This window comes from Sorex araneus, chromosome X, assembly GCF_027595985.1.
Source record: "Sorex araneus isolate mSorAra2 chromosome X, mSorAra2.pri, whole genome shotgun sequence".
Lineage (NCBI taxonomy): Eukaryota > Metazoa > Chordata > Mammalia > Eulipotyphla > Soricidae > Sorex > Sorex araneus.
Window position 1 is genome coordinate 247,246,081 of NC_073313.1, and position 144,179 is coordinate 247,390,259.

The window sequence follows — 144,179 nt, forward strand, 5'->3', positions numbered from 1 at the left end:
ACTGATGGGACACTGCTCCATCAGGTGTGCACAGGAAGGGCAACAAACACAAAGACCGCAATCAGTCTTAATTTAAACAAGGTTCAGTTTAGTGATGATAAATAGCGACACCCCTTTTGGAAAGCCCGAGTTGCACCACTTGGCTTAGATGAAAAGACCTACATTAGTACCTGTTTCTGCTAACCGGGGACTGGGGGGGCGAGGGGGAATCCAAAGAGGATGTGCACTTCTACTTCAAAGGGCTAGATGTGAGAATAGCATTCTGGTTTGTTTTGCAGCAATCAGAAGGGGTGATACCCGGGACAGCCAGAGGGACACCTCCACATACACCTTCCTTGGATCTACTTTCCCAAAGCATGCATTCCTATCAGGCCTCCTTTCAAGGTGCTACAGACTTGGTAGCTATTTCAAATGCTATTTAATGGCGGCTGTTTCCTTGGCTTAAGACATTTCATTCTACTGAAGGCTTCCTAGACCTAGAATACTTTACTTTCAAAGAACAGGGCAAACTACTAGAACAGTTTCGTGGTGCTGCCTGAAATGAGAGAGAGACAGGAGCTTTTCAGACCCATTAAAGTCTTAAAAAAACAAACAAACAAACAAAAAAAAACACTGCAGTGGGGGCCAGAAAAACAGCAGGTTAGCCAACCCCTAGCATGCAGGAGTGATGAGTGAGCTCTCAGTGTAAGTGGGTGTGGCCCCAAAACAAGACAAACATAAAGCCCAGCTGTGTTGATACTATGTGCCAAGGTAGAAGCGGGGATGCGGCATGAGGAATGGATGCCACCCCTTTCTGCCCCACATGTCCAAGACTGGCCTAGTCAACCCAGCTCCTGAAACAGCAGATGTTTTAGCCTTTCAATAGGTCAACGAGCTATGTGCTAGACCCGGGGCCTGTTTCTGCATCTTACAGGTAAGATGATCTCCAGCATCTCTACCAAAAGAGTTGATGCTTTTATCCACCGCAGAGTGCTGGTCTTGAAGGAAGTACCGCAGTGCTTTGAACCTGACATGTAAATTCCTATCAACTCATGAAAGCCATAGCCATCAATGAAGGCTCATTTTTATAATTTTTTAATTTCAAGTACAAATAGAGGTCTCAATTTAAATGTGTAGGGTGTGCAAAAAAATCTGCAGAGATGGCAATGCTAAGTGGTAGCTTGACACTGTCAAGAAAACTTCTCTCTTACCCACAGAAGCAAAATATATGTAAAGATGCTTAGTGGAAGCAATCCAGTCAATAGTCCAGGTTGTATGAAACTGTCCTGGGTTCATTTCCTGGCATATGGTTCCCAAGTCTACCAGGAGTGGTCCCTGAGTGCAGATACAGGATTAAGCCCTAAGCACCATGAGGTGTGGCAGAAGAAAAAAAAAAATGGAAGAAGAAATTATGTATATTTTACTACATGGGAAAATATGAGGAGAAAACTATAGCACTTACTTCCTTAGTTGCAAAAAGCTGTGTGCTTGCATTGGAAAAAAGACAAGAATATCAGTAATTGTTATTTTCTGGTCTGTGAATAAACTCATTGTTTCCAAAACCCCAAAATATAAAATGGAAGGGGTGAGACAGTAAGGAGTAGTAGGAAGGAAGAAAAATATTCAACCAAATTTTTAAAAACACTATGAAAGCAGAGCAAAATAATTTTGTCAGTTTACAGTTCCTTGAAGACTATTTTCTTCCTTAGAGTTATGCCATTTACATAGTTTCTACTGCAATTATAAAACATTTTTGTAGGCAGTTAAAAACTTGGAAGATACTCATGAATAAAATCCACACAAAATACCTTCATATGTTGTTGAACAGCAGAATATTGTCTTGAGCCAGTATAGAGTGGGACAGATAAATGGGAGTGATTGGCCAATCGCAGTATTAGTAATTGATAGAAACCTGAATTTCACAAATTATGAAGTAAAAGCAGAAAAAGATTGATCTGCTTCCTTGTTTTAAGCAGAAAACGTAGGCTGTGATCGCCTAAAGGGTTTGTAACAGTTGGCAGAAGTCTGGTGAGTGTTAAAGTGCATATCTTCTTCTGCTGCTGCTGCTTATTATTATTAATTTGGTTTGGGGGCCACACCTGGCGGTGCTCAGGGCTTACCCCTTGCTCTGCACTCAGGAATCACTCCTGGTGGTGCTCGGGGGCTGTATGGGATGCAGGGGAAAGAAACAGAGTTGGCCATGTGCCAGGCGAATAACCAACCTTCTGCACTGTCTCTCCAGTCCCTAAGGTGCATACCTTAAGGACAAAGGATGAAACTGTTTCCGGATCCAAAACAAGTGCACTCAAGGAATAAAATTTAAACAAACTGTCATTGAACGGGCAGGCCGGGCCACACAGATGGGAAACTAGACAGGTACAGATGGGCTGAGTCAGAGGGGAGCAACTGGACAGACAGGGTGGGTCCCGGTTGTCACCAAGGCCAAGAGCAGTCAAGGTAGGGGAGAAGCGTGAAGCAGCGGAGTGAGGGCTGCCGGCCAGAGCCCGGCGACTCAGGACTGAGCTGGGCTGTACGAGTGAGAAGTCACTGTTGAAGGAGCTGCCTTGAGCATCACCCGTAATGGCTCCTCCTGAGGTGAGCCTCTCTCTGAGTGCTTTCTCTACGCTCCGGGTCCCCTGGGTGGGCAGGACTTGAGCAATGTTACAGACACAGGTTAGCTAACCTAGCAGGGCTGGCCAAGAGGCCCAGATCGACGGACTTATAACTCCACGTGGCTCCGTGTTAGAAGCGGTCCCTTTCCCTAACCCAATCTCCCGACCGGCACACGCTCGGGATCAGCCTGCCGTGCCGGTTACACCCTATCACTCAGAATTCTGTCTTCTAGTGCTTACTCTCGAAGAGAAACTTGCCAGTTTCAAAAGGCACATTCTGTGTTTTAGAAAGCTACATAATCATCGACAATTCCTAATTCATGAGCATGTGCAGCAAAGAAGCCAAACACAATGCGTGTTGGTTGGCTGAGAGACATCAGGACTGCTCGGTGTTCCTGTGATTACAGCCTCTGAGGTGCAGCTCTGAAAAGAACCGACTTAGGAAGACAGCCATTAAGTTCATAATTTGCCGTTTCCTTATGGTTGTTGAATAAAATAGGCATTAACTCCTGCCATTTTAATGTGTTCTGGTTAGAGAAGAGACATTTGTGACGATAATGAGATCTGTGAACCTGCAGAGCAGAACGAACTCTTTGTCTTCCCAGCCCATGGAGGCAATCACAGTTAACACGCAAGGTGACAACACCCCCCGTCTTGCAGCTTCTCATCCCCACAGGAAAAGAAAACAAACCTCCCCAAACATCATCTTTTTGTAGAAGTCATTAAACTGACAAATCCACAAAAGCTGGCTCAAAAGAAATCAAGACACAAAATAATTGACAAATTGTTATCCATGAACATTTAAGATCTATCTCAGGGAAATCATCAGAACCCTCGCACAGTGATCCTTCTTATTTCAGTGAGAATTCTGCTATAGTTCCTATCTGACTTCCATGCCCCAGCAATCAAAAGAAAGAAAAACAAGAAAGGACAAATTAGATAGGGTATGTTATCAATGGAAATAGTAACTACAATACAGCAGTGCTCTAGGGGAGAAAATCTACAAAATGTCAAGTAGAACTAGAAAATAACCCAAGTTTAACATTATGGAAAAGCTACCCAAAAACCAACTGTGAGACAATCATAAAGGAATTGCAGTGTAAAAATTGACATTCTTAATTATCATCCAAACCTATTAAGATTATACTGACTCTAAACTGTATTTGGTAATAAAATATCTAATAAATTTTAGTGGATGTATTCCTACTAAACTCATTTGAAAAGCATTACTGTTTTTTACAAAAAAGGTGAAATTTTGTTAGAATAAGTCACTCCCATAGACATAAGATGGGAACACAATAACTTTAATGATTTAAGTTAAAACGGAAACTTGATTCAGTGATAGGAAAATGAAAATAATTACAAGTAAATCTATACGGGAACGTACAAGCTTCAAGAGCTAAACATCAATCAACTGCTGTCAAAATAAATATTTAAGAAACCAAAAATAAAACTGCTTAATAGTGAGCCTGAAAAGAATATGTAAGAAAAGGAAACAGGAAAATAAATGAAGGAACGCACACAGCAAGCCCCAGTGTGATTTACACACAGAGAGTCAGAGAACGGACTGAACCTGTCTCAGAATGTGACCAATGAGGCAACGGGAAGTGACTAAAAGTCAGTTATGAATCAAAAATGACAACCCAAATCCCAGAGAGCCTTAAATTATTTAATCCAGACATTATCTAAACCTTCAGATCTATTTGGTGCCACGGAGTTCATCACTCTCTATTAGAATGAAATGTGGGACAAACACATTACCGGTTGGTAGGAAACGTTTCCCAGCAAATTCACCTTTGAAGGTCAGGGTCAGCGGTATATTATTGTGGTCATATTTCTTATATGGAGAAGCAACATGTCAAAGGAGGGATTAAACGAATGTTGATCCTGAAATAATGGGCCCACCCTCAAACTCTCAAACCCCGTGGAGGATAAGGAGAACTGAAGGAAGCGAGTCACCTGCAGACTCTTTCATACGCAGCTGGTGTGGGGGCGAGGGGGCAGGGTGGGGGCACGAGGAGCCCAGGGGACAGGCCTTGGTGTGTTCCTTCTACTCTTTAGAACTGCAACACACTATCCGTTTCTAAAACGACTTGTGAAAGAATTTGGCTCCTTACAAAAGAAGCTGAACATGATTGAGTCTTCTCTGCTGAGTCACGAAGCAAACGGCATGCAAGCCCCAGGTGCCCTAGGGTCTCCCCGCACGGTGGCAGGAGGGGTCCCACCCACCAGGCTTCAGCCTACACTGGGACCCTCGCTTGCCCCCGGTGGACCTGTGAAGGCCTTGTGCACGGTACAAACAAAAAGTGAAATCAAATAAGCACTAACTTCTGCCTCCCTCGCAACTGAAAAGTATTAAAAAAAAAAAATCCATAAGGAAGAAACCCAGACCTTGAGGAAAGTATCACTTTAGTGATATGCAGCAACATGTATATTGAAGACTGCTTCTTGGTCTTATCTGTCTGGTTGACAATTTGCTATCTATCCTGGTGAAATCGTGTAAGAAGTATTGATATGACAACATCTTAAAGAAAATGCTCTGAGCATCTAGGTATGTATAATAGATAAAGCAAGTCAGTAGTTAACACTAAGCACGGAGGTGAGTAAAAGCATGCAACCTGGGCACAAGGATCAGTTTTACCATAAAAAAGAAAAATACAGGAAAGGTAAGATTTAAATCATGATTGCCTGATGTAAAGATGGGATAAAAATTTAGAAATGGGCTTTCAAATAAACCGGGAAGAAACAAAATAATCACAGTAAGACAACTTTAGATAGAAGAGTTTTACATCTATAGCAGCGCATTTAAAACCAGAACTCTTATTTCCATTATAATATAGTCAGAACAAATTCTTTGACAATATTCTTTGTACGCTAATAAATCACGTATTTTTGCTGGTGGCCAGTTTGGGTTTTTTTCATCAGAAAACATTAAAAAGTTAAAATAATGACACTACGTATATGTCTAACCAACAATCCTGGTATCTCCTTAATGATTCTTGATAGCTGATTATTTGAATAGAAAGACATGATAAATCAAAATCATATGCCAATTTTAAAAAAAAGGAACATCTTCAAAGTAATTCCAGCAACTAAACGGTACACACAGAATGAATTCCTAATCTGGCAGGAGTCTTAGTTTTTAATTCAAGGTGGTGGTGGTGGTGGTGGGGGGGAGATATGAGGGAGTCTGCCTATTTTACAAAGATGTGAGTGACCCGAATTCCGTGGAGCGGCTGAGTTTCTCACGCTGGCTAAAATTCCCTCGGAACTGTGCATCTGGCCACGCGCTCAGCTGCCAAGAGGGAGCAGGTCAAAGGAGATGATGCAATCTATCAGCCAGCTGGAGGAAGCCACCCAGACCTTGCCCCGCCGCACCCTCTCCGGGCGGTGAATAGACAAGTCCTCGTAGATGATGTACTGGGTGCAGAAGCGCTGATCAGAGTCGGGCTTGGCATGGTAAGCCACCGTGTTGACGGTCTGCGTCACATCGCTGTCTGGCTTGGGCTTCCGGAGGAGAATCTGGCCCCCTGCCGCGGTGGCCAGCTTCATCAGATGGTCCTTCGGATGGTGTCTGTAGGTTCCCCCAAAATAGAAGTAGCATCCATCAAACAGCTTTGGCAACTGAAATGATAGGGGAGAAAGCTGCTGAAGAGCAGACCCATTTTTTTTTTAATTTTTACGAACACTGTCCATCAAAGAGAGAAATAAAAAAAAAGTAATAGTTATAAGCTTTGCTAAGTTAATGACATTCAGAGACAAGCTGTATTTGAAGAGGATCAAAACACGGATGCAAAGCAACTTTTCCTACTTTAGATTCCGCCCCCCTTAAAATTTAGTGGCCATCCTGGTCATTTTTCATTCCCAGACTTTGGTTGTGTTTTGTAGGTACAGGAGCCCAGCAAACAAAAAATGCTAATCGTTTTGTCTTTTATCAGAATGTCCATTCTTCTCTAGTGGAACTTAAAGCCCCAAGAATAACTAAGGTGTCTAAAATATGTTCAGGACACTAGATTAAATTAAATCGTAAGAGTATCACATCTTGTCCACAAACTCTGATGTGACTCTGCCATCCATATTCAGGTCCAGGCTAGTCACCGAGAGACTGTGCCACCAACAGTAGCAGAGGCATCATCTCTAGGGTACGACACATTATGAAGTCATGGCTAGGGTGTCAACTTCCAACAAAAAACACAATTCAGTGTGCGTTGTGGAAATTGAAAAAAAAAAAAAGCTGCATACTTCTTGGACAATTTTTCTTTGTCATCCCGAAGACACTTATCTATCAAGAGATAATGGAATATTATCCATTAACACGGCAATGTGGGGCAATAAAGACATGTGGTAACTAAATCCGAGCAGCAGCTGTTAAGCCTTCTCTCAAGCTACTTCCTGTATCTGAGGCTTACCTCAGATTCTAAAAGGTTTATGGGCATGTTCAAGATGCCCAAAAGCCATTAACCGCAGGAAATTATTGCCTTCTGGATTTTACTGTTCATCAAGATCACCTCTCAGAATCAAGCACTTGAAATAAGCACAATTAAACTTTTAGTCCGTCACCTGTACTTGTGGAAAGGGCAGAAGAAGGTTTTCCTGATGGTGATAATCATATTAAGTTTTAATGAGAATAACAATAGTATCAAAAGGAAAATACCAGCTGTTCCCTGTTGAGCCTGCTTCTCTGAGGTCCTTCAGGAATTTCATACTTTTCTTCCTGTTCCCATTCTTTCTTTTGTAGACATGCTTTTACCCCTGACAAAAGCAAAATAAATATTGAGTGAGTACTGTTTCACTTTTGTTGAATTAAGTAATTGATGGAAGTGAATTCTTCAAGGTTGTGTTATTCTTCTGTGATAGAAACCTTAGTTATGCCAAAACAAGATGCAGTATAGCTGGTTTTCCATATAAAGAAAAAAAAGAAACACATCCTTCAAAGTAAAGTACCACTGAACAACTAATTTGTCTCCTTCCCAACAAATCTGAAACAACACTCTGTCCTACATACAAGATAAAAGAGGAGACAGACATACTGTGTGTCTGTGTGTGTGTACATGCACGTGTGCGCACACGTGTGCCATATGGGCCACTGCCCGTGTGCTGAGACCAGGGATGTGTGCTTGAAGAATCAGTGACCAAAGCCCATCAGGATTAAGTCAATGGAGGCTGGAGGGTCCGAGCGGTGCTAAGGATCAAACCTAGGGCCTCACACAGGCTAAACATGTGCTATATTCCTGATCTAAGGAGTGTTTTGGGGGTGAAGAGCAATACCCAGTGGTGCTCAGGGCTTACTCTTTGCTCTGCACTCAGGGATTACTCCCCGTGAATTAATTTTTATAAAAACAAAATGCAATGCTGGAATCACAGACACGACTATCTAGTTAAAAGTGTGTGTATTTGGGGGAGGAAGGGAGGAAAGAGAGGGAATTATGTATTCTAAAATTTAGTTATTTTTTTTCTAGTTTTAAATGACCAAAAGTACAGTAACTTCTCCAACTGTCCTAACAAAAAAAACTATAACTAGAGCTACTATTAACATTAAAAGTCTTTGCAACACTTCTCCAATCCCAGAATGATGGGTATAGTCCCTCTCAACACTGACGGTACATGTCTTCTACAAAGATGCTGAAGAATGAATTAGTAAATACTGAATTTTTTTATTCAGCCCTTGATGTGGTCCTCCTTCCTGAAATTTTCTCATGACACCTGCAGTGCATTCCGAACAGTACCTTTACCTGAACGGACGTGCCAGTGTAGAACGCCAAGAACGGAACACTGCGGGGCGGGGGAGAGCTCAAGGAGGAGAAAGACACGCTTTGGACGGGCAAGGGCCTGGCGCCAATGACCTCCCCTGACCGACCCTGCCAGCACTGCAGGGCGTAGCCTGGACGTCCCCGAGAGGCACAGATATGGCCCTCCTGATTCCCACAGGCACCGCTGGGCCTCGACAGCTTCCCACCGCCAGGCCCAAGCGCTGAACTCTTGAGGGTGACTGGGAGCCCCCCGACCCCTGCCACAATGCCTGGGAACTTCCCTCCACCATTCAAAACAGCAGCTGGCCTCTGAACACAGCCCTGCTATCCGCTCAGTGAGTAAACGGCTAACACCTAACTACAGAAACAGACCACGTACAGGCCACTTAAGTATTTTATAGATTTAGTTGGTGATTTAAAATGTTAAAAAAAAAAAAGATTAAAATGGCATCTATAAGTAACGACAATAAGGGTCAACAGAACACAGCCTTAGCAGACCCTGGAAGAGGCGAGTGGGCATCCAGAAAATGGCACCGAGGGAGCCATGCCGACCACGCGGCATCTCCACAGGAAGAGGCCTGTGAGTTCCTGGTGCCAAATACTCTTACTGTGAAAATACAACCTGTCCTAGAACGTCCATCCTCATAGCAGTCGCTCAATACATTTCTGCAGAGAAGGGCAGATAAATGCATCATTCTAATTGCAACCACTGAGCTGAATGAAAAATTCCTCCGTCTCACAGGGACTGTTCCCCACTAACAATCTGTCAACATCCCACGTCACCTACTACAAAGAATGAAAACACTCTTTTCATTTCTCTAAAAGTTAAGGAAATTTCCAGCTTTATAATATGTTGGAATGATGACCAAGTGTTGCTAAAGCGGCAGTCACAACAAAACAAGTGAATAAACAAAATCCAGAAGTTATGGAACGTGACCTCTAGACTACAGGCTGCAACACACATGCAAACAAGGTGTGCCCGATTACATGCAGGTTACTCGGCATCTCATGTGGTGGGAAGTTGTGCAGACTGTAACCAGTAAGAAAACGTGCGTCATATCAAAGATATACACATGAAAGGGCTCCTGCTGGACCAAGCCAACCAATTCATATCTGCTTTGATTGCTAACTGGAAATTTCTGATGAATCTCTTCTCTCACAGAAAAGAAAACTTACATTCGAAGAGATTTCAACTGCTTTCTCAGTGACACAAGAGAATGAGAATCCAGGTATCCTCCGACTCCAAATCGATGAAAAGAAACCGTATTCTTCATTTCATTTAAAAAATAAAGCATCTTAGGGCTGGAGCATTAGCACAGCGGGTAGGGCATTTGCCCTGCATGTGGCTGACCCGGGTTCAATTCCCAGTATCCCATAAGGTCCCCTGAGCACTGCCAGGAGAAATTCCTGAGCACAGAGCCAGGAGTAACCCGAGCATTGCTGGGTGTGACCCAAAAGCAATAATAATAATAATAATATTAATAAACAAAGCATCTAAATAAATACCATCCATGCTAAGATTTCATGCATTGTACCAGAAATCATATAAAACTTAATAGGTGGTTAAAAAGGAGAGAAATTAAGAAATTTCAGGCATTAGCCAGAAAATATGCCAACAGTATAAACTTGACTGGGCTGAAGAGAAACTATAAAGAACAACACTGTGTTCTGTGGATCAATGAGTCTGACTGATGCCATGGTGCCCGCTTTCTAATTTGTATTCTGTGAGCCTCAGAATGAAGACATATGTCATTTTCTATAGACATTTGCAAAATTACAAATTCATATTAACTTCCTAGTGTACCTCGAGATAAACCAGTTGAACTGATTTACAAAACAAAAGTGAAATACTCCAAACTGTCATCAAGGGGAATGGTGATGCTACTCAAATAATGCTATTAGCACCACCATTAATGAGAGGGAAGGAATTACCAGCTAAAATATTATCTACTAAATAAATGTTTTTTAAAACTATTTTCAGGTTTCCTTTACTCAACAGAAATCAACCAAACTGCAATATCAAATTTCTAATGCACTTTTCATTTAAACAAATTACCAGAAGTTACACTAAATATCCTTAGTCAAACGCATTTAAAACACGGATCTTCTCGCTAGCCAACTCCACATTTCCTGAAGTGCACAGCCACGGACTCCTCACACCCAATACAGGTCACACTCATACTTTCTGTCTCTGGGTGAAGACAGGGAAAGACTAGAAAGAGCAACACATTCTAATTCCTCAGAGACTTGCAGAGGACTAACTGCAAGAATTCCCCCTCGGTACAGCAGGAACACAGCAAACAGAATGGGGAAGATTAATAGAAGCCCACCAGGCACACTGAGTGGAAAGCAGAACCTGGAAGGTTCTGTTAGTACCAACCAGCTCTATAAAACTCTGAGACAGAGACTTCAGTGACACCATACTGAGGATGCTCAATGAGCTCAGAGACAATGGCACAGGAAGACGACTAGTCAGCAAGCATAAGAAAGTATGAGAGCCAAAGTGAGAATATAGTTTGGGCAGAGCGACAGCACAACTGGTAGGGTGTTTGCCTTGCACGTGGCCGACCCGGGTTCCATTCCTCTGTCCCTCTTGGGAGAGCCCAGCAAGCTACCAAGAGTATCCCACTCGCATGGCAGAGCCTGGCAAGCAACCTGTGGTGTATCTGATATGCCAAAAACAGTAACAAGTCTCACAATGGAGACGTTACTGGTGCCTGCTCGACCAAACAGAATGAACAACAGGAGGACAGTGCTACAGTGTGTGTGTGTGTGTGTGTGTATATACATATAATATATATATGTAATATATATATATATATATATATATATAGAGAGAGAGAGAGAGAGAGAGAGAGAGAGAGAGATGAGTAGCATAACAACAGCTGAGGAAAAGGTTGAGAAGCCCCAAGATGAGATGTAGGAAATCTTTTTAGGACAAGTCCGAGAATAACTGAACAGTGTATCAGAGAACTATGGGATGCGGTCAAAATGAACAATATAAGGATCATCTACAGAATCTCAGGAATAGGAAGGCAAATTCAAAGAAGAGCCACAGATGACAGAAATCCTAGCTAAGAATTTCCCAAAGTTACTGCAGCTTTCATGCACAGAGTCCAAGAGCCCAGAAGGGTCCCAGCAAAAAATAGGCCCAAATACAAAGGCGCACGGTAATCAGGATGACAAAAGAGAAGAGACAGAATAATGAAAGCAGCAAGACCAAGCTAGGAATTTATATACAAAAAAAAGAGCGCCCCTGACAGAGCTATCAAATTAGACTCCATGAGCAGAAGATAATAATAGGTTATATGAAAGGAACACCTCCCCAAAGTTAACTCTCCGGCTAGATGATCACTCGAATAGATTTGGAGGAATGATACAGTGCTTCATGGACAGGCAACAGCTTAGGGAATCCCACAGCCTTGAAACCAGTTTTGCAAAAAATATTAAAGGAGTTTCTTTAAAAAGCAAGACAAACTTCTCAGCAATATGCCACTGAGTGTGGCATTCACTCACTATGCTTTGGGTTGCCCTTTATAAGACCAAGGAGGTTTTGTTATCCTAGCTTGCTAAGGGATTTTATATTTTTCAATAACTAATTAATTATTCATTTATGCTGAATGCTTTGCCTATTCAGGTGTGTATGCTGCATCTTTAGAGATTTTTGTTACAATCTTTTACTTATTAATGCAGACACTTAAGCATTGCCTATAATGTAATATTTTATAGCATAAAGCCTAAAGTCCCTTTTTAGGGTAAAACACTTATATTTTTATAGGCCTATTCAGATTTTCCTTTACAATTTTCTTAGTTCTCTCCTTTGCACGATTACTAAATTGTGTATCTGTAGCATTTACTTATTTTGTGTTAATTTTTAAATGTATTAACAAATTATTCGCATTTTTTTAAGCTAATATACCCACCAAGAGAAAGATACAGTTCTTGAACAAAATCTTTTTCCTCACTTATCAGTAACTTATGACTGTGGAATTTCAGGAGCTTAGCTCAATCATCTAAATGTTGTGTGGGTATCACCATCTTCACAATGAAGCACTGTCTTCCCTTGTTCACCAATTTGCTCGAGCGGGCACCAGTAACATCTCCACTGTGAGACTTGTTACTGTTTTTGGCATATCAAATACGCCACGGGGAACTTGCCAGGCTCTGCCGTGCAGGCGGGATACTCTTGGTAGCTTGCCGGGCTCTCCAAGAGGGACGGAAGAATCGAACCTGGGTCAGCTGTTGTGCAAGGCAAATGCCCTACCTGCTGTGCTATACCTTCACAACACATGTTTTACAAAAGATCCCTCTCCCATGTGGGATATACAGAGAAACATAGTAAAAGAACAACAAATGGCCAAAGTCATCAGTCGTGGACACTTTATCTGTAGAACTGAGCTTACATGGGAGGGCCAGTAGCTTGGGGGGACCTTGGGACACGGGTGGAGGGAAGCAAGCCCTCTGGTGACGGGTGTGCGTTGGAATGCATGAACAGTTTAACAGTACTGTAAACTCTGGTACTTCAATAAAGATGGTTTAAAAAATTTAGGGGGGGGATAGTACAGTTGCAGGCGTCTGGCCCAGACTCAGTCTCCAGCACCTCATTCGGTTCTTTGCATCCCACTAGGAGTGATCTCTGCATGCAGTCAGGAGGAAGCCTAAGTACCACTGGGTACAGGCCCCCTGAAATCACCATATCATTGTCATCCCGTTGTTCATCGATTTACTCGAGCGGGTGCCAGTAACGTCTCTATTCGTCCCAGCCCTGAGATTTTAGCAGCCTCTCCTTATACGCCACAGGGAGCTTGCCAGGCTCTTCCGTGACAGGCCCCCGGCGCCCCCCAAAGGAAAAAAAATACATTAATCTTTAAACTATACTCAGACATTGGTGTTTTAAAATACTCTTTTCTACCAACTTAACATGCTTAAAATTTAACCAAACTATGTATCTGCAATAAAAACCTTAGTGAAATTGTATTAGTCTATCATCTAACATTAAAACAGAGGAGGTAAAGCATATGCAAGACTACTTATGTTTTCTCAGCTATTAATTTCCAAATGAAAATGATCTTCCTGATCATGTCTACCATTTCGGTAAGTTTTCTTTTTACCCTGATCTGATTCCCTCCTAAAGCACTGTAAAACTCAAACTCATTAAGGCAGCCCTAGTCTTAGCAAGCTCTGAAATCCTTGCATGTGAAACTTGGGATTTCTATACACTAACATTTTCTATATAAAAAGGTATATTTTTATATCTTTATTTTCTTAAATAATTTTTGAAAAAAAAAACTTTTGGGGGGCCATACCACATACCAAGCAGTGCTCAGAGATTATTTCTGGGTTTGTGCTCAGAGATCACTTCTGGTGGGCCCAGGGAAACATCTGGGGTCCCAGAAATTAAAACTGGGCCAGTCTCATGCAAAACAAGCATCATACCTGCTGTATTATGGCTCTAGTCAAAAGGCTGTATTTTATTCTCAATATCTCAGAACTACCTGCTCCTCATGAAAACACTGTATATATGTGTATATATATAAACGAATGCATGCTTTCATTCCAGGTGATGAACCACCAAAGATGCTAATGGATTTATGCGAAGCACGGTCACTTAGTTTTAGAGAAAAAAATTTATACAGAGTAGGATTTGGTAATTGAGGTTCCTGAGTTCACACATGCACGCATGCGCATAGAGGCAGAGACGCACAGTCACACACAGACACACAAACACACACACACAGACTATATCATAAAACGGAGATGTGTTCAATATTCAAAGAAGTTAGCCCTATATGTAGGCCATAGAACTTTCCCATATTCTTCAAAAGCCAGAGTAGTAAATAAATTCACATTCTAAAGAATGATTACTCTTCTGATACTACAAGTTATCTGCAACTGAATTTTAACTGAAAATTACAATTAACTATCACTCAGACAACACCCATATACTAATAATATATACATATACATATATATAATGTGTACTATAATTTAACATATAACTTAAAATGTTCAAACATCCTAGGTTAACCAAAAGTCCTAATAAATATAAGTTATAAATAATAAGTTCATATAGCTTAAAAAAACAATAGTTTATTAGTAAAATTAGTGAAGATTTTTCTTCTTTATAATAAATGAACCAGGATATAAAAACTAAAGTTCATTTTCAGATGCTTTTATTTTAATATTAATCCTCCCGGTTAATTAGATTATGATATCCATGAACTAAAAAAGGGAGAAAATTTAAGGGGAAAGACAACAACTAAAGTGGAAAAATAACACTGCAACCTCTAAAAATAGATTAGCAAAATATAACAAATACAAAATTACTAAATTCCACAGCAAAAATACAATGCCTGAAAACTGTACATATAAAATATCAAAGCTGCACTCTTGCCATGATAAACATCTAGATTGGGGAATATCAGATAATATTGTCACAGATTATTCTATTTTGTGATTTAATATAAATAACATTTAAAAACTGATTATTTCCTGCTAGTTCTAATCCCAGTTTCCTAATCACATATTTATACATATATAAAAAACGCATTTCTCAGGCCAGAGAGAGAGTGCAGCAGGTAAGACGCTTGCCTTGCACAGAGCTGACATGGGTTCAATTCCCAGCACTACATGTGATCCTAAGCCTCACCTAAGAGTGCCTCCTGGGGCCAAGGCAGGAGTAAGCCCTGGGTACATGTGGGTGTAGAACAAAACATCACTCCCAACAATAAAAACAAACAACCCCCCCAAAAAAACAAAACCCTCCAAAAAAACCCCAAACGAACTGCGCATTTCCTCATGAAATAGTACGCTAATGTTTTACTCGACATAATGCATATCAGTGAAGGCTAAATTCTATCACAAATCCATAAAAATTCTGTACCCCCAAATTTTAAAGCAAAATTTTGGTTAATTTTGAATGCTCTGCATTATAAATGTTATCAGAGTAATCAGACTTTATAAATGTGGATTAAGACTCAATTAGTCTAATGTCCAAACTGTTTACAAAAAATTGTTAAAACGATCACAACTGGTTTTCTCTTTAAGCCTTATATTTACAGTATATGTAAAGACACTGTAGGTTGGAACAATCACCAGATTCACTCATAGTTGCTGGGTCTACATAACAGGGCTGGAGCAATAGCACGGCGGGTAGGGCATTTGCCTTGCACGTGACTGACCCAGGTTCGATTCCTCCATCCCTCTCGGAGAGCCCAGCAAGCTACCGAGAGTATCCCGCCTGTATGGCAGAGCCTGGCAAGCTCCCCGTGGTGTATTCGATATGCCAAAAACAGTAACAACAAGTCTCACAATGGAGCCGTTACTGGTGCCTGTTCGAGCAAATCGATGAACAATGGGACGACAGTGCTACTTAACAGGTACAGAGACCTGGTCTTTGCGATTACGGACAATCATACACATAGATTTTAAATTCCTCACCAAGAATAAGGCCCCAATGAACTATCTTTGGAAAAGACTAAAAAGTCTAATAGTTGTTAACACTTGAGGCGAAAGGGCAAAATTTCTCATTCAGTTCTGGTGGCACAGTCACGGGGAAGAGCCTCGCAGCTCCTCCAATGGCACTCCTTGGTCCCCAAAGGATTTGCGCACTTACACTCGCACCTGCTAGTGAATGTTTACAGCACGCGACAAAGTGTGAGCTGAACACGACTGACTTGTCCCTCAATAGATGAATGAATAAACAAATTTTGGTACAATTATTCTGTAACAAAATGTGAGTTATTATTCAGCGATAGAGAAACAAATGAGCTATCAAGGCATAATAAGGCACGTATGGATTTTTAAATTCATTTTGTTAAGCCTAAAAAGAGCCCATCTGCATAGGCTAACCAACTGATTTCAATGATGACATTCTGGAAAACACTAACACAAGGAGCTGGGGAGATGGCACCCAGGTTAGCCTGCACAGAGCTTTCCTATGAGGGAGAGAGGGAGAGGGAGGGGGAGAGGGGGAGAGGGAGGGGGAGAGGGAGAGAGAAAGAGAGAGCTTGCCTATGAGGGAGAGAGGGAGAGGGAGGGGGAGAGAGGGAGAGGGAGGGGGAGAGGGAGAGAGAGAGGAGAGAGAGCTTGCTTATGAGGGAGAGAGGGAGAGAGAAAGAGAGAGCTTGCCTCTGAGGGAGAGAGAGAGAAAGAGAGCTTGCCTATGAGGGAGAGAGGGAGAGGGAATGGAAGAGAGGGAGAGGGAGGCAGAGAGGGAGGGGGAGAGGGAGGGGGAGATGGAGAGAGAGAGGAGAGAGAGCTTGCCTATGAGGGAGAGAGGGAGAGGGGGGGAGAGGGAGGGGGGGGGGAGAGAGAGAGAGAGAGAGAGAGAGAGAGAGAGAGAGAGAGAGAGAGAGAGAGAGAGAGAGAGAGAGAGAGTTCTGAGCATCTCTGGGTGCGGGCTTGGAGGTCCCCGGCGGCAGGGCTATTGACAGCACCACACCTAAGCCTAAGATTAAGCCCCCTTGCCATTCCCCACTGGCCACAAGTTACTGGGACTAGAGAAAATGGGCCCCTGTGAGCACTACCAGTCCCTGGAGCCATCAAAGAGGAGAAAATACTGCCGGAAAAGTTAGAGTGAAATAGAGCTTCACCGACATGCATTTTGGGGTGGGGGGATGTGTCCACACTTGGTGGTGCTGTTTATTCTCCTACTGGGGGTGTGAGGGGGACAGTGGGGACATGACACCGCAGGGATGGAGCCTGCCGTGTGCAAGGTAAGCGCCTTGCCGCCTCTCTGGCCCCCTAACACGCACTTCCAAAATAATAACTAACAAGCCTCTACCTACAAATTCACCAGATTTCTTTTGGTTCTGTGCATGAACTGCAGCCACAAGTTTATACATTGTTCAAAATGAAGATAAAACTGGTTTATGCTTTAAACCTTTTAAAATATCCTGCTACTTCCCAATGCTTGTCTTTATAATTATGTATCCTGCAGATATTCTAAGGATTTCAGAATTTTCTTGATTCTGTCAAATTAAGTTTGTTTTCTCACTTATTGATCTAAAGATGCACAGCTTTTCTGTTTGTTTGTTTTTGCTTTTCTACTTGCATTGCCTGCTTCAGAGTAAACTCTCAGAGTAGGACAGTTATGTGAACAATGTGGCCACACGCTGTGAAGGGCATCCTTAGGCCACTGTACTGCACATACTGTAACATGCACAGCGCTTACACAAGCCAGAGGAAACAGCCCATTACCCACTTAGGTGGATGGGACCTCCCACTGGGACCACGGTGGTATATATACGAGCAGATATTGATCGGAACATTCAACACATGATATCACATTAAAGAAGGTAAGAAATTCTGTAAGCATGAAGCAGACTCACCATGAACCTTACTTAATGCTTTGTATATCAAATTATCATGTTTTGATAATTAGTTCAACATAAAAACAGAATAACAATCACAATTACTATTCCATTCAGAGAAAAATTTTAGCACTACATAGAAATCTGTGGATTTGATTGAGGTTACTTATAGAATAATAAAAAAAAAAACTGCCTTTGCTATTTCTTCTTCTCATCTAAAACAAAAGCTTATTTGGCCCTTCTGTTCCTAACAGACTCAAGTGCAGTGTGAAAGGATAGTCACATTTTAACAGCTATTCCCTTGGGTGCTGAGAACTTTTAAAACTTATACAGCAATGACTTCATATAAACATAGACGAGAGGGGGAAAGGGATTAAAGAAAAGATGATAGCCATCAGTTCTCTTTACAATGTGAAGAATATAGAAATATATAGATACATATTTAATACAAAGGTCAGATTAGAAAAATCTTTGAAAGCTGTGTACTAACATAAGTCAGTAAAAGAAGCATCACAATTTTGTAGGCTGGCCAATAATGGCAGGATGGAATAGCACTGTTTATACTCTAAGAGTTTCTTTTTAAGAACTTGGGGTCAGAGAGACTGTCTAGCAGGTTGGGGACTCGCCTTGTACCACAGCCAAGTGGATTTGATCCCTGGCATCCCCTGAGCCTGCCAGGAGTGATCTCTGAGCACAAATGGTGTGACCACTGTAGCACTGCACTGTAGCACTGTCATCACGTTATTCATCGATTTGCTCGAGCAGGCACTAGTAACATCTCCATTGTGAAACTTGTTATTACTGTTTTTGGCATACCGAATACACCATGGGTAGCTTGCCAGGCTCTGCTGTGCGGGTCGGATACTCTCGGTAGCTTGCTGGGCTCTCCAAGAGGAACAGAGGAATAAAACCCGGGTTGGCCACGTACAAGGCAAATGCCCTACCCACTGTGCTATCGCTCCAGTCCCATGGTGTGACCACAAAACCAAAATATAATTAAAAAAAAAAAACTTATTGAAATATCTTTGCTTCCTTCATCCTACTCACGTCTTTAACTACTAAAACTCACCCTTATGCAGAGATAACACCTATGAGAAATTAGCATCAAATCGATGAGTAATGCATTATTTCATCATTTTTTCTTAAAGAATCTCACTCTTAACTCCAATTTCTGTACAATTTCCTATAAAATACATGATGGGACATGATGGCTGGCATTAGAGTATATAGTGTATTCTCTGCATCTTCATGCTAAGTCTACTGATATTATAAGATGTTCTACATATACACTGGGAAAATGAAAGGCTTTGTCTAAAAGCAAGCATTAAGCAGATACTCTCAAGTTTAAATAGGGTGGGATAAATTAATAAGATGAACCTAATTTTTATAAGCTCTACATTTTTGCATTCAAATGTGAAATTTTGGTCTATATCACCTTTAAAAAAAGAAAGGCAATAATTTTCAAGGAAATCTGAATAAACCTGAATGCTTTTACAATCAGAGGGTCAGAGAGGAACGACATGGCTTAAGGCACACCAGCACAGCACAACACAATCCCCTCAGTACTGCTGAGTGCAGCCCTGGGGGGTCCCCAACACCGCTGGGCTGCTGTGGCAATCTCTGGAACCCCAGGACCAACCAGTACCACACACTTCATCCTAGCAGGGAACTGCCCGAGCGGCTGTCTTGGAATCACTGGGGGGCACCCAAAATAGAATAACTTAAAAGATGAAACTAATCTGAGATTCCTGATACCAAGAATAACACAGAAATTCCTGAGGAAGGTAAAGAAGGTATGAGAGTTCCCGACTTATCTCTCTAGAGCCAGGGATTAGGGAAGGTGGTTATCTCAAAGCCTGAACCTACTTTTCTTTGGACTCTGTATGAGAAAATATAGGGAAACGAACTTCAAAAGATTCCACCCATCCTTTATCCTGCAGGAACCACTGATATCAGCGTATGTTATTCACTACTGTGAGAATCACCAAATAACGCACTATTAAGCCAGCTTGAGTCCATCAGAGATTCTATAAAAATGACATGGCCACGCCATTAAAGTGACAAAACTTCCATTTCTTGAAGAAGGCAGATTTTATGGAAATGAATTGGGGAGCCTGTATCTGTAACCAGCTGCAAGTTCAGCACATTCACGAGAACGAGACCCCAAGTTAAATGGTGAGAGCCTTAAAGTTCACTTTTTTTTTTTTTTTTACAGGGCTCCTTTATTACTGAAGCCAAATTATTATGAAAATCTATTCCTTCCGATACCCACAGGCCAGGTTTCTGGCACAGGCTCAGTGCAAAAGCTTATCTATAATGGAACCAATTTGAAACAATTTTTAAACTTGGAGGCCCAGGAAGACTTGCGAGCGGATTTGAAAAGGAAAAGGGAGCCCCAAAGAGAGGAGTGAGACAAAGCAGGACTTTATTGTCTGTGCAAATGGACAGTCAGTTCCATTCCTGATCTGCTGATCCTAAGCCTTAGCCTGGCAGATGCTGGTCACAGAGATCGATGGGGATGGATGGCAGAGTCATGTCAGTCCCAGCCTGCCGGAGCGATCAAACCACAACCCTGGAGACCTCCCCCCCCCCACCCCCCAGACCAGGAAAGTGGTAGCTATGTTCAGAGAGGACATGCATACCAACTGCCAAAGTAAAGCTCTTTTACAAACCAAATTAACTCCAAGCCACAGTTTAAATAATATAATTAAGATCTTGATAAATCAAGCATTCCTCCCATAAAACCTTCAAAGCACAAAGCCATAAAACAAAATTCAGGGGGGAAACCAATTCATTCTAATCCAGCATTGCTTCTTCGAAAGTTTTGTTAAAGCAGCAATTTTTTTTCTAACTTTTTAATTAAAATAATTATAAATTCAGGAGGCTGCAAAGACATTCACAATGAAACAGTGTAGACTGTTCCTCCCATGTCCAATGATAACAGCTAAAAGAATATGAAAACCAAGAATTTTATATGAATACAATCCATTCAGATAAATCAGACTTTAGCAGTTAAACATGCATGTGTGTGTTCAGTATAATAAATCTATGCAAGAAATTTAATCACATATAGTGCAGACATGTGTAATGCGGCCACCGCTAATACTAAAACATTCAACACCATCAAGACTATATTCATAAAAGTTTCATTAAAAAAAAAAAAGTTACTCCAAGTGCCAAAGAGACAGTACAGTGAGTAAGATGCCAGCATGAATAGTCAACTCACATTCAATCCCTGGCACTGTAGATGGTCCCTGAGTACCAGCCAGGAGCGGTCACTAAGCAGAGGACAAGAAGTACTCCCTAAGCTCTGCCAGGTGTGCCCCCAAACAAAAACAATTAGTAAGCACAGCTCAGGGGTCTAAGTCAGCCACCCTATCTGAAGTAGGAACTTCAGCTATTTAAGATTACAAAAGAAGCCTACTTGAGCTTTCTCTTTCCTGTTTCTTAAACTTCAAGTCCTATAACCCAAGGTCAAAAGGGTAAGTAAGTCTGAGTCCAAAGAGAGACCAAAGGCAGCTCTGAGGGTAGTGACATTTGACTACTCACTAGAAGCAGGAAACAGTGATACAAATTCAGCAGGAGCTCGGACAAAAGCAGTGTAACTGCCCGAAACCAAACCAGGTTTTTGGTTTGGTGAAAGAATTTCACTACAGTCCCATGATCATAAAAAATTTTTGTCATTTTGCGAGATGGGGACACAAAAATGTGGAGTGGAAGCATTAGGTGAGACTGGGCTTTTTGGGGTTTTTGCTGTTCTTTTAGGATTTCACCTGGCATCTCTGCTGAGATTTGCTGGAGGACAATGAGATTCTGGGGATCAGAACCCTGATATCTCTTACACAGAGCTCCAGCATGCTGAGCAATTTCTCCGGGCCAGAAGGGTAGAGTTTTTTGGTTTTTTTGTTTGTTTTTGTTTTTGAAGGTTATAAACCAACTTTTAGACTGAAAATTCAGGGTCACACAATCATAAGGTGCTGATGACCATGCAATGAAATACAGGACAAAACAGTCTGAATGTCCCCTCAGAACAGCATCCAGAAATATACCGGATTAGCTAAGAAAGCAAGAAGATGTTAAGTTTTTAGAATAATGTGAAACCAATAAACTTCCATTATTTTACAGTCTATATTTATTTATTTATTTATTTGCTTTTTGGGTCACACCTGGCGATGCACAAGGGTTAACTCCTGGCTCTGCACTCAGGAATAACTTCTGGCGGTGCTCAGGGGACCATGTGGGATGCTGGGAATTGAACCGAGTTGGCCACGTGCAAGGCAAACGCCCTACCCTACCCGCTGTGCTATCGCTCCAGCCCCTGTAGTCTTGTCTTTAAAACGTGAGCTTACTGCATTAAATATAAATTAATAGTCTACTCCCTTTGGCCTGAAGAGCTTTGGGTTGGAGAGACAGTTCAATGGGTCAAGTGTATCACTCTCACACACACACACACACACACACACACACACACACACACACACACACACACACACACACACACACACACACACATACACACACACACACACACACACACACACACACACACACACGCATTCCCCCCCACCCCCCGTTTCTTGCCGCCTGGCATGCAGGAGGCCTAGATCCCAACCCCAGCACCACATGGGTCCCCGAGCACTGCGGGGAGTGACCCCAGCACAGAGTCAGGAGTAACCTGTGAGTGCTTCTAGGTGTGACCCAGGAAAAACAATTTTTAATGAACTTCTCAAAATGTAATCACAAATCAAAAGATTAAAAGAAGTCACTTAAATAACTGTTGGCAGAAACACAGTTTATAAAAAGGTAGGTCTACTAAACTCATTTTATAATTCACACGAAACCAACACTTACATTCGAAGTTTAGAATCCAGCATCCATTGAGAATCCCAAGCATACATTTCAGAGTACTTTGGACTGTGTCGCCAGGAACAATGACATGCGTTACTAGAAAGAAAATGAGGAAAGCTGTTAGAAGGAACAACAAAATAATTATTTGTCTAGTCTGCTATCAGAAACCACTTAGTCTGCACTTCAGAAATCTACCAGAATTCTCTTTAACATCAACCATCTTTGTACTTAAGGTATATTTTTTATTATCATTCTCTAGCCTGTACACCAACCTGAAAAATCAGTTCACTAATGGTATTATCCTAAAGGCACATTAGCAAATGCAAAATTTTTCTTTTATTTTCAAATTGGAACTTAGAACAGAAAGCACTACAATTCTACTATGATCTGTCATTAGCAAAACTCACTGATTTGTCCTTCAGACATATAATTATTCTGTTCTAAAATATTTGCAAAGCTTTAAACTTCACACTTCAGAACTAAATTAAGCCTATAAATAGTTTACAGAAAACATTTTAGATTTCTTTAGATTTATTACAAGTCAAACTATATAGCCATATCCCAACAGTTAAACCATATATAATTTATATAATGGAATTATATAAAGCAAAACACATTTGATTTTTTTCCTACCAAAAACAAATAAACAGGGGCTGGAGGAATAGCACAGCGGGTAGGGCGTTTGCCTTGCACGCAGCCGGCCCAGGTTCAATTCCCAGCATCCCATATGGTCCCCTGAGCACCGCCAGGAGTAATTCCTGAGTGCAGAGCCAGGAGTAAGCCTTGTGCATCGCCAGGTGTGACACCCAAAAAGCAAATAAAATAAAAAATAAAATAAATAAACATCCTCACCCGTATTATCAAACTCAGCACATTTTTTAGCTTTCAGAACTGCTGCAAGTTCACTGAGCATCTTCTGTTGTTCTGAAGAAAGTCCACTGCCTATAAGTATCAGAGGACCGCTCCTGCGCTGACCAGAGTTCGCCGGCTAATGGAAAAGCAGATGTGACAACATTAAAGACACTGAAACACCAGAGAATGAAAGAAAGCTTCGTTTACTAGAGAGATATGACCTGGAACTTCATTACTTACTTCACTCTAGCCTTTCTGAACAAGTTCCATGACTCATTACTCAACATCCTAATGTTCAAATTATTTAAAGAGTTATTTTCCTATTTTCTGTTTTCCTCTTATTAAAACAAACACTACTTGGGATAGATCTCTATAAATCCAAGGACTCTTGCTTTCTTTGCTCTAAAACAGGTCTCTGTAGGATCTTAAAACTTCATTGTAGGGGCTGGAGTGATAGCACAGCGGGTAGGGCGTTTGTCTTGCATGCGGCCGACCCGAGTTCGAGTCCCAGCATCGCATATGGTCCCCTGAGCACTACCAGGAGTAATTCCTGAGTGCAAAGCCAGAGTGACCCCTGTGCATCGCTGGGTGTGACCCAAAAAGCAAAAGATAAAATAAAACATCATTCTATCACCAGTGAGCTTTTATTAAAAGCTTTTTAAGTATCCTTTTAACGTATTTTAAAGATACTTTTTAAGTATCATCCCTCTACTAGTTTTGTGCAATAATGTTAACCTCAACTTGGTCTATTTAAACTGAGACGATATGAAAAAACAAAAACCAAGAACAGCAATGTTTCTGTAACAGTGTTTGTCTCAAAGATGTATATAGAGCTTGGCCATCAGAGAAGTTAACTCTAAAAACCAAGAAAACAGAAACACAAGAGAATACAGAAGTTGAATCAAATCCACCAGTACTACTATCAATGTCACTCAAGAAAAACTCTAATAAAACCTAATATTTTTATTATAATTTAGGTAGTTATAAAGTTTTAAAGTTTATGGTATCCACATGCAAAAAAAACTACATCATTTTCCACCATAATTCCTATATCTCTACTAATATTTTTATTTTAAATACAAAGACGTGGAATTTAGAGGAAACAAAAAAAAATCCAATTTGTAGAGGCAACAATGAATGGCATTAGAAATTAGAAGGGGCTGGAGAAATAATATAGCAGGTAAGGTGCTGTCCTTCACAGAGCCAAACTGGGTCGATCTTTGGCATCACCTATGATCCCTGAAGCCAGGAGTAAGCCCTGAACATTGCCAGCGTGACTCAAAACAAAAACAAAAATTAGGAGAAAAAAGTTTAAAAACAAAATGCAGCAATAACCAACAATGGAATACTGTCTTCAACAGCAGCCAGAAGAATTTTAATAAATTTTACTGCTCAGAAATGGAGTAAGACTTTGTCAAAAGTTACTTAATGAAATAACAGCAATGACCCAGCAAAAAAAAAAGGTAAATTAGCATTAATGTATTCAATGGCAAAAAACACTGTAATCTTTCAAATATAAGATATGAAAGCTACAGTGTGTCTGAGCATGTATGTACACTTCTGGGATCCTGACTTCTGGGCTCTTGACGGTCCGAAGAATATGAGTAAAACTGAAGGTGATCACTAGGAGAATTCAGCAACTTGATTCAAGATAGCTGGTATTTAAATACTCACTTGGCAGAAGAGTAGCAATAATTTATCTAGTCAGATGCCCCACAGTAACGGTGCATCTAAATTATTGTCTAAGTCTCTATACACACCTCTATCTGAATAATTCATTCAAGATGTGTCTAATAATTCACTAAAACAAGCATGTATGCAAGACAATTTAAGCTTTTTTCTATACATATTTAGCACTTAAAAATTCAGCTTACCTAACTTATTTCCCGTAAGGAACACATTACAAAGGTTTTACAAGTCATGGTACACTTGTCATACAAACATTAGCATTGCATTCCTTACATATGTATCTTTCCTCTTCATTTGCATTATTAGATCATATAACCATGTCTAATCTAAAGATTGCAAACACTCCTTAACATGAAAATAGTTCAATATTTTATGGATTGCTCAATTACTCTAGGCTAATATTAGAAAGCAGTATTTCAAAAAGTGGTGTCAGTTATACAAATAAAAGTGCCATAAAAATAGTTCTAAATGGAGCACATTACTTTTCAATTTATGTAACTTCACTTCAGCTAAATCAGTTCTCTGCACAATACAGGAGTGAAGATATCAACTCCAAATATAGCATGCGATACTATTTCCACCAGCCAAAGGAAAGCACCAAAGTGGGTCAAGCATTTTCTCCTATCGTAGTGTTTTACTTGGAATAAAAAATAGAAGCTGGCACTAATTTCTTACAGTTAAGAAATGTTATTAAAAAAAAAAAAAACACAAACATAAAGCAAACAGCTGCCAAAGTCACATGCCTGATCTGGGGCAGGATGCGGAAGCGCATCGACGGCATTTAAACAAACAGATGTCTCAGAAACACAAGGTTCGAGAGACATTCAAAGAACAACCCGAAGGGTCACTAACCCAGATTTTATAGAGATGTGAGAATTATGTACACTGGTAAACACCCTTTATTTGAGGAATAATTCAGTATGGAACTTCTTCTTAGAAAAATTAACTCAACTGAATTTAACAAATTTAGAGTCTTTCAGAAATAGCTGTTGGAAAAAAAAAGTCGGGGAAGGGCCAGGAATACAGCTCACGGGCTCCGTGGCCAGGTTGCTGCACCAAATGACCCCACGAGCACAACCAGGACTGACCCCGGAGCACCATTCCATTCCAGTAGTAGCCACAGAGAACCTCCAGATCCAAAAGCAAGTAAAACTAACTTTAACTACAAAACTTTTTTTTTTTTTGCTTTTTGGGTCACACCCGGCGATGCACAGGGGTCACTCCTGGCTCTGCACTCAGGAATTACCCCTGGTGGTGCTCAGGGGACCCTATGAGATGCTGGGAATCGAACCCGGGTCAGCCGCATGCAAGGCAAACACCCTACCCGCGTTGCTATCACTCCAGCCCCTAACTACAAAACTTTTAAATCATGGCACTAAACCAGGATAAGCACGCTTCCCAGGGGCTCCTGGACTGGGAAGTGACAAAGGCAGCAAGGCAACCAGCTGGCTTCTCGGCCCTGCTGGGCTCAGCTGTGCTGTGCTGGGCCTGAAGGACTGTCCAACACCCAATCTATCTATCCATCTTCCTTGGAAACAAAACTTCGAACTAGGAAACCAAAGAATTCAAAGCCTACCCACTCACCTCCGGGCAACCTCTAGCATTAGCCTGGAAACCACTGATTTAATTCAATGATTAGCTTAGAAATCTCTGATTTAAAGAATTTAAATTCCCCCCCCTCCCCCGTTTGCGGGCACTCTTCTTGGAGATGAGGCAGCTACAATACACAAGAGCAAACCCCAGCACTCACAGTTTATAATTAAGTACTGAGTGAGAAAAACACAACATGTTTAGATATGTATATACACATACATTTTTTTTTAGCCCCAAACCCTTGCTTTATTTTACCACGTCACTTATACCACCTAATACATTAAGGATGTGTGTACACACACACACACACACACACACACACACACACACACACACACACACACACACACACACACACACACAGTTTATATGTGTGTGTAATATATAAGGAGCACCCTTCCGGATATACACACAATGTATTAGATGACAAAAGATGAACCAGATATGCAGGGAGAGAGTAAACTGCCATTCAGATTCCCACATGCATTTCTGGCAGAGTATACAGGTGCAAAGGATCTGAAAAAGGATCTGAAAAGCGCCACGTTTGGAGCTTTCAGGGCAGCGAGGCAGCTCTGGGGATGAAAAAGATGAGAGAAGGAGGTCCAGCACAGTTGCTGGAAAAAGACATCCCAAAACTTCAATTTTAGGTACATAAACCATTATTATAGAGTGGAGCCATAGTATAAGTGGAGCGAGTAGCCAGGCTGGGTTCCACCCACAGAAGCAAGCCCCCAGTGTGACCCCTGAGCCAAGAGCAATACCTCTACCGAGCGGGTGCAGTGCCAATGCCACAACAAACATTCTTTCTCTTAATTTAGGTGTCTTAAATCATTCATTACCATTTTCCTTCGCCAAAGTATCTACCACAAAATTAGTAAAAGATGGACAAACAGAGATAGTAAACAATGATATGCACAAGGCATGTCCCTGAGACATGCAGAAAGTCTCTTTCATACCTTGAACCAAAATCACAGCAGTGCTGGACAGCTGAATTGAGAGGATAATCACTTTCCTCTTTCCTGAAGGGCACTGCTATTCTAAGATCCAAGAATACCATCAAGATATCTTTATTTATGGCACATTTAAAATAATCCTTCCCCAGCTTTTATGTAAAAGGAACACTGGCAAATGATCACTTATGCTATATTCTGCCTGAAGAGTTTATGTTCAAATAAATGTCAATTTGCAGATATTTTTAGGGTGGAACTAAATGATGAGTACTGGCCCCAAATTTAAGACATTTGGGTATATTTTTGTTTTCGGTTCTTTATCCTTTGGGGGGTGGGGGCGCGGGAGTCGGGGGACAGGGGAGATTATCGCCAGGGATGCTCAAGAGTACTCTGGCTCTGCACTGCTGGCCACGCTCAGGGCACCATATGGGTTGACCATTGTGCAAGGCGGGCACCTTAACCCCAGCACTAGCTCTCCGACCCAAGGCATCTGGGTTTGAACTCGACCACCCACTCAAGAAAGAATGTTGCCTATGGCCAGCTTACTCTGGGGAGTCTGTTCGCTGCCGTCTAAGCTATCAAGCTGAGAGGATGGCAAAGTCAGGTCAGTAAGAATCGGGACGCTGCAAGTAGCCACTTAACTCCCAAGTTAACCCAAGGAGAATGACTTACTATTGGGATTATCTTTAGACCAGAGCATGCATGTGTCTCTTAAGCATTTGAGGGAAAGCTTCCTGGTTGCTTTTATTTGCAGTCAACGACACTCAAAGACAACATCTTGATGGAACGTTTACCTTCAAAGACTTAAACAGCTTCCCTGATTCCCGCCTGAGGTTAGCTTCTTCCTTCTCTCAAGTCTACTCTATACATCTATGTCTTCCATTAGGACAGTACAGCATGCAAAGATACTTTATTGCATGCTGCAATATCTAAATTCCCCACTAAGCTACAAGTTCCGAAGGAATCCACATCCTTTCCACATCCTTTCCACTTTATCTCTAGCCTGTCTTAAACTTCAGGCCTGCATATTCAATTGTCTATTCAACATCTCTATTGGATGTCTACTAGCCAGCAAAGAGCTGGTAAAAAAAAGCTACCAACTCCTGGGGCTGGAAAGACAGTATAACGGGTGTGACGCTTGTTCTCGAATGCTGCTGACCTAGGTTCAATTCCCAGCACCCTATGTGGCTCTCTGAACACCACCAGCAATAATTCCTGAGTAGTGCAGAGCCAAGAGTAACCCCTGGCACCGCCAGGTATGGCCCCCAAACCACAAAACAAGAAAACTCTGAGGTTCCTTTTCCAAGGCAGCCCATGACACCATCATTACTCCACTGTTCTGCCCACACTAACTACATTCATGCCCCACACTTCATCCACCTATAACCCACCACAAAGTTCTGTTGGCCTTCACTCAACATACACACTAGCCCTCATGACTTCAGATCGCCTCTACTGTTACTGTCTCAATACTAGGTCATTGTGGTGTGTCTTTCCCACTGTCATGATGAAACAGTTCTAAGCGATTTCCTTGCTTCCATCCTTGCCCTTCCATTCAGCGTCTTTATTACAAAGCAGTCAAAGAGAACTTTCGAAAGCATAAATCAAATCAGCTCTGTAAAGCATAAATCAAATCATGTCATTCGCTCGCTTTAAATCCTTTCAGTGGTTTCCCATTACTCTTGGATACCCACTCGTCTCTGGCAACAATAACCTTCTCTCTCACCTTCAAACACGTCAATCTGACACACAAAGGACACAGGCTGATCCAAGCCCTGTGCTTGCTGTTCCTTCTGCCCGAAACACTTATCCTCCAGGTCTTAGCCGTGCTGTCTCATTATCCTTCGGATTCCGAGGCAAACAGGAGTTTGTTTATTCAGGCTCTCCTTCACAGCCGCGGCTATAGCAGTGCTCGCCCTGGAGCCCATGCCACAACCACCGACTTACTCTCTTCAAAGTCTTCTCTCGTTAGGAGTTCCTCAAATCATTTGATTTCTATGAGCTTCCCTGTGAACAATCTCTTTCCTGTCTCTCATGAGGATGCAAGTATCGCGAGTACCAAGTCCCACCACCCACCCTGATTCCCTACAGAATGCGAGCACTGCCTAAATATGGGGATGCAAGGGGGAGTCAATAAAAATATGTCAATAAATTTCTTCCAAATATCTCATTGAATTTTTGGTAGCTGGTACACACACACACACACACACACACACACACACACACACACAAAAAAAAAAAAAAAAATTTGTGCTCAGTAACTATTTGGCCAGTGAAAGTAAATTGCTAACTGGAAATTTTCCCACTCTGTTCTTTCATAACCAATTTCAATAAAAGATATAAATCCCCCTAAGCTAAAGCCATACTTACTGCTGAGCCGTGGCCCGTTGATGATGATTCAGTCTTCACTGGGAGCAGCAATAGTGATTTCATATTTTCACTGTCTGCATAATCCACAGGCCGCAGACCAAATATGTTACTGGTAAAATAAGTGCAGATGGATTTAAGTAAATAAAATGCGTGACTTGATTATTAACTAAGTGGATGCCTAGCAGAACAACTTTTCAACTTCCTTAATAACACAATTTTTATTAAAATAAATGACTCCGAATCACAGACGACATAAAGAACAAGTATCACAAGCTGCTAAATTCAATGGAGAAAAAGATATAAAATTCCCATCTGACATCAGACCCAGTATTTTAAGTTAAATATATTCTTACTTACACATTATTTTTTTTTATACAAGTTTGTATTCATTTGTATTCAGACTCTTTTTAAATGATGCCTTCATAATCATTAACCACTGTGGGTGAGATGCTTTCAAATGCAAATAAAAATCATTTACTACTGCTATCATAGGCTCTTTAGTCTATATGAACAAATAGAGAAATCAGATAAATCCACACCATAGGCATTTAGCTCCACTAAAAGAAAAACAATGCCACATGTCAAACTATTTTACAAAGTAGTGAGCGGGGTACTTTTCAAATCAATTTTGATATCTATATACACTACAATCTATGATAATAATCGTAGCAGAGAACAAACTAGTAGGCTTCAAGGAATGGTTGACGCAGAATTCTCAGGATGCAGGAATTCACAAGTCACACACTTTCTCCAAACAGACTTCAGAAAATATAGAACACTTCAAAAAAGAGAAAGCAGTTCCAATGGCATAGCCAATTCCAAAACTGCTCACTATTAACCGTCAAATTATTATTATTGCTAACCTTCAAATTAGTATAACGCTCAAAAAAATGCTCAATGACCTTTGAATTATTAACCTTCAAATTATGAGTAAACTGTTGAAACAATACAACTCTTGTCTTCTACAGCACTGACTTACACATGAACTCAAGGATGTGAAAACTTTCCAAAATCTTCTTAGACAGTTTCCTAAAATAAGCATTTCTTTCACAGTCTTTAAACTTTGGTCCCGCATCATGCAGGATGGAGCCCACTGAATCCTACAAGATTATATATGGCTCCGTTGTGGGCCAATAAAATTTGAAGTCAGATACAAGCTTTTATGTGGCACCATCGAATACCACGACAAGAGGAAAAAAGGACAAAGGTGGGAGTCCTACTTTTTCATAGGGACACAAAAGAAATCATAAAATGGTTTTTTCCTCATAATGATGTATTTGAATGGAAGAACATCTTGTGAACAGAAGTGGTGTGAAAAATCTATCTTAATTATACATAGCAGCTCCTGTCTTTCTTTCCATTTCTCCCTCATTTATAGTTAGCAGAGAACAAACTAGTAAGGTTCAAGGAATGGTCTAAAATGTACATAATCAGATTTCGTCCTATCTTCCTGTTTTGGGGTCACCTCCAGCTGTGCTGAAGGCTTATTTCAGGCTCCTTCAGGAATCACTCCTGACGGGCTCAGGGAACCACATGCTGTGTAGGGCATGGAACCAGGGCTGACCCATGCAAGGCAAGGACCTGAACACCTGTACTGCTTCTCTGGTTCCATGTTTGTTCTTTAAAACAAGTAATAGTGAAAAGGGAGCTCACATATCACACGCAAAAAGATATTATCACTATGATTGATTACTGAAGACAATGGTAAGTCAGTTATTTTCCCTCATTACCTAAGGAAGTTATTTGTTTTGAAATTTTAAGACCAGTGGATTCAAAGATAAATACTTAGTGCTACTTTAGTATGAGACTACCAAGGAAGCTAGCAGAATTTTTTTTTTCCTAAATATACTTAAAAATAGCATGCACTCTATTTTCCAACTACTTTAACCTAAATGTTTAACACTTTAAAAGCGACCAAGCAATTTTGGAGGAATGCATAAAGACTGGATCGAGTAGGGCGTGTAGGGCGGGTAGGGCATTTGCCTTGCATGTGGCTGACCTGGGTTCAAGTCTTCCATCCCTCTCGAAGAGCCCGGCAAGCTACCGAGACTATCCTGCCCACACAGCAGAGCCTGGCAAGCTACCGTGGCATATTTGATATGCCAAAAACAGTAACAAGTTCTCACTACGGAGATGTTACTGGTGCCCGCTGGAGCAGGTCTATGAGCAATGGGATGACAGTACTACAGTGCATGAGACTTAGAAAGCATTGCCCTTACCTACTGTCCTTGTCTACTGAAGATTCATTTAACAGACTTATAAAGGTGATGAAGTATAAACTAAGCCAAGCAATGGAGGTTAAAAAATTTAAAAAAAAAAAAAAAAGTATCACCAAACAAAATGTCCTTGAGCTCAGAACCAGAAACAACAACTAGGTGAATTGAGTGTGAAGGGCTATTCAGTAAGTAAGAACATCTACGCTGAAATGGATGGAACAAATGGAAGACTCAGAAAGACTTAACCAAAGCTTAAGAATCTGGTCACTCTTGTGCTTATGTGTAGGAGAAAACTCATCAAGTAATCAGCCACAAAGAAACAGACGTTTGAAACAAAGACAGTATGCAGCTGTGAAAATAGAGAGCCACAGTGTCTACTGGTTAAAATTGATGTGTCAATGCAACACTAATATAATTAGGGTTGTTTGAGGAATATAGGAAAACATCAACATCTTCACTGCTGAATTTACAAGTGGTGCATGACAGGACAGTAATATCTTTCATCTGTACCACTCTTGACAGCACAGCTCTCTTAGTGCCCTATCAAAGAAAACCTGTTCTGATTACAAATATATTGTAACAGGTTTTGTGGTTTTTGATACTATGGAGACAGTTTACATGAGCTCTATAAAGAAAATATGATTTTTACTGACTTATTTTCTTTGTTCCTTCACGAGATATAAGAAAATTTTATTTTTTCCCCCTTCACTAGTGTACACCTACTCAAATTCCATTAGCTGTGAGTTTATATCACACTTTTGAAAATATATTCCACATAAAAACTTTTGGTGATTAAAGATTTTAAATTGACTTCTCAAATTTGACAGATCTAAATACTCATAAATTACTGCTTTTTATTACTAAAATACTGGGCAATCACTATTCCTAAGAGGTCAGTAGATTCTACATAAGTATGTATATATGTATGATACACACACACATATATATAAGGAAATTAGAAAAAAATCATTTAAATTTATAACCTACACAGAACAAATATACGTACATATGCTTTTAGGGTAAAAGTTACCAAAGCTATGCAGTAATTGGTCAGACAAATACTCTTTCACTCAAAAGGTACATTTAAGAAATATTTTAGTTAATGAAGAACCAATGAAATTAAAGGTAGTTTCTATCCTCATAGACCTCAGTGGGCCAAAGATGAGGGAAAGAAAGATTTCCTTTTAAGTCTAGCCAAGTTTACCAAACATAAATGGAAAAAGTAAACAGCAGAGTACAGAAGTATTCTATATCAACAGGGTGCCCTTGAGAGGAAAGTTGGTGTGAAGCCTTCAAGACAGCGTAGCAGATTAAAAAGAGCAGCCATATTTGGAATTAGACTTCCTCCAATGGTAACAGAAAACCCCAAACAACCCCAAAGTTTCCTCAATAGCCATTTCCTCATCTGTAAAATGAGAATACAACGCTACTTCAAGAGTCTTATGGGGAGCAAATTAATATATAAAAAGTATTTAGCCTGACAGGTAGTAAAAGCTCAGAAACTGCCAAGCTACTAATATTATTAGTTTTGTTATTTTTGTAAGACAGAGTACAGAATGAAGGTAGCACTGTAGCAGTCATCCCACTGTCCATCAATTTGCTAGAGCGGGCACCAGTAACGTCTCCATTGTGAGACTTGTTACTGATTTTGGGATATCCAATCCACCACGGGTAGCTTGCCAGGCTCTGCTGGGCGGGCGGGATACTCTCGGTAGCTTGCCGGGTTGGCCGCATGCAAGGAAAATGCCCTACCCACTGTGTTATCACTCCAGTCTGCAGAATGAAGGTAAATGAACAAAAGTTACATCTGCAGTGGTGACCTTTATCTTCATTTTCTCTAGTGTTTTTTTTGTGTGTGTGTGTGTGCATGTGTATTTCATGCATGCTTTGTAAAGATAATTTGGATGTTTACGGAAAGAAAACACAGAAGCCTTTTTCTTTTCTTTTTTTTTTTTTTGGCTTTTTGGGTCACACCCGGCAATGCACAGGGATTACTCCTGGCTTTGCATTCAGGAATTACTCCTGGTGGTGATCAGGGGACCATATGGGATGGGATGCTGAGAATCAAACCCGGGTAGGCCGCATGCAAGGCAAACGCCCTCCCTGCTGTACTATCACTCCAGCCCCACAGAAGCCTTTTTCGTAACAAAATTACACTAAGAAATTTTAACTTCCCTTATTATACAATATAAAGGGCATGAGTTAAATGACTCTGAAAATCCTTTTCCTCACTTGATTCCATTTGATCACTAACTACTGATGAAAGGAAGAACTTTAAACCATGATGTTTAACCTTTCATATCTTGACCTCGGGAAGACAAAAGGTAATAAGACAATGTAACTCTTAAATGTTCTTTTCTCCTCAAGAATCCACCATAGGGGGCTGGAGTGATAGAGTGCGTAGGGTGTTTGCCTTGCACGCGGCCGACCTGGGTTCGATTCCAGCATCCCATATGGTTCCCCAAGCACCGCCAGGAGTAATCCCTGAGTGCATGAGCCAGGACTAACCTCTGTGCATCGCCCGGTGTGACCCAAAAAGGAAAAAAAAAAATCCACCCTAGAAATCGGCCTACAAATGTGCCCCCTCGAAATGCACCACTACTACAAGGAAAAGTGGGCAAATCTAAACTGGCCAGTGCAGACCATTCTATCCCAAATACATATGCCAAAGAGGGCAATTTTACTAATATAAGACATCTACCAAGACAGTCCGTTAGTGAACTCCTTTATGAACATCTCTTAATTTACAAGCACAGATTTAACGCTTCAAGTCAGTCACTTGGCTAGCTGTGAAGCAGGAAAATGCAGCGAGATTCAGAAGAGCAGTATGCTTTTTACAATGCTGTAACATGTATTATTTGCTACAAAAGGATTTTTTAAAAAACTTAACTAGGGGAGCAGGATAATAAGTCTAATGGCCGATATAATATTTTCTAATTAGGTATTTAACTACCTTCGAAGAAAACTGTTAATAGCAGACCTAGTACCAAATCATAAACTCGACACACTTGGGGGCCGGAGAGATAGTATAGTGGGTTGCATGCAGCCGACCAGGATTCGATCCCTGGTACCACTAGGAGTGATCTCTAAGCACAGAGTCAAGAATCAGTTCTGAGCACCATCAGGTGCGGCCCAACAAACAAAAACAACCCCCATCACAACTATATAAAGATGCTTTATATTTTTAAAGATAGATACATTCAAAATGGTTCTTATGTGGCTGGAAGAACTTTAATCTTGATTTAACACTGGGATGCAGAGAAGTCAGCAAGGACAAAAATCAGTCAATGAGGTTTTGAACATTATCAATGTAAGTATTTTCAAACAAAAAGGTATCAAAGATATGAACCCTTTTCTCATTATCTCAGGTTAAAATGAACTTTCCCTCCAGTAGTAGACGTATTTTAGCTCACTAGAGGTAAATTTCTTATGTAAAACAAAACTAAACTCAGAGCTAAATTTATTAATGTTGTACTCAAATGCAAGCTACATTAATTTTTTTTTTAAAAAAAGTACTAAAGTTTTAACAGCCAAAGCTCCCTGGTGCTCAGGGGTTACTCCTGGCTCTGTGCTCAAGAGTGACCCCTGGTGGTGCTCAGGGGACCCTAAGCGCTGCCAGGATTCAAACCAGATCGGCCACATTGCAAATCTTCCTTCCAAATCTACATCTCAAGTCCCCACTGCTGTTTTTTTTAATTAAAAATGAAGATAGCAAATAAAGGTCAAGTCTCAATTAGTATCTTGAACGATTAATTCCTAATAATCTTGCCTTACCTTAAAAATATCCAAGATTTTAATTTTTTGAATATTAAAAATATTCAAGATTTTCCTCCACCCGGTATTCAATAATTATTTTTAAATTCACCTGGTTTTGTCACATTATATCCTATTCTTGCTTTAGCTATACTTGGTCTTCCATACAATTTTACAACCTAATTACAAACCACTGAGTTATTGTTCCCTCCCCACCAGGTCCTAGGCTACAAGTTTTTAGTTATCGTTTCACTTTAAAAACATGCTTATTGGGCCTTTTCTCCACTGTTTAGTGTCATAAAGTGGTCTGAGCACCACTCGTGACAGCCATGTAACAGAACATATCCAAGCACAGACCTTTCTAGCGTCGTCCTTCAGCCCTCTCTTCTTTCCTCTCTGCTAAGACGTTCAAGAACAACTCTGAGACTGGATTTTCTTAGTCTTGGATTATTTTTCTCTTCCAGGGTGAACTTAGAAAACAGCCTTCACTTCTGTCAAGTTCTATCTACGGCCAGGGCTAACTTACTAAGTCTTTCCTTACTTCTGCAAGTCTGATTTACCTCCAACTGAAACAATTTCAATTACCATTCTTACAGCTTTAGAAAGGTGCCAGGTCAAAGTTTTCCCAAGGCTGAATAAGAAGCTTGGGTGAGGACTTGGTTTTTCTATCTCCATCACTTCCCTGGGGACAATGAAAAACACCGTGCACACACTAGTGTAGGGGTCAACTTTGGCTTCAGGTACCCAAGTAAGTGGAAACAAAAATGGCATCTTCCTAGCATTCAGTGTAAAAGCACCATCTCTCCAAAAAGTTTTGTATAGGACAACTTGCAACGTAACGGGTTTGAGACATTCTAGGAGGATACGGCAAACAGAGCAGGAGACATTTGTCTCCACAGACCATGTTCTCAGCGGTTTGCCCAATTTCGAGCAGCAGAATGAAGATCTTTATGGGTGGGCTCCGAATCTGCAAAATAAGCAAACCAGGCTTTCGGAGTCCGGTTTGGGGGCCTTCCCCAAGGACAAACTCACTGATTTAATGAGAAGCTGGTGTCCTCTTTTACAACCCACATTCTCCGAGTGATACACATTTGTGCTTGTGGTAACTACTAACAAGACTGGCGAGCTCTCCGAAGGCTTTACAATATGTGAATTATCAAATTGAAGAAGCTAACAGGCATAATATGAATATCATGCCAAAGAGAATAATGTTTAGAGAAAAACACTACACCAAGGTCAAGTTCATCCCAGGAATCTAATAATCTGTTATTATTCAAATGTTATTAAATGATGCTGACAGACAAAAAGTATGATTACCTCAACATAAATTTAAAAAATCATTTATTAAATATAGTATTGTGAAAAAAAATACTAAAATAATACAGGAAGAAAAATCTTTGGTTTTGTTTTTGATTTCAATCTTGACAGTGTGGGGCCAGAGACATACGGGGTAAAGTGCTTGCCTTGCGCGTGGTCTACCCGGGCTCCATTCCTGTCACCCGACATGGTTCCCTGGGCGTGTGCCAGGAGTGAGCCCCAAACCCACAATCAAAGCCTGATGATCACAGCCTGGCGTGGCCCCCAAGCAAACAAAAAATTGACTGTAAAGGTAAGTCACTATTGTTTCAAAAAGGGGAATAAGGGGGGTAAGAGCAATCGTACAGCGGGTAGGGCGCCTGCCTTGCACACAACCAACCCGGGTTCAATCTTTAGCATCCCATATGGTCCCCCAAGCACTGCCTGAAGTGACTCTTGAGCACTGAAGCTGGGATCCAACTCCTACACCCAAGAAAAAAAATAAATAACAGAAATAAAAGTAAACTCCATGTGAAAGAGCACCTCAGGCACCCCCATTCGCCCCCCACCCCGAAAGTGAGCTCCTCGGAAGAAATAGCCTCATTTCAAATATTCCACAACAATAGATGGTTTAGTGATCCCTGAGCACCCAGCACTGATACACGGCGTTCCTGTCACCAGGGTTTCATCCCACAGGGGCAGGCTATAAATATCCCCAACTCTGCCACTTGACTGGGTAAGCCTATTTACCAGGACGCGCCTCCGTGAGAAGGCACAACTTGCATATTAATACGTTTCAGGGTGCAGTGAAGAATCATGGGCGACAAACCACGAGACAGGCCCAGTGCTTTGGCTCATTAATCCTCACTATGCTCGAAAGAAATGGAAAAGCAGCAGGCATCACCCATGTTTTATAGGTGAGGACACCAGGGCACAGAAATTAACCTGCCTGAGGCTGTGAAGTCAATGATGGAGTCACAAATACAGGCTGGATTCCCTTGCGCCCTGGCCGTGCTCTACTCATTAAAGTAGTCACGGCTGATTTAAGACCCCAAGAATGGAAGGAAACTCTTCAGTCCCACCTGACCCAGGCAACCATTTGCTTCATCAAACGGCTTGTTAAGCCCACAGGAGGGTCAAATCTGTGCGGTCCATATATTGATACTCGAACCTTGTATATGAAGAGAAGAACTTTAAAAAACTAGCAAGTATCCCTTGAACTTGCCCTAAACTCACGGTACACAGGACAGGAAAACACAAGTTATTTTTACACTTTAACTGGAAAGACCAGCAACAAGGCATGGCATATTCCTGAATTATTAATTTGGCTTGCAATTATGTTACATGGTTACCTGTGCAAAAATCACAACCTAGCAGCTTTGCATTTTGTAATTCTTACTTGCCTCTATAACCAGTCTGATTTTTTTTTTTGTATTCCTGCCAATAGAAGCAATGGAAGCAAAGAGAGGCAAGTTTTGCATTTTCATGCCACCTACCTCATTAATTGAAAAAACTGAAATAATGTATAAGGAGACATGAACTAAGTTATAGATTTAAAGATATAAAACCCACGTATGTTATTCATTTGTGACACGATGACAATAGCAATGCTTAAATGGCCTCACCAGCATTCCCTAAGGTGCCTCTGTGCCCTAACATTGCAAAACAACTTACCCAGAGCCGCATTTGAAGGATGTGACGGCAGAAGTAATCTGCCTACACTTGCCCAATATCTAATTCTTACATATTTTAATGGCTGCTATACTATGAAGAAAACTCATAAAATAGAATATTTAAAACAACGTTCAAGTATTGAGATGCATACAAAAGAGTTATATCTGCGATTCTAATTCTTCTCTTATTACTAAGCATTAATCAATCTACAGAACAGAAAAATTAAGTGGAAGTGTCCAGAAAACCAATTTCCAAAATTAATTCAGCAATTATTTCTAAAATTAAAAGACCCAATCTCACTCAAATATTTAAATGCTGTAAAGCAACAGAGCACAGACACAGAATCTTAAAACCCAGAATATAACGGTCAGAGTTGGCTTTGGTTGTGAAAGAGGAAAGACAGCCACCAAGTCGGAACTGACGTCTTTTTCATCACAGGCCTTGGCACAAGAATTCAAGTCAATGATCCAAACATGAAGTACTCACACAGCATCCCGAGAGGCCCCGGAGGAAAGGAGCAACTTGACTATGTCCGTATGGCCATTCTTGACCGCGTCATGCAGCGGTGAGTCATTCTGATACCCGGTGGTGTTCACTAAGGCCTGGTGCTGCAGCAACAGTTCCACTACCTGCAGGTGCCCGTGATTGCAGGCCTCGTGCTAATCAAATTGCAAGAAGAATAATGAGGAGGAGCAATAGAGTCAGAATAAACTTGCACTTTAAAAATATATTTGTGAGCCCATCATCGGTCCTTATTTAAATATCCATATTGACCTCTGGTTGTGGACAGAGCAAACGCCACTGTTAATCATCTCTGAGGTAAGGTACGTGACGATGGGGAACTAGGATAACTTGATGAAAATGATGGGATTCACATGAGTCTGGGATCAAGCACCTTTTTTTAAAAAAAAACAAAAACGTATCTTCAAACCAAATGAACCAACTAAAACTCCTAAACTACTTCTACAATAATATAATTATATGTATATGTTCTACTATTATATTATACATAACATGACCACCAACATAAGGAACAAAGCAGAATGAGGATTTATAAGACCAGCCTCTCCATCTGCATGGCTGTATTAGTGGGTTTTGGCTGGTGTCAGTGATAACAGAAATAACAAGGAACGTGCTCAGAAAGAGCTTACTGAATGAATAACTGGCAACAATGCACCAATCAAAGATGCCTCATGCCTCACATGCAAATCTTGTCGCAAGTCGAGATGAACAGAAATATCACTATTCTAATAAATCTCTAGCATACACTAGGCTATACCTCTTCAACTCAGAATAGCTGATATCCCATTAAGCATCTATTTCAACAAGAAAGAAAATCAAATTAGTCAAGAAGTTCTCTAGATCCTCAATAAGCTTTCCTCCAGTTTGTCTTGTAATTGGGGGGAGTTAGTTCCTTCAGAAAGGTAAGCGTGGCTGTGAAATCCAAACAAAATGATTCTGATTCAGACTCGCCAGGGAAACGTAACTCTAAATCTTTGAACCTAGTGTATCATGAGAATCTCCCAATTTCTGTGCAGAATTCTCAGTTTATGAGGTAAGGAAATCCCCTACCAAGCCCTGCTTCTATTGGCACTTCTATCGCTGTATCTGAGTCCCACAGTTGAGGCTGGAGAGATGCAAGAGCAGGCAGGGCGCTTGCTTTGCATGCACTCAGCCAATTTGGGCTGAGTCTCCGGCACACCACACGGTCCCCTGAGCTACTCCGAGTGTGATCCCGGAGCACAGAACCAGGAGGAATAAGTCCTGAGTACTGCCAGGTGTTGGTCCCAAAACCGGAAAAAAAAAAATGTAAACAATTCCATCCTGATTACTCACTCTCATAATAGCCAAAACAGCACCATTTTCAATTATTTGTGATGTTCATCAAACTTATTTTAGTAATAAGCAAGGTCTTTAAAAGAAAGTCCAACATAAGTAAACATCTCTACTACCTCTACGTGTATATAATTGGAAAAGGCATAAGTGAGACTAAGATCTTTAATAAGAAACATGACCTGTGATACATCCCCATACCCAGATCCTCTCCTCTCATTCATTCTTACTTTCAAAGTATAATGAACTAATATTTTGATATTAAATACTAAGTGAGGAATAAACTCCAGATAACAAATCTGAGAAATCAATAAGGTTTTCTGGTTTCAATAAAATGCCAATAATAAAGAATGGAGTGTAATGTCAGTTGCAGCAAGGATTCCTCAATACACCAGCTAAATTCAGCAACGGAGTGTTGCTGGATTCCTATGTTTCAAGGTAAATCAGTCAAGGCGAAGGCATAACCGCTTTTTTACCTGTCACACTGAAAAGCTAAATAAAAATAATAGTTCTCTTAGTGAAAACATAAGTTCATCAAAGAGTCGTCGGTATGTGGTATGGGATAGTACATAAATCACTAAACTGTATACAGTAGGAAATGAACAAAATAAAAACAGGAAACTACCAATGGAGTCCATCCAGCGTGGTCCTTGACATTTGGGTCATTTCCGTTTTGTAAGAGGTATTCAACAGAAGGCACGTCGCCCTAGTGAGAAAAACAAAAAGACGTTAATGAAAGAGGAAAAGATATTAACGTTGTTGTGTTTGTGGCTTCATTTTGTTGGCTTTCGTGTGTGTCTGTCTATGTGTGTGTTTTCTCTGGTTTGGGGGCAATACCCACTGTGCTCAGAGCATACGTGGTGCCAGGGTCTGCTGTGTATAAGACAAGACAAAACAGGATAAGCATCCCACCTGCTATGCTAATTCTCCAGCCCTTTCGTGTAAAAAGCGCAGTGGGAAAGGTACTTGCTTTGCACACAGCCAACCTGGGTTCCATCTCAGGCACTACACATGGTCCTGAGCACTGCGAGGAGAGATCTCTAAACACAAAGCCAAGGGTAAGCCCTCAGCAACACCAGGTATAGTCCAAATCCCACAACCCCGCCCCCCCATCCCCCAAAACCCCTTCAACTTTTCCCTTATGCTTATTTCTCATAAGCCTATAAATAAGCTATATTATCCTGGGGTTGGGGTTATAGTACTTGCCTTGTACACAACCAACCCAAGTTTGATCCCTAGCACCTCCTATGCTCCCCCAAGTACTGTCAGGAATGGGAACCTTGAGCAAAAAGCTAGGAGTAAGCCCTCAGTGCCACTAGGTACAGTCCTCAAGCAAAACAAAACAAAACAAATCTGCATGCAAATTTTTCTGAGGAACTACGCAGTCATAAAAGTCATAGGTATGAATGCAGCCACATTCACGGCTGTGTGGCATCTCATACTTTACACCACCGGTAAACCAAGGGTAGAGCACCACATTTCATGGGGTTTAAACTAGAAGGCAACCAATCTTAGGGGGAAATATATTTATATATTATATGCAGATAAATATAGAATAAAATTATATATAATACATATGCGGCCAACCCAGGTTCAATTCCTCTGTCCCTCTTGGAGAGCCTGGCAAGCTACCGAGAATATCCCGTCCACACGGCAGAGCCTGGCAAGCTACCTGTGGCTAATCGATATGCCAAAAACAGTAACAAGTCTCACAATGGAGATGTTACTGGTGCCCGCTCAAGCAAATCGACGAACAACAGAATAATAGTGCTACAGTGCTACATATTTTATACAGATAAATATATAGGCACACAAGGCTCAACCTTTAACAACATGTTGGTAATCTCTTATAGAAGGGTTTAATGGCTCCTGGTTGAAACACAACAATCTTCACACACTTTCACCTAAGGAATCTTTCTGGGATCATTTTTAGTGGATTATTCATAACCAGCAATACAAAATAAATTACTTCAGTTCAGCATTGGGAGCAGGGTTTGGGGTTCAGGATGGGAACATTAGAAATATGGTAGTGGGAAGATGTAATGGTGGTGGGATTGGTGTTCAAATATTAAATGTAATCAAATATTGTGAAGAACTTTATAAAAATAAAGTTAGGGCATTGGTCTGTCCTTGAATATCCAGCAACTGATATTAAAATTAATTTCAAAATACCAAGCTAAGGGCATCAGAGAAAGCTGACTGACCATAAGTTTTAACTGATCATTTGTGAGAAACATCCATTTGAGCATATGTAATGAGTCTTTGCAGATTATTTCAAAGAGTCAAAATCAAACGGCTACCAAAGTGAAATCAATGTTAAAACTGCCTCCAAACTGTTGGCCCAATGGCAGTTACTCTATTTATCCTTAATGCGTCAGTTTATAGTCATCTGTGAAGAGTTATTTTTTAGGCAGAAGCAAAATTGATTTTCTCAAAAAAATAACTGACATATCTTATTCTGAAAAAGACTGAGTAAGTAAGTTACATATGATAAAAGTCACTTATGACAATGCTGTGTTCAGCTAGCTTGGTGAAGTTTTATTTTTTTGTTTGTTTTTTTTTTTTGCTTTTTGGGTCACACCTGGTGATGCACAGGGATTACTCCTGGCTCTGCACTCAGGAAATACTCCTGGTGGTGCTCAGGGGACCATATGGGATGCTGGAAATCGAACCTGGGTTGACCACATGCAAGGCAAATGCCCTACCCGCTGTGCTATCGCTCCAGCCCCGGTGAAGTGTCTTTAGCAAGCAAATCTCTTCTTTACAATTCCAAATCCCAGCACTCTTCTGAAATGTGTTTTTTAATCTCTCTTGATGTATAGCCACTGAGTTGCCTGCATAGAGTAACATCCACTTGTGTCAGAACATTAGGCTACCTCTCCAACGCAGTAAATCTGAAAAATGGTCATTTAGTTCTCACTAAAGACAAATCCACACGCAGCATAAATTTTTCTTTGCTCCTAATGTAACAAAATGACCTGGGATATTCAGAACAAGCATTTTAAATTTTAAATCAATTGCCCCACTTGCAATTTTAGAAGAAAGAAAGAAAGAAAGAGAAAGAAAGGAAGAAAGAAAGAAAGAAAGAAAGAAAGAAAGAAAGAAAGAAAGGAAGGAAGGAAGGAAGGAAGGAAGGAAGGAAGGAAGGAAGGAAGGAAGGAAGGAAGGAAGGAAGGAAGAAAAGAAAGAAAAAGAAAAAGTTCCCATAGGTCCTGAGGGATGCCACGCTCCCACCCTAATGATCAGTGATCACATCTTTGCCATGTCCTGCTCTATATATGCATGAGCTCAGGAACGACTGACAAGCTACACACTCAAGATATTTTCAGAACAGTCCCATGAATATGGGTCAGAAGAGCACTAAACAGTCTTAAGCTTCAACAAGATTTTTATACACACACGCACACACACACACACACACACACACACACACACACACGCGCGCGCGCGCGCACAAACCTTACTCTAACTCTACAGATAAATTTCGCCTACAGAAGTCTATAAATTAACATGAACATAATCGTAGGCTGAAGAGGAACATCACAGTGACAAGGTAAGAGACTAAAAGCAGAATTTCTTTAAGGTTTCCAGACAGCGGTATTTTCCTTTCATGTCACCGCTTCATATTATCTAAGGTGCCTCCTGTTAACATTCTACCCCTAGACTTCCCCGAAATGTGTAGATGACTTGCAAACGGTTTGCTTTTTATACTCAACCTGCTTTCTCCTCCCTAGTACTTAAAAGTCTGTCAGATTTTTATTGTTCCATTTTATGTAAATTTAATGTCATGCACATAAATAAAATTATGATAATTAGATAGGACCCACAGTAACTGGGTAAACTTGAACCAATGTGAAGTTTCCAGGAAATAAATTAAGTTCTGCTTTTGATTCCTTTAAATTACTTTCTTCTCTCACAGAATATTTTCTCAGTAACAGACACTCACTTTTAGCCTCCTCACGACTTAAAGGAATAATTGAGATTTTCCTAAACCATAGCCGGCAGGGGCTGGGAAGGAGAGTGGGGAATCATCTAAGAAAGTATTTACCAAAGAAAGAAATTTTAAACGGAGTTGGTATTTTCAATAACTTTTAGACTGAAAACAAAAGGGTATGTATGCCATATTGAATTTTCTATTTTTATATTGAACTTTCTTATTGCTTATCTGTCAAAGGAAAGAATCTACACATATTCACAGAAATTACAACTAATATAAATTAACTTTCTATACACACATACACACACAAAAGAACTTTCTTCCTTAATTAGTGTTAGCTGCTCCAAAATATTATTAACAATAGATACCTTAAAAAAAAAAAAGAAAAGAAAAGAAAAATAGCACAGGAGCACTGTAATTAGTAAGGATGATTTACCTAAGCCACTTACATTATTCTACATTAAATTACCAGATCGGGTTCTTTTTTTAAAGTTCAGTTATCTGAATTACTTCCCCGACTCCTCAGCCAGTTTACAGGAATTTTACAGATGGCTCTGACAGCCTCACAGTCACCTGACAATGTCCCAGGTTAGAGGATAAAGGCATTGCTGTTTCAGTGGTGGGGGAGGGCAGAGGGGCAACAATGCCTCTGAAAGCTGTTCTAGACTTGAAAATCATGGGAACATCTCAGACAAACGCTTTTGACTTCTCTCCTCCTTTCTCTGGGAAGCTGGTGTGAAATTACAGTCCAGCCCTCACGAGGCTTTCCTGCACTCCGCAGGCCCTCCGCACCTCTGCTGTAATAAGTCCATCACGCCTCACAAGTTGCCTCAAACAGTTCTCTGGGTGCGCATCAGAAATACATCATGACATGACAACTTCCAGCCGTCCTTCTATTTCATCATCTGCTCACTGCCTTGGCATGAACAACAGTCACAATCATCTTGAGAATTTGTGCTAGAGAAATTGGGGGAAGTTTATTCCAGCACCTACAAATTTTCAAATAAAGGTGACAACAAATCAAAAAGAAATTTTTAAAAATTCAAGAGAAATCAAGAGAAATGTCAAGTAGACTAATGAGGACTTTTATTTTTATTAAATCCTAAGAATGTGCTTATCCTTAGTACTTAGGCATAACAATTTTCATAGTATCTTATAACATGTTCTCAATGTTATTTTAACCATGGATGACATGCATATGCAAATTTTAAAAAGTGGGGGATGGCTAAGTGGATCTTAATTTTTGCTCTAGTTAAGTAAGAATGTTTACACGATAGATCTGAAAACATCCTACGTGGTTTTGAAAGAATAATAACAGCATAATTAAAGAAATCTTGAATTCTGCATAGGTTTTGCATTCAAAACGTGCTGATTGTACAAAAGCTAGCTGGCAAGACATTAAGCCCATGATCTTAAGAGGAAAAAGATATAAGTCTTGACTTATCACAAACTGTAACTCTGATGTTACATTGTCCACATACAGAGAACCTGACTACTATGGCAGTTACAGAGAAACTACCAGAACCAACAAGGAAGGTTATCAAGATAAATAACAGATTATTTACATTGATTCAGAAATCCTCTAGATATATATTCCAGAGACATATGTTGTCACATATGAAACAGAAGATAACTTACTTAGCACTAGTTTATAAAAGCAAAGGAAAGGACCAGGGAGCCATGTGTCAAGGACCAGTTCACTAATGAAAATTAACCCCCAAATCTGTGTGAGTGCCAAAATGTACAGAAAGCTGTGCACCAAAATGGAAAACATTTGCTTAGATTTGCATAAAGAAATTCACAACCTATATACAGGAAAATAATAGCAGCTTGTAAGAAGAGATTGTCAGCAGCGAGTAAAGGGGTCAGAATGGAACTCTGACTTTAATGATAAATACTTTTATTTATTCTTACTTTTGAAATGTAAAATTAAAACTTGTATTTTCCAATTAATGCTACATAAGAAAAATACTCCAAATAACAGCCAACCTGAGAAGAGACTAAACAGAAAGATAAAAGTAAAATACTACTACTGGGGAAAAAAACTGACTCTGGGAATTCTGTGAGAGCAGGGGTGGGGAGAGAAGCACGAATAAGGCTGCTGACAGGGGCCAGAAATATGATAGCATGGGAACGGTGTTTGCCTTCCATGTGGCAATCTGGGTTCAATTCCTGGTTCCCTACATGCTCCCAGAGGCCACCAGAAGTGATCCCTGAGCACTGAACCAGGAGTCAGTCCTGATACTGCCAGGTGTGGCCTGAATCAACGAAAATTTCAAAAAGAAGTTGGGGGTTGGATATAAGCTGGTTTTGAAGGTCAGATGCAAATAACCAGGATAAGAACAACAACAATAAAAAAGTCAGAGCAAAGAATATTTGACAGAGAAAAGAACATATGCAAAGTACTAGGAAACCAATGAACAGTCCTGACTAATTCATGAGATAAAAGTTTAGTGTGACAGGGCTGGAGCAGTTAGTCGAGTAGGTATAGAGTCTGCCTTGCACCCAGCTGAACTGGCTGCTAACCCCAGCACCCCGTATGGTCCCCCAAGCCCTGCAGGAGTGATCCCTAAGCACTAAGCTAGAAGTAAGCCCTGGACACTGCCAAGTGTGGGTAATAATAATAACAACAATAATAATGACAATAATACTTAAAATGGCTTTAAAGTAAAGTTTAGTGACAAGGAAAGGGGTTCTTATCCATCTAAACCTCCCAGGCAATGTTCTAGATGTTGAAGCTCAAACAGTGAACAGATGAATGGAACAAACAATTCTTGTTCTCATCCTAAGAGATAGGCAACCAACAGGTCAATCGTAAGGTCAGGAAACAATGGGAAGAAAAACAAAACAAGCAAAGGGGCTGCTAATTCCGTGAAGTTGGGGTGCCTGTCCAAAGAGGCGGCAGCTAAGCAGAGCCTGCAGAAGGAGCCATCTCCCAGAGCTGCACAGACCACAGGAAGGAAGGAGGAATCTAACCTCAGAGAAGTAGAGAAACGACAAGCTCTGACTGGGGACAGATTCTCCCAGCTGTCACACAGAGAACAGACGACGGGGCACAAAGAAAAGCACAGCAAGAAATGGCAGGGCCAAGCCAGCGGTGTGGTCAAAAAAAAACTGCCAAATGTGCACATCCTGATCGCCACACAACTTGATTGCTACTTTGCACCAAGAAACTACCTACTGGGATTAAGGATACGGATCTTACAAACAAAGACACAAAACAGGAAAGGGGCAGGATAGATCCATAAGGTTCCCCCAATACAGGCAGGCAGGCAGGTAGGGAAGGCCCCCGCCTAAGGCAATGGCAGTGAAGGTCCCGGGAGTAGCCCTGAGGTTGCAAAGGCCTATCTTGCAGAAAACAGGAAGGCCTGACAAGACCTTCCCACGGCACCTGCCAACAGACCCAGCCAGAGAAGCTCTAGCGGCAACAAAAGGCCAGGAAAGGAATTTCAGAAGACCATCACCACTTCCAACTCCTTGGTAACCTCCTTAGCAACAATTAGCTAGACAGAAGCACCACTAGGGGGCAGGGTGGAGAGACCCTATAAAGGCCACCTGAACACAGGAAAGGCACTCAGACTCTGCCGGAGCACATGTGCTGCTTGTGCCCGTGTGGCCGAACACATGTGGTGCCTGAGCACATGTGTCGCCCATGTCTCCCCTCTTGAGATGTGTCCGTTCATCTTTCCTGTCTACTGCTGGGATGTGTGTAGGGCTCTCTCCACCCTTCAAGCCCCGGTTCTCTCTGGAGCACACTCCTCTCCACTCTCTCCCACTTTCTCTCCCCCTTCCCTTCAAAACGTCCAAATACAAACTGCAATTTCACCCTTTGTCTACTCCTGAAATTCTTTTCTGCGAGGTAAGACAAGAACCCGGTAACCCTGGGTCCCGGGTGGCAGCAGCAGATGGGAAGAAAAGTGACTGTCTTGGGCCTGGAGCGATAACACAGCGGGTAGGACATTTGCCTTGCATGCAGCCGACCCGGGTTCAACTCCCAGCATCCCATAAGGTCTCCCGAGCACTGCCAGAAGTAATTTCTGAGTGCAAAAGCCAGGAGTAACACCAGTGTATTGCCGGGTGTGACCCACCCACAAAGCAAAAAAAAAAAAAAAGAAAAAAGGAAAATGACCGTCTTTCTCCTCCCTGCTTCACATGAACTATCCCTGAGTACCACGGCTGGATGTGATATGGATAAAAATCTAAAAAAAAAAAAAGACCCTTTAAGGGTCTGGCTTGGGGGTGTGATCCCTGTACACTTACTGGGTGGCCCGAATCTAATCATGTTAAGTCCATTCAAAACAGTGAATCCTTCCTAGCTTGGTCCCCACCGACTGTTGCCGGCCTTGGTGAACAAGGAGGAGTCACAAATGAGTGAGCCTGTCTCTAGTACTGGAGCATAACTCTCAGCTGAAGAGACAGCCCGGGAAGAGGGCCGTAAGGAACCTGGGCCATTCCTGCCAACAGCCCAAATAACCGAGGAACCGGCTCTCTCCTGCAGTCTCTGGAAAGGAATGCAGCTGACAAAATGACCTCAGTCTGGTGAGACCAGCACCATACCCCTTGACCTATAAAACTCTGCCTCATTTAAAATAACTTAATTTTAAAATTAATTGTTTAAAATAATAATTTGCCTTATTATGTGCCACTTATGTGTCTGGAACCCAGCCACAGTCACACTCAAGGCCATTCGCCACAGCTTCGGACGAGCCTCACGCATGAAGGAACCGGCAGAGGAACCCAGGTGTGCGGGACCCGGGGCTGAGATCTCCAAGCCTGCTCGGACCGGGACTGGGCCTCTTCCGCCCAGATACCCATCTAGTAGCTAGGCGGTCACACCCAGAAACTGCCCCTGGTGTTGTGTAATCCCATCAATGCCAACATCCAGAGACTATAAAACCAAGCTCAGGGACATCTTATAGCCTAGTTCTCCCTCTTGGAGAACCTGGCAAGCTACCGAGAGCTTCCTGCCTGCACAGGAGAGCCAGGCGAACTCCCTGTGGCATATTTATATGCCAAATACAGTAACAATGATGGGTCTCATTCTCCTGACCCTGAAAAGAGCATCTAATGCAGCACCGTTGGGAAGGATGAATAAAGAGAAGCTGCTAAAATCTCAGGGCTAGAACAAATGGAGACGTTACTGAGACTGCTCAAGCAAACTGATGATCAACGAGATGATAGTGATAGTGATGACGTGTCACTCAACTTACAGTCATTGGTTAGGAGAGCAAATACAAATGGGCCAGAATAAAACAAAAAAAAAGTAACTTCCACAAAGGCGGTAGCTACAGAAAGTGAAGAGCTAACAAGAAATCCCAGAAGTAATGTAACCACAGTTAGAAGACGTTCGGTTTAACTGGCACTGCAGCAAGGGTACTAACTAAGCACAAAAAAAGAAACCTGTAGAGCCCTAAGCTCTGGGCGATGAGTGCAGGCACAACAAGCACGCACATTGCAACCAGTGCTCTTAAAATCAGAGGCAAACAATGGCAGTGCGGAAACAGTCTCCCCACCACGCTGTAGGCAGAAATGAAAATCAGAACACTGGCAAGACTCGGGACTTCTGATCATTTGCTTTGGCAACCTGAAAGGCATGACATCTATATTCATTATTCAGCTGCAGGGACTCATTCCTCTTTCTACTCTCCTTGCTCTGTTTCATGGTTGGTTCAACCTCTGTCCTTTTCTGAAGTAGATGGTACGCGCAAAGCTATTAATAATTCGGCAGAATTACAATATCCGGTTTTCTAGGACATGCAGACTATTCATTCTCAGCTGCAAAGGAAAAAAATTAGGACACAAAATAAAATGAAATTACACAAAATAAAATGCTGCTTACAGAAAGATAAATACACTGATAATTCCATCGGTTTTGTTTTTTCTTGCGCATTTGTCCTGATGATTAAAATCATGCTGGGATGGGAGCATATATTCAGCTCAACAATTTTCTAGGAGAGAACACCTGTCTAATAATGATTCTATAAAACAATAGGAGTGCCTAACTTTTCTTAAGTGTACGGAGGCAAAAATCTGCCAACCAATGGCAGTAACAGTAGAAGATACGTTAAGGAGAATGAAATGGATAATTCTAATGCTGAAGTGAAATAACAATCTGACAAAGCTAAGATGAAGTCATCTTGATTGTATGAGTGGAAAAACTCACCAGGACAGCCTCACAGCACCAGAACTCTGTCTTCAGAAAAACCGTGCTAGTCTCCCAAGGGCCTAGCCCAAGAAAGGTAAATAGCCTAGCAGCCAGACTCCTGATTTTAAATATAAAGCTTCACTTACAGTTTCACGTTGTTTTTGGCTTCTTTTGCATTAAAGTGGCACAGCTGAACAGTTGTTAGAGACTATATGACCTGTGAAACTTAAAATATTTACTCTATTTTAGGTAAAAATTTGCCAAATCATGACCTTTGCCCTAGATCTTAGAGAAACTCATTAACAGAAGGAAATTATCTTAAGGAAAAGAAAAAAATCTTTAGCCATCCTTACTGGATGCTCAGCTATGGTCTGAAAATAATTCCCAGAAAGCAAGAGGTAGAAACTAAAGCAGGGGCTGGGTCGATGGTGCAATGGGTACGGTGCTCGCCTCACACACAGCTGACCCAGGTTTTGATGCTCAGCATCCCATGATCCCCTGAGCAGAGCCAGGCGTAGTCCTGAGCACTGCCGAGCATGAACCCAAAGCAAAACAAAAACAACCACAACAGAGAAACCAAAACTAAAGCTACCTAATTAATTTAAGAGTTAATTCATAATTTCTTATGTATTAATTTTAAAAAGATGAACAAAAAACAATCTTAACTGTTGGGGCTGGAGTGAGCTATCAGGGTGAGCCCATGTAGGGATACATGAAAACGGGCGAGATTTCCCGTGTGTCCTGACTGGTTTGGATGAAGCTGAACATTTTCCCCTTCAAACTGCCCTCAGTAAATGATTTCATAAATTTCAGTATATTGAAAGAGTCAATTTTTCCCTTTCTCACAGAAGCCCAGCCTGATCTTTGACATGCAGACTGCGGGCTCTGGCCCAGCCTAGTCTTTGGGATGCAAATCCAAGTGCTTGTCGCCCAAGAAAGGTTTTGGTTTTGGTTTAGTATCTTCTTTCCAGAGGCCAAAATTACTGGCCTGCAGATGCAAGGAAACAATATATGCCTCGCCTGCCTCAATGTTCTTTCTGTAACTTCTTTTGATGATGTCACTGCATTGCGCCCTTTAGAGGTACCATGATCAATAAAAGGAGATTTCGGGGCTCTCTACCTTTGTCCCAGGTCTGAGAGAACTGGACATAATTTCTTTCGCATTCCTTGTCTCAGTGCCTCCGACTGAACGAATATTCACGCAACACTTAACTATGCTTGTTGCTGAAGCTTATGAAGTATTTAAGATGGTAAGTGAATAGTATAATTATAGTAATGATAAAACATGAATACATAATATATAGATATGTAGTACGCATATACGTGTTAGGCATACAAAGATGACCACAGATATGGTTTGATTTTCACGTTATCCTTTGTCGAAAGACTACGCAATCCCTAGCATATAGTCATGTGATTAGTTCTTCCGTGACTGGCATCAGAAGTATTGTATACTTGTCATTTACCAAGAGAAAAAGAAAAAGAACTCAAGCACTTAGAGCCTGGAGAAAACCACTTTTTTGCCTTTCCCTTTTGCCCCAGAAAAACACAGAAATCCCTTAGCCTTAGAATCCACTCCATATTCTTCCACGGTGTGTGCTGTTCACCACTCATGCTCCAAAACTCACTGTCTATGCAAAATAGTCAAGAACTCCCCGGGGAATGGACTAGAAGGTCATCCACAGTACTCTAACCTACACTTCTGAGCAGTATCCTCACCCTTGCAAGAGGCCAGGGTGCGACTGCCTCTAACCAGTGGCGTCCACTTCAAAGTAGAAGAGGGCTAGTGTAGGCAGGCAGGCAGACAGGGAAGGCCCCTCCCAAGGCAATGGCAGTAAACTTCCTGGGAAGTAACAGCCCTGACCTAATGGAGAACTGGTGCCAGTCTGCAATAGACCCTGCGGAGACTGGACTCACCCATCCAATAGAAGCTCCTGCAGAAACAAAAGGCCAGGAAAGGAATTTCAACCCCCTTGGTAACCAACCTCTCAACGGACTATGACCTAGGTAGAAGCCCCACATGGGCCAGGTTGGAGAAACCCTATAAAGGCCACCTGAACACAGGAAGGGTGCTCAGACTCCGCCAGAGCCCATGTGCTGCCTGTGTCCGTGTGGCCAAGCACATGCGGTGCCTGAGCACATGCGTTGCCCACGTCTCCTCTTGAGATGTGTCCGTTCACGCTTTCCTGTCTACTTCTGCGATGTGTGTAGGGCTCTCTCCACCCTTACGAAAGCCCCTTGTACTCCCGAGCACCTTACTCTGTACTCTCTCCCACTCTCCCTCCTTCCCTCAAAACCTCCAATAAAAACTGTGTAATTTCATTACTCGTCTACTCCTGAAATTCCTTTCTGCGAGGCGAGACAAGAACCCAGTAACCCTGGGTCCCGGATGGCAGAGGCGGACTGGGAGAAAGTGACCGTCTTTCTCTTCCCCACTTCACATGCATGACCCACCCGGGGAGTCCCCCGACATCAGGGCCAGCTCCCATCCCAGGGCCGAGCAACACAAGAATGGGCGAGTAAAAGGAAAGGCCGGCTGTGAGTACGGGAACCCTCTTCGACAGTCAGGACTTCCAAGTGGCTGGAGGAACACAGAGACCACATCCTTCCGCCCTCTCCATCCCGGCAGTGCCCAGCTAGAAAGGACACACACACACACACGGACACACACACACACACACACACACGCACACAGAGGCTTGCTGCCCCTTGCATGCTTGCATGCCCCCCACACACACACACACAAAGAGGTTTGCTGCCCCTTGCATGCCCACCGCTCTCTGACTGGGTCCCGAGGGCTCTCGGGAGAAACGGGGCCCACTGTCCACAGACACGGAGAATGGATAGAGCGGGCCAACAGAAGGACGGAACAAACGGGACCGTGGTGAAACGGACAAAAACAAGTTACTCAGCCAAGTGGCAGCAGCTTGGGGAAGTGACAATCTCTCCCTCCCCGGGGCCGAAGCCCACTGCTCTCCAGGCGGCAGGCGGCGTGCCGCCCCTCTGAATTTTGTCTCTCGGGCCCGGAAGTTACGGGATGGGGAGTAAGCTACAGGATCTCAGACACCCACAAACTGATTCTGACATCTGGCCTCGTGGAGAAACTGTATGTCGGGGTTTGGTGGCCCTACCTTGATGGAAGCGAGATGGAGCAGAGTCTCCCCCCTGTGATTCCTCTTCACGGCTGCCTGGCTGCCCGGTGCCAGCTTCCTGGCCGAGGGGCTGGATAACATCCGCCTGTAGCTGGCACTGCTGAGCGCGGAGGGCGGCGTGCCGGGTGAGAACCTAAAGGACTCATCCAACACGCTACTGCGTGTCCTCCTCGGCGTGCCACCGGCTTGCGGGCCACTCGAGGGTGGCGGAGGACAACCGGGCGGCGGCTCGTTTTCTGAGACCACTGCTGGCGTGGCCGAGTTGGCCGAGTCCCCGTGGGGCCCGGGAAGGGTGGTGCGGCGACATCTCTTCGGGATAGGCGCTGAGAGCCTGTTGTGACGGTCCCGCTTTCCGTTAAGACAGGAAGCGAAGGGCTTCCTGGGGGTGGGATGCTCGTCACTGAGCGTCTCCCTGGGAGTCACGACTTCCTTCCTACCCTCGGTCTCCGGGGACACGACTTCACTCCTATTCTCAGTCTCCGGGGACACGACTTCACTCCTACCCTCAGTCTCCGGGGACACCGTCTGCTCGGCCAACAGGAAAGAGACTTCGGGCGGGCTGGCACAAAACGGAGACGCTGTTTCGGAAGCGCTGGCTTCTGAGTCTGGGCCCCCGTTGGCCCGAGGGCTGGCGATGATGGCCGGCTGGCTGCAGAAGGAGACCTGCCTCTCCCGCGCCTCCTCCGGGCCCCCCGCCCCGCCTTCTCTTCCCGCCGCTAAGTTCCACTTCTGGTTGATTTCCACTAACGTTTTCTTCTTTTTCTTCCTCCCCGATCTTGCCGCAGTCCTCTTAGGCTTCTCAGGAACTGTTGGGGGAGTTGCAGAAACAAATTCATACATGGAGGCCTCCTGACCATTTTCATCATTTTCTATCTGAGGCCGGGTTTGCACTGAAAGTTTACTCACAACGTATCTGACCTTCTTGCTCCGGGGACTAAACCACATTTTTATTGAATTCCTCTTATTTTCTGAGTCAGAAAACAAATTTGTCCTAGCTGCATCTTCTTTCAGATCTGAAAAAAAAAAAGAAAAGGAAAAGAAACCTGCATATGAATTTAATCTTTACCATCATAGATGCTAAAATAATTTTGTTTCTTAATAAATAAATAATTTTGTTTCTAGTTTTCTGGGGTGTACGACCCTTCATTTGTGTACCTATTTCTTCCCTCTCAGACTATGAATTTCCTGAGAGCAGATGCAAAACATACTTTAGCATCCTATTTTATTCTACGGACTGTAAATAGATACAGCAGGGAACAAAACATGGAACTCATATTCTACTGGAGCTAGAGACAAATAAATAATTAGAATACACTGTAGCACTGTTGATTTGCTTGAGCGGGCACCAGTAACGTCTCCATTGTTGAGACTTGTTGTTACTGTTTTTGGCATATCAAACACGCCATGGGTAGCTTGCCAGGCTTTCCTGTGCAGGCAGGATACTCTTGGTAGCTTCCCGGGCTCTCCGAGAGGGACGGAGAAATCGAACCCAGGTCAGCCGCGTACAAGGCAAATGCCCTATCTGCTGTGCTATCGCTTCAGCCCATTAGAATACACACACACACACACACACACACACACACACACACACACACACAAACAAGTAGAATATACAGTATATCAGTGATTGAAATGACATGGAAAATATTCTAATAAGTAAATAAGCAAACAAATAACAAATAGATGTGGGATTCAATGGTAATAGCCAAAGGACTGATTAGCTATTTGATGCTTAATAAAGACTTAAAAAGTACAATATAGGGGCTGGAGCGATAGCACAGCGGGAAGGGCATTTGCCTTGCATGCAGCCAACCCGGGTTCGATTCCCAGCATCCCATATGGTCCCCTGAGCACCGCCAGGAATAATTCCTGAGTGCAGAGCCAGGAGTGGCCCTGTGCATCATCAGATGTGACCCAAAAAAGCAAAAAATAAATAAATAAATAAAGCCATTCCCAAATCAGATAAACGTTAAAAAAAAAAGTACAATATGCTATATCAACAGTACACTGTTATCAACAGAACAGGTGATTTTTCCAACAGTCACACAAAAAAATAAAATCTGATATCTCATAATGATCTATAAAAAGATACAGAAAATTAGGGAGAGGAAGAAATTTCTTCAACCTGAAGAAGGGCAGCTGCAAAAATGCAGTTAGTATCACACTTCATGGGTGAAAGACTGGCGATGCTGTTCTGACTATAGAGAACAAGGCAAAGATGTCCATTCTCACTGCTACGACTCAACATCAAACATGAAGGTCCTAGGTAACACAAGACAGGATGGTAAAGGGAGGCACAAACACCATCTATTACAGTTGATCTGATTACTATATGGAGCTATTAGAGAATTTTTTTAAGAAAGCAATAGAAGTTTAAATAATTTCACAGAATATGATATCAAATTCAATGATTTCTACTTATCAAAAATGAACACATACAAGCTGATATTTTAAATCTTTCAAATTGTACCAAAAAAGTATATAACTACTACAATAAAATCTAAAAAAATATGTATAAGTTAGTCTGCTGAAAATTAGAAAATAATATTTAAGAATAAAATCCCACAAAATGGAAAGACATACCATGTTCATAAATTAGTTTTTTATTTGTTCACCTTTTGCTTTTTGTTTTGGGGCCACACCCAGCAATGCTCAGGGGTTACTCCTGGCTCTGCACTCAGGAATCACTCCTGGAAGTGCTCAGGGAACCATCTGGGATCAAGTCTGGGTCAGCCACATGCAAGTCCCTGCTGTACTATCTCAATGGCTCTCCATGTTCATATACTGAAATGCAAATGTAAATGCAATTTCTCTCAAATAGATCTTGAAACTTCAAAATAATCTCAGTGAAAATCCCAGCAGCTTCTCTCCCCACAAGCTAACACTAAAATTTACATAGAAAAAAAAGCAAAGAACTTTAATATAAAAAGGCAAGTGACCTCGAATAGCCAATCCAATATCAAAGAGTAAGGGAAGAAGCCTCACACTACCTGATTTCAATTGAACTTCAAACAAAATCAATCTAGAGAATTAAAAATTAACAAGATATTCATGACTCAGTTGTACCATCTAATACAAGCTCAAACTAACCAATATCATCAATTTTTACATAACCAGAAATCACTGAGAATGATCTGTAGCTACAGTCACATACTGTTGCATAAAGGAAGCCAGATGCAAAACACTACATAAAAATGGCTAAAACTAATCTAATGTGTGAAGTTCTCTTTTCTACCTAGAGGCAGAAACTAAGTGTCAAGGTCAAACAAGGGAGGGGCTTGCAGACACTTATTTGGAGTGAAAAAGAACACTTGATCGGAGATGTACCGTGCTTTTAAAGAGAGACACGTTTATAATCAGCCCTTACCTACTCTCAATCTCAGGAATTTATCCAAACCACTGTCCCTAACAGACAAGGTAGAGTGTTCTCCCCGACACTGACACTTCCCTGCTCCAGGGACGGTTGGTCCCTACGGGAAAGCGCTCTGAAAGAGCACTTCTGAGCTGACACCTACAAGGAAGAAGGGGAAGCCGCCCTCGAAGGATCTAGCCAAGTTATTTTCTAAATGAAGAGAAGAGCAAGTGCCCAAGTTCCTATAAGAACAAACAAGGGCACATGCAGTGGAGAAAGAGTACAGGGGTTCAGACACTTGCCCTCACAGGACGCTGACCCACGGCCCCCAGAACGCTCTCCGGGACAACCCCCACGCGGTGCAAGAAGAACTCCAAGCACAGAGCTAAGAGCAGCCCCGGGGACCACCAGATGAGGGGAGGCACAAGGACAAGGGGAAAAGAAGGGGCAGGAAGGGAGGGAGAGAGGAGGGAGGGAAAAAGGGAATCTATTTTATAATTAGTCAGATCATATCCCTAATACCATCCAGAGACTTGATCTGAGTAAAAGACAAACCTGTGCAAACGCCTATGAAACAAAACAAAACAAAACAAAAAACAGCCTCCATTTCTCTCCCGCCCTCAACCCAGACCTCCCAGCGGACGGACACCTGCCTGGCTCACACACTCAGACCCCCGCCACTGCTGCTTCTCGTGATTCTTTGCGAGACCACCTCTGACAATCTAGTGGGACTTATTAATTCTCATCTCCGTTCCATCTACAATTGGATGCGTTGGCTCTTTTCCCATAAGAATATCAAGCCTCTGAAGGGGAAACATCGGTCGCCTTATCCTGCCTTAATCCCGGTGCCTAGGCCGAGCTGGTGGTAGATCTCCCGATGCTATTTGCTAAAGCTCTTAGAATCCTGGAGAGCAACCTCGAGCTCACTTGGACACAGCTCAGGGAAGGGATATTAGGTTTTCTGTTTAAGAAGGATCATGCTGCCTGAGAAGCAGGGGGAACTTTAGCGGGAAAGAAAAGAGGGGACACAGCAACCAATCAATAGCTAATAACTGAGAGCAGTCACCAGAGCTTTCACTGGCCTTGTAGCAAAAGAAAAGATAAAAAGTATCAGATACAAAATCTAAAAGACTACTCATTAGCTAAATTAAGAGGCAGGGAAAGACAATAAACCGTTTAAAGGTTCAGTAGCAAAAGAGCGTGTAACATATTCAAGGAACTGTAAGATCAGCATAAAAGGCCGGTATGCCTTCTCGGCAGAGACCAAAGAAGCAAGTTATAAAGATGAGTCTATAAAAACAGGCAATGCTGGCAATGTTAGGACTTCAGTACTTGCTAAGAGCAATGGAAAACCAATAAAACCTTTACATAAGTCAGGTAGTTAAGTCTACATCTGCTTTTTTTCATTTGGTTCTTATGTTTTTGGTCTTTAAGCCACAGAAAGTGTTGGTCAGGGCTTACCCCAGCTCTGTGCTCAGGGATCACTCCTGGCAGTGCTCTGAGGTGTAGGGGCGAGGGAAAGTGATCCCCCCCAACCCCCCAATGTGGGGCACTTATCTCTCCAGCCCCGACATCTCTGTTCTTAATCCATCATTCTTGGCTACTCTGTGAGGGGAAAAAGAAACTGAAGAAAAGAATAGATGGGAGAGTAATTTTTGAGTCCAATAAAAATGAAAGATAAAATTGGAGACGCAGAGGCTGATTTGTAAAGCATTCAAGTGACAGAGCTTGGACGAGGAGGGGCCAGGGAAGTGGCTCAGAGACTGAGCGTGTGTCCTGCGTGTGTGAGGCCCTCAGTTGCATCCCCAGCACTGCGCGAGAAAACATGGTGATGAACTAAAACTCAAAAGGCATGATGACAAGGGCGATTCATGCTGCCTGCTAAAACCACCCAACACACAGAGGGAAAGGAGAAGGATGTCGGGAGAGGTGACTGATCTGCCAGGGGCCCTGACTGTGCCTGTACCTTCTTGCAGAGCACAGCAATAAATCAAGGACTGGCTGACCTTGACCCAGACTGCCACTCAAAAGTGTCTGCAGCAAGCAACTCTCGGGGGAACTGTCATACCTTCCATGGAGAAAAAGCAGGCTCACTTCTGCTTCCTACAACAGGCAGGCCCAAGGCCAGAGTTGTTTCCCTGTTTGGCAACCAACTGTGGGATCAGGAATCGTGATGCCCCGTCCCCCCCTCTTCCCCCCCATAGAAACCCCTACATCCTCATGACCACAGCTCTGGGTTGCTAATTATGCCATTATACCTTTCCTCGCTCACCCAGGGGTCTGTGTCCTCTGTTAGCATTCATGGGAACATTTGCTAAAATCCTAGGCCTTCCAGAGTTCCTAACAAATAGAGAAAGGGCCGTGACAAGAAATAAACATTTTGTATGAGAATGATGTAAACATGAACTGATCATGAACAGTATTGTAAACTACAGTGCCTCAAAAAAAAAAAAAAGAGGGAAATTTTTTTTTTAAAGAAACATTTGGAGTCTTTTCAGTGGTTCAATCCCCAGCATCCCTTACAACCTCCTGAGCACCACCAGGAATAATTCCTGTGTGAAGAGCCAGGAGTAACCCCCTGAGCATCGCCAGAGGTGACCCTAAAAAAGAAAAAAAAAGCATAGAGTAAAATGTGGAAAGCCCACTTTACTTTCTTCCCCAATCAAAAAACAAAAACACTTCTTTATTGGAAGTAGGTTCTATTGATTAACCTTACCATCTTCTTCATAAAAGATTAAGTTTTTTTAAAATCAAAAATAGGGGCTAGAGCAGTAGTACAGTAGATAGGGCATCTGCCTTGCATGCGGCTGACCTGGGTTCGATCCCCGGCATCCCACATAGTCCCCTGAGCACTGTCAGGAGCAATTATTGAGTGCAGAGCCAGGAGTAATCCCTGAAGCATCGCCAGGTGTGACCCCAAAACTGTCACTGTCTGTATCACTGTCATACCATTGCTTATCGATTTGCTTGAGCAGGCACCAGTAACGTCTCCATTGTGAGATTGTTGTTACTGTTTTTGGCCTATCAAATACGCCATGGGTAGCTTGCCAGGCTCTGCCGTGCGAGAGAGATACTCTCGGTAGCTTGCCAAGCTCTCTGAGAGGGACTGAGGAACCAATCCTGGGTCGGCTACGTGCAAGGCAAACACCCTACCCATTATGCTATCGCTCCAGCCCGACCCAAAAACAAAATAAAATATATGTCCAATAAATGTTTATATATATTGGGATTAATCATGCTTCACCAAGTGCCTTGAAGATCCTTCTACATTAATGATGAGAAGTCAAATTTTCCACTTCATACACACTAAAATGTCTCTCTGGCATATGGAATATCTTAACAAGAATCCATGATTTTCCAATAACAGTAAACAAAGTAAAAGCCATCCAGTACCCTAACAGAAGCTACCCTTAGGGTAGAAGGCTTGAAGAGGACATCACCCTAAGGGTGCAATTCCATTCAGTACTTATAAATGATTCCCACTCAGGACTTACAAATGATCCCCACTCAGGATTTATATAGGAGGAAAGCAGAGATTTAAGTCTGCTTAATAATCAAGCTATGGAGAGTTTCCTGCCCACATGGGAGACCCTCGCAAACTCCCCATGGCGTATTCATATGCCAAAACCAGTAACAATGATGGGTCTCATTCCCCTGATCCTGAAAGAGCCTCTAATTCAGCACCATTAGGAAGGACGAGTAAAGAGAGGCTTCTAAAATCTCAGGGCTAGGACAAATGGAGACGTTACTGAGGCCCCTCGAGAAATTCGATGATCAACGGGATGATGATGATAATGATGATGATGATGATGATGATGATGATGATGAATAATCAGATCCTGTTTACAAGTGCTAAGCCTGGAAACCACCTACAACACAACTCAAATTCCCACAAGCTTTTGTCTTTAGCTTGAGATACTTCAGGTGGCTTGCAAATATTTGGGGGCGGCACTAGAACTCAGTCTTCCCGAGTCTCTCCCTTGTATCCAGGGAGAGTCCGTATAGTATGGCTAATTAATCTTATCTGTTTATCTCCTTTGAACCAACTACTTTCCCTATAATCATAAAGAGCAGGTTCTATATTTCTTGTGCAAATTAAACAGAAAACTGAAGTTGTAGAACGCTTACAGGAAACAGTGCTGAGTCAAAGAAATCCATGTGAATTTCCACGAGATAAAAATCTTCACTAGATACACTTTGATACTTATGATTATATAAGCCATGGGTTACTGCCTATTCTATTAAGTTGTGCTCCTCCTTTCAGAAAATAATGGTCCAGGAAACAATGGCAGAATGGGAATATTCCGACGTTCATAATGTTGGATATTAACTCTAAGTGTTTTAGACTTCATCAGTAAATTGCCCCCTTCCTACCTGTAGAGAAGTTTATCATGTCCTCGGTAGCACCCTAATTCAAAGTTTATCTTTAACCTTTCCTTTGTATTTTACTGTCACAACCCCCCGAAGTCAGTCTTGATTACATGTAAGTGAAAACTTTCTGGTAATTCTTAACTTTGTATTTGTACTGCTTTGTATTTGAAGCTCTGTGTATTTGTACCAGCTTTTCTACTTCCCCTATAGCTTTTTTTATTTTACTATAGGGCAATGTTCCTTGGTTAAACACAGAAAAAACATTAATGCTATGCTCCTAATACTTGAGAGCTGATTGACTCTGAAATATATTTACTGGGCATCAGTCATAATTATTTGATTCAAGCTGCAGTTGCTGCAGTTCTTAACATTCCAAAACGGAGGTCCCACTGTGGGACTGGGATGGACCTGGGGCTAGTGGCAAAGCTACTCCGGCATCGAAATGGGACAGTCTAGAAAGCGTAAGTGCATGGTCTTGATGCAAGCCGTTACAATTGAAGAGACAGGACCCCCATAAGGAAGGACAATCTGAACTGGCCTGAGGACTTACTCTGGGATTTACGGCAAAAGCCTTGCTTGCTCAGAGCCCAGAGAACTAAGTGTTGGGATCTTTGTCTCTTACTGTGTTTATCCAAACAACGGCAAGTATTAATAACTTATACAACTAGAGGGAAAGATAAAAACGATGTAGATGTCCGTGAGGGACAGAGTGTCTCCTTGAGTTAATCTCCCCAAGAGAATATCCTCTGCCAAATGTTTATATATGTAAATTTCCATATGCAAATGATCCCTCACACCTATGTCCTTACCTCAACCCCCCTCAGATGTTCTGAAAGTATGCTAGCAGCTCTGCATTAAACGGGCCATTTTCACCATCAGGCTGCGGTCCCCCTCCCCCTGTCTCTCTGTCTCTCTGCTGGGGAGGCCTGGGGAGGACGGGAGGTGGCTCTGGGCCACCAAACGCACACATGTCATTGCAGCAGCACTGAACCCGCACACTATTCTGTGAACTCACACGTAACAAGCCCCTTCAGTCCTACCAGAGTTTATGCTGAAGGAATGAGTGCTGAGCAGTCCAGGGTCGGTAGCCAGGGTGAACCCAGCCTGGACAGGCAGGTGGAACTGACTTCCAGAGAGGAGGACGAGCAGACACAGATCACGCAGAAGCTGAATCATCACTGGCCACCCAGGAACTCAACCGAAACAAGACAAGTAAAGGAGAGGCACCCACAACCATCAGACAGGAAGTGAAACGCTGGGCCCCTTCCTCCCACCCTGCCCTTACGGATCTCTCCTGCCAGATCCTTTCATAACGGCCCCGTTACTTCATAAGTTAGCTCTTTTGAGTGATGCTACCGAATGGACCAAACCCAAGGAGACCACGGGAACCTCAACTTTCCACTGGTCCAATGCACGGGTGACGAGCTGGGCCTGAAGTGGTTGAGGGGGAAGCAGTATCGGGAGGTGACCCTAAACGAGTGAGATCAGATGCTTTCTCCAGTTAGAGAAGACCCACACGTCTGGTGCCTTAAGTGGAACAGTGTTGTAAGGGCAGTGTGAAGAGAGAAATGGGGCCGGAGTTTTTCTGAGATATAAATATATACATAAAATTATGGCTACTGTATTGTTTTTTAGACCTGCCGAGCTTGCCCATACTAACAGAAGCTCAAGAAACAGCTACTCCTGAACTATGTAACTCTGGCAGTTGAGTCTCTTCAAGTCCTGTAACTTTATTTTTACTGTTAAATCCACTGGTTTTCCTTTGGATTTTTAATTTCCAAAGTATTCCCTCAGGAGCCTGAGAGAGAGGTCAACAGCTGGAGCCCATCCTTTGATTGCAGGAGGCCGGGATTCCATCCCTGAGCAACCCCAAAAGAAAAAAAATTTAAATCCTCCCCTATGCCCACCAGCATATGAACAAGTAAATTCAGTCCTGAGTAGCACACTAGAGGTAATTACCAAAATATGATGAATGCATCATTTTGATGTAGGCAGGTAGACAGGGAAAGGCCCTCGGCAATGAAACTTAGGCCAACAAAACTTCTGGGAAGGAAAATTTTAAGACTGACCCACCTGATAAGACCTTCAGCAAATCCTGGAGAGATTGGATGCTCCATATGAGGTTCTCAAACCCTCAGACCTCTCCCTTAATCGATTAACTTTATTTGTTTTGTGGGTTTTTTTTTTAATTTTTGTTGTTGTTTTGTTTTTTTTTTTTTTTTTTTTGCTTTTGCACAGCTGTAGGGCGTTTGCCTTTCACGCAGCTGACCCAGGATTGGTTCCTCAGTCCCCCTCAGAGAGCCCGGCAAGCTACTGAGAGTATCGAGCCCGCGCGGCAGAGCCTGGCAAGCTACCCGTGGTGTATTGGATATGCCAAAAACAGTAACAATAAGTCTCACAATGAGAGACATTACTGGTGCCTGCTCAAACAAATCAATGAGCAACGGGATGACAGTGACAGTGACAGTGGGTCACACCGGGCGATGCACAGGGGTTACTCCTGGCTCTGCACTGAGGAATTACTCCTGGCGGTGCTCAGGGAACCATATGGGATGCTGGGAATCGAACCCGGGTCAGCGGCGTGCAAGGCAAATGCCCTACCCACTGTGCTACCGCTCTGGCCCTCGATTAACTTCAGTGATTCAGCCCTGAGAAGACTCCAGAACATTCTGGACCAAGACAACCTATAAAAGAGCCTATAAAAGCCACCCTGAACAAATAAAGGGTGCGCATATGCTGCCCGACCCTATGTGCTGCTTGTGCCCATGTGGCCGAGCACACGTGTTGCCCGCATCTCCTCTTGAGATGTGTATTTTCATGCTTTCGTGTCTAATGCTGGGAGGTGTGTAGGGGTCTCCCTGCCACTGGAGAAGTCCACGTTCCCTCCTCCACTCTCTTCCACTTTCTCTTCCTTCTTTCCTTCAAAACCTCCAAATAAAAACTGTGTAATTTCACTGTTCATCTATTCTTGAAATTCCTTTCTGCGAGGTGAGACAAGAAACCAGTAACCCTGAGTCCCAGGTGGCAGAGGCGGATCGGGAGAAAGGGACCGTCTTTCTCCTCCCCACTTCATATAAGTCACCCATGGGGCCTACCAACAACAATTTGATATCCTTTATCAAACTTCACATGTGTTTATGTAAATGAGAATTCACTTTAAGAACTAGAAGAAAACTTGAATATCCTCTTACCCCATTAACTCATGACAAAGAAATGAGGAATTAAATTTAAAAAAAAAGGAAAAGGAAGAAAACCTTAAGTTTGAACACAAGTACTATGAGAACAAATTGTATCCTCAAGCAGCCGGTTCAGGTAGAACAGAACACGGGCAAGAAAATGGGAAAAAAGCCCCAAGCAACATCAGTTATCAAGATTAACATGACTAGCAAATAATTTCCTACTACCTGATAATGCTTCTCCAAATTAACAGATCAATTATATTTAATTAACTCCATGAAACAGGATACTGGGTACTTTTTCTCTATTCTATTAGGAAAGAAACAAGAAAACTATCAGAAGGACTTTATCAAAGGTCAGCTCCACGGCCCCATGGGGCTACCCCACACTGGACACACCCTCACTTCATCCTTACTAAAAGAACCAGTGACTGATGGAGAAAGAGCATTACTGGAAGCACGAGCAAGGCCCAAAGACGCGCCGAGTCATGTCCTCCAAGAGCCCTCTCTGTCTGCATGGTCACTACTAGCAGGTCTGACAAAGAACAGGGAAGCCTGTTTTGAAGAAGGTGTGGGTGGCAGACTATGAGCACCAGAAAGAACCATGAAAGCTTCTCAAGGGCGCTGGTCCCCTGTGGCACACTCTGTCTTACTTGCAAACTGAAACAAAAGGGGGCTGAAGATGGTGCAGGAGAGAGGAGCTGGCCTTGCAGGTGACCAGGCCCTGCAATTCCCAGCACCGCTTATGGCCGATCCACTCAGGAGTGATCCAGGGGTCACTCCTGAGCAGAGTCAAAAGCAGTCCCTGTGTGCCCCTGGGTCGTGGGCACCCCCACGCCCACCCTTCCCACCCCAAATGAAAAAACAGGCTAAGTAAAGTGTGAGGCTTTGGGGAAAGAATTAAGTGATGGGGACTGTGCTGATGTATCCGCAGGCTTCTGGGGAGAAGGGTCAAGGACATGGTCCATGTCTAATATTAATCTTTGTAGTAGGTTTCATTGCAAGTTGAAAAGAACTACAGATCAAATGTTTCAGACATTGAGACGCTAACAACAACAACAGCAACAAAACCCTAGGAACTAAGTTCTAAAACTAAGCAATGTTTAAGAAAACCAATGGCTTCAGGGCTTCTCCTGAAGGCTGGTCACAGGCGCTTTGGAGGAAATAAACCTGGCACTATGGTGCTATATAAAATTGTCAGGTGTGCATTTTCCTGAAAAGATTTAAAACTAACCATACAACATTATTTCTATTTCATTTTCCTGTTTCTAGGAATGCGTTTAGATTATTCTTATGTCTTGAATATTAGTAAGAGATAGGGAAGTTCTGATATACTAGTATCTTTTCAGGAAGCTTGCATTCGCAAAGCATTTTCATTATCTTGCATTACTAATGCTGGAGTGATAGTGCAGCCGACCTGGGTTTGATTCCTCCGCCCCTCTCTGAGAGCCCGGCAAGTTACCTAGAGTATCTCGCCCGCACGATATGCCAAGAACAGTAACAAGTCTCACAATGGAGACATTACTGGTGCCTGCTCAAGCAAATCGATGAGCAATGGGATGAGTGTGATACAGTGCTACAGGGATACTAATGCACGAGGATTTTAAGTAAACTAAACTTTCAAATGTTTCACAAAAATTAAGACCTTTTCTTTTGCTTATTCTTTTACCTCATGTTCCTTGAGTAGCAAAGTCTGTAGAAATTTGCCAAATAAAAAACAGTACAGTACTTTATGGAGGTAAAAAAAAAAAAATTAAAAGTCATGAATCTTGGAAGTAGAGGACCTCTAGAAATTTCAAAACCAAGATCCCTGTCTGAGGAATAAAAGCTTTCACTCAAACTCCACTCCCAAGAAGCCCTCACCTCCACTTGGAGACATGGAAACTCCAGAAAGGAAAGAAGGGAGTGGACAGAACCAATTAGAAGGAAGTAAAATTAAGGTAGACCCTAAACACCTTTCTTTTGTCTCTACTGAACATCAATGAGTCCACAAAGCTTTATGCATTAGGACAGGACCTTGGACATCAAAACAGCTGGGTGAGGTCATCCATGCACACTGAGTCTTAAGGTCGAAATTAACATGGCCAGTTCTCTGCCCTAAGTCTATTGCAAAAGTAAATCATTTCTGATATAATCCCAAATCTAGAGGAGAGGTCAAAATAAAATGATTCCACAATCACTTTGATTCGGGATTACAAAAATTTAGAAGGTTAGTCCCCTGGCAGTCTGTAAAACGTGTGTCGGAGGGGTCAGAAAGATGGTGTGGGGAGCACGGGCACGTGCTTTGTTTGCACAAGGACTTGAGTCCCATCACCTGCCTGCCCCAAGCACAGCGGGGCACCAGGAATGAACCCCGAAGCCTCCGAAAAACTTGGGTTTGATTTCTTTTTAATTTATCCACAGCTGATGACATTTTCAGTTAAAAAACTAACAAATTCTGATAGTCCTCGGTGCTTAGAAAAGTTGCAAAATGTACTGCAATCAGGCAATTAAAGGGAAATTAAGGCTGATAACAACACACTCAATAGACTGGAAAATCTAAATCCAAATAGACAACAAATTTCCCAGGCAGGTGTCCATATTTCCAAACTCGTAAAGGGGCAGGGAAGAAGGTAGATATTCATGAGACTTATAGGTACACAACTGATTTCATTCATCAGTCAGTAGCAATATATAAGATTTTAATTTTGTATCTTGTCCTTACTACACAAGAAACCTAAGAGACCTGACTGTGACTTCTGAATTTCACACAGCCTGTCTAAGGTATGATGGTGAAAAGCACAAACTTCAGCGCCACTGCCAGAATAGAAATCATACTATAAGCTGGGTCCAACAGTTTTTTATGGGTGAGTGCATGATAAGCTATCATATACATTTCATGAAGAAAAATATTGGTCCCTCCTCTATATACTAAATTTCCTAATGAGGATATTTAGAAGAATTCTATTCTCTGAATTTAATTATTTCTGAGAGCACCACAAAAATATCGAGGAACAGGGACGCACATGTTGCTAAGCAGTTGTATAGTGAAGTTTTTTTTCTAGAATTTAATAATAAACTATAGAAAAAGGAGGCAATTAGAAAATGTGATTTAGCTATCATTAATCTACATCAAAGGGTTATAATGATGTACATTGTGTGCCTTTCAAATTATTCTCTATTATAGGTTTCACAACAGAAGTTGAGAAATCTCTTTGACAAACTAGTCTCCTATTAAAAATCAAAGGAAAGTACTTTGCTACCATCTGTGCAACATTAACGCCTTCACTGAAGAATGATTATTTTGTAAGTTAAGAAGTATTCAGTTCTATTTTAAAAAAAAAAACAACAGCAAACAGCTATTCAAACACTCATCTTCATCTATTATTAAAAAAAAAAGCCATAGCATATATGAAACACTATATAATTTGCTACAAGAAAACCACGATCTCTCCCAAAGCCAGAAAAAAGGAAATTATTATCCTATGAAAGCATAATCAAAGTACTTCTTTAATGTCACCAATACCAACATATGCTTCACAGAACCTGACCAGCACCTGCAAGGTTCGATTTAATGACAGGGGGCAAGAGAAAAATAAAAACTTTCAAAATTAGCTTCATTAGTAGAATGAAATTTTGTTATAAAGAATAAGGCAAAATTATAAATGGCTGTCAGAAAAAAATTTATGACAATCTCTTCTCTTTAACGTACACCGAACAGAGAAAAATCTGTTCAAATATTTAGAAGCTCATTTTAGAAAGTATTACTATAAATCAGGCTTCTTTATCTGCAGTATACTATCCACTATGTCCATGATTTGACAAGTTCTTCCTAATTACCTACCTTAATGACAGTAATTATATATTTTATAGTAAATGCAAGTAAGAAGGTTCATTTGTAAGATAAACTGTCAACTATGGATGTTCTAAAACACCAAGAGTATGTGTGGAACGTCCACGAGTTCCCCTTAACTCACCATCTTCAATGGCTGAGCAGTAACAGTACCAGAGGACTCTCGAGCCGACCCTTGGGATCACTCAATCTAATGTTCCTATTTGGTACTGAGGAAGCCTGCTTTCAAATTTGTTATAAAATAGAATCGACCACTATTTTACCCCAAATTATTAATCTCCTCGCCCTATTCACTAGCTCACCATATTCCACTTGCGCTTTGGAAGTACTTGCTAGAAAGCAATCCCACATAAAAGTTATACCTGAAGTAACACTGAGTGGATATGCGATAAAGAAACAAAGAAAAGTAGCCTCCGCCCAGCCACCCCCAAGTCCCTCAAACGTCTTCCAATGCCATTTTGTCTGAGGGCACACACCAGGAGTAAAAGCGGGTGATAATGCAATTGACACTCAGTAGAAAAAAGTTCTGTGCCATGGAAATGACAGATCTGAACAGAAAGTGACAAGCCAATATGCTTATGAGGGTCTTCGATGAAAACTGCAAAGGAGACTGCTACCGTCGCAAATGTATCACTGAGGCACTTGATCCCAGAGTCACTGGATCCCGACTAGAGTGTGCCTCATTTTACCTATGGCATGTGATATTGCAGACGGGGTACGAGAATGGGCCGGGGTGGGGGTGGGGGCGCTTTCCTTTTTCTTCTTTCTCTCCTCTCTCATTTTGGCAGTGAAATGGCTCATGAAAGCACCACACTCAGGTTAGCACCAAACTAACCAAGTGACTACCCCTGCAGAGCCAAGGACCTCTGTCTCCTTTCAACAGAATCCAGGGACTGGAGATGTTCTTTCAGGGTCTGGAGCTGGCTTCAAGGACTCCAATGCAAGTTCTGCACGCAGGACTCCTGGCGGGGTTGAGTTCAGGCACTGCTAAGTCACCTGGCTCTGAAGGATCACACCGGGTATGCGCCAATCCTCCCCCCACCACCACCAAAAATTAAACAAATAGAAAACAAATAAGAGGATCTTCCAGCTCCAGGAATTCTGATGATGTTATATCTGAGTGTCAGTGAAGCTCCAATTTCTCTTAAGAGAAGCCATGATAAGATCAGCACTGCTCAAGTCTGATAATGAACAAAGTAATTATGCCTCATTATAATAAGGAAAATTGACACAAAATGATCTTTGCAAAATTACTCATCATAGCTTTCTCCCGGAAGCTCTATCTCCAGTCTTAAGAAAGAGAACATTCTAAGAGGCCTCCAAGGTCCCCCACAAAAATTTGTTCCAGACTTCCTATTTCTTATAAATATCTATTTTTTAGTTATAAAATATCCCACAGCCCAGAGAGCTCCAAAGGCTGGTGTGCACCATTTGCCTACAAGAGGCCCTGGTTGGCTGGGCACTCACTGGCCCCCCAGGCACTGCTGGCCACGATGCCCTGGAAACACACCCAGAGCGGTGCCCGAGCACGGGCAACTGAGCCTCATAGACCAGCTTCCGTCTCTATCACCTTTCAAAATGCCACTGTGCGGGATGAAGGTTAAACTGTGTTCCTCCCAAAATTCTGCTGTCCGTATCTTAAACCCCTCGAAATGCGAACTTCCCTGAAACTGGGTCACGGCAGAAAAAGATTACTCAAGATGAAGAAGGTGGGTAGGGCTCAGAAGCAAGTTTAACCCTGTCCTTAAAATAAGAAATCTGGCCACCTCCCAGGCATGGATGGAGAGACACGAAGACTGTCTGTCCACAAGCCAGGGACGAAGCCCAGATGCGCCGTCCTTCCCTCGGGGACACGCAGTCTTCAGATACTGAGACAAATTTCCATTCCGTCACCCCACCTGGAACTGCGACAGGGTTACCTGTGGAGCTTGGATATTACCATACATCAACTGGCAACAGTCGAATCAGAGCATACTGACAGCTATGGGCCACAAAGCAGCACCCCAAATTTCAACGCATGTCCCTAACATTCCTAACAGACCATGCAACCTTGGGCTTCTAGAGAAAGCCACGTTCACACAGACATGAACATTTTACATAGCAGATGGCTAATTTTTGACAAAAAACTCCTCCATTAGTCAATGATAACACAATACAGGAATGAGACAATCACTGTAAACTACAAAAATAAACAAGTGGGCAATTAATATAATTTTTCCTCACTGCATTCTTAAAAAGATTTATAACACAATAGTGCTTTTTAAAAGGTAAACAGTTTTAAATGTGTGTAATTAAACCTGAAAACAAGTACAATTCTATGATTTTAATACTTTTTCATTTTGTTTTGTTTTGTTTTGTTTGGGGGCTTCAATGCCCAGAGCTTACTCCTCACTCTGCAATCAGAGATTCACACCTGTTGGGCTTAGAGGACCATATGGGATGCCGGGGATTGAACTCAGGACAGCCATGTGCAAGGCAAATGCCCTACCCTCTGTTCTATGGCTCTGGCCCAATACACATACTTCTTAAAAATAGGAACTCGGGTCAGTCAAACTAAAGACTATTTGCCTTGTTTCTTTATTGGGTCCATCAATTTCACCATTAGCAGGTCATAATAACAAATCATGTTTGAAAATATTACATCAAACACTTTTAAAACAGAAACCAACCACTTAAAATGACCAATTGTAATCATTCATAGCATCCTCCAGCTAAGAAACAGTTTTCCTGAGAAAACAACTAAAATGATGAAATCGGGTCAATAAAGACAATTCCAATATCTAATTATCAAGATTAAAAACACTTTCCAAAGTTAATCACTTCTCAGCAGAATGTAATGGAAAGATACACAGTTAATACAAAAATCTAGAAACAATTTGAAAAACATTAACCCCACCTACATAGAAAAGAAAAAATAGTAAGACTTTGATCATTCAAAATGATTGTCTAATTCAGTCTGAAAGTGTGATGCATGGAAGAATGTTTTAATTTATCCTGAAGAATTGTAAGAATAAAGGATTAAAACTATTACAGATTAAAACAATAGTCAATTCATTTAATAAAAAACTCAAAATTGCAAAAAGCAGGCAATAGGTTAAAAAAAAAAATCTCTGGACTGACAATCAGAAAAAATGAGCTTTATTTCTCCTGTTTATAGTGCCAATTGATGTGTGATTTTAGGCAAAATTACTTAACCTCTGCATCTGAGTTTCTCATCTATAAAAAAAGGGACAATTGGCCTTAATTAACTCTAAAGTGCTTGTCATTTCTTAACGTACTTCCAAACATTTTGGAAGCTTTAAAAATCTGAAATGTTTCATTCCTAATAGATCGTCAACATGCTTCAGATTCATCTGAATTTATCAGTTACTTAATAAGAGACAGTGGTAATATTTCTCACCTGAAACCTTATTGCCATAAATCAAACTTCGAAGCTTGCTACAAAGCTGGATCATGCTGTCCAATTGTCTATTTATCTTGACATCTTGTATCCAGGCTGGAGTAGAACATACTGGACATTTGCTTCCAATGTAGTCACTCACACAATTACTTGAAAAAGAACCAAAAAAAAAAAAAAAGAACATATTTAGCAAAATCTGAATTCCAAAACCTAAGCATAAGCAGAGTTGAAACAAAAGTAAAATAGGTTAACAATGGTCAATGGTAAGATATTTGTTAGAAATGTTTCTGAAAAAGAATGACACAGGGCAGGGGGGAGTGGGGGGGGGCACCAATCTACAGCTGTTTATGTAACTTGCTCTGAAGACAGTTTACAAAGTCAGACAGGAAACACTTGACTCCCATAAGTATATCACTCTCCAGCTTCTAAAGGGCGAGAGTACAGAAGGATGCACGGTAGGGTTGAGATTTTCAAACTGGGTTTCATGCAAATTACCCTAAATCACTACAAAGAGAATAGGAAATGTGTATTTTAATAAGTGCCTAAAGCCTTTCAGATAGTTGCGGAGATGCCCAGAGGACAGTTCGACTGGCTCAGGGCACACTTGGCGTGCAGGGGCCCGGCACTCTCTCAGCACAAAGCCAGGAGGACAAGACTGTGAGGGCCCCAAACAACCAACCAGAGTATCTGTTGGAAAGATCTCCGGAACTTGCACCTTTTTTCATTGAGGTGGAGGGGGTGTGGGATGAGGGCGGTGAGGGCTGTGTTCAAGGCTTGCTCCTGGTTCTGCGCGCAGGGATGACTCCTACAGGTGCTCAGGGAACTATCTGGGCTGCCAGGGAATGAACCCAACAGCCAAGCACCCTTACCTGCTGTGCTCGCTCCCTGGCCCCATGTTCTTCCGCATTTTAAACCTGTTAACTCAATTAGATCTCCCTGGGTTTTCTAAGATGTACAGTCGCTGTTAGCGAGGCTCTTCCTAACCAGAGGGCTCCTGCAAATTTCAGGGAGATGTACCACAAGTTCTTGTAGTTAGTAAAAGGTTGGGAGGGGATTAAGCAAGTCCTCTTGAACCCTATGCTGAGGACTTAAAAGTCAAAAGCCTATAAATTCGCTTCTCTGCACACTACCAGATGGGCTTGGGAGGAAACGATGGTGAACTACCGTGAGTGCGACCACCGGCCCCTGCACAGCGAGTGATCCTTCTCGAGTGGCCCCCCTCTCATCTGCAGGCCCAAGGACAGTCTGAGAGTCCAGATCTCTGTATCAAGAGTCTCAGATCACCAGCTCTGTATAGGGCCAAAGCCAGATCTCACTGGAGCTTGGTTTCTTCCTTTCTTTCTTTTTTCTTTTTTCCCCAGTGTAACTGTGAAGTCACCCTTCAGAGCCATCAGGGCAGGATTCATCAAATTGAAGCCATGCCAAAAAAAAAAAATAAAAAAATAAGAGTCAGCCACACTTAGTCTGAAATCGACAGCCCTTGCAGCACTGGTTTCACTATGCGACAGTGAGAACCAACAGTTAAATCTAGTCAGAACCCTAGTGAGAGCTCGCAGCTCACTGGGAAAAAATCCCCAGGCTGACAGCAGGAGTACCCCTGCAGACGCTAGACTGGCCTCTAGGGATTTGCGCCAGGAATGTTCGGATTCCCAATTCATATCTGACAGACCTCTTCCCGGCCTTTTCTTATGCCATTAACTGGGAGCAAGACCCAAACACCACCACGACATGGCCTGGAGACCAGATGGTGTCGGGCTGCCTGTGGCTGGCTATGTTACGGGGTCTCACATTTCCCAGACCCGTCCATCTGCTACTTTGACTGCTGAGAGACACTTTCTACAGAACAGGCCCCTACTGCAAAGAACGTTTCTACTGCCACTGTTGGCCAAGACGTGGAGCTTACACCTGATGATGGTGATGATGTGTTCCCATGGAACGTCTTGAAAAAACAGAGAAAGGCACAGCCTGGTCAGTTTGCAGGAAGGACTGATGAGCCAATGGAACAGTGGAAAGTGACGGCCAGTCTCTATGTGAATTAACAAATACGTGAGAATGAAAAAACACATTCTGATAACCACACTCCATACTGTGAACCAAAAGATGCAGAGTGGTGCAGTTGTATGTTTTAGGAATCACAATCTAGACATGAATTTTTTTCCAAGCAACTCACTGAAACCATAAAGTGGAACGCATGTTTCTTGTCTTTCTATGAAAAAACAGTGCTTTTAATTTTAAGAACTGTGAAATAAAGTGGTTTCACATTGTTGGTTTAGAGGCATAACAACAAACCTTTGCATCCTTTATAAAATGGCATAATCCTTATACAAAGTATCTCAATAAACAAAATAAATGTGAAAACTGCACTCTAGCAGGGAGAGACCTTCAGATCACATGGCTTAATAAACACAAAATTTCTTTAACCAAGAAAGAAACTTTTTTGAATGTCTTTGTTGGAAAATAAACATTTTTAAACTGGAATCCCAAAATACAAGAGTAAATTTATTCCAGAAGATGTCAATCATCCATTGTGCAATAGTCAATTATCGGAGGAACATCCATGAAATATAATCAAAAGTCCTCATTACTAAGTATGGTCCCCACTTAATCTTTGATAAAGGAGCAAGAAATGTGAAGTAGAGTAAGGAAAGCCTTTTCAACCAATGGTGCTGGGAAAACTACATACAAAACATTGAACTCAGATCTCACTCTAAAACCAAGCACAAAAGTCAGATCAAAATTATTAGACTTCAATATCAGACCTGAATCCACAAGGTATAGGTATGCAAAACCCTCTGTGACACTGAAGCTAAAGGCATCTTTAATGATGAAACATCACTGACCCACTGACCAAGCAAGTGGAAGCAAAAATAAACAAATGGAACTACATTAAACTAAGAAGCTTCTGCACCTCAAAAGAAATGATGACCATGATACAGAGTCAGTCCACGGAATGAAAAAATTATATACCCAATATCTGTCAGATAAAGGGTTAATACCCAAGATATAGAAGGCACTGGTAGATCTTTACAAGAAAAAGAAAAAATTCAAGCCTGTGAAAAAAATAGGAAAATAAATGAACATAAACTTCCTCAAAGGAAGAAATACAAATGGCCAAAAGGCACATGAATAAATGTTCTACATTACTAATCATCAGGGAGATGTAAATTCAAACAACAATGAGATATCACCTCACACCACAGAGACTGGCACATGTCAGAAAGAACAAGAACAACCAGATGCAGGGAGAAAGGGACTCTCATTCATCACTGATGGGAATGCCGACTGGTCTCCCTTTTGGAAAGCAATACATGCATTCCTCGTTAAACTAGAAGTTGACCTTCCATATGACCTAGCAATACCACTACTGGGAATATACCGTGGAGGCACAAAAACACAGCTACATAGTAGCCAGAATCTGGAAACAACCAAAATGCCCAAGAACAGATGACTGGATAAAGAAACTATGGTACATCTACACAGTGGAATACTATGCAGCTGTTAGGAAAAATGAAGTCATGAAATTTGCTTATAAATGAATGGACATGGAAAATATGCAGAGTGAAGGAGTCAGAAGAGGAGAGACAAACATAGAATGACTACACTCATTTGTGGGACATACAAAAACAGACTATGAGACTAAAACCGAAGGATATTAGCAACATTGGCCAGGATTGGTCCATGGATGGAAGCCTGCCTCAGGTACTGAGGAAGAAGGATGCTGGGATAGAGAAGAAACCACTATGGTAATGAAAGTTGGAAATGATCACTCTGGACAAGAACTGAGTGTTATAAGAAACAAACATGATAACCTCTCAGTATCTGTATTGCAAACCATAGTGCCCAAAGGAGAGAGACAGAGAGAGAGAGAGAGAGACAAAGACAGAGAGAGAAAAGAATATTGCCAGCCACAGAGGCAGGCTGGGTGTAGGGGTAGGGGGAGGGAAAGTGGGGTCATTGGTAGTGGGAAATGTACACTGGTGGAGGGAGAGGTGTTGGAACATTATATGACTGAAGTCCAATCATGAACAGCTTTATAACTGTGTATCTCACTTGACTCAAATAAATAAAAATCAATATATAAGCTATGAGCTTATGGGTCGGAGAGATAGTACAGCAGGTAAGGCACTTGTCTCAAACATGCATGACTCAGGTTCCATCCCGGACACCCCACAGGGTCCCCCGAGCCGTGCCAGGGTCAAGAGTGAGCACACAGTCAAGAGTGAGTTATGAGCACTACCTGTTGTGCACCCCCCAAATGAAAAAACAAAAACAAGAATTATTTTTTAAAAGTCATTAAATCTAAAAAAATAAATAAACTACTACCAGGGAGATGGTCCAAAGGGATGTTGCACCAGTTCTGCCTGCATGAGGGGGAGGTTTAATCCCGGCACCCTAGGGTACTCTGAGCACTGCAGGGAGCACTCCAAAAAGAAATGAGTAAGATTAAAACTAAAAACTGGCTTTCACCCGATGAAGAAAATTTAACCCAATTAAAGACTCCAAAAACTTACCTGTTCTCCGATTAGTCTGTTTTTTATATTTATGTTGTCTTAACAGTAGTTCTCAAATTATTCCTGACATATGTTAATCCAGAAGCCTAAAAAGGATCATTTCTCAACAGAGCTATCTAAATTCAGTAAGTCGGTATTTTCTAAAGGACATGTAAAAAGAACAAGCTGGGTAAAATACCCATTCACTTGGGCCATACCTGGTGGTGCTCAGGGGTTACTCCTCTCTCTGAACTCAGTAATCACTCCCGGCAGTGCTCAGGGACTGTAGAGGATGTCAGAAATGGAACGTGGGTCGCCCACATGCAACGTAAGCGCCCTACCCATCGTGCTATTGCTCTCGGCCCTAAAATATCCATTCGAAGCATAAGATAAACTAATGGAAGTTACTGCACCAGAGCACAAAAAATTCACTGATATAATCTTAGAGTCCACACTAGAAGCTAAACACACTAGCATTTGTCAAACAGTGGTGCAATATAGCCAAAAACAAAATCCACAATTATCTATAAGAGAAACTACAATGTTCCTCTTTTTCCCAACTACAGATACATAAAAATACGGGTATTTTTCCCCTAGATGCGTCAATCAAAAGAATAAATCACAACAAATTAAATACGTACTCAGATATCATGTCTCCTATTCTATTAGGCAATAAAGAGGCTTTCAAAAATGTAAAATAGTGCCACTCTTTTTGCTATTTTTTCCTTTAGTTTATGAAACAGTTCATGTTTCCCTCAGAAACGATTATTAGTTTATTAGTTTGGAAACAGAGACATAATACAAGGGCAGGCTGCTTGCCTTGGCCACAAACAACCAGGGTCCAATTTCCGGCACTGCCTATGGTCCTCTGGGCCCTGCCCGGAGTGAACCCTCAACAGAGACCCAGGACTAAACCCTGAATAGAGCAGGGTGTGCGGGGGGGGGGGGGGGGGGGGAAAGACCCACCAAAATGGATTATTATTCAGTAGTATATATCAGACTTAGCATTGATTTTTTTTCTTTTTAAGTTGCAGCAATTTTTTGTTTGCCTCCCCAGCAGGGCCCAGCAATGCTGAGAGCTCACTTCTAAGAGCCCTCTCCACACGTTCGGACAGACCTCATGCATGAAGGTACTGGCAGAGGAACCCAGGTGTGTGTAATCCCATCAACGGCCAACATCCAGAGAGAGACTTAAAAGCAAGCTCTCAGAAGCTCAGAAGCGTGAGGTATCATGTAGCCTGCTTCTCCCTCTGGGAGAAACTGGCAAACTTCTGAGTTTCCTGCCCACATGGGACAGCCTTGCAAGCTTCCCATGGTGTATCCATATGCTAAAGTCAGTAACAAGCTGGATCTCATTCCCCTGACCCTGAAAGAGCCTCCAGTGTGACATCTTTGGGAGGGCCGAGTCGAGAGAGACTTCTAAGATCTCAGGGAAAGGACGAATGGAGAGGTTACTGAGCCCGCCCAAGAAATTGGTGATAAACTGGATTTTCGTGATTCCTAATTTTTCCTGGCCACACCCATCAGTTCTCAGAGGCCACTGAGACTGCTAGGTGATACAGAGGGTGTTTGTTTTGTCTGTTTGTTTGTTTGTTTTGGGGGGGGTCATATGGCACCAGGAATCCAACCTAGGGCCTCAGCATATCAAATTCCAGCATGCTCCAGACCTCTTAGCATTCTCCTACCCTGAATACTTTATCTGGATTATCTGGATTTAGGCCCCAACCATTGGTCCTCGGGGAACCACGCAAAGCTAGGAATGCAATCAGGTCAGCCAGCCCCATGCAAAGCTGGCATCCTAACCCCAGTACTACCTTTCTGGAGTCCTAATTTTTTTTTTCTTTTTGGGTCACTCCTGGCTCTGCACTCAGGAATTACTCCTGGCGGTGCTCGGGGGACCATATGGGATTCGGGAATTGAACCCGGGTCAGCCTCGTGCTAGGCAAATGCCCTACCCCCTATGCTATTGCTCCAGCCCCTGGAGTCCTAAATTTTTAAGTAAAAAGGGTTCTGAGACTAACTTTGAGATGTCCTGTTCTCTGCCTTAAATGACCCCTATCTTAAATATAGTGCATGAACTACTTTTCCTGGGGATTGCCACTGTCAATAAGAGAAGTCTGTGCTCCAAGAGCCTCCTCCTACTTCTGGTTTCAGCTGGATTAGGGCAGAGTAAAACCCCGTGTTGTTAAGTAGTGTTACAGTGTTATGTCAGTTAACACTACTTAACAACATGGGGTTTTGTTGTTAACAATTGGGACCAGTTCCATACTCAAAGAATTCAAACAGCTGCCATAACTCTTGGCCTAACACCCCAAAAAACCCCAAACAATACTGAGTCCAAATTCAATATATTTTTTTTTTTGGGGGGGGGGGACACCAGGTGGTGCTCAGGGCTTATTCCTGATTCGGAAACCAGGGCCTGAACCCAGGTCAGCCGTGTGCAAGGGAAGTGACTTACTACCACTCTGGCCCCCTGAATCCATTTTTTAAAAGATGTTCTCATGCCTCTCTTAAGCCATTTTAAGAGTCACAGGGCCCTACAGGATGGACAAACACAACACACACACACACACACACACACACACAAAACACACACACACAAACACACACACACACACACACACTCTTCGCTCACAATTTCCTGGGCTTTGCTATGCTTCAGCAGAGTGACCGAGAAGAGAGTGCCGAGCGTTGAAACCAACCTGCTAGCTAGTGGAAACAGGGAGCAGGCTCCCTTTCAGAAGGGGATCATGGGTGGCCTTTTGGAAGAGTGACATTTGAGCCAAGACTTTAATAAGGAAAAGTCAGTCTGAGGGAAATGCAGTGTTAAGTACATTTCAAGTGGAAAAAAAAAAAAAAACCCACAACAGTGCAAGTCCTGGAGCAGGAGTGGGAGGCTGAACGTCGCTAACAGAACAAGGGGAGAGGGTGGCAGGCAGGAACCCGTTCGGAGACCGGTGGCCCCTGGAACAGAGGCATTGTATCCGAAGTGCAGTAAGAAAGCTTTCAAGGATACTAACACGGGTGGGATTCACCGGCTCCAAACCATCACTGCCAAGAATGCAGAGAATGGGGAAGGGGGCCAGTTGTGACTCAAATACAATAGTCTGAGGTAAGACATTTTCATGGACACAACTCTGGATATAAAAACAGGTGAAGGGGCTGGAGCGATAGCACAGCGGGTAGGGCGTTTGCCTTGCACGCAGCCAACCCGGGTTCGATTCCCAGCGTCCCATAGGGTCCCCTGAGCACTGCCAAGAATAATTCCTGAGTGCAGAGCCAGGAGTAACCCCTATGCATCGCCGGGTGTGACCCAAAAACCAAAAACCAAAAAAAAAAAAAAAAAAGACAAGTGAAGAAAGAGAAAACCCAAGAATTAGGGCCATTCTGAGACAGAGCTATAAAGTTTAGTGATGTGGATACGGAAGGGAAAGAACACTCAGGCCTGAGCGGTGCTTCTGCCTCAAGCAACTTGGCAGTCCATCGGCAGCAACGTTTCCTGTCACAAAGATTACAGAGGCAGGAAGAGCAGATCAGCATCTGAGTGGTCAACAGATTGGCTCTCAACACCTCCAGTCTGGAGTCCCTTGACCAGAAAGAAAACGGCAACAGTTCTACAGCCAACCCCATCCTTCCACTGGACATGCCCCATAGAACAGGCCCCGGCTTCGGCTTCGACAGTAAATAAACTTGGAGCCCCACCCTGGGTGCCTTCCGGACATCCTCGGGGCACTGAAGTCTCCCAACAGATCATTTCCATGTGATTAAGCTTCCCATTACAGGTAGCGTGTGCCAGAGAGTTATAATTTGGAATGATTTAAAGGTTGCTCAGGAGATTCTATTAACAGAAATTACACAAAGACATTCAGTCCCTTAATTGATTTCTCCTGAAAAGGCAACCGAATGAGATCTTAAAGAAAAAAAAATTGAATATTCTAACCTACAAGCCAAAGACTTGTAATGTAACATGAATATAATTGCACAGTAACTGCTACGGGTTGACTTGTGTGCCCATATTGAAATCCTAACTCCCAGTGTCTACAAATGACCTCATTTGGAAATAGGGTCTTTGCAGATGATCAGGTTGAGGGGTCCAGGGCAATCCCTAAAACCCCTATAATACAGAGAAATCTGGACACAGAGACAAACACGCAATATGGGAGAATGTCACAGGTACATGAGAACAGAGTCAACAAATACCATCATGGCAACCAAACACTGTCTGTTAGGAGGTAGGAGAGAAAAAGAGAGCCGATTCCCTCCCGGGCCCCAGAAGGAACCAGCCTCGCTGATAACCTTGCTTGATACTCGCCAACCTAACTATGAGACCATACATTTTTATTGTTCTAAGTCACCCACTTTTGGGGTCCTTTGTTACAACAGCCCTAGGAAACTAGTACAACAATTAGACAAAACAGACTTTCGAGATGGAATCATGGCTCAGTGAACTGAATGCGTATTTCGCATTGAGGTTTGGCCGTGGGCACCATCAGAAGCAAGGGGTGGGGTGTGGGCACTGGGCACCAGCTGGTACTATCCCTCACCCCAGAAGAATAAACAAAGACAAAACAGACCAAAAAAAAAAAAGTGTTCATAATCTGAAAAGTCTAGGTTCCAAACAGAAGAAAGGCATATTTTTGTACTATATCTGAAATCCATTTTCCCCCATGTTTTGAGAGTTATGAAATTTATTAACTGTGGAGAAGTCATCCTCTTTGAGCTCTCAAATTTTCTGACTTGTACACCAAAAAAAATTACAGGGATGAAAATAAAACATACAGTTAATTCTTCGCAGACTATGATCGTAAGGTATTTAGTATTACCAATAGGATTATCTGACTATTACATATTTCTTTACTTACCTACAGAAGATGTGCTCACAGCCTCCTAAACACACAGGATCCCGGAGAATGTGAGAGCTGTTTGGAAAAAAAAAAAAAACACAAAGCCAATTTTAGTCACAGTTACATAAACCTTCCCACCCACTATTTCTTAAGTTCAAGGCCCAACACTAATATATATTTCTCCCTTTCTCAAAGCAGAAGACAAGAAGGACATACTCATTTAAAGGCTGTTAGTCCCTGTATATCGCACACCTGCTGAATTCAAATAGGAACTAGAAAACTTGGCATGAATCATAATGCTTTTCTAATCCAAATACTGCAAAATAATATAAATTCAAATCCATTTACTTATCCATCGACTCCTAAAAACTCTTTTTAACTACCAAGCTACACCTTCACCAAATGATTCAAATTGTAATGCACAATAAAAAGGACAATATAATGCATTGACCAAATAGCAACATTTCTGAGAGAAGGGATGGGTGCTGCAGCAAGTGTCGACCAAGGCTGCCCCGGGAATACTGGGACACCTGAGACGCCACTGACTATACCAATCTATGGCTCACGTTAATTGTGGCATTGGTTTCCGGCCACTGAAGAAGCCACCAAGCAGGCCGGGGCCGATACTGGCTCACGCTCCGCCGAGATTCGACCCGGATGGCCATGCTTTTGCACAGCCGCTTTGCTGCTGAACGACCAAGATCCAGAGCCAGCTACATTACTTCTGGTCCCAGCAAGTGCTTGCAGCCATGTCTCCAGACTATGAACTAAGCTTTTGCTCCATGCTGCCCCAGGAAGGGAAATGATGCAATTTCCAACTTAAATCTCCCTGGACTTAATTACTAAAATACAGAAATACTAAACTTTATATCTCTTCATTCTCATCAGAGGAAAACTAATTATCAAATGCTTCCTTGTCAATAGGGCCATATTTTGGGGGGATAAACTCCAATAAGAATAGTGAGTTCTGTGTTGAAACTGCAACAATAGTGAGTTTTGTGTTGAAATATGGAATGTAATCAAGGTAAAGAGAAAATGAAGTGAAATTTATCAGTTATGCAGGTGGGGATGGGGGGTGGGAGGTATACTGGGTTTTTTTTTTTTTTTGGTGGTGGAATATGGGCACTGGTGAAAGAACGGGTGTTTGAGCACTGTATAACTGAGACATAAGCCTGAGAACTTTGTAACTTTCCACATGGTGATTCAATAAAATAAATTAATATATATATATATATATATATATATATATATATATATATATATGCTGTTTCAGTTCACAGAAAGGAGATTGTTTTGTTCTTTAAGGAACTACAGGGAGGAACCATCAGTTTCTGCAGCCTAAATGAGATTCAGACCACTGGGAAATGAAAAGAAAAAACCCACGCACAATTATTCCCAACCCTGTTCATCAAAATACCCACCACACCTGATAAACCTAAAAAGGTAGCAGCATTTACTAATAAATACACATCGAGTTATTATATTCAGAGGGTGTAATGGAGCTAGAGCAAACAGACCTGCAAAGCTCTTAAAAGATGAACATTTTTTTTTTGTACACTAACCCTAGGACCTTGAGATATTTACACCATTATTATCCAATTACCTCTGTACACATACGATATATAAATACTGTTTCCACGTCTCTCGAAAGATCAAAAACACCACACTGCACATTTTAATAGATATTAAAGCGAAACTGAACTTTTAGAAAAACCGCTAAAAACAGAGCAGACGCCCCAAACGCTATCCTCAAGATACTGAAAACGGTGCTCACTGACATTATAGAACCCATTACTTTTTAAAACCTCACAATAGCTGGCTCTTCTATCCCACTACACAGAGCACCAGGATCAAATACAGCCTGCGTTGTCCCACCCACTCTGTGAGTCTGGTAAAATTAAGTGACCCAGTACGTTTATGCTGCTCCTGTCACTTGTGTTTTTTAGAGGGTCTAGCAAACCTGGCCTCCTACCCCGCCCCGGTGTTAAAGCCTATTGCTCTCTTAAGTTCTCTCTGTAAGATAGATGTTAACGGTGAGGCTGGGAGTGGGGAGAGAGCTCCCGGGACTGAGGGCGTGGCCAGGCACCCCCGGGTCCCCTGTGCCCTCCCAGAAACGCCCACCTCCTCTCCACCACATCACTGGGCAGGCCCCACTCCCAAGACCCAAAACAACCTCCTCCTGTCACAATCTCCTCTCCCTCTTTGACTCTAGCGCCTTCACCAAACACCTCCACATTGCGGTGGCTTGCCACCGGGAGACAGGTGTATTCAACCCGCAGAGCCCTCTTTCGGCCCACCTCTTTGACAGACGCCCGTCAGCACACTGCTAGAGAGGCCCCCACCCTCCGCTCCACCCTGGCCTGATCTCAGGTTATAAATACCCATTATAAAAAAAGAAAAGATACAGTTTCCCTAAAAATTTACTCAGTAGTTGTTTTCACCTATGAACCTCTGCCAAAATGGTAACAACCGAATGAACAGATGGCTGTTTTATCTCCATGCTCTGAAATCCCACAAACTGTCCTGACGCCAAAGAGAATGAGCTGTTTCATCATCTAGACTCAACCCTGCCCCTCCCCCCAGCTCCAGGCTCAAGAGAAAGGCCCCCTGAAGCCGTGTTCCGTCTTCAAGTGCGCTGTTCTCCTGGGTGGAAAGATAGTACAGGGGTTACGATGCTTGCTTTGCATGTGGTTCGCTCTCTGGCATCATATGCGGTCGTCTGAGTGCCACCAGGAGTGGCCCCTACGTACCATTGGCTACAGCCCAAACCAACTCTCCCAAACCCACAAGAAGAAAAGAAACAATCTGCTCTATTGGCTCCAGGTACAACATACACAAGGAATCTCGCCTTGAGTCTAAAATAAGACACAAAGCAAAAAAAAATCCAAAAGTGATGCCACCTCTCGAGGCCTTTAGTAAATATCCTGCACTTAATTCTATCTTCTTCCCCTGTGAGCTTTATTTCACACCACTCACAGCAATTTTGGTCCTCTTTCTCCAGTTCTCTATAAAATAATGCTGAGCCCTGATTCTTTCCTGAAACTTTTCCACCCGTTGTTTTCATTTTCTCATAGTACATTTAGCTACCGATCTCGGCATTTCCTTCAATTGCCATCTCTCCTTTTTCTTGTAGGAAGAGACCCTGCTTTCATTCTACAGCTTTTAACTTCTACTATAGCACCAAGCAACTGGGGTGGTGGGGGGAGGGGGAAATGCATATGGGATGCATTTGGCATACTCGACATGCCCAAAACAGTAACAACAACCGTCCTCATTCCACTGATCCTGAAGGAGCCCCCTATACACCATCGGGCTACACTAGCACGCAACAGGGACGAATGAAGACGTTACTGGAACCTGCTCAAGCAAATCAATGAACAACGGGATGACAGTGATGCAGTGATTTAGATATATTTTAGATATATGCACTATAGTATACACACACACACACACACACATATACACACACACAGAGTAAAGTGAGGCCTTCAAAATGATGATAAGCAGCACTATATCATTGGGAATAAACAGTTAATCTTCAGACCCAGCGTTCCCAGGTCAAGTACTTCCAGGAATGGTCCTTGAACACGACTCTAGAGGGCCCTCCCACACCCCCTCAAAAATGATTAAAAATTACTTTGTATTGTGAATTCCACACAGCCCCTTTCAACTGCAAAAATTATTAGCTAATAAGTAATAAGAAAAACTTATGTTTTAAGTAAAAAGGAAATAAACGTCTTCAATGAGGAACGAATCAAAATAGCTTAGAAACTTATTCGGAAATGTGGAGATAAGGGCTTGAAGAACTACAGAGATAAAAGCAATTATGTCTGGAATGGAACCCAAGGGTGATAAGGGATAAGGCAAAATGAATGTTCTCATTACAGTCTTTTCATCAACCATACCCACCTAAGATTTTAATAAAAGGTTTGAAATATAAAAACGTATGGGGAAAAAAAAAAAACTTGGGAAATTGAGCTTCCAAGTGACCCACAGATCCACTTCTGGGAATCTGGCCCCAAACCCCCAAATCTCTCTACAGAAAAGACATCTGCATGCTTCTGTTCACTATAGCATTCCTGACAGCAGCCCAGATCTAAAAACAACCCAAAGGTCCAAGGACAGATAAAGAAAGCACGGGGTATCTACACAATGGGATACGACAAGGATGCCATCAGGCAACTTGGCAGCTATGAGGATGGACGCAGAAAGTACCGTGCTGAGGGAAGGAGACGGAGAATGATCCCTCTCCTAAGCAGCAGAGGAAAACACAGCATGAAAACCCAAAGCAACAGAATCTAAGGTCTAGACCCAGGAATGATGCTTCGCAGGGCTGTGAGACAGGACAAGTGAGACGGGAACGGGAGTGGGGAGATGGGGAGATGGGGAAAGGGTGAGGGGTGCAGCCTGGAGTCCAGCGTGGAGGGAACCGGGCAGTGTGGGGGTAGTAGCACTGTCATCCAGTTGTTCATAGATTTGCTCAAGCGGGCACCAGTAACATCTCCATTGTGAGACTTGTTACTGTTTTTAGCATATCAAAAACGCCAGGGGAGCTTGCCAGGCTCTGTCCTGAGGGCGGGTAGCTTGCTGGGCCCTCAGAGGGACAAAGGAATCGAACCCGGGTCGGCTGCGTGCAAGGCAAATGCCCTATCCTCTGTGCTATCGCTCCAGTCCGTGGGGATAGTATGGAGTTGTAATGTTGTATGCACAGATCCCTATCACTTGACAGGACTGGAAACTAAAACTCTTGGTGGCTAAAATAAGTCTTTTTATTTAAAAGAAAAAAAGTGCTATGAACAACAAAATTTTTTAAAAAGTTAAATAATAGTTAAATCATGACATACTGACCTAATGTGTAGGTGTAATATGCTTATATAAATGTTTATCTTTTTTTTATAAAAAAACACTTAAAAGGTATACAAGAAATCCACGGTGGGTTTGAAGAGGAGAGGATTCAGAGCTATTATTCACTTAGCAAATGACGACCTAGGGCCAGAGAGCTAGTACGGCAACCAGAGACGCACTTGTCACATTCTTGGCTGACCTGGGTCCAATCCCCGGCACCCCACACTGTCCCCTGAGCACAGCAGGAGTAAATCCCTGAGCAGAGAGCCAGGAATAAGCCCTAAACACACACAGTTGTTGACAAACAAAAGCATGAGGACCTGACAGTGTGCTGTCTTAACTCTCTGACAAATGCATGTACAACTGGTCGACTCTTGTGAAGGGTATTACAAAGTTCTTCACAATCTGCCAACCAAAGCCCAAGTGCTCTCTTCGCAGTAAATCTCAAACACCCAATTTCAACCCGCAACTGCTCAGATTATTCTCCCCAGCCTAAATTAGATTCCCTTCCTCCCGCCTCCAAATTATACAAGGCCAACATAACACCTAAACAGAATCCAGGATGGCATAATACAAATAACATTACACAAAGCAGCACAATAATTTCCACCCCCACCCCCCATACTGAGGCCTGAACTTGGACTTTAAACACATTAGGCATGGACTCTATGGAGCTATTTCCCTGGCCGGACACAGTAATTCTTGGATTTGGGTTTCCATTCTGTCACTGACTTTTGTGAAACCTAAATCATACATCAGACATGTGAAGAAATTGATTGCTTTCTATCTATATAGTTTATAAGCCAAATAAATATGGGCCAAGAAAAAGATAGAAAATGGCCCAAAATTGCAAAGATAAGCCATCTACTTAGGGTTCTGTAAATAAATGTTGAAAACTAACATTTTTGCATTTTACCTGTTTACTTGCTTATTTTCCCTTATAAATTGTAGTCCTACAGACAAGAGATCTTGACTTTCATTTGTCCCGAGTGCCCCAAAAAATCCATTACCTGCCAAGCAGAATGGTCTATGAACTATAAACAGCCAAGATTTTAATAAATCCATAGAGAATGAGTCAAATGGAAGACTGCATTTCAGAAATGCATTTAGATGAACAATTTTATGTCATCCTGATTTCTTGTTGATCTACATTTATATTAGTAAAAATATTCAGAAGACTAACAAAATGCACTTATGTGGTAGCAGGCCTCTTGGTTAGCCTTATCACTAGCTTTCATTTGTGTCATCAGCCAAGAATGAGGAATGATTCCAACCCGCTTGTAAACTCAGCCGTTTTAGAGTCTTCTCCGGGGCGGCCAGGCTCTTACTGCACACAGGTCTCTGAGCTGCATACATTCTGCCCGCCGCCTCTACTCCCCGGTGCCACCTGGGCTTCTGGGAAGACGAAAGGCACGTGCAAACTTGTCTCCAGCATCTGTGCTGGAAACCTGGACAGCAGATGAGCAACTGCTGCAGGCCAAGGAGATTCACCAAGCAGGATTTCTCTAGCTTGGAAATGCAGTTATCCTCCTTTTCCTCCCTGCCTTGGGATTTCTCAGTGCACTGGGCAGCTGATTTGTAGAGACTGGTGCAGGGGCTGGAGCGATAGCACAGCAGGTAGGGCGTTTGCCTTGCACTCGGCTGACCCGGGTTTGAATCTCCAGCATCCCATATGGTCTCCTGAGCACTGCCAAGAGAAATTCCTGAGTGCATGAGCCAGGAGTAACCCCTGTGCAATGCCAGGTGTGACCCAAAAAGGAAAAAAAAAAAGGACTGGTGCAGTTCCAGGATCAGAGCAGGGATGAACTCATGAGTGAAAATATGTTGTGTTCAAAAAGAACAGTTAAACTGATGCAAATTTTTTTCTTTACAGTGGAAAAACAGAGAGAGAGAGAGAGAGAGAGAGAGAGAGAGAGAGAGAGAGAGAAGAGAGAGAGCACAAGATATCATTCTGTTGGATCCCTCTCCTTCTGACTAACCTCCCTGACTGTGGTGAAAAACTGCCACTGATGATGGGAACGGTGTTGGAACACTGTCTGAAACAAAATCATGAGGTTTTTTTTTTTTTATGAGATTTTCATGAGTAAATCGTGGATAATTAAGCTAAAAATAATTAAACTTTAAAAATAAAAAACAAAGTGAATTCAGTTGAAATTATAATACTGAAGCGGGTTCTCCGGGCCCCCTACCAGCCCAATTTCACCGGCGCACCCCAGATGGAGCAGGTGTGCTCTCCCCGCCACTCCAGATGGAATCCCTGTGACCAAGAGTTTCCACAAGCAAACACCCCCTCCCACTCCTCTCCCCACCCCTATATGCGGGTCCCAGGACTAAATCTCCAGTGGAGGACCGGGTGGCCCCCCCCACAATTTGCCTCCGGGTGTCATCTTAGCGCACCAACAGCCCTGGCCCAGAGACTCCCAACTGAATCCCCGAATGGATTAGTGCCCTGCAGAGATGTCTCTGGAACCCAACCATTTACAATCTAAAAATTTACATTTACAATCTCGGCCTTGCAAGCTCTCATGACATTGAAAACGAGCAATGGAAAATAAATGATCTAGCATCTGCCCCTGGCAGGTAGGCTTGAATGGTGGTGGAAATTTCGAGCGAGACATCGTGCCCAAAATTAGAGAGAGATTACTGAGGAAACTGTCTGCCCTGGAGGCAGGGGGAGGACTGGGATGTGGGTGGCGGAAGATGTGCACTGGTGGAGGGGTCATTGTTCCACCATTGTATGGCTGAACCTCAAACATGAAAGCTTTGTAACTATCTCACGATGATACAACAACAACAACAACAAAGAAATGTGGAGTTCATGCCCAATTCAATCAGCTTAATCAATGGCTGAACAAATAACAGTACTCACATTATTAAAAAAAAAAAATACTGAAGCAGGTATATAATTTTATTTCTTACCTGAATAGTAGAGGCCCCCCAGGTCACTCTAAGTGTGGACCAGCACATTTAACAAAACATAGAGGTTTCCCGGGTCAATTAAACAACGTGTATTTATTATTAGGAGAGTTAAAATTGTTAGCAAGTTAAGAGATATAGCTGACAGCCACGCCTCAAAGGCATCTTAGTTTGTGAGACCAGACTCAAGTAAAATTACTGGGAAGAAAAATCAAATAATAAACCATGTCTAATTGTTTGTGGTAAATAAAAACTGAATAAATCAGTGAGTCAAATATCCCCAAAAGCTAAACAGGCAATAAAATTTTATAAATTAACAGAGCAAAAATCTAATATCAAGCCACAGGAAAAAAGTCATGCGCATTTAATTCAAATTTTAGTGGTTCATTTTTATTTTTTGGAAGGGAATGGGGAGGGGGCCACCTTTCAACCCCTGTACTATCTCTCCAGCCGCACAAATTGTTTTACTCTGCCTTCTGCCTTCTTGTACCTTTCCTCCAAAGCATAACACTAAGTAATTATTAATATTCCTCCATCTTTAAGACTATACCTCTCTCAAGTTCAAATGCTTGCTTTCTAGGCTCAGAGGCAGGGATTTCTCCTTATCTAGTCTTCCTACCTCACTTCCAAAAAGGTGCCATGGGTTATGAAGATGTGGTATACAGACACAATGGAATATTATGCAGCTATAAGGAATAGCGGAATCATGCTATTTGCTGCAACCTGGTTAGAACACAAAGATATCAAGCTGAGTGAAGCAAGTCAGAAGAAGAAAGACAAATATAGAATGATCTCTCCTAGCTGTGGTATACAGAATATTGGACGAGGAAACGTATTGTGGAAAAGGAGGATGCCTACGTGATCACCCCTGACCCCAGTCTTTGGAGAGGACAGAGAAGGAAAGAAATCAAGGGAGAGCAGAAGAAAATGGAAAGTAATGGGTGAACAGGCACCAGGGTTTCAGTTATCCTGGTGATTTGGGTGAGTGGCACAGCCATATCTCCAAAACACTCACTCTAACAAAACGGAAAACATGAGCTCTAAGCTGCAACCACTGAAACCCTGTAATGTGCCTGTCAAGTCGACAGGCAGGGGGGAGGGGATGGGAGTTGAGGATGGGGAGAAAATACAGGAACACTGGCAGAGGGGAAGTTGACAGTGGTGGTGGGATTGGCGTTAAAATATTACATGTCTAAAACTCAACTATCAACAACTTTGTAAATCACAATTCTTTAATTAAAAGTAATGAAATGATGCCGCTCAGATTTCAATAAATAGATTAACTCTCAGATTCCCAGGACCAGCCTAGAGTCCCCGAGTCGTGAGCTATGAAGAACATGGAAGGTTCTCGATGTATCCGCTGTCTCCTACAGTGGCAAACACTATGGAACTCCAGGGTGTAGCAGCCTGTAAGGGGACTGTGCCTATTTCATTTCTAGCTCTGAATCCCAGGGAGAAAGTCCTATGCCTTCTATCTCTACCCTGAGGTGTTAGTCACTATTTACGAGGAGTGATTAAGCCCAAGAAACCGTGGGACTGAGCAATGCAGGTCCCTTTGGTACTTCGACACACAAAGGTCCCTTCGATGTGACCCTAGCCCGCTTTCATGTACTAACTTCCTACGAGGAAATGACACATCCCCACGCCAGGACTACGAATGTGAATCTGTCTTTATGAAATATCTAATATGACTGAAGGAGAGACAGACAGCAAAGAGCCCAAATAGCACATGAGGAAATACATTCCCCAATTTGGAGGAATATGTATGGCTCTTTTTTGTGAATGTCAAACTGAAGTACAAAGTTTCAGTCAACATTTTGTGTATAATGTACACTAATAATGCAGGAATCTAAGAAGCAGAGTGCCTTCCAAATCAATTTGTACATTTTCCTTTTGTTATAACCCAGGACACCAGAACCCCAGGAAACAGACAAATTATTCTCCTTCAGAAATAACTAGTTATTCTCCTTCAAAAATAACTACGTTAACCTACTGAAAAGTTACTCATCACTAAGATCTGATCCTGTCTTAAGTCCCTCCCCACTTTACTGTCCCTTGATTTATTCTACAATACCTTTTAGCATTTTATTCTTTGTTAGTGATTCCCCACCTGGCTTCATCTGTTAAAAAAAAAAAAAATCTATTCAAGGTCCAATTCCAAAGCTCATGAAGATTCCCTTCAACGTCTCCACCCAAGGCCTCTTCTCGCCATTCTGACAGTTTTCATAATGCATCCTCAGGAATTGAATGTACTTTCTATTCCCAATGATCAAACACACGCTATGAAAGTAGCGAAGGTGGCGGGCAGAGAAACAGTGGCAGGGGTAAGGCATCCATCTTATATATGGCAAACCCTGGTTCAATTCCTGGAGCCACATATGTTCCCCAGAGCACTGCCAGGAGTGATCTCTAAGCACAGAATCAGGAACATGCCTGGTGTGGTCCCCAAACAAGACAAAAGGAACTTAAGTATTTTAGCACTGCACAATGCCTATGACTGCCGGCTATCCTGCTAAAAAGATCAGCACTGCAGTAAACCAGAGAGAGTAAGGAACCTTCCCTCTCACGACTCAGATCAGCCTGCTGAGTATGTGAAACTAATGAAGAAAGACTAAAGTGCAATGTACAGGCCAGGAAATCTGTTCTCCAGAATTTTAGGAACATCCAAAAGTTGAACGTAGGGGTCGGGACATCCAGTCTTCAGAATTTTACAAAATTCACAGAACCATTAAAACTCCACAGACACTACTCTAAGTACCTTATAAATATTAATCCATTGAAGTCCTGCAATTTAAGTAGAAACTAATACGACTAACTCATTTTGTGGAAAACGGAAAGGAATGAAATGCAAAGATGAAATAACCTGCTTAAAACCACTGCACCAGGATTTGAAGCCAAAATCCAAACACCACTGTCTCCAGATTCAAGCGAAAACATTACTTTTGATTACCTTTGAAATAATAGACCAAGGGCTGTGGAGCCATAGCACAGCGGGTAGGGTGCTTGCCTTGCACACGGCCGACCCAGGTTTGATTCCCAGCATCCCATATGGTCCCCTGAGCACCACCAGGAGTGATTCCTGAGTGCAGAGCCAGGAGTAACCCCTGTGCATCGCCAGGTGTGACCCAAAAAGCAAATAATAATAATAATAATAATAGATCATTCAAAAATTATGACCACCTCTTCATTAAAAAGATAAAGAAAAAAAAATTTTTAATTCCACAATGCTGGGAAAGGATTCTAGGATGAGCTTCCCAGGGTAAAGGCCCGCATACTCAATTCTGGAGTTGCCTGTGTGTATCCCCGCTCTGGGTACATAATTTCATGGGGGTTTTCCTCTCTGTCGCTATCTCTGATTCTATCTCTGACTCATTTTCTCCTGTGCCCTCATTCCTAAATAAAATCTATTTCGCTAATAAAAATTTAAAATACTAGAATTCTGACTGTCACAAGAGCCAAATCAACACACCACCACACACACTCAAAAAAAAAAAAAAAAAACCAGTCAAGAGGTACCTAATGATTTGAAGTGACAAAGGAAAAGCCACAGAACACCTGGGCTTGTATATGCTGCAGGTCATTAGCATTTGTTTCCCTTAGGAACATATTATGATGATGCTTTCTGCCAGCTTCTCAAAATAATATGGACTCTTTTATTTTTTTTTTTTTGTTCCAAATCTTTAAATAGCTTCGATCTGGTGGTGAGGCTTGGCTGGAACACAAATGTCACATCTGGCCTCTTGAACAATTTTACGAGCTTCACCTTGGAGCCAGACGGACGCTAAGGGTCAAGAAAGAATGCCCTGTAATGTAGCCAATCCACCCTCACCAGCAAGCAGCGCTTGCTGCAAAATAGATCCAATGAGCTACAGGAGACAGATGACAGCTGGGAAGACCAGCGAGATGACAGCTGCAAGCTGAATGTGAGGGTAATCGGGGCAATCACTAGCCCACTGGTAGAACTTTCTGAGAGGATATGTTGACACACAATTTCAAGTAACATGACATGGATTTGAATGGTGGGGAGCAAGAGCAAGAGATGGAGCAACCTGAACAGCTACAAGGCAATGAATGACAAGTGTAGAGAAAATATTTTGGCCCCTCTGGGTAAAGTAAGGGGCAACTGGTCAAGCTTTACTCACTGCAATGCCCAACTCACTACAACGCAGACGCTGAGAGAGGAAAGCAAAATCATTTATAAATGTGAAGGGAAATTTTACAGCAAAAAGACCTTTAAATTTAAGACATATAGTTGCTAAAACTATCGTCTGGCAAACCACTGCCTACATGCCACATCAAGCCAACAGGCTGAGGGTTTGTTTCTGGGGTTTGGTTTTGTTTTTGTTTTTGTTTTTGTTTTTTTTGTTTTTTTTTTTTGGTTTTTGGGTCACACCTGGTGATGCACAGGGGTTACTCCTGGCTTTGCACTCAGAAATTACTCCTGGTGGTGCTCAGGGTACAGGATGCTGAGAATCAAACCCAGCTCAGCCTCGTGCAAGGCAAATGCCCTACACACTGTGCTATCACTCTAGTTCTGAGCATTTTCCGAGGGGGGGTTATTGGTTTTTGTTTGTTTTTTAATGTCTTTTGGATGAAGATTGTTGTTTTTTTTTTTCTTTTGGCTCCCATCACACACCAACTGTAAAAGTTGTGGGGTGAAAAATTGAGAATCAAGACTGTTTATGACCCGAAAAGTATAAAATATTTACTATTTGATGCTTTACAGAAAGAAAAAAAAACGAACCATTTGTTAAAATCTGCATCCAAAGATACAGTGGATATTTTACTCAATCCATCAACAGCACACAGTTATTGCTGTTTAAAATCACTGGAGTTTCAGAATCCTTCTCCAGCCAACGGGACTGATGTCTACTTCTGGTCCCGTGTGGCTCATCATATTTGCTTATTCCAGACAGAAACTGGAAAAACATTTGGAAGGAAGTATGAGGTGAAACTATCAGATTTCAAGAAAGCCTATAGATTACTGACATAACTTTCCCAGTCTCCTCCAAGACATTCTAAAAGGAGAGATGTCATTTTTTCTGACACCTAAAAGGAACTCTTCTATGACCACCAAAAGCAAGGCTTTTAATGTGTAAATTCAGTCTCTTCCCACCTCACAGAATGTTAGTTTTCAGAGTTCCAATTTTCGATTGCTTTGTTCTCTACACATTCCTCCAAAGCCTCAAACAGGATCTGGCAAAGTATAGGTACTAAATAAATATTTTATATGGAACTATGTATGTACTAAGCAATATTTTTTGTTTGTTTATCTTGCACAGTGTAGGTGCTAAGTAAAGGTTAGCACAGGAGCTTGGGAAGGCAACATTTACCACTTGGGTGAATTTGAAGGTAAAAAGGTTAAATGACGGTGGGCCCTTCACAGTGCTGGAGGGGAGCTTCGTCTTACTTGATAGCTGCTGCCCTGGCACATTCTCCACAGAAATGTCCCACCTGAGAGTGTAACCTCTGCTGAACTATGAAAGGGTGACCACAATTGAAGACGATTTTAAATTTCTTCCTCACAGATGATCCACTTGTTAAAACAAAGCACACACAACTCAGCAAGACTCCGTGAAGTCATTCCAGCAAACGGGTGACTTTTCTAAAGAGTGTCAGTCACTTTGTCATCGGTATTCAAGCTTTTGTCAAATAAAAGTTAAGTGCAAAATCCTTGTTAAGTCCTCTTCGATTTTTTTCTTTTTTTTCAGTGCCAGCCATGGAATTCAAGGCCTCATAAAAACAAAGTAGAGACAGACAGAAAATACAGAGGGTAGGGCGGATAACCTGCATGTGGTTGACCAGTTTTGATAATAATCCCCCCCCCCCCAATCTGGCATTCCGTAAGGGGCCCCGAGCACTGCCAGAAGATATTCCTGAGTACAGAGCCAGGACTAACACCTTAGCATCACCGGGTGTGACCCAAGAATCGAAACAAATAAGCCAAGTATATGGTCTTTTTCATCCAAGCCATCAAGTACTTTTCACTTGGGGGGTGGGGCAGAGGGAATAGGAGGGTAACTGGAGCCACACCTGGCACTGCTGCCAGAGTACTCCTGGCTACGTGCTGGGGGGGGGGGGGGTCACTTCTGGAGATGCTAGGGTGCACCACTGCGGGGCTGGCAAGGAAGGAAGAAATCCGGAGTTGGCAAAGATCCCGTCCCTCCCAAAAAGTGCTTCTCTAGGACATACGCCCTGGACCCATCTAAAGGTGTTGGTAGCGGGCAAGGCAAATACCTTCTTCCCTCCAGCATACTCTCTGGCTCCACGCCCTTTGGATTTTCTTTTTTTTTAAATTTTAGCTTACTTTATTATTATAGTATTATTATTATTATTATTATTATTATTATTATTATTGCTTCACACCCGGCGATGTACAGGGGTTACTCCTGGCTCTGCACTCAGGAATTACCCCTGGCAGTGCTCAGGGGACCATATCAGGGGACCATGCTCAGGGGATGCTGGGAAGCGAACCCGGGTTGGCCACATGCAACGCAAACACCCTCCCCAATGTGATATCACTCCAGCCCCGCCCTTTTAATTTTTAATGGGAAAAGTTGCTATAAAAAAGTTGCTTATAAATAATAATAATAAAAATAATATTTTTTAAAAATAATAAATTTAAAAAATATTTTAAGTGGCTTATAAATAACGAAGTTCTGAAAGTTGGGAATAAAATTTTAAAAAAGCATCACAAAAAAGACCCTCCCAAGAAAGTAAAACTTAGTTCAGGGCAGCCACAGTAACTGGGAAGAAGGGCTTTGGGTCGAAATTTTAAAACTAAGACATGAGACCTGCCCTTTTCCGGGTTTGAGAAAAGGAATAGCGGGGTGGAGGCTGGAGGGGGCGGGGCGCCCGGTCACGAAGGAAAATATTGTCTGGGGGGGCGGGGGAATGCAAAAACCTTTTCACTGAGGTTCACTAGTGCAGCAAGATGTAAAACAGGAAGCAAAATAAAAATAACCTGAAATCTGCCCCCCAATGGGACCAAACCAAGCAGCTGAGAAACTGAATGAGAAACAGCTGAAGGGCGGCATCCACCGCACAGCCAACCCCACCCCACCCCACCCCCACCCCTAACAAGGATCCTAAAATTGTCCCCTTCCCTTCCACCACCTAACCAGCCAAAAAAAAAAAAAAAAAGCAGCAGCAGCAGCTACGAGGAAAAGGCAGAAGAGTGCAGTCCCCTCCAACTTAGGGGAGGCCCCTTTTGCACCTTGCCAGCCCTGGAGAGCAGCTTGCGGAATCGCTTTAACAAGGACCCTAAGACTGTCCCCACACTCCCCTTCCATCACCCAACCAGAAGGAAAAAAAAAAAAAAAAGGAGGGGAAGAAGCTATGAGAAAAAGGCAGAAGTGCAGCGACTTCCAACTTGGGGGGAGGTGGGGAGCCCTCTTGCCACTTGCCAGCCTTGGAGAGCAGCTTGCGGAATCGCTTCCACCCACCCCTACCAAGGATCCTGAAACTGTCCCCACACTTCCCTTCCATCACGCAACCAGAAAAAAAAGAAGAAAAAGCTACAAAAAAAAAAAAAGGCAGTAGAGTGCAGCCACTTCCAATTTGGGGGCTTGGGGGGAGCCCTCTTGCAAATTGCCAACCCTGGGAGAGCAGCTTGCGGAATCGCTTCCACCCACCCCTACCAAGGATCCTGAAATCGTCCCCACATTCCCCTCCCATCACCCAACCAGGAAAAAAAAAAAAAGAAAGAAAGAAGCCAAGAAGCTACGAGGGAAGGGCCGAAGAGTGCAGCGACCCGAGCCCGCAGCTTGCCGGCCCGGAGGAGCAGCGGGCGGGAGCGCGCGCGGCGGCGGCGGGCACCGGCCGAGCAGCAGCCCGGGGAGGGGCGAGGCGGGGCGAGGCGGGGCGGGGCGGGCAGCCGCGAGTGTGGCCACACCTCCAGGCGCGCCTCCCAGCCCGCTCAAATTTGAAAATCACCATCAGTCGTAGCTCTCGGGGGTGGGGGTGGGGTGGGAAGGCTTCCAGGCCGCCTGGAAATGGGAGGGGGGGGCAGGGAGAGAGAGGGGGGTGGGGGCAGGGAGAGAGAGGGGGGGAGGGGGTAAGGGGGCGAGAGGCGGCTCCAGCCGACGGCCCCGGCGGGGCCAGGGCGGGAGTTTGGGAGAGACCCCCCCCACCACCCCCGGCCCGCGGGCCCCTTACCAACGCGAGCAGCGCAGCAGCCTCTCCAGCCGGGCGACGGCGGCGCGGCTGTGGCGCCAGGCCCCGGCGGGCGGGCGGGCGGCGGCGGCGGCGGCGGGCGCGGGCCGGGGCCGGTTCCCCGAGCTGGCGCGGAGCTGCCGCTTGGCCGGCATGGTCCCCAGCGGCGCGGGACCCGCTCGTGCGCCGAGCTGTGGCGGGGCAGCGGCAGGCGGGCGGGCGGCCTGCGACCCGGGCTCCGCCCCCCCGCGCCCGCCGACCCGGCGGTTCGCGCCTTCGGGCCCGCGGGGCGGGGGCTGCAAGAAAGGCGCGCGCGGGACCCGGGGGGCGGGGCCGGGACGTGGCCACGCCCACCAGCCGCGCGGGGAGAGGAGCGGAGCGACGGTCGGAAGTGGGCGTGGTCCTCTGGGGGCGGGGCGGGGCCTTGGAACACCCGCCTCCCTCTCCCGCCAAAGTTCAGCCCCAGGCAGTGGACCTGCAGGAGTGAGAGATGGGGCTGGGCAGCCTTCTTTCTTCTTTCTTTTATTTTTCCTTTCTTTCCTTCTTTTTTTTTGCTTTTTGGGTCACACCTAGCGATGCTCAGGGATGACTCCTGGCTCTGCACTCAGGAGTTACTCCTAACGGTGCTCGAGGGACCATATGAGGTGCTGGGAATCAAACCCCAGGTTTGCCCCATGCAAGACAAACGCCCTCCCTGCTGTGCTATCTCTCCAGCCCCTCCTTCCTCTCTCCTTTCTTTCTTTCTTTATTTCTTTCTTTCTTTCTTTCTTTCTTTCTTTCTTCCTTCAACTTTCCTTCTTTCCTTTCCTTTTTCTTTTTCTTTTTTCTTCTTTTTCTTTCCTTCTTTCCTTTCTTCGCCTTTTTTCTTCCCTTTCTCTCTGTTTACTTCTTCCTTTCTATTTCACTGAATCCTTGTGAGATATACAATTGCAAAGTCGTTCCTGATTGGGTTTTCAGTCACAGAATATTCTAATACTCTTCCCTTTGCTAGTGTACATTTCCTGCCACCAATGTCCTCAGTTTCCCTCTTGCCAGTGCCCCATCCACTCTCCCACCACAACCACAGCTGGCCTCTGTGACAGGCACTTCTCTCTTTCTCTTTCTCTCCTCATCATTATAGTTTGCAATATAGGTACTGAAACGTTATCATGTGTATCCTTTTACCTGCTTTCAGCACTCAGTTCTTATCCAGAGTGATCATTTCCAACTATCATTGTCACAGTGGTTCCTTCTCTACCCAGCTGCTCCGCCCCCTTCCACTTGTGGTTCACTTCCATCCATGGAGCAGTCCTCCTGGCCCTTGTAAGATACAGTGCCATACAGTGTGTCGCTGCAGTCCTCGGAGCTCCTGCTGAATCTTCACCTTCTGAAAACTTTGAACAGTCAGATCAGGAGTCAAGTGAGACACAAGCCACCAATGGTCATGGCCCACCTCCTGCCAAACAGGCTTCCCAGCAGCCCAAAGGAATCATGGGAATGTTTGCTGCCAAAGCTGCTTTTAAGAGCCAAGATATAAACAAGGAAACCAAAACAGAGGCGAAACAAGTAACCAGTGTAAGTCTTCCCTAAAGACATGCCTTTGCATTAAAAAAAAAAAAGAGAGAGAGAAAGAGAAGCAATAGCAATAAAGACATTCCTTTGCAGGTTAGAAGTATAAAAACTTTAATAACTCTAATGGTAATAGTTGAATCATACAAGGTTCTGAGTTAGCTAATTTTTCTACTCAGTTTGAATTCTTTGGACTGGAGTGAAAGCACAATAGGTAGGGCATTTGCGTTGCACACGGCCGACCTGGGTTCAATTCTTCCGACCCCCTCGGAGAGCCCGGCAAGCTACCGAGAGTATCCTGCCCCCATGGCAGAGCCTGGCAAGCTACCCATGGCATATTCGATATGCCAAAAACAGTAACAAGTCTCACAATGGAGACGTTACTGGTGCCCACTGGATCAAATCGATGAACAACAGAACGACAGTTCTACAGTGCTTCCTAGGGACAGGATCTGGTCTGTATCAAGCCCACTTGAGGCAACCTCGGTGGAACTTAACCAAGGGAAAAATTCAGGAATAGAAACCTTAATTTGGACAAAATCTATCTAAAGTATACCATTTCTCATCTATAGCAAAATGCTAAAGTTTGTCTACCTCCCCCAACTCCTTCAGCTATAGGGTGAAATAGCAAAGTCAAAATTACAAAAGTTTCCTAATATTAACTAGTTTTAGATACCTGCTCAAAGGGTATGGTTGTTGTTTTGGTTTGGTTTTTTGTGTGTTTCTGTGTTTTGTTTTTTTACTTTCTGGGTTTTTGTTTGTTTGTTTCTTTGTTTGTTTGCTTAACATCCAGAGGTGCTAAGAGGCTCAGCCAGGCGTGCTTGGTGAGTGTGGGGAACCCTGCAGAGCCAAAAATCTAACCCGCCGCTGCTGCTGCTGCTGCGCTGTCCCCTGACCTTCAAAGACCTGGCTAAAACATGTGAACATGATTAGAATAAATCATACTGTAAATGAGAGACATTACTGGTGCCCACTCGAACAAATCGATGAGCAACGGGATGACAGTGACAGTGACAATACGCTGTAAATATGATTAGAATAAAATTTCTAAAATAAAATATGATTAGAATGAAATCTCAAACCATTCTTGCTGACTAAAGAGTGTGTTCGTTCCTAGTAGAGGATATTGGGAGTACCCACTCGGGTTGAAAGATGCGTGCCCAAAGTAGACTATAGACCGAACATGATGGCCACGCAATACCTCTATTGCAAACTACAACACCCAACAGGAGAGAGAACAAAAGGGAATGCCCTACCGCAGAGCAGAGGCAGGGTGAGGTGGTGGAGGTTGGGGTGGGGGTGGTGGGAGGGATACTGGGAACATTGGTGGAGGAGAATGGGCACTGGTGGAGGGATGCAATCGATCACTGTATGACTGAAATGCAAACATGAAAGTTCATAAGTTTGTAACTGTGCCTCACAGCGATTCACTAATTAAAAATTAAAAAAAAAAAAGAGTGTGTCCATCCTCCTAAGGGTCTGGCTGGCATTGATGAGCAAACAGACCCCGCCAAAGCAGCCCTTTGTCCTTTCAGACCAAGCCAGTCTGTGAGAAGTCTTCACTTCTCTCCAGCTCCATCATGAGAAAGGCTCAGGCCCCTCATCCCCACTTAGGCTGGGACGGTCACCTCATACCCAGTATTACTATCCCTTCCCATCTAATCCTTAGGTTAAAAAGCTGGATTGACACCAGACCCAGCTTTTCCAAATTAAACATCAGCTTGATAGAGATGGAGAGAGTAAAAGCAAAGGTTTCCCTCTGACTCTCTCAAGCCAGTATTCTCCCTTGAACTTGAATCTTTGCTGGCTTGCTTTTTTCCATTCTGGAGAAGCTTGTGTTCTCTCTGGAACTCATATCCCTCTCATTCTCTCCCCTCATGTTTTTCTAAGTAAATTTTGTTTGATTAAAAACTACTTTGACGAGGGATAGAGGGACAGTGTAGCGTAGGGTGCTCACCTTACACTTGGCTGATCTGGGTTTGACCCTTGGCATACCATCTGGTTCCCGAGGCCCCGCTAAGAGTGAAGCAGAGCCTGGATTTAGTGCTGAGTACCCTCTGGGTGCCCCGCTCTTCCCCCCAAGAAAACACTATATTCCATCACAAAAATAAAATAAAATAATAAAAATAAAACCAAATATTTTCTAGAGTTTTAACTAGTATACGTTAGTACATTAAACTTGTCAAAAAAATTTATCTAAAGCATCCAAAAAACAAACTATTAATGTCTTCAAAGTCTAGAAAACAAAGTATTAAATAAACTTAGAGAACAGCTGTGGCTTGTAAAGGAGTAATTTAGGCATTTCAGAAGCCAACTGTCCCACTTCAGTAGGTGTGTGTGATTTCATTCAACTCCTAACTTCTCTGAACATTAGTTTCCTAATAGATCATGTAGATTGGGGGCAATTATTAAATGAGTTACATGTATAATCATAAGGACTCAATAAATAGTACCTAATAATAAGATGATCATGTAATCAGTACTCTTAATGCTTTACTTATCGTAGACCAACACTGAATATTTTTTCAGGCACATTTTCATTATTATACATAAATTAACTATGATAAGAGTAAATGGACATTTCACATTTGGGTTAAATGCTTTGAGAATAAAACAATTATTACTGACATATTTGTACAGGGCTATTAAATAAATTGTGATGCTGGTACAATGAGTTTTTTTTTCCCCAGTAGCTTCTTCTTGTCCTTTCTTCTGCCACTGAATTATTGCCTCACCCCAAGGCTCATGAAATCTGCTACAATTTGATTGTGACCAGAATAAACTCATCAAAAGACTAAGCAAGGTTATTCTCCCATCTGCAGTTCCCTCCTCTGTGTACTTTTTCCAAGCTCTTGTGCTCCTCAGCTCATGTAGCACAGGATGTACTGTTAGTAGAGATTGAATATCTACTGGTTATTGTTTTGTTTCGTGGTGCACTCTGGGGAGGGGAGGTGCTTCCAGCTCTAGGCTCAGGACACCAGTTCTCTGAGGGATCATGCACTACATATGATAGGCTGCATACGAGCCATGTGCCTGAACGTCTCTACTCTATGTCCTGCCTGAATATCTGTTTTTAAGTCAGCTCCTCCTCTTAGTACTGAACCCTAAATTTCAAGTCACTTTTGGAGATGCAGGGAGGTGAGGAGGACACAATCTATAATCAAAGAATTTTTTGAGGATTCAAATAACACCCCCACCCCACCACCACCACCACCACCACCACCACCACCACCATCACCATCATGGTTGCCACATACATGTTTGCTACATGTTTTTCTAAAAGGTGTTAAACTCTGACAGTTTCTTTCCCATGAAGGAATGTTACAACACAGAGCAGTAGCTATAGAATTGAGTCACGCCTTTCTCCTATGTTGGGTATAAAAGTGCCTGTAAATGATAATCAACCTATTCAGATACATTTATTCCAACACAGTTAATCCTTTAACTCAATTCTCTGAGTAAATATCCCCAGGGAAATTCAGACCCTACATAGAGTCTTGGTAAAGTCTTAACTAAAGACATTAACAATACCCTCTCCCACTTAATTTGTTTGTTTGTTTTTGTTTGCACCCCCCTCTCCTGGCTGTCTTCACCAGGGCCCCTTGTAGGGGGGTGGGTTGAGTTTCCGTCCCTGCCCCAAGCAGAGCCCCGGAACCCAGTCACAGACAAGCTCAAGGCCACTCTCCACAAGTTTGGACGAGCCTCATGCATGAAGGAACAGGCAGAGGAATCCAGGTGTGCGGGACCCAGGGCTGAGATCTCCAAGCCTGCTAGGATCGAGACTGGGCCTCCTCCACCCAGATCCCCCATTTTCCAGTACCTTGGCAGCCACACCCACAAACTGCCCCGGGCACTGTATAATCCCACCAACAGCCAACATCCAAAGACTATAAAACAAAGCCTCCAGAAGCGAATGCAGCCGTGACCTCTTATTGCCTAGTTCTCCCGGAGAAACTGGCAAGGTATTGAGAGCATCCTTCCTGCATAGCAGAGCCTAGCAAGCTCTCCATGGTGTATTTGATGTGCCAAATACAGTACCAATGATGGGTCTCATTCCCCTTACCCTGAAAGAGCCTCTAATGCGGCACCACTGGGAAGAATGAGTAAAGAGAGACTGGTAAAATCTCAGGGCTAGGATGAATGAAGATGCGACTGGTGCCCGCTTGAGCAAATCGATGATCAAGGGGCTGACAGTGATATAGTGACACAGTTTTTGTTTGGGGGCCATACCCAGCAGTGTTCAGGTCTTACTCCTGCTCTGCACCCAGGGATCATTTCTGATGGAGCTCAAGTGACCATATGGGGTGCTGGGGATCGAACCCAGGATAGCCTCATGCAAGGCAAATGTCCTACCCACTGTACCTGAGCTGCTGCCCTATCCTTTTCCCACTTTAAGAACAGTTAAATTATGATATTCCCTTTTCTTTTTCTGGCAAAGAGCTCCTGAGTAATCAAAATTTAAGCCAGTCTTTCTACCATTCACCTGGGTTATGTATTCATCTTATACCAGTGTAACACTTCAGACCTGGGAAGATACTGGGGTATACAAGTTGGATTGTTTAATTTATTTAATCCTCTTTCTTTCATCATCCCCCATTACTTTCATTATTATCTGTTGTGCTATTGTAGTCCAAGGTCACTTGTGGTCTGGATCTCTTACCTGAACTTGAAGCTAATGGTTATTGAAACACATCGAAATCCTCATTTTTTCCCCCTTCTAATGTATATAAATTTGGAAAGTAGTAAAGTTTCCTCATGTGAATAAACATATCACAAGCAAAACAGGATGAACCTAATACTCAGATTTTCTGCTCATGGAATGTGGTGCTGTCTTAGAGATTCCACCAACCTGTACACTAATTCTTCTCCAGCTTTTTTTGTCATGGCGTTATGCAGTGGAATCCATCACTTTGACTAGCGTGCATTCTCTTTGTCAGATATAAATTTAGTTTGCAAGGACCTCTATGAAAGCAAGAGTTGGAGCCCAAATGCCGTCAAAAAACAATTCATAAAGAGCAAATCTAATGTGGTAATTGATGGAGCAGAACAACCTCCGAGGTACCTAGGAATGTGGTTCCTGCTCTCTACATTTTACTGACCTAACCTTTCTCTGTGAATGCTATTAACCTAAGTTAAATTCATACTCTTGATGCTATTTCTTCTGAAATCTGATGTGGCACGATGATGAAGTGCTTAGAGATTTGGGGTCAAGCAGAACTGGGTTAGAAACCAAGGCCTGCCATTTCCAGGACTGCATCCAGGGACCTGTTGTTTAGCCTACCTTGGAACCTGGTCTCGTGTTTTGTAAATTTAGGATTCATGTACGCCAGCATCAAAGTTTCAGGCTTACTATAAATAAGGAAGAACAAATCATGAAGCTATTCCTTACCCATGTTACTGTACAACTTATGAAAATTCCTGCCATGAACTGTACTGAGTTGTAATACATATATTATACAGAGGTAACACATATGTAATGCATATATTAACATTTAATTCACAATGTGTAAGTGCACAATACATTTCCTTATGTTTAGTGCTGGCTTTAGTGGTGTTGGGCTGCTCTAAGCCATTTGCTTTAAAGTTCTCTGATGAAAGAATATATGTATTCTGAGCAAGGAGATACATATTTTGTGACTACTAGAATTGAGGTACTTGCTGTTGCAATTCCTTTGCAAATGTTATGTAATAACTCTGAAAGAAAACTTAGATTCTCTGTCATAACCACTATCTCTCAGTACCTTCATAAATAAAATATCTTCTGTATACCCTAACACCGAATCAGAGAGAAGGCTGATTTCTTTCTCTGAGAGAAAGTGGGGAAAAGGTGCTTGCCTTGCACACTGCTGACCTTAGTTTGATCCTGGCACCTCATATAGTTCCTCTAGCCCACCAGGAGTAATCCCTGAGTGCAGGGCTGGGTGTATAGAGTATACCCTGAGCACTGCTGGGTATGGCAAGAAGGAGGAGGAAGAGGAGAAGGAGGTGGTGGAAAAGGAGGAGGAAGTGAAGAAGCAGAAGCAGAGGAAGAGGATGAGGAAGAAGAAAAACAACAACAACAACATCAAGAAGCAAACAACAAAACAGCCTGTTAGAGACAAAACTCGTCATTACCCACCACCCATGGATGCAATAATGATAATTGCTGATCCCCTCGATCAGAATAGTTGTGCATTAATGTATGAGAAAGTCCCTGGCTGCAATGAGCTGTACTGAACTCTTTGACATGCTGCTGCCTCTGATTTGCAGGTGGTGTCAATGTCATCGGCAACATCATCCAAGTCGCTAGAAGCATCTAGGTATTTTGAGATGGCTTTTGAAACGATGTTAACTCCATTCTTGTAGGAATGTGCCAAATTTCTGTCAGGGATCCAAAAGAAGTGAGTCTAACGACTCAGTTCCATTAATATAGCCTTACAGCTGTGGCATTAGAGGTTTTGGTATCTTCTGTCTTTCTTGATCATTTATCAAATTCAGTCTGACACAGATATTTCACTGGCCATTGTTTTTGTTCAATAGACTTCAGAGTTCAACCCATTGTGCTGCCTTTTATTGCTTGCTATTTTTAAGGAGACACCTCAGTAGAAACCCCCTTTTTCTGTACAGTGTAATTACTGAGGCACATAAAGTGGTTATAGCAGGAATTTATCACTTTCAGGTGAAAATACTCCCAGCCAAATAAAAGATAGAGTAGGAATGCCAGAAGCAATTTATAACAGGCTCACTGACATTTTGTGTTGAGAAGCTCTACCACTGCATAAGCATCAAGTCATAAATCTCTGTAAACGTGATTAAAGCAAGCAAGTTCTTCTTCGAGGGGACACTGTAATAAAAGAATGCTGCGATGCGCAGCAGGAAAATTCTATTGACAAAAAAACCACCCAAAACAGCTGTCAGTAAAATTTACAAACAGCGTGCTTTAAATTTTGTTGAATTCCAACAGATGTTTGTCTGCACATAAAATGCTCATCTAGGAAATGAGTGTTGGCCCTTATTTGTGTTCCAATGTGTTTTAAAATTTTGTTACCAGTTTAATAAAAATTCATGCAAGGCTTTAGATCTCTTTCAAAGGACAGTGAGTGGTAGCCAGTGTTTGTAAGGATACCTGGCATATCAAATGTGTTTAATAAATAGAAGAATAACTGGGTATGTATAACTATATGCCATTATGCTACGTCTAGCAGCCCTGCAGTGTGACAAGGTCCATGCATGGTGGAAGGACATTCAAGTAATGTTTCTTCCTGAAACAAGACAAGGGCCTCCTGCTCCCCTCACCCCCCCCATTCTCAAAATCAGTATACTCATGTGCATTGTGCATTGTGGCGAATCTGTATTTTTAGTCTAGGGAGTTCTAGGAATATGATGACTAGAGACTCAGCCCATGTAAAACATGCGGCAGGAGATAACCAGTTTGGGTCAATAAGGAAATTTATGAATGACTTACAGAAATGCGAACTAACAGATACACAGTAACCCCCAAACATATTAAGCAATTTGAATGCAAAAGACAAAGTGCAAACAGAAATAGTCCTGGGGGGCCGAATTAGGAGTGCAGTGCCCACCATGATGACTTACCATGGCCATGCATACATGATTAATAACAAAATATGGTACCCACCCAAAGGAAAAGTATAAATGGTCCCTGATGAGCCTCTCTCCTTAACCAGGGCATATGGCCTGGGGGGAAACAGGTATGGAGAAATAAATGGAAAGCATATAGAATATGATACATGGAAAGTATGGCAAAGAATAAGGTACAATAGGTCATTGTGGTGTTTGTTAAATATGAAACAAAAGGTTGATCTCATAAGGCAAATTAGGACCTGAAATCATCATGGGGAAAGAGTTGGTTACAGTTTAATGAGAAAGAGCAAAAGGACCAGGATATCCTGAACGCCTTAAAAAGCATCCTAGGATATAGGATGAAAAATATTATTGAAAATATAGTTAGATATAAATCAATGTTTAATGAACCCTTTCTGATAATTTGATGCAATTTATGAGCTGTATTTGTGAACCCTGCATGCTATGCTTGAGCAACTTATTTTTAATTCTGTGCAACCACAACAAACGAGACAAAAAGCATCTTGCCTAATCTCCTGCTCTAATGAAGTCATAAGTTAGATGCGGTAGGTAGAAAATGGATATAAGTATAGACATAAAATGGAATAAAGATCTCCTTCAAGGAACAGACATAGAAGGACTGCACTCATTTGTGGAGCATAGAATAACATCACATGAGGCTGACACCCAAGGACAGTAGATACAAGGGCCAGGAAGATTTACCCGTAGCTGGAAGCCTATTTCATGAGCAGAGGGGAGAAAGCAGATGGAATAGAGAAGGGTTCACTAAGAAAATGATGGCTGAAGCCCATTTCTCCGCGCCCGCACCCCCAGAATGACTGACGAAGAGGAGGGAGCTGCTTGGGACACCAGCAGCCCACCAGCAACCTGCACACAGCATCTACCCCACTTCTCTGAGCACAAAATGGAGAGACGCACCCAAATGTGCGGCGCGGCTGGCGGGGGGATCGAGGGCGGGGAAGTACCGGTCTCCGCCCACATCGGACACTTAAAGAGAGTGCAGCCATGTGGGCTTTCCCATTTCTCCGCGCCCGCACCCCCAGAATGACTGACGAAGAGGAGGGAGCTGCTTGGGACACCAGCAGCCCACCAGCAACCTGCAGTATGTGACTTGAGAGTTTCCGCCAGGTCCCCCGTGCGGAAATCTCTCTCTCTCTCCTTCAACTTTTTCCCTGGACTTTAGACAGAAACCCAAAACCGCGCGGCCGCTGCCGCGGCCGCCTGACCTAATGTCATCTTAGTATCAGCAATATGTAATGGTTCCTTCTTAATGAGTCGGACTTTTGTGGGTGATCCTAACAAGAATAGTAAGTATTTTGTTGAAATATTGAAGGCAATCAAAATGGTAGCCATCTCTCTAGACTGAACTAAGCTATATCCCCACGCCGGCTGAGAAGAAATATCCTTCTTTCTCGGGAAGAAACGTGGCGTGATGTCAAACATAGTGTGATGTCCATTAAGCAAACAGACCTGGTGGCGTGGGAATGGGAAATAAGGGGAAAAATTAGGTACATGGACCTGTGGGACGCTGGTGGTATCTCGAGCCGGAGCCGATATCAGCGCAAGACCTTTGGTTCCAGAAACTGCTTGCAGACACTCTACTAGTCTATCAACTAAGCCAGAGCCCCACGCCGGCTGATGACGGGAAATAACTATCCTCTTCGGGTTTTTTCCCTTTGTCAGACAGCGTGGCGATTACTAAACAGGCGTGAACTCGGTGGCGCGGGGCAAGGGGGAAAAAGAAAAGTTATGTAACAAACAGCAGGACTTAATATCTCTATATTCTTAGTAATGGAGAACTATCAAATGCCTCATTGGCAATAGGACTGTCTTTTTCTTTTTGGGGGGAAACCCCAGCAACGGTAGTGAGTTGGAATGTAATCGAGATAAGCGTAAATGAAGTGAAACTTATCACGTACAAGGGTAGGGACTAGGGAGGTGGGAGGGGGCGGCAGATATACTGGGGGGGTTGGTGATGGAAGATGGGCACTGGTGAAGGGAAGGGTGTTTGAATATTGTATAACTGACATAATCCTGAGAACTTTGTAACCCTCCACTTGGTGATTCAATAAAAAAATAAAAATAAAAAAATAAAAAAAATAAAAAGAAAATGATGGCTGAAGGAACCAGTTGGGATGGGAGATGTGTGCCGAAAGTAGATAATGGACCAAACATGATGACCTCTCAGTGTCTGTGTTGCAAGCTATAATGCCCCAAAGAGAGAGAGTATGGGGAATATTGTCTGCCATGGAGGCAGGGGAAGGGTGGGAAAGGGGGGGTATACCGGGGATATTGGTGGTGGGGAATGTGCACTGGTGGAGGGAGGGGTATTTGATCATTGTGAGATTGTAACCCAAACATGAAAGCTTGTAACTATCTCACAGTGATTCACTAAAATATATTTAAATTAAAAAAAGAAGATCTCCTTCAACATCTGAAAAAGTTTGTTCGTGTTCTTTCTCTGACTCCACCAACCCACCTTCGGGAGTCTTAAACCTCTGCCACAGCTGGACTGCGGCACCATTATCCTTAAAAGCAATGACCAATTACAAAGTGCTTTCAAATGTTTTTTTCTAGCCCTTCATTACTGTTTTAGAAATAGTGCCTATCTCAGATTGAATTATACTAGTACTGACAATGAACCTAAATAACCCCTTATCCATACATCTTATAGAATTTTAAAAAATGAATTAAAATTTAATTTCTGTTATAAAGGCACTCTCTGGGAGAGGTAATATATGAAATACTTCCTCAATTGTTTTGCATATGCCTTCACTTAATAACTTTATTGACTTTTAAAAAATAATAGATTTTTTCCATATCTAAAGTGGGAATAATAGAAAATGGTTCATTGCCTTTGTAAGAATAAAAGAAGCAAATATACTTAGCAAAGCAATATCCTAGCACTTATTATTGTATTAAAGCTCTATATTCAAGAGTAATAAAATAATACATTTATTTTTAAATAATAAGAAACACAATATCCTCATGGATATGAACCATATAGGACACTAATATTTTCTAAGTTTATGTGGTTATGAGATTCTCAGATATTAATTTGGGAAATTGGGAAGTTAAGTCAAACAAGAAAAACACCGTTATAGATATACTTGCCATTCTTAAACCAGATATAAACAGTGCCAGTCTTTCAAAAAATTACTCAAATTATTGAAAAAAATACACTCCATTTAGTTTTAAATTTTAAGTCTTATAACCCAGATTTATTTATTTATTTATTGTAATTTTATTGAATCACCATGAGATAGTTACAAGCTTTCATGTTTGGGTTACAATCACACAATGATCAAACACCCATCCCTCCACCAGTGCACATTCCCCACTACCAATATCCCCGGTATACACCCCCCTTTTCTCACTCTTCCACTGCCTCCATGGCAGACAATATTCCCCATAGTCTCTCTCTACATTTGGGCATTATGGTTTGCAATACAGATACTGAGAGGTCATCATGTTTGGTCCATTATCTACTTTCAGCACACAACTCCCATCCTGACCAATTCCTCCAGCTATCATTTTCTTAGTGATCCCATCTCTATTCCAGCTGCTTTCTCCCATCAGCTCATAAGGCAGGCTTCCATCCAAGGAGCAGTCTTTCTGGCCCTTGTATCCACTGCCCTTGGGTGTCACCCTCATGCTATGTTATTTTATATTCCATAAATGAGTGCAGTCCTTCTATATCTGTCCCTCTCTTTCTGACTCATTTCACTTAGCATGATACTCTCCATGTCTATCCACTTATAAGCAAATTTCATGACTTCATCTCTCCTAACATCTACATAGTATTCCATTGTGTAGATGTACCAAAGTTTCTTTAACCAGTCATCTGTTCTAGGGCACTTGGGTTGTTTCCAGATTTTGGCTATTGTGAACAGTGCGGCAATGAACATATAGGTACAGATGTCATGTCTACTGTGCTTTTTTGCATCCTTGGGATATATTCCCAGAAGTGGTATTGCGGGGTCATATGGAAGCTCAATTTCTAATTTTTGGGTTTTTTCTTTTCCCATGCTTTTTGGGTCACACCTGGCGATGCACAGGGTTTACTCCTGGCTCTGCACTCAGGAATTACTCCTGGCGGTGCTCAGGGGACCATATGGGATGCTGGGAATTAAACCCAGGTTGGTCGCATGCAAAGCAAACACCCTTCCCACTGTGCTATCGCTTCAGCCCCTCAATTTCTAATTTTTAAAGGACTGTCCATATTGATAACCCAGGTTTATCATCTAATCTCAGCAGTACCAATATTTTGGACACTTTAAACAAATTTAATAGAGAATAAATGGAATTTCACTAGTTAACTATGCCAAGGACAAGTAGTTTACAAATGGCAGGGCAAAGAAATAGATTCAGGTCTGCCTGACTTCAAAATCCAAGCTTTAATCACCTACTTAACCTAGTTTTAATTAAATTCAACTTTGAAGGACTTAGTTTAAAGCCCAATCAATTGAAATACCAGTGTACCGATGTTCAGCCAATTATACACTGTAAAGTTAGAGGCATTTAAATTATAGACTCTCCATAGATAATGGACTGCCTAGTTAGAGACCAGACTAATAAAAGAAGCAATACAAATAACATAACACAGATTATAATTCAATTTTTAATTGACTAGTATAAATATATGTATGTGTATATATGTATTATAAAAGGGCTATTCAGAGAAGGCATAAAATTGCTTAATGAAGATGGGTGTGATCTTGGATATCTTTGGAAAAATGAGAGAAGTCAAAATGGGAAATAAGCTTTGGAAGATATAGATCTGAAGTAGTAGAGGAAGGAGGAATATTATTTCAAATGGGAGAAATCCTACAACTACTGGGAGACAAATGATAGGGAAAGATCAGCCACGGTTTGACTAGAGAAAAGATATTAAATTGAAGCATATGAAATTACTGTTTTTATAGGTCAAAAATAGTCGGATAACAGCAATTTTATCTGGCTTAGCCTAAACATATTAAATAGTGGTGATTATGGATGGCAGAGAATTGAATGCAATGAGGAGGTCCTCAAATTTGGGAACATCAGTGAAAAGTCACCTTTGGAGAGAAAGCTAGCCAGAATCAACAGATAATGACTGAGATTATTATGTGTCCATTTATGTACCCCCAAAGAAATTTGGAAATTATGTTGCATAGGTATTCAAAGAGTAGCCTGGTTCAACCAAAACAGAGGAACAGAGTAAAAAAATGTTTTTTCTTAGTTTGCCTTTCCTAGAAAACTTGAGCAAGAAAACCAAAATTGTCACATTACTGACCTAGAGAAGTAGAATAGCAGATAGGGTGCTTAACTTGCACACAGCCAATCTGGGTTCAATTCTTAGCATCCCATATGGTCCCCAAGTCTTACTAGGACTTATTCCTCAACAGAGAGCCAAGATTGAGTCCTGAGTACCACGGAGTATGGACTGAAAACAAAAACAAAAACAAATTAATTCCAAGTCACATTATGAAAATACGTTTATACAGTTTACTCACTCACTGGCAGTGTGTGGTAGCTAGTTTATACAGATTCACAAAAATCAATATAAAATTTTCAGGAAAAAAAAGGGTTTTTTGGTTTGCTTGTCTATTTCTTTGGTGTTTAGAACATACCTGACAGTGGTCAGGGCCTATTCCTCGTTCTATACTTAGAGGTCATACCTGGTAGTTTTCAGGGATCATATGAATGCTGGGAATTGAACCAGATTTGATCCAATGCAAGGCAAGTGCCTTAACTTCTGTACAATCTTTCTAGCCCCAATTTTCAGAAATGTTACTAGTTGTTTGATAAACGTGGCCATGTTAGAAATCATATCATGGGACCAGAGAGATAGCTCAAAGGGCCAGGCACATGCTGTACACATGGCAACTCCATGTTTGATCCCTGGCACCTCATGGGTTTTCCAAGTATAGTCAAGAGTGAGTTTTGAATACCGTAAGCTGGAGGAAGCCTTTGAACACCAATGAATGTGGGTCAACAACAAACAAACAGAAAAACATGCCATATAAACCTAGGCTTAAACTCTTTCTAAAGCCAAAATAATAAATAATAGAGAAGCCAGAGACATAGTACAGTGAGCATGGTGGTTACTTGGCAGAAAAAAAATCTGTTTGAACCTCTGCACCCCATGTGGTTCCCTGAGCCCTTCCAGGCCTGATCCCTGGGCACTGAGCCAGGTGTGGCTCCGAAACAAAATAAACTTAAAAAGTAAAATAAAATCTCATAATTCCAAGCTTCCATTTTCTTAATACCATTTTTGGAGATAACCTTAGATTTTAACATTGTATAACTTTCAGATATACAGTTTTATATTTCAATAGATATTTTTATAGACTATTCTATCATTCTATCGTTTATCATGGTTCACCACCTCATTATGGCAAGAGGGCATCAATGGTGTCAACCGGCGAAAAGTGAACCAACACAGATCATTACAACATGTCACCCGCACGGCAGAGCCTGGCAAGCTACCCGTGGCGTATTTGATATGCCAAAAACAGTAAAAAAAAAAAATGGGCCTCATTCCCCTGACCCTGGAAGAACCCCCAATATGGCAGCTTTGAGAGGATCAACAAGGAGAGGCTGCGAAAATCTTAGGGCCAAACTAGGCTGCTAAAATGAAGAAGAACTAAAATGACTATTTGCACTTTTAATGCATGTATGGTAGCATCAGAAGCATCCATTGAGGACCTGATGGTGCAAGCACAGAAGACCAAATACGACGTCATTGGACTGACTTAGACGAGAAGGCATTGATCACATCACGCCGTTTTCATCACTGGAGAAGAACTGTTCCTCGGAACATGCGACAGTAGAGGCGACATGGTATCAGTGTCCTCATCAACACCAACTTGGCAATGAACATTGATTTATTCTAATACCTAACAACCAGAATCAGGTGCTTACGTTTGAATAGATGTGGCTGACTGCCAGCAGTTTCTATTTTCGTCGTCTATGCACCAACATCCAACTACGATGAAGAAGAAATTGAGAAGTTCTACATGAAGCTGAAGAAATTCTATAAAGAAGACCACACCTTCTACAAGGTCATTGTCGGTGATTTTAACGCCAAGATAGAACCGAGAAGGTCACTCTAAGAACTCCACATTGGGACCCATGGCCTAGAATGGAACAAACAGAGTGAGAGACTGTCTGAGATCATCATGTTGACCAAGATCATCCATGGTAACTCACAGCTCCAAAAGGCCAAATCTAAAGGTTGGACATGGGAGATTCCCGGTGGACAGTTCCACAACAAAATTGACCACATCATATTCAATTAATGGTTTTGCCTGATCGATGTTGCGGTTGTCTCAAAATTCCAAATGGGATCAGACCACCGTCTCCTTCTTGTGAAATTCTACTTCACGGAATGGGAGGATGGGCTGCAAAGTTTAAGAAGAGAATTCCCAGAGCAACCAACAACTGGGAGCTCTTTGGCACTATTGCAGCAATATGGGAAAATGCTATTGTTGACAACATCGATGAGGATTACAATCGACTGGTTCAGGACCTCCATGATTGTTAGGAACACCGAGAGAGAGAGAAAGTCACAAAAAGATGCCTATCTTCAGAAACTATCAACCTCATTCGCCAACGTGTTTTGGCGTGAGCCTCAGGCAATCACAAGCTAAGTCCGAGCTTGCAAAGCTGTGCAGAGAAGCAATAAAGGAAGACCTCAAAGAGAGAAGAGCAGCATTGTTGGCCGATGTGACAGAAGCCAAGAAAAGTATTTGCACATATTCCACATATGAGTATGATCTTTCTATGTCTGTTTCTTTCTTTCTGACTCATTTCACTCAACATGATACTTTCCATGTTGATCCACTTATATGCAAAGTTTATGACTTCATCTTTTTAACAGCTGCATAGTATTCCATTGTGTATATTACCAAAGTTTCTTTAACCAGTCATCTGTTCTTGGGCACTCCGGTGTTTTCCAGATTTTGACTATTGTAAACAGTGCTGCAATGAACATACAAATGCAGATGTCATTTCTACTATACCTTTTTCCTCTCCGGGATATATTCCCCGGAGTGGTATTGGTGGGTCAAATGGGAACTCAATTTCTAATTTTTTGAGAATCGTCCATATTGTTTTCCAAAAGGGCTGAACACGTCGGCATTCCCACCAGCAGTGAAGGAGAGTCCCTTTATCCCCACATCTGTGCCAACACTGGTTGCTTTTTTGGATGTGTGCCAGTCTCTGTGGTGTGAGCTGGTATCATATAGTTGTTTTGATCTGTGTCTCCCTGATGATTAGTGATGTAGAGCATTTTCTTATGTGCCTCTCAGCCATTCGGATTTCTTCTTTGGGAAAGTTTCTGCTCATTTCATCACCCCATTTTTTGATCGGATTGGCAGTTTTCTTCTTGTGGAGTTCAACCAGACAGGCACATCTTTTCGACTTCACCATTCTTCCTGCAGTAACATATTCCTTAGAGACCTGGGCCCTATGAAAACAGGATGAGAACGCTATTCAGGTCTCCCAAAGAGGAACTGAAAGAGCTATGCTTGAAATATCACATTTCACTCAAGTGAGAGAAGGAATTCGGAGTTCCAGCCTCCATCGGCAATCAAGAATCAGGGACGCTGTCTCTTTTGCCAAGGCGTTGAAAGTCAGATGAGCCAAATATGTAATGTGATTTAGAGATGACCGCTGGACTAGAGCTGTTATGGAATGGATTTCATGGGATGTCAAAGAACATGTGGCCGCCCACCTATGAGATCGTAAGACCTCATGAAATCCTGAACAAATGGTTTGAGGCTCTTCATGTTCCTGGAGCGAGCAGACTCCATTGGGCTACACTAGCACATGACAGAAATGAATGGAGACGTTACTGGCGCCCGCTTGAGCAAATCAATAAACAATAGATGACAAGTGATACAAGTGATTCTATCATCACCATAGAAGTCTAGTTTTTACCCATTACCACAATTGACCTCCTTTATCCATTTTACCCACATTTAATCCCCCTTCTTTCCTGGCAACCATCAACCATAATTTTGTTGTCAAAATACGTTTTTCTGTGTTACATCAAGTGTCTTTATCTTTGACATATAAGTGAAATCATAGTTCTATCTCTAGTTGACTTATTTTATTAACATAACTTCCTCAAATTTACAGTCATGTTGAAAACAGGGAGATTTCTATTTTTTTTTGACTGAGTACTATTCAATTATACTCCAGCATCACGTCTTCTCTATCTATTTACTTTTTGATGGGCATTTAAGTTGTTTTATTTCTTGCCTATTATAAATGAATGATGTTATAATCAACATCATGTATCCTTTCAAAGCAGTACTTTTGTATTCTTTGGGTGGAAACTCAGAAGTGGAATAGTTGAATCATATAATATTTTGAGTCTCAATTGTTGGGTCCCTTTTCATACTATGGTGCCTAAGTTTACAGTCCCACAATAGAGTGCAAGGGTTTCTTTTTCTTTATATTCATGCCAACACTTGTGCCTTGTCTTTTGGTGTTATGTATCCAGTTGATATTATTTAGTGGGAATTTAAAAAAACTCTTCGTAATAAAAATGCTATATTAAATTATTTGTCTTTCACATTTCTTGTTAACTTCAAGCTCAGGAACACCACCTAGGCAGCTTGAAATCACAGAGTGCTCTGTAGGTGATCACAGCTGAAAGTCAGTTGAAAGAGTACCTTTGGCTCTGATCCGCAGAGTCTAGTTGTGAAGAATGAAATAGATACAATGGTTTGTCCAAGTTGCAAGCTAGCCTCCACAGTCCCACAGAAGGGGGCAAGCTGGCCATTTATTAAACACAATTTGTGGTTTCCAACCCTGACTTCCTAGCTCCAGACTTTTACATAGCTGTGGTCAGAGGGTGATACACAATCAGCATGCACCTGTTAATGTATAGCACGGAAGTCATGGCAACTTCTCATTCTATTCTTTCCTGAGCACACATTTGCAGCCCTCAGTTTAAACCACATAGATGGTAGATGTTATATTCATGGGACTCTCTTATTCTATTCTCGACTTGACTCACAATTGCAGCCTTCGTAGTCTATACTAAACTAAATTTGCTTTACCCAGGAGACTATCTGGGCCTTGGGATTATTATTAAAAGGGATGATTTTGTACATTGCTACATGGATATTGGACCAAAATTTAAAATCAGTGGGGCTGGAGCAATAGCACACTGGGTAGGGCATTTGCCTTGCACACAACTGACCCGGGTTCGATTCCCAGCATCCCATATGGTCCCCTGAGCACTGCGAGGGGTAATTACTGCATAATCCCTATACATTGCCGGGTGTGACTCAAAAGAATTTTTTTAAATCAGAATTTGATACACTGCTGTTTTTATTGTTAATTTTAGACAGAAATGAAGATGTCAATAAAACAGAATAGTGTGCCATGCTTGAAGTCTCTGCATTGTGAAGAGACATATAAAAAATGATGATTTATTCTTCTAGTATTCAGAAAGCATTCATCAAACAAGTGACGCTATTGATGGAAAGTTTTACTTCTATCTATTCATTGACTTAGCATGAATCCCAGCCAAGTGTTCGTGTCCGCATTATACCTAGAAGGCCAGCCATTCAACACTGACTGGCACTCAAAGCATCTGCCTTGGAATCAGGTCTGATGACAACCCCCCGCCCCCCGCCGCCGCCCAGTCTCTTGGGCAACGTCTTCATGCTTTTCTCACATGGATTCACAAATTCAGCACTGTCAGCTATAATATGACATTCAGATTTCCCCTCTTCTTGGTCTATCATTCTGAATCCTACGGTGATTTCTGCCCAGACCCAGAACGTTTGAGGTAGTTAGATGCCTACTCCTTCATATTACACAACCTTCTCAGTCGCAGACTGTTCCCAGGCTGTTGTCTCTGCAGAGTAGTTAGTTTCAAGTTGGATCTGTCTGTTCAAATAGGCAGAACTTCTTTGGCCCACTTTTGCACATACTCTGAGGTAATGGAGTGTTTTCTTATGCTTTCGGTGTCCCTCTCATAAGTGTTAGATGGAAATGGATCATCTGGTTTTGTTGTGCTTCCACTGACCTCACAAGAATATGAGATCCTGGTTTGGATGGATATTCCTTATTTGTTGCTGTTGTGGGCTGGAGTGATAGCATAGTGGATAGGACGTTTGCCTTGCAAGCGGCCCACCCGGGTTCGAGTCCTCCGCCCCTCTTGGAGAGCCCGTCAAGCTACTGAGAGTATCTTGCCCGCACGGCAGAGCCTGCCAAGCTACCCATGGCGTATTCTATATTCCAAAAATAGTAACAAGACTCTCAATGGAGATGTTACTGGTGCCTGCTCGAGCAAATCGATGAGCAATGGGATGACAGTGACAGTTGTTGTTGTTATTTTCAACAGATATCACCAGCTAATACTTTATATCTATAACTTATTTATCTAATTTATTTGGAGTATTTCTTTAGGTGATGCATGCTGTATAAGAGAAGGAACTTTGGCCTACCTACTACCTTATCTCCTGCATCCAGAAAATCGTCGTGCAGGCTTCAGGTAGTTGCTTGAAAATGTGAATAAATGAAGACAAATTGGTGGTGATTAAGTCACTTCCCACAAGACAAGGAAGAGAAATTAGATTTGGGACTCAGAATGGAGCAATGAAAAAGAAATAGAGAAAGGAAAGAGGGAGGAACCAACACCGTTGTTCTTGTAGTTCTAAAGTTATCATAAGCAAAAGCTGCAGGAAAAGTAGCACAGGAGTTTAAGCAGCTTGAGAACTTGAAGAACTGTCACTGTCACTGTCATCCCGTTGCTCATCAATTTGCTCGAGCGGGCACCAGTCACATCTCCATGGTGAGACTTGCTGTGACTCTGTTTGGCATATCGAATACGCCACAGGTAGCTCTCCAGGCTCTGCCGTGCGGGCGAGATACTCTCTGTAACTTGCCAGGCTCTCTGAGAAGGACGGAGAAATCGAACCCGGGTCAGCCACATGCAAGGCAAACGCCCTACCCGGTGTGCTATCACTCCAGTCCCTTGAAGAACTATACAAAAATATTAGTAGGTGGTCTTGGGCACTTTAATGGTGGTGGGCTGCAGTAACTTTGGGCAACAATACCATAAACATTTAACACTGTAGTACGCTGCAGCGATAGCACAGAGGGTAGGGCATTTGCCTTGCATGCGGCTGACCTGGGCTTGATTTCTCCTTCCCTCTTGGAGAGCCCGGCAAGCTGCCGAGAGTATCCCGCCCGCACGGCAGAGCCTGGCAAGCTACCTGTGGCCTATTCGATATGCCAAACACAGTCACAACAAGTCTCACAGTGAGAACGTGATTTGGTGCCCGCTTGAGCAAGTCAATGAGCAACGGGATGACAGTGATACGGTGATACACATATTACATAAGGTATATGTTACATGGCTCTAGCTATCACTATCTCTTTATCTATCTATGAAAACAACTCCATAACTTTGCTTTCAACTAAATATAAAGAAGATTGCCATAGAAACAAAACTGTAACATGTGGACTAATGTGACCAGGCTCTCTGGAAAATGTCATTTTACAGCTGTAACTGATTGCAAAATTGAAAATGATTGATGTGTAAAGAGTCAGATCTCTTTTGTGCAAATGAAATACCTACCTACATACACTTAACTATATTGATCAGAGCCAAACCGCATCATTATGTGATCAACAAAAGATGGCAGTGGAAAGAATGCAATCACAGGGAGGAAGAAATAACGGGCTGAATGCATGCTTTATTAGCAGGAAGTCAGAGTTTGATTTCTAGCACTGGGTACTGCCCCAGGTAAGGTTGAGGGAGACCTCCTGAGCACAGAACCATGAGAAGCCCCCCTAATCAGTGCTGAATATAGTGCCACAACAACAACAAAAAGTACAATTGTGAGCCAACATGATAAAAACTCAGGTCTGTGGAGTCTGTTTTGAAATTTAACTTTTTTTTTTTTCAAATTTGAAAAGCTAGGCCAGGTAGGGAAAATTTCTGGTTTGTCTTGCTTTTGCTTTGTTTTAATATGAAGATACATCATGCCCCCATGGGGAAACATTTTGCTCACAGAACAGGATAGGCAAAGGCTACGGTATTAGAAGATATATCAGTTTTCTATTGTCTCACTAAAAACTGTTCGACCAGCCCGTGAAACACAGGCTTAGCTTTCCCGAGGCAAGAAATGACAGTCCTTGTGGGTAAAATATGTTACCTGAAAATTTTCCTGATTCTATCATCTTCTCAGTAGAGTTCTATTTTCACACTCCACAACCTGGTGTCAAAGATTTTCACATCTTTCTGCCTTATTGCTTTAGGTGAATGTGGATGCTGTGATAGCAGTAATTATCAAAACCAAGCAAAAACAAGGGACAGAAAAATCCGCTCCGCTTTCCAACTATTTTTTATAGTGAAGACTATTTGAAACTAAAAGAAGAGACATGCTAGAGGTGCATATATTTTTAAAGAATCCATTAGCGTTGGGTTTAGATGTTGGAGGCTGGAAGCAGTTAGGGAAAAGAACGTGTGGGATAATTGCTGATAAATAGGCAAAATAAAAACAGAAGTAAACCCAGAAACCAGGGCAATCTTCCTTGGAGCTGTAAGAGAAATGTCTTTCTGAGGAGGCAATTCAGTAGGTCAAGGAAGGCCTTTGCCTGCCTACAGATAGATGACCACAGAAAGCCCTGAGCATAGAGCAGAAACAGCCCTTGAGCTTACTGGATAAGGCTCCCAAACAATATATATATTAAAGAGATATGTGTGCAAACCCTGACCTTCCCATTTGCTAGTTTTATGACCCTAGTTAAAGCCATCTAATGCATCCTTCTAGTTATTCACATGCAAAAAGAATGGCCTTGAGAGCTTTTCAGATGCCAGTCATTATCTTAGATGCTGCAGATGCCAAGGGGAGGGAGCCCTCCCTGACCCCATCCTCATCCCTGACGATCTGTCCTGCTCTTTATTAACTGTAAAGTGAAAATAATCATTGCTTTCCTAGGGTGTTGCTGTGAACAGCAAATGCACAAGCCTCATGTAAAAGCATTTGCCAAGCAATCTGTGAGAGATGGTTTCTCTCAGCCCCTCCCCCCATCTTTGTTAACATTCAAATAAAATGATGATCTTAAATTGTCAGTGCACGGTCCAGGCTGTGGAAGAAAATACCCCCTTCAGAAAGCTTATGAAGGTTTTTTGTGCAACTCCCCTTATGATCAATAGACAATGTGACCTGCTTTGAAACTTCTCCCCTATATTTTATTTCCAAGTAGGTATTAAATCTTTTTTCTTAAATTATAGGGTGCCAGAATAAAGTGTTGAAGATTTGGGAAAAAAATGGCAAAATCTCCTTCTGTCCCAGTACCTGAACTATAGACAAAGTAACCATGTAATTTAAATAGAAATATCCGCAGATTAAAGTTAATTTTTTATTGTACAACAGGGCAGAAAAAAATCTACACCTAGAGAGAATTTTTTTTAAATATTGAATTAAAATAACTTCTATCTGCTTACTTAGAGAACAAATTTAATATGAAACCAAACAAAACCTTGACCTTGTGTTACCTCTAACTTTTATTGCGATATTATATTCTTTAAATAAAGTTACCAGCACTAATATGTTTACAAATCAAGTAATCATGACAAGCTCAATTCTGCTAAGTGTTTTATTATTATTTCCAAATTTTTAAATATTGCTTAAAATGCAAGCTACCGAGAGTATCCCGCCTGCACGGCAGAGCCTGGCAAGCTATCTGTGGCGTATTCGATATGTCAAAAACAGTAACAACATGTCTCACAATGAAGACGTTACTGGTGCCCACTCAAGCAAATCGATGAACAACAGGATGACAGTGCTACAGTGCTACTTAAAATGACTAATTTTTTTGTGTTTTCATGTATTCTTTGTTGATAGAATGACAATTTCCATTTTATTTATTTATGGGCCACATCCAGTGGTGCACAGAGCGTATGCCTTGATCTTCCTCAGGGATTACTCCTGGAAAAGCTCAGGGAATCATAAGTGTTGCCAGGGATTGAACCTGGTTTGGTATGGGTTAGGCGGGCACCTTACTCTCTGTACTATCACTTTGGCTCCCGGCTTTAAAATAGTAGTTACACTCATTTTAGAGTACTATATCTGCTGGAGTTCTTAAAGTGATGCCATAATTTTTAAAGATTTGATCTGTTGGTCTTCTTCAAAACTTGCCATGATTTTTGAAAACAAAGCAGAACAGTATGAACCTCCTAAGGCAATAAAATAGACAAGTGTATCATCTTCTTCTCCACAATCTAAAATATGTCTGCAGTGTTGTCAATAAATCAGTATATTATGCATCTTTCTGTTGTGCTTTAGTTAAATTTACAACTAAAGAAGCACTGAATAAACCATATACGTTACAATAGAGATCAAGTGACTGTAACTATAATAGCGCATGCACACACAAATATATTATTGCGTGAGTAGGTTGTGAGATCAAACAGACTCATTCTTCAATTCATAAGGTTAAAGACTTATAGGTTCTAGCAATATAGGAAACAGTTTTTTCCTACAGTAAATTCTTGCAAACAATTGGACGTTTGACATCCACCAACTTGATCCATGCGAGCAAGAAGAATAAGCAGATCACTAAATTTACTTTATGTAGAGTTTAAGGACAAGCAATGCAGCTTTTGCCTTTATAAGGCAAATGTATTTCAAAATCAATTTGTAATGTGACAGAAAGCCAGTAAAATAGTTTCGGTAATGGTATGATATACTATGATAGTTTAGTTCTATGCAAACATGAATCAAGGCCTCTACATTCTGTCAAGGCAACAAAGAACCCCATGTTGGTAAGAAAGCAGTAAGAGAGCCAGCCAATGCACTTTTTTAAAAAAATTTTTCTTTTTTGGGTCACACCCAGTGATGCACAGGGCTTACTCCTGGCTCATGTACTCAAGAATCACTCCTGGCAGTGCTCAGAGGACCAGATGGGATGCTGGGAATCGAACCCGAGTTGGCCGAGTGTGCAAGGCAAGTGCCCTACCCTCTATGCTATTGCTCCAGCCATCCAATGCCCTTTTTAATGAACAAACGTACGATAAAAAATGTCACCAAAGACTTTGGAAGTGAAGTAAAATCATAGCCCAGTACATTGCACTGTAGCCACTATATTTAAAGAAAAAGCTTCACGTTTTTTTATTCTTCATGTATTGTTCAATCCAAATGACTTATTTAAGGCTAAGAAAAATTTGGAAGAAAAATATTCACTCATTTGAATAAAAATTTATGACTAAAAGTAACATCCTTTATTTTGTTTCACAGGATCTGGTGATTTCTTTTTAACATAGTAAAAGTTTAAAATGCAGGTGTTTTGGAAAATCAATATTTTAATCCTTAATAGTTTAAAATAATTATGAATTTATTTTTAAAGTATAAGACCTTCTCATTGCTTTCCAACATTATAGGAAACAATGTCTTTTTTCAATATATTGCCCATATTCTGCATAAATTAAATGAATAGATCATGACATTATAAAAGTTTATCAACACAATGGCATACATGTCAGTTAATAACTAACAGAAATATAATAGAAATGTGTATAAAGAATTTTTGTAAGGAATGATCAATTTATTTTTGTAACTGAATTATATTTTATATACCAAGATACTCTTTAAGATGACATATTAAAATAAATTATACGGTACCTGAAAAATACAACTTGCACACATAAATAGGCTAACTAAATTGTCTAATTTAGGACATTACTAATTCAATGTAAAATTAATGCCTAATACTATTTATTTCTACTCTTCTTCATTTAGCCCAGAACTATCTGCTAGAAAGTAGTGATTACTTATATGGTTAAATTAAATGTATCAAAAATGTAGGTACCAATATTTTTTATTCTTCATTTGTATGCATGGTCTTGGCTGAATCATAATGAGCAAGGTTGTTCAGACATATTCCTTTTTTCAGTTATTCAAGCCAGAACAGAATGAAAATTTATTCTGGCAATGGTGTTCTTTGATGCTTGGAATGAACAAAAATTTATATATTGAAGAGGAAGAGATTTAGTTTCAGACTCAGAATGAAACAGGGAAATCACAAATCTCACAGAGACTTGTTCCCACACTGCAGAAGAGCAATAGACAAAGGATGCCCTCTTCCTGGGATTTTCTACATTGAACCTGTTTGATTTGCTAAAACTTGATTTTTCACATAGAAACAAAGTGTTTGGACTGGAGAGCTAGCACAGGGAATAAGGCTTGTCTTGCACAAGGCTGACCCCATTTCAATCCCCAGAACCACATATATGGTCCCCTGAGCACTATCAGAAGTCACCCCTTAGAACAGTGTCAGGAGTAGATCCTGAGTACTGCCAGGTATGGGCCCTAAAACACATGTCAAAAAACAACAAGGAAGGAAAGAAGGAAAGAAGGAAGGAAGGAAGGAAGGAAGGAAGGAAGGAAGGAAGGAAGGAAGGAAGGAAGGAAGGAAGGAAGGAAGGAAGGAAGGGGAAATTTTTTATTAAAAAATTATTTAGAGGGGCTGGAGCGATAGTAGGACATTTGACTTGCATGCGGCCCACCCGGGTTTGATTCCCAGCATCCCATATGGTCCCCTGAGCACTGCTAGGAGTAATTCCTGAGTGCAAAGCCAGGAGTAAACCCTGTGCATCGCCGGGTGTGACCCAAAAAGCAAAATAAATAAATAAATAAATAATTTAGAAAGATCTCTAAAATGTACCTGCTTGACAGATAATAAATAAAGCAATGCAAAAACCATCATGCTTAATGTCCAGAAAATCCAAGATTTAAAAATTAAAAGAGAAACACATGCCTCGGGATGTTTGTATTTAAGAGCAAGATTATCTGGGAGAGGAAAAGGGAAAAAAATTCAGTCACAGGAAGAATATTATTTAAGTTTGAAAAACCTTATTTTGAAGAAAACTTTGAGATTTCTACTGTGGGTGGGTGCAGTAGAGGAAACAAAGAGAAAACAAAGAATTACTGACCCAATTATCGTTATTATTATTTAACAGGGCCACAGCTGATATATGCAAGTAGACAGGGAAGAACCCATGACAAAGGAATTCTTAGGATGTAATAAAACCAACTAGTCCTAAGACATCAGGGCCCACCTTGTGAGCCCTTGAGCTAAGGCCTGATAAGACTGTCACCCGGCACAACAACAGACCCAGAGACAGCTGGACACTCCAGAAGGAACAAAAGGCCAGGAAAGGAATTTCAAAGGAGACATCTGTCTACTACCCCCAACTCTACCCCCTTGGCAACCTCCCTAACCATGGAGAACGATGGAGATTGACCTGGTAGAAGCCTTAAGTGGGGGCAGGTTGGAAAAACGATATAAAGGCCACCTTGAGCAAAGAAAGGGCGCATGTATACTGCCCCAGCCCACGAGCTGCTTGCGCCCAGCCCACGTGGCTAAGCACATGTGACGCCCGCATCTCCCCTCTTGAGATTTGGACTTTCATGCTTCTATATCTAATACTGGGGTATATATAGGGGTTCCCTCCGCCTTTTCGAGAAGTCCACATTTTCTCTTGAGCACATTATGCTCTCTCTCACTTGCTCTCCTTCCTTCCCCTTCCTGAAACCCTCCAAACAAAATTTATATTATTTCACTGCTCATCTACTCCTGAAATTTTTTTCTCTGAGGCAAGACAAGAACCTTGCAACCCTGGATCTTGGGATGGCAGAGATGAATTTGGAGAAAGTGACCATCTCTCTTCTCCCTGCCTCACATAAGCCACCTGTGGGGACCCACTGACTTCAGACCCAGTGACACTGAGAGAAGACACCCAGTAATGATGCTCAGAAACCATGCTGGGGAGACAGGGGAGAGTTACATGGAGTTAGGAATGAAACTCAGGGCCTCATGCAGGAAAGACAGTGGCCTTACCACTGAAACCATATCCCTATCCCTGACGATCACATTAAATACTACTCTAGACTTAAGAGAATTCAAGGGTTGGTGAAGAGATAGTACAGACCTTAAAGCACTTGCCTTGCAAGTGGTCCAGCTTGGTTCAATCCCTGGTACCACATGGTCCCTTAGTATAGAGCAAGAAGAATCCTTAAACACCATGATGTGTAACCCCCTCCAATAAATAAATAAATAAATAAATAAAAGTTCATAACTGAGAAAAGACCACAGAATCTGGATACTCCATCCCCAAAAGGTGATGGCATTGAGAAAAAAGTATGATCTCTCTTCCAAAGATGCTCTTTGACTTCGCTAGAATTCTGAGATTTGAGAGGCCAGAGAAAGCTCCAAGATGAGCACAATCTTTTAGTAGAGGCCCACCCAAGTACAGTCCAAGGCACTGTGTGGTCCCCTGAACACCACTAAAAGTACTCCCAAGCCCTGCCAGGTGTGACCTCAATCTCCTCCTATACCCTCCTCCACCCAAAGAAAGGATGCTGAGGTTTTCAATGGATCTAGTTTATTCCTTTTCAGTTTGGGAATCTTTGTGTTGTTACAGTATTTGTTACTGGAGAAAATTCATTTGAGATCAATACTTTAAACCCTGAGCCTGAAATTTCATAAATAAATGCTGATGGAGAATTGAAAAAGAAACGGACAAAGAGGCAAATGGAGAAGAGAAGATGAAAGAAATAGAGTCTTAGCTTGCAAATGGTAAAAGTCTTAGTTAACATTTAGCGACATTATATGCTACACATAATCAGCAATACGAAACAAATTGTCTAACATTGCTTTTTAGGCAGGTCTGAGTGTTGGGGGAAAATTCCAAATAATAATGGTGGGACTGGTGTAGAAATATTGAATGTAAGAGAGCAATGTGGAAATTATCTGCCACACAGGCAGGGGCAGGGGTGGAATGGGGGGGGTATACCGGGGTTTTTGGTGGTGGAAAATGTGCACTGGTGAAAGGATGGGTGTTTGATCATTGTATGACCTAAACTCAAACATGAAAGCTTTGTAACTGTTCTCACGGTGTTTCAATAAATAAATTTTAAAAGAAAATGACAAAAGCAATGTATCCTGCCAAAAATAAAAAATAAAATAAAATAAAATTTACTTGTATTAAAAAAATTAGGTTATAACTGTAATTAATATGCTTTCTTATAGAACACACAAAGAACAAATCAAAGACATATTGTTTGAGATATAACCTAGCCAAGAAATATTTTTTACAACCTGAATCTGTGTAGCTTAAAGGATCGCTCTTAATCTCTTAATATTTAAATAATTTTTTTGAACCTTGTATTGGGGGTGGGGTGTGGCATCTGGGCAGCATTTGACATAGGGGGTTTACCACTGGCTCTGTGCTTGGGACTTGCTCCTGGCGGCAGTCAGGGAACCATACAGTGCTGGGAACAGCACCAGTGTTCCCACATACAAAACATGCGCTCCAACCCTTTGAGCCTCTCTCTGGCTCCTGCTTTGAAGTTTTGTGTATTTTTTTTGAAACCTGTTCTCATGCCTGTGGATTTCTCTCTTCTCCAGTGGTGGAATATTTAAATTCTCATTGGACTGTGGTTCTAGCCACTTTCCTTTTCCACTTTTAAGAATACATGTATTTTTGGGGGGTTGGAGCGATAGCACAGTGGGTAGGCCATTTGCCTTGCATGTGGCCGACCCGGGTTCAATTTTCACCATCCCATATGGTCCCCCAAACACTGCCAGGAGTGATTCCTGAGTGCAGAGCCAGGAGTAACCCCTGAGCAATGCTGGGTGTGACCCAAAAAAGCAAAAAAAAAAAAAAAAGAATACATGTATTTTTGGAAACATTTGCATTTTCACTTTCTTTTGATATTCACCATATTAACATCGTAATATCCAGGTTTTTATGCGGTAGTTAATATAGGATGGTCTTGTTCGACATGATGAACTCAGACAGTCTCTCACCGTATTTGTTCCATTCTAGACCATGGGTCCTGGTGTGGAGTTCTTTGGGTGGCCTTCTTGACTCACAGTTCCAGAAGGCTGAATCTAAATGTTGTACATGGGAGTCTCCCGGTGGACAGTTATATAACTTATTGACCATATCATATTCAATCAACGGTTTTGCCTGACTGATGTTGTTGTTGTTGTCCCAAAATTCCAAATGGGATCAGACCACCATCTCCTTATCGCAAAATGCTACTTCACGGAATGGGGAGGATGGGCTGCAAAGTTTAAGAAGACAACTCCCAGGACAACCAACAACTGGGAGCTCTTTGGTACTATTGCAGCTATGTGGGAAGGTGTTGTCGTTGACAACATTGACGAAGAATACAATTAACTGGTTCATGGACCTTCATGATTGTGCGAGGAACACCGAGAGAGAGAGAGAGAGAGAGAGAGAGAGAGAGAGAGAGAGAGAGAGAGAGAGAAAGAGAGAGAGAGAGAGAAAGCCACAAAAAGATGCCTGTCTTCGAAAACTCTTGAGCTCATTCGCCAACACGATTCGGCACAAGCCTCAGACAATCACAAGCTAAGTCTGGGCTCGCAAAGCTGTGCAGAGAAGCGATAAAGGAAGACCTCAAAGAGAGAAGAGCAGCAGTGCTGGCTGATGTGGCAGAAGCCAGGAAAAGTATTCGCAATACCTGCCTGTCCTTCACCATCTACAGGACCAAGATGACTGCCTTCCAGCGGTCTGACGGATCTATCACATCTTCCAGAAGGGCAGTGGAAAAGGTTATCCATGACTTCTACTAGGATCTCTTTGATAGCCACGTCTACCTGCCCAGATACCAAATTCCAAAGGATGGATATATCATTCCCAGTGTTCTCCCTTCCGAAATTCAACATGACATTTTGTCAGTAAAGATGCATACAGTACCCGGTCCAGACAAGGTCAGACCTGAATACCTGAGGAATTTGCCACCAGTATTTGTCAATACACTGGCTTTGCTCTTCACATGCTACCTGTCTGAATGCAAGGTTCCATCCCAATGGAAAACCTGCAAGTCCGTTCTGTTGTACAAGAAGGGAGACATCCACGACATTGGCAACTATCACCCAAACTGCTGGTTGTCTGTTGTCTACAAGTTGTTCACTGGAGTCATCCTGAATAGAATAGGCAGAACACTAGACAAAGGACAACCATGTGAGCAAGTTTGGTTCTGAAAAGGATTCAGCATGATCAACCACATCCACACAGTGACCAAGCTTATTGAATTTTCGCGAGAGTTTAAGATGCCGCTCTATCTAACATTCATCGATTTAAAGAAGGCCTTTGATTTTGTTGAGACTGAAGCAGTCATCGAAGCCCTAGCCAAACAGGGCATTCAAACTCAGTACATCAAGATCCTCCACGAGCTGTATTGTGGATTCACCACCAGAATCTCACCATTCTACAAGGAAGTGATCATCAACGTAAGGAGAGGGCTTTGGCAGGATGATACCATTTCACCAAAACTCTTCAGTGCCGTCCTCGAGAACGTCATGCAATGACTGGAATGGGAAATAATGGGAGTGAAGATAGACGGTTGGCAACTTCACCATCTCTGCTTCACTGATGACATCATTCTAATAACACCAAACATTAGCCAAGTGGCACAAATGCTGGTCAACTTCGACCGTGAGTGTGGAAAGGTCAGACTGCAACTGAATCTCACCAAGACAATGTTCATGAAAAATAAACTAGTCCCTGATGTTCCATTTGCTCTCAACAGAACAAACATCTCCGAATGCAGCAGCTATGTGTACCTGGGTCGAGAACTCAACATGAGTTGGCACCAGAACTGCGCAGGAGGAAGAGAGCAGCGTGGAACACCTTCAAGAGCACTGAAGGGATGAACCAAGAGCCGCGGCATGAGAAGCAGAGCCTCCCGCCTACTGACTGTGATCCTGAGGTCTCCTAACCCATTTTGGCACCAGAGCAGATTCTTGGAGCCATGCATTTTGACTGCGAACTGAACTACAACCTCGTGCAGCCCGGGGAGGGATTTTTTTCCCTCTCCACCCCATTTTTCTGAGCGAAAATGGCGGCAGCGGCAGCGGCAGCAACCACGCGGTGAGAGCCACCCTCTAAGACCCCTACACCAGGAGGTAGGACTTTCTTTAGTGACGTAGCCTGTAGGTGATCCTGGGAGGGGAGGTGTTCCCGGCGCGCCTTCCGCCCAGAGATGAACCAAGAGCCGCGGCACGAGAAGCAGAGCCTCCCGCCTACTGACTGTGATCCTGAGGTCTCCTAACCCATTTTGGCACCAGAACAGATTCTTGGAGCCATGCATTTTGACTGTGAACTGAGCTAAAATATTAGAAACCCAAAACCGCGCGGCCGCGATAGCGGCCACGCGGACTCAAAATCTTCACCTTTACCAAGGAAGAGAAATTATTAGATGATGCTTATTCAGCAGGCCTGATTGTTGGGGAAAAGTTCCAATCAACAATAGTGAGTTCTGTATGGAAATATGAAATGTACTCAATATATAGAGAGAATAATGGGAATATCATCAGCTACTTAGATAGGGGGTGGGGTGGGAGGGGGGTGTATTGGGGTTTTTGGTGGTGAACGGGTGCACTGGTGAAGGGATGGTGGTTGAATCAGTATTTGACTGTGACTTAAACCTGAAAGCTTTGTATTTTTTTTGTTTTCACGGTGGTTCAATAAAATATTTCTTTAAAAAAAAAAAAAAAAAGAGCACTGAAGAAGTTGTTAAAAGGATGAAGAAACTCTGGCTTTGAGCACATCTTTTCTTTTCTTTTTTTTTTTTTTAATTTTTTATTTTTTTTATTGAATCACCAAGTGGAGGGTTACAAAGTTCTCAGGATTATGTCAGTTATACAATATTCAAACACCCCTCCCTTCACCAGTGCCCATCTTCCATCCCCAACCCCCCCCAGTATATCTGCCGCCCCCTCCCACCTCCCTAGTCCCCACCCTTGTACGTGATAAGTTTCACTTCATTTGCGCTTATCTCGATTACATCCCATGTTTCAACACACAACTCACTACCGTTGCTGGGGTTTCCCCCCAAAAAGAAAAAGACAGTCCTATTGCCAATGAGGCATTTGATAATTCTCCATTACTAAGCATATAGAGATATTAAGTCCTGCTGTTTGTTACATAACTTTTCTTTTTCCCCCTTGCCCCGCGCCACCGAGTTCACGCCTGTTTAGTAATCGCCACGCTGTCTGACAAAGGGAAAAAAACCGAAGAGGATGGTTATTTCCCGTCATCAGCCGGCGTGGGGCTCTGGCTTAGTTGATAGTCTAGTAGAGTGTCTGGAAGCAGTTTCTGGAACCAAAGCTCTTGCGCTGATATCGTGAGCACACCTTTTCTATTCCACGGTTCTTCCTGCACTAATATACGCCTCAGAGACCTGGGCCTTATGAAAACAGGAGAAGAATGCTATTTGGGTATCTGAAAGAGGAATCGAAAGAGCTATGCTTGGAGTATCACATTTCACTCAAGTGAGAGAAGGAATCCAGAGTTCTGACCTCCGTTGATAATCAAGAATCAGGGACACTGTCTTGTTTGCCAAGGTGTTGAAAATCAGATGGGCCGGATACATAATGCGATTTAGAGACAAGACACGACCGCTTGACTAGAGCTGTTACCAACTGGATTTCATGGGACGTCAAAAGATCGCATTGCCACACACCTACGAGATGGTCAGACTTCTTCATCAAAATCCTGAACAAATAGTTTGAGGCTCTTCCTGTTCCTGGAGAGAGCAGATACCATTGGGCTACACTAGCATGCGACAGGGACGGATGGAGGGATGGAGACGTTACTGTCACCGACTCGAGCGAATTGAAGATAAACAGGATGACAAGTGAGAAGTGACAGGTTATTATAGTAGCTAGTGTCAGATGTAGAAAATTCTGTTTAAATTGAGTGGAGACTTATTTCACAAACGATTGGTCTTGTAATATATGTGTAAGTACTTTATATTCTACTCTCCCATACAATTTTATAGAAACCTAGGAAACTGGTTATGAAAACTCAGAAGAAAGTCCTTTCTGATCTTTGAATAGTTAAAAATGCTTTGGTCTTGGGTCAGAGAGATAGTCCAGGGGTTAAGGCATTTGCCTTGCATGAAGCTGACCCTACTTTGGGTCCCCAATATTGAGAATACCAATGATGGGTCTGATCCAAAAGCCAGGAGGAAGAAAGAATCAAAAGAAACAAAATATGTCCTGTCTTTCTAAACTTCTGTAAGTGACTAAGAAAAAAAATTTTTTGTAGAGGATTTATAGTATATTTTTATTTTGCCCATGGTTATCCTACTATGCTTTTTTTGGCTATTTTTTTTTTTTTTGGTGCTCAGAGCTTCCTCTTGGCTCTGCACTCAGGGATCACTCCTGGTGGGGCTTGGGGGACCATATGGGGTACAGAAAATTCAATCTGGCCCAGTTAAGTGCAAGGTAAATGTCTTACCTGTTGCATTTCTCTCCATTTAACCATGCTATTTTAAAATCAAAATAACAGATTTGGGGGATATACACTTATTCATTAGAAAGTTAATTGTTCATTTTGAAATTTAACTACCAAAATAAAAGACATGAAAAACCTTAATTGTATACTCATTATCTAAGTATAGCTTGGAAGTTGTCAACAAATAAATAAAAGATTCTGTATTTTAATTGCTTTTTACAATGGTAGTTTAAATTGGCAAAAATTAATAGTTCGTTCGGTTTGACTTTAATTTTGTTAAGTTGTTTGTATATGAAGTAAATATAACCACAAATTATGACAACTTGAAATGCAATTATAATTTTTTGAATACAAGGCATGTTCACAGTCAGAAAAATATAACATTTGTATAAGACTTGTTGCTAGGAAATGAATCTATGTCTACCAAATAGGATTTCTGGAAATTTTCTATTAAGGCATGCATTGATTTACTTTGAAAGTGTCTTTGGGTTAATTTGAATTTTCAAATCATGTTTATACAATGAATAAAGATGATACAAAATGTAAACCAAACTTAAGTCTAACCAATGTTTTTCAAAAAATAATTAAGGATGGCAATCTGGAAAAATCCCATTTATAATTTTAAATCCCTTCAGTCTATTTTTACTATTGATATAGGACAAAATCATTATAATGCATAGTAGAATTCATTTGCTCTGTTTTGCAAAAAATTATTTGCTTTTGGAAGAAGTATCATTGATGCTTAAATTGCTTTACATTTAGTTGCATTTAAAGCAAAGCCAATGCTGACTCACAGTTAATGAAAAGACATAGGTGGATTCACCTCTTTCCTGCCATTTTTCATGTTTCGTAAATTGGATCATTTTGTGTCCATTTGGAATAATCCATTTTTTGGTATTTAAAATTTTTGTGGCTCTTCACATAGCTTTGATGAGTGGAAACCCCTTCTAATAGAAGTTTTGTACACTCTTCTTTTACCTTTAATGTCTGCCACAAACATATTCTAGAAATACTAACAGTTGCTGAATTACTTCTTTAAACATTGGGTGTAAGGTTTTTTTAGATCTTGGTTCATGATGGGGCAAAAAACCCATGTGTCATGTAACTTTGCATAATCTTGGTTTTATGACAATTCTTAATTTGAGGTCACTAAAACCAATCTTGGATTTATGTATGACTCCAAGAACTGTTTATGTCACCAAATTTATGTTTATGTCACCATAAATTTGGTAATTTTTTAAATCAGCCACAGGAATGTAGTGACTGTTACTGTCACTGTCACTGTCATCCCATTGTTCATCGATTTGCTTGAGCAGGCACCAGTAACATTTGTGAAGAGCCACAAAAATTGTTACTGTTTTTGGCATATCAAATATGCCAGAGGTATCTTGCCAGGCTCTGCCGTGCGGGCGGGATACTCTAGGTAGCTTGCTGGGCTCTCCAAGAGGGTCGGAGGAATCAAACCCAGGTCGGCGGCATGCAAGGCAAACGCCCTACCCGCTGTGCTATCGTTCCAGTCAGGAAAGTAGTATAAAGATAAATATGTATAGAGAAACATATTTATCTACATAAAATTATCAAACAGATTTATTTATCACTGACAACTGCTACTCAATTTCCAGATCTACTCAAATGTCCTCTCTGAAACCTTGTCCAAGTTTCAATAGCCAATAATCAAAAACAAAACAAAACAAAATATTAGAACACCGTTTTCCATAATTACCACACCATATTTGATGGAGTCCAGACATACCTCTCTGAGAGCCTGGCAAGCTACAGAGAGTATCCTGTCCACATGAGCAAAGTCTGGCAAGCTACCTGTGGTGTATTTGATATGCCCAAAAGAGTAACGATAGATCTCATTCCCCTGACCCTGAAAGAGCCTCCAATTGTTGGGAAAGATGAGTAAGGAGAGGCTGCTAAAATCTCAGGACTGGGAGGAATAGAGATGTTACTGGTGCCCGCTCAAGTAAATTGACGAACAATGGGATGACAGTGATACAGTGATACTGACAAACATATGAAAATATATTCTCATCTCTATGTGCAATGGAGAAGAAACTTCATAGGAAAGAACTTTTCTTTATCTCACCAACAATGAAATTTATGTATGCATTTAATGCAAACCTAAATAAATTGACAATTAAAGATTGCCCTTCGAGAAAATTGATGAAATATGAGGTCTAATTATCCTCAACTAGCAAGCAACCTTTTAAAATTGTTAACATGAATGAGAATTGGCATCATCTACATTAAAGTATTGAGGTTAAAAACATACACACATACATTCAAAATGCGTCTGTATCTTTTAAATCTCTCTATTATTTTAGTTTTATCAACATAGTAGCACACATAATAGTGTGAATGTGTTTAAATTACATTGGTTTTCTTCTCCAGTTCAAAGGTAATTTGCAGATTTGTTTACTTCTCTTTATGTTTATTGCCGTTTGCAAGAGTTATTATTCTAAGGAATTTTGGTTGAGTTTTAACCTTTGTACACATTCAAATCATTATCAGAGTCTGAAATTTTTTCCTTATCAGCTACTGTTCTAAAGACCAATTTCTTAAGTTACTAAATTGGGGTCCAGGAGCTGATTCAGACAGTAACAGAGCCTTCATAGCTGCCTTGTGTGTATGAGGTCATGAGTGTGAGGTCCCTGCTTCTGGAACCTCTGGCAGCACCATAGACTTGTGTGATCTCCAGCACACAGGCAGACATGTGTAAACAGTGTTTGTGTGACTGAAGTGTGTGTGACCTCTGGTGTGTGAGCATTGAGTCAGATGTGCAAGCCCCCGCAAGCACCACAGCCCTGTGTGTGTCTGTTCTCCCCATTCCCTGCCCAGCCATCATCACAAGAGAAACAACAACAGGAGTAAAAGAAAAAAGAACAGTAAATGCTTCTAAACGGAGAAACAAGGTTCAAAGTGTTTGCCCATCTTAACTGTGCAGTGCCTTTCCATTTCTCAGGGTTTTCCCGGCCAACTTCCAGCCTTCGGAGTGAAGTTGAAGAAAACGGTTATGGAGTCAGGGACATAGTCCAGGAGTTTAGGCACTTGCTTTGTCTGTGGCTGAGTCCACTTTGCTCCTGGGCCCTACCAGTAGTGATCCCTGAGCACAGAGCCCAAGCAAGCTGGAGCACTCTCGAGTGGGCTCCATAACAAACAAACAAAAACCACTGCACACCCATATATAGTTACCTTATCTCATTTGGGGGGGGGGGGCAGGCGGTGAGGAAATTTGGACTACCCCTGGAAGTACACAGAACTTCCTAGCCCTGTGCTCAGGGGTCTCTCCTGGCAGGAGAAAGAACTAGGGTTAGTCCCATGCCAGGCAAGCACCTTAATCCTATCATTCCCATTCTTATTAGGCTAGGTGATTCTTTGTGGGGCTCAGACTTTGGTAAGCACTGTTTCCTCTCTACTATCTCTCCAGCTCTTCATACCTTATTTTTAAGAGTGTTACCAGATACCTTTGATCGGGATTGGAAGTTGATAAAAGTAGTCTTTTTTGACAAAATAAGCAATTAAACATGGCAAATATTTTTAAATGAATTCTGAACTTTTACTGGAGTCACCACCATCAGAATACTGTAATCCAATAGACATGTTGGGTGTCCATTTATTTTGTTCTATTGATTTATATGTTTATTTCTTAGTGGAGGCATCATGCTTTACAATCATGTTTAGGATAGGATGTCATGCATATGGTGTTCCAGCACCAATACCTCCACCATTATTTCTGGTTCCACTCTCATATTCCCCTTCTGTCTCTTTCCTACCCCCTAAAACTTCAGTCCTCTAGACCAGTTCTCAGGTTCTGTTGTCTTTGGCTTTTCACTATTTTCTGAATGAGGTGTGGTCCTAAGAATGGTTATACACTCCCTCCAGTTAAGACTCATCTAATTTAACACACCATTCCAGGTAAGAAACCACCAGCCATTGGTCCATAGATGGCAGCTAATTTGATTCAACTAATAAGAAACAAGGGACAGTGTTGGATGTCACAAGTGCAGGCTCAAGTCTTATCAATCATTGAAAACTAAGCTGTTTTGTCATTTCCTTAAGAAAGTCCTCCTGGGTCCCCAGAGTACACTGGCAGGCATGGTACCAACTTATAACTATTGTTCTTGCTTTAATGTAACACTGGGAATCTGTAAAGGGTGAAGAATTGGTTTTCATTCTGTGTATCTCTACTGCATCAAAAGTGGGCTCATGTCACACTCACATTCTAGTATATGGTTGCCGGTCAATGTTTAGGGAATGAGTTTGGTTCTTGCAAGCTCTGGGAGGAAGACCACCTTTAATAAAAGGCACTTTCTCAGGGGCTACTCAGCAAATGTCAAGTCTTTTAAATGCTGTCTAGAAAATCTAACACAGGGAACATTAACCTTTAGAAGCCGTATTAGCATTTATTTGAAGGCTATGTTTTGCACTGAGTAACAGGCTATGTTGAAAGTCTGGTAACTTGTAGTCCAATAACACTGGCTTAATAAAGGTTTAATAAAAACGTAAAGTAGATTGAGAAATTATCAAAAATCATAAACTCCCAATTTACTACTTTATAGCAAAGATCATATTCTCTAGTTAATCTTCCTCTATTTCCAATGGCCTAATGACTACTTAATTATTCCTGAAGTCCATCAAGTCAATTATTGTATAAACTCTCAGAGATTTCAGACAGGAATATCCTTCAGTTGCCTGAGCTGTCATCATGTTCTCTTATGAACAAGGTCTCATTACATCATGATGTAAAAGTTTACTTTTAAAATGACATGTTCTTTAAGTGACTTGTGCTATCTTTTTTTAAGTGGAAAAATTGGGCAATTTGGAAACAGGAGAATAATTGAATTTAACCTGTGCTAAAATTTGATCTAGACACCTCCTTTTACTAAGTGCTGTTGCTAATTAAAGAGGGCAAAACACCAAGCCTTACACGGTCATATGAAACAATGCCATTAAAAGCAAAATATAGAGCTGGAGACAGTTCAGCATGCTAAGGGCACACTTTGTTTGTGGGAGTCCTGTGTTAAATCCCACACACTGGTTGGTCCTCCTGATCTTGGAGCCTGGAACAGACCCTGAGGAATGCTGCATGAGTATCCAATACAAATGAAATAAAAAAATAAATTAGAAGCAGCATGTAAGGGGCCAAAGGGATAGTAAAATGGATAGGGTGTTTGTCTTGCAGGGTTCCACCCCCAGCACCCCATATGGTCCCCTGAATTTTCCAGGAGAAATCCCTGAGCTCAGAGCCCGAAGTAAACCCTGAGATTTGCCGGGTGAAGTCTAATACAAAACAAAACAAAATAAATAAGCAAACCAACAAAAGCAGAGTGTAATAAAGTGTTCAAGTGAGACATAGAGTCTGTACGGATTTTTGAAATTCTGCTGGAAGAAAAAGACTTCATCCAGGGCCTGAGGTGTTGGCTGAGTGAGGTTCAAGACCTGATTTTTCACTGCTGACCTGGGTAAGGAGTGTAAGGAGACAGGCATCAGACACTCCAGTCTGTTCTGCGGGTACAGATTTCCTATAACCTCCCATCTCACTTGTCCTATGTCTTGTATGTTTGATTGGGGGTGGGCGTGGGGGTTGGAAGGCGGGGGTGCTGGGCCAGCCTCAGGGATCACTCCTGACAGTGTCTGAAAAATCATCGTGGGGTCCAAATCTGACCTAGCCACACGCATGCAAGCCAAGCACCTGACCTCGTACAATCTCTCTGGCTTTCTTGGATATTTTTTAATACTAGGGGGTGTTTCCCTACTTGGGTGCTTCATGTTAAAAGGAGTCAGTGACACTGGAATGGGGCGGCACCAGCCCAGTTTCCAATTCGCCCGGGGCCGCCGGAAGTCACGCCCTTGACCTGCCTTTGGCGCCATCTTGCCACAACCAACAGTGAAGAATTCAGGCCGTTCAGGCAACACCGCAAGCCGGAGATTGCTCCGGACCCCAGACCGGGCCAACAACACCGGGGTGCCAGACGGAGAAGGTACAGACAGCATGCCTTCTCCAGATGGACCCCGGTGACACTGAGCTTCTACTAACATGGCTCCGGCATGCGGGACTGGACATCTCAAACTGAGCGACCTTTCCTGATATACAAAATATATGCTCAGGAATGGCTCCACCACCCCTGAGTGTCCATTATCCCAGAGGCACAGAAACCAATCTCAAAAATGAAGCGGCTGCTGGCAGACATACTCCTGGATTTGGAACTAAGCTACGGCCCTGTGCAGCCCCGGGAGGGGAAGTGTTTCTTTCCCTTGGCCATTTCCCCCCTGGACAGCATGGCGACTGCCACTGTTCATCAGAAGCAATTGGACAGAGAGGTAGGAGTTTGCAGTGATGGGACGGGATGCATGGGGAATCTTGCAATGGGGGAGGCAGAACCGGCCCTGCTTCCTGCCCAAATGAGACCCCGAGCGGTCGCCCACGAACAGCTCCTCGGTTCCTGAACAGCCATGATCCCAGCACCACAGAAACCAATCTTGGAATGCTGCGGCTGCTGGCAGAAATACCTCTGGATTTAATACCAGAATTCCAAATCTGGGCGGCCGCTTTCACAACCGTGCAACATCATATGCTCTTTGTTACCAACAATAGAAAACATACGATCTAATGATGCCATTCCAACAGGTCTGACTGTTGGGGGGAAAAAAAACTCCAAGTAATGATAGTGAGTTTCCTGTCGGAAATTGAATGTAATCAAAGTGAGGAAATAGTAAAGTGAAAATCATCTGCCACACAGACAGAGGGGAGTGGGAGGGTGTATGCTGGGGTTATTGGTGGTGGAACATATGCACTGGTGAAGGGATGGGTGTTTGAGCATAGTATGACTGAGACTCCATCCTAAAAGCCCTGTAACTGTTCTCACGGTAACTCAATTAAAATTTTTTAATTAATTAATTAAAAACACAACATGGCAAAGAAAGAGTGCAATTTAAGCACTAATTATGTAAATATAAGACAAAATTATTAAATTAAGCTCATCAATACAAATTTAATAAAATGAAAGGAGTCAGTGACAGATGAGCAAGGATCATCACCAGGTTCCCTCCAGAGAAATTTCTGAAGACTGTCACACAGGATCCAGCAAACAGAGAGTGGTGAACACAGTTGTTTCAAAGCTGTTTCCAGAAACGCTCTTCCACCATCACTAAACTACATCATTGTGACGACCTGTGAGGAGGCTAGACTCCTCCTCACCCTACTGACCCTTTTGTATAACTTTCTTTCTTAACCTGCCCTATATAAACTCCAAAACTCAGTCTGAGAATTAGATAGCTTTCTTGGGTGCAGTTTCCGGTGAAGGAGTCCACCCCCCTATCAGTATGCTAGTATAGGAATAGCTGGCTTTTCTTCCTGGGGCTGAAGCGACAGCTTGGGGGTTAAGGCGCTGGTCCTGCATGGGGCAGAGCCCAGTTGAATTACTGCGCGTTGCGGGATTTGACCCCACATCCAATCCCCTGATTTTCCTATCCCCACTCTTTTTCAATTTCCTCTCCCCTCCTCCTTGCCTTTGTTATTCCCGCTGCAGTTGTGGGCAAGCCGGGGTCACACCAGGTTGCTATATGTGCACGCACAATTGATGGCGGGGCTCACCGTGGTCACTACTCCTCTCTTCTGCTGTTCACACATCATCTTCATTGCCATGCAAATGCCGATAGCTGGATTTACTTGGTCGTCAATTCAGAATGAACCTATAGGGAATCCTATAGGTTCCTGCATTATATGCCTGCTCCATTTCTGCTACCGTCCACATTTCTAGTTCGCGAAGTTTCTTGCTTTATTCACAAGCATGTGTCCAAAACTATTTTCCACTTTATACATATTTGCATCCATTCAGCAATTGTTTCTTTGGGTTTTTGAGAGGAGAGGTAGATCCAGCCGTGCTCAGGGCTTACTCCTAACTCTGTGCTCCTGGATCACAGCTGGCGAGCCTCAGGGAATGGTAAGTGGTTCTGGGGACCAAAGGGGATTGGAGATGACAAGGCAAGAATCATAACCTCTGTATTAACTTGCATCCCTGAGAAAATATTTCCTGAGCAAATATTATGCACTACGTTGTTTGAGAGCTACTATCTATGAACGTTTCTCATCTATAAACATCTCCTAACTTTCATGATTAAGCTAAACATAGCAATGCTTTATAACATTCTAAAAAATGATGTGAAAAACAAGCATTCTGCACTTCAGCAACTGTCCTTACCATATAATAAACCAAAACAGTATCTGTGCCTATTTATTAGGTTTGTATGCGTAAAGGAGCATAATTCTGGGAGAACTATACTTCTATCTTTCTTTAGTGAAGTTCAGTGAAAAGTGATGGATGTATTTCTTCTTCTGGTATGATAGATTTATTTTTCTAGTATGCCACTTTCGTCTACCTGGGCTTTGTACTCTTCAAAGAGCTCTTGACTTTCCATCAGAAACTCATCTCTTTCTTGGCTTCCCTATGCCAGGAAATAGTGCAGTAATCTACACAGAGCTTCATTTTAAAATTTTAGGAGAGGTCTTTGATTTCTCTCTTTCTTTATTCCTGCTTCTATATCAAATCTAATATTTTGATAGTTATCGGTTTTATTTCAAAAAGAACATAAATTTATTAACATACTTCCATTTTTTTCCTGCTCTCATTCTGTTATTTACTCAGACCACTGCAAATAATATAGCATTAGTTTCCCTATATTTTATTTTGCAATTTGTGTGGTTTGCGGTCACACCCTACTCTGTGCTTGGGAGCTGCTCCTGGTGATGTTTCTGAGTACCATGCTGTGTTGGGGATTGAAACTCCTGTGTACCACCCATTAAGTTATCTCTCTAATCCCCACTTGTTATTATTATTTTTTGCCTTCTGGGTCACACTTGGCGATGCACAAGGGTTACTCCTAGCTTTGCACGCAGAAATTACTCCCTGGCAGTGCTCAGGGGACCATATGGGATGCTGGGAATCAAACCCAGGTTGGAGGCATGCAAGGCAAACACCCTACCTGCTTGCCATCGCTCCAGCCCCTAGTCTCCATTTTTATAATTTATTCCCTGCACAAGAACAGACAGTTCACTGCTTAAAATTCCCTTTTTTTAAGCCTTGACTTTCCTGAGATTTTTATATAACTCCTACTTCTGTCTCTAACTTTATATATCCTATTGTTTCTCTGTTCATTAGTCCCAGCCACACTGGCTTCTTGCAAACATATGAGACGATCATATGTCAGTTTCCTTATAAGAACTTTATTTATTTATTTTTTGTATATTGGACTCCCTCTAATTCTTTGGATCTTGATTAATCTATTTCCAAAAGGTCTTTCTGAACATTCCATTGAAATCAGGCATTGTCCTCTCCCATGACAATCTGTCTCCCCTATTCTGCTTCATGTCTTGCTCTATATATTTAGCACCTACTTTCTCTGCATAGTTATAATTTCCATGTAGCCAGGTGGCCTTGTCTTTCAGGAAGCCCTGATCAGACTCCGTTCAGCTCTCATATGAAGGGTCAAAAAATATTTAATGAGGGCAAGAGAGATGGCTCGGAGGGCTGGACCACATGCTGTGCTCCTGTGAGTCCTGACTCTGATCATTGGTGCTGCATGCTTCCAGACTTGACGAGCAAAGGCACAGAGACCAAAGGTACAGAGAAGCTTGAAAATCCCAGCAAAAGTAGACCCACATAGAAAAATGCCTTTATAATCAGACAGAATACTGAACACAGCAAGACCAAAAAAATAACTTGTACACAAAGGAAAGCCCGTAGGATTGCACAGCCAATCTCTCAGTGAAGACTCTATGAGCCAGAAGAGAATGGTGGGACATAGTAAAAATATAACTCAATGAAATGAACTCACCGAGAATACAATACCCACCTAAGTTATAATTTAGATTTGAAGGAACAACACAGAGTTTCATGGATGGGAAAGAGTTTCAGGAATTTGTAGCTTCAAAACAAGTTTTGCAAGAAGCATTAAAGGAGCTTCTTTAAAATAGAATATGAACTTCCTAGCACTTTACTCTGAGTATGGCATTCACTCATGGTGCTTATGATTGCCCTTTACTAGATTTAGAAAGGTCTGTTTATTCCTAGCTTGCTAAGGGATTTTATACTTCCTCAATAATTAATGTTTCATATATATTGAATGTTCCATGTCTATTCAGGTGGGCTTGTGGTATCTATAGAGATTTTTATTATAGTAGTTTTTACTTATTAATGCAGACACTTAAGCATTATCTATAATGTAATATTTTCTATCATAAAGCCAATATTCCCTTTTAAGGATAAAACATGCCTTTATACTTGGATAGGCCTCTTCATAATTTTTCTTAAAATTGTCTCCTCACTCTTACTAAATTGTTTATCTATAGAATTTTAAATAAATTCTAGAATGTATAGTATAGAATTATTCATACCATTAATTTTGCATTTATATATTTATTACTGTAAAGAGATATTTTTACACTTATTTATATACATATAAATGTAAAATGATGTGTTCTATAAATCACTGTATCACTGTCATCCTGTTGTTCATTGATTTACTCGAGCGGGCGCCGGTAACGTCTCCATTCGTCCCAGCCCTCAGATTTTAGCAGTCTGTCCTTATTCTTTTTTCCCAACAATTGGAGGTTCTTTACAGGGTCAAGGGAATGAGACCTGTTATTGTTACTGTCTCTTGCCCGCATGCCTGGCTGTCTTCCCCGGGGGCCCCTTGGAGGGGATGGGTTCCAACTTCTCTCCCCGCCCCAAGTAGAGCTCCCAGCGGCCGAAGACCACAGGAACCTAGCCACAGCCATGCTCAAGGCCCCTCTCCACACATTCGGACAGGCCTCACGCATGAAGGTACCAGCAGAGAAACCCAGGTGTGTGTAATCCCATCAACGGCCAACATCCAGAGACTTAAAAGCAAGCTCCCAGAAGTGATATCTTATAACCTACTTCTCCCTCTGGGAGAAACTCTCAAACTACTGAGAGCTTTCTGACCACATGGGACAGCTTTGCAATCTATATGCCAAAGCCAGTAACCAGCTGAATCTCATTCCCCTGACCCTGAAAGAGCCTCCAATGCGGCATCGTTGGGAAGGCCGAGAAGAGAGAGGCTTCTAAATTCTCAGAGATAGGACGAATGGAGAGGTTACTGAGACCACTCGAGCCACTCAATGATCAACGGGATTTCGTGATCATGATTGTTACTGTATTTGGCATATCAAATACGCCATGGGGTGCTTGACAGGCTCTTCCATGCAGGCGGGATACTCTTAGTAGCTTGCTGGGCTCTTTGAGAAGCATATATATGTATATATATTTCCCTTTATGATGATGTGTTCAGGAATATGTTCACTTATGCGTGAGGCTTGCCCTGAGCATGTGGAAAGTGGCCTGGAGCATGGTGGCAGTGAGGTAGTGGAGGTCGGCTGCCAGGGCTGGGTCCCTTGGGGCGGGGAGGGCTCTCACCCACCCCTTTCTGGGACCTGGTGCAGAGTCTGGTGGCATGGTTATGCTCCCTTCTGGGAGGAGCAGCTGTGAGTTCTAGTTCTATAAATATATATAAATATATGTATTCTATACAAAGAACTATATTGAATGTATGTTATGTTTAATATACTTGTATACACTATTGTATACTATAAGCTATATATACAATATAATACATATAAACAAAATATAAAAAATATGCACAGCTTTTAAAAATATTTTATCAACAAAAATATTTTATTATTGATTTGGCATCTCTGGGCAGCACCTGTTGGTTTGCTCTTTGCCGGTTGGCACCATTGCCATCCCTTCGCCAAGAACCCCCTCATGGTGGTCAACTGGATTCCATGGATGTCAAAAGAATGCCTGGCCGCCCACTTACAAGATGGTCAGACTTCTTCATCAAGACCCTGAAAGAACAGTTTGAGGTTCCTGGAGTGAACAGACGCCATTGGGCTACACTCACACGCCACAGGGATGAGTGGAGACATTACTGACACCCGCTCGAGCAAATCGATGAGCAATGGTATGACAAGTGACAAGTGACATCATTGATTTAAAATCTTGAGGAATTTTAGAAGTATAGCTTCATCTATCTACATGTGTATAGCTGCCACTGCTTTTGCAATACATTAAAATTAAAGCTCTCACGCAGTTGTGGGATATAAAGAAACATAGGAAGGGACCAACAAATGGCCATAGTCATTGAACTGGAGATTTTATCTAGAGAACTAAACTCACATGGGGAAGGGTTAGCTGGAGGGGCCCTTGGAACACTGGTGGAGGGAAACAAGTTCTCTGGGTCTGGGTGTGCTGTTAGAACGCTGTACACACAGAAAGTAGAATTAACAATATTTTAAATCCTAATAACTCAACATAGGTTAAAAAAACACAATGGATTGAACTGGAGGGATATCTCAATGAGTAGAGCACTTGCTTTGCATGTAGAAG

General features: G+C 42.1%; 1 protein-coding gene across 2 annotated transcripts; it reads right to left on the minus strand.

Moving 5' to 3' along the window:
* Positions 1-3,879: 3,879 nt before the first annotated feature.
* Positions 3,880-97,604, minus strand: BARD1 (BRCA1 associated RING domain 1). Of its 2 annotated transcripts, none has more exons than XM_055121494.1 (11): positions 97,347-97,604; positions 81,447-81,503; positions 72,095-72,243; positions 53,943-54,976; positions 41,355-41,435; positions 39,383-39,555; positions 29,958-30,066; positions 23,356-23,491; positions 22,507-22,599; positions 7,246-7,343; positions 3,880-6,215 (listed from the first exon to the last, which is right to left on the minus strand). In XM_055121494.1, the coding sequence occupies exons 1-11, from the start codon at positions 97,496-97,498 to the stop codon at positions 5,883-5,885; spliced, it is 2,415 nt and encodes an 804-aa protein (XP_054977469.1). In that variant the 5' UTR covers positions 97,499-97,604; the 3' UTR covers positions 3,880-5,882. The 2 variants fall into 2 exon arrangements, with proteins under 2 accessions (XP_054977469.1, XP_054977470.1); XM_055121495.1 differs by lacking the exon at positions 97,347-97,604 and adding an exon at positions 94,644-94,671.
* Positions 97,605-144,179: the final 46,575 nt, after the last annotated feature.

What these genes read in the sequence shown, in the direction of transcription:
- BARD1 (XM_055121494.1), bottom strand. Translation starts at nt 97,498, where the DNA reads ATGCCGGCCAAGCGGCAGCTCCGCGCCAGCTCGGGGAACCGGCCCCGG. An exon ending in GGGGCCTCTCGGGATGCTGT is followed by an intron (nt 30,067 to 39,382) that starts GTGAGTACTTCA and finishes TTATTTTACCAG; the next exon opens with TAACATATTTGGTCTGCGGC. An exon ending in CTGGATTCTAAACTTCGAAT is followed by an intron (nt 7,344 to 22,506) that starts GTAAGTGTTGGT and finishes TGCTTTTGTCAG; the next exon opens with GGGTAAAAGCATGTCTACAA.